This window comes from Lithobates pipiens, unplaced genomic scaffold (genome assembly GCF_037356315.1).
Source record: "Lithobates pipiens isolate NorthernLeopardFrog02 unplaced genomic scaffold, aLitPip1_a1.2 Scaffold_30, whole genome shotgun sequence".
NCBI lineage: Eukaryota > Metazoa > Chordata > Amphibia > Anura > Ranidae > Lithobates > Lithobates pipiens.
The window spans coordinates 145,115,730-145,259,908 of record NW_027507791.1 but is presented as its reverse complement, the minus strand read 5'-3'; positions in this window follow the sequence as shown (position 1 = coordinate 145,259,908).

The following is a 144,179-nucleotide window of genomic DNA, read 5'->3' as shown; positions in this document are numbered from 1 at the left end:
GGTTTTGGTAAATCATAAGTTCTATAATAGCATGCAGTGCCAAGCTGCGATTTCCAAAGTCCAAAGTCCATTCTTGTATTAAGAAAGTGTAGCCTTGGTGATAGCACTACTGACAAACAATCCACCAAATCACCCCACTGCCAGACTTCATGCATCCTTTCAGAGACAATGAACAATCATTTGCGAGCTTTGTTTTTGTTGTTTTATTGGTGGGTACAACTTGGGTAGGGATTGGGATATGAGATAAATAAAAGTGATATACTGCGCTGTGAGAGAAATGCAGATTAGCAGCCAGCACAACTGTTTTTTTAATTTAATACTTTTTCTTTATTTATACAGTAAAGCATTACAATCCAAGCATTTTACAACAGTGAAGAGAATTAACTTTAAGTTGCAATATCTAGTGTAAGCCCTAAGCTACTTCCCTTCTTTTCTTCCCCTTGCTATCTCCCCGGCCAACCCATCCCCCCCCCCATCTCAACATCACTTATTTTACACCCCTTTTTACGCCTCGTTTTTGCCATAACTATAGTGGGTTTCTTCTTATACTGGCAAGAAAAAAAAAAGAGAAAAGAAAATGTAGCTAGGGAGAGAGATTCAAACCAAAGCCTAGGTGGAGGAGGCATAGCAACTAATGTCCTGACTACCTACCACCCTATGGGGAAAGCCCCTACTTTCTCCAACCAAGGCCCCCACATCCTTGTAAGCTTGTTATAATTACCTTGTTTAATAAAAAACACTCGCTCGTGACCTATTGTTAGATTGACAGTCGCTAACCAGGTCTCCAATAACGGGGGCTGATGTGACTGCCACTGTTGGCAATCACTTTCCTTGCTTGGAATAGGCACCTTAATACTGGTTCAAAGATGTCTTGCGGGACATTATACCCCCCTGTTGAACCCAAAAGGCAGGCCTTGATCATCGTTTCTAATACTATCTTGAAAGTTTTATTAATCTCGTCTACGATTTTCGTCCAATATCTGAATAGTTTTGGACACTTCCAAAACATGTGAATAAAATCTCCAGATGCCCCACACCTGGGGCACTGGTCTTTCTCCCACCAACACAGTTTTAATTTTTTTTTAGGAGTGTAGTATACTCTATAAAGAAAGTAAAGGTGTGATACCTTCTGTGAGGGGGAGATTGAGGCGAGTGTGGCTTATTTAAGAATTTGGTCCCATTCCGCCGAGGACAATGGCCCAACATCTCCCTCCCATCTTTTTCTAATCTTAATAGGGCCGGTACGATCCAATATTCTATCCCCAAGTCTGGCGTACAATCGAGAGGTTAGCCCTTTAGACAAGTCCAGGGTCATTATTTGTGACAAGATAGGAATCTGGATCCATTGAGCTATTTGAAATCCGAACTGTGTCTGAATTACATGCCTGACCTGGAGATATTTATAAAATGAACTATTTGACAAATTGAATTCCTGTTTCAGGTTTGCAAATGATTTTATAGTGCTCCCCGCAAACAGCTGGCTCAGCTGTTTGCGGGTAGTTAATAGCTCAGTTAATACCTTGGTTCACCCATTCCCTAGACCTCAATTCCAATCAACTCAGCTAGATACTCCTTGGTATCCGAATATGTTCTTTGTTGTTTGCCATAGTTTAACAATTAGCTTTATCGTTGGGCACCGTAAGGCAAATTAATTTGCCTCTAGGGCCTCAATAAGTGTGTTATGCGGGAATCCTATCAACATCAACCTACCGCTGGGGTTACCACCATTGGAGGCCACTCTCCCTGCTAAGTGCTGTATCTGAGATGCCAAAAAATATAATGTAGGATGAGGAACCGCCATACCCCCCTCCCCCGGTGGTAGCTGCAATGTCCGCAAGTTGATTCTGAACTGCCCATTTCTCCAAATTAAATCTCTAAACAAAGATTCAATTCTTTTAAACCACTTCTGGCCTATCCATATTGGAGCATTATGGAGAACATATAAGATCTGGGGCAGCCATATCATCTTGACAAGGTTTAAGCGCCCCACCACAGAGGGAGACAGCTCCAGATATCTGCCTTGTGTTTCAGCTTTAGCAATAAGGGGGCTAGGTTGTCGTTAAGATACAAATTTATATCTCTGTCAATCCAGATCCCCAAGTACTTCAGTTTTTCCACAACCTTTAGATTATGGGTATCGAGTGGTATATATCAAGCGGGTGGGTCTATCGGAAGTAAAGCCGATTTGTCCCAATTAAAAAACAATCCGGAAAATTGGCCAAACTCTTCAATCATACATATTGCAGCTTTTAATGAAGTTTGGACATCTCCCAGAAAAAAGAGGACATCATCAGCAAACAATGCTATCCTGTCTTCCTACATTCCCCTCCTAAATCCCTGCATATCCAAGTTATCTCTAGCTGCAATAGCCAGCGGCTCTATTGCCAGTGCAAACAATAGAGGAGTCGGGGACAACCCTGTCTTGTACCTCTTTCCAACTGGAACACATCAGAGTGCTCGTTGTTAATTTTAAGTTTTGCTCTTGGATTGGTATAGAGTAATTTGACCCAATTGATAAAAATTGGCCCAAACCCAAACCTTATAAGCACTTTAGTGCCATATCAAGAAAGGGGAAGGGGAAAAAAATATTTTTCTTGATCATACATCATGGGACACAGGAGCTTCATTACATAGTGGGTTATATAGGCACCTCTGGTGATTGGACACTGGTTAACCCCCAATTAAGGAGAATTCCTCCCCTATATAACCCTTCCCATATGGGAGGCACCTCAGTTTCTTCGCCAGTGTCTAAGGTGGTTGGTCACGTAAAATGTGCTATGAAGAAAGCTCTGTGCAGATCCCTGAGGGGGCCTAAGGGCTATGATAACCGGATCCATATCTCGGGCTGATATTTTGACTCCCAAGATTGTATGGTACCCGGGCCTCATCATCCGAAGTAACAAGGTTTTGCCTGTAAGTCCTCTCCTATTGGAAAACTGGGCTCTGGGAAAACCAGACTTGGTGTACTATTTACATAGTGGCACGAAAGTTTCTGGCAGAGTCTTTTACAAGGTCCAGGTAAGAGGTTCCTCTGAGAAGGAACCCAAAAAATCCTGAAGGTTGGCACAACTCTGCCCGCCGTGATGGGTAAAGGCTGGAATCTGTCTGTTTTCAGCAATTCCTGCAGCGAGGACGGGTAAGGGAAGTTAATCCTATATAAATTATATATTATGGATTTCTTCATTTGAGTAGTTGTATGTCTTACCTGGTTTCCACCACTAGAGGGAGTAAGAGCAGCCTGATGCATACTTACATGCCTTTCAGATACACACGCTCAGTGAAGCCTGGTTCTTCCAGATGACTCACATCTCCACTGCAATCTCTGCCACAATAAAGGTAAAACAGGGGTCCCACGTAGTCTAGGGGTCCCGTGCGGCTCCGTTGGTGATCCCCTTCCCCCCTGGATGACCGGCAGTCCTCATGCACGCGTGCGCGTGTGCTGAGCGCGCTCCAATGCTAATGGAAGGGGGGGTGGTTGCGAGCCGTGCACGTCAGTGTGCACGGCGCTGTACTGCTCAGGCGCCAAGCGGCAATTTTAAAAAAGCCTAGAGCGCCAGGGGGCTGTAAGTGGAAGACACAGGAGCTGTGGGCAGTAAGCATCCTAAGGGATTGGATCCAGGCAAACCTAAGACACCTACTCAGCATCAGGTTGTGCAGTTTAAGCATTTATATTTATTGTGAGACTTGGAGCACAACAGTGATTGCACTTTGTACTAGTACCTCTGCTTTGTAGCTTAGGACTATGTCTCCTCGTAAGAGGGTCTCAGGGGGAGGTAACAAGGGCACTGGTAATTCACCGCTTAGGTCTAGGGGTTCTAAAAATGCCTGTAGATTACCATCCCCCCCGCAAGACTGGAGCCAGCCTCACAGGATGAGTCAGTGCCCCTGTCAGGTTTTGCAGCCTCTCCTAATGTTTCAGCCCCAGTATATGTCACTGAAGACTCCCTTAAGGCTACATTGGAGGGTTTTGAAGGGAGAATCATGAATTGTATTTCAGCTTCCCTAAAAGATAGCAGAAAAAGGGGTAGATTCCCTCCCTCTGCTGAGATTCCTCTTTCAGATGACACCTCTGACAATGAGGAGAGATCCCTATCTTGGGACAGGGATCATGAGCAGTCGGATGAATCAGAGGAAGAGGGGAGAGTCCCCTCCTCCCAGGCGCTCAGAAAACAGGTTCAATATTATACTGAGTTGGTGCGTACCACATTCAGAATGCCCGCTGCTGAGGTCGCCACATCCTCTGTTTCTTCCCTGGGGGTCAGGAAAATCCCACAGACTGCCTTTTCCTTTCCAATTCATCCCTTAATGGATAAATTGTTGTATGAGGATTGGGGACATCCCGATAAACTGTTTGCTCCTCCTAAAAGGTTTTCTGTGCTTTATCCTCTGGAGGAAAGTTTCACCAAGAAATGTTTCTTGCGTGAATAAAAACCTGACCTGTCCTTTGGATAATGCTCAGGTATTTAGGGATCCAACTGATAAAAAGCTGGAAACATCATTGAAAGCCTCCTTTTCCATGACTGGCGTTGTAGTGCAACCTACAGTCGCAGCTGTGGGGTTGTGTCAGTTCCTCAAGGAACAAGTTAAGCAGATGCTTGGCCTTCTTCCCAGTGAGGAAGTGGAGAATTATGCAGAAATACCTCAAATTCTGTGTTTTATGATTGATGCGATTTTGAATTCTGTCCAACAAGCATCTCATTTGTCTCTGCTGTTGGTACACATGCGAAGGGCCCTATGGCTAAAAAATTGGGCAGCTGAGCTATCATGCAAGAAGCATTTGATTGGGTTCCCGTTTAAGGGGGAACGTTTATTTGGAGAAGAATTAGACAAATTCGTCCAAAAAATGTCAGGGGGTAAATCTACTCTCCTTCTAATCAAAAGGAGAAAACGTCCATCATTTAGGCGTTCTCTTTCTCCCGGAGCATCAAGCTCTAAGCAGTGGCGACGGCCTTCCCAAACTCCCTCTACAGGAAAGGCTCAAGGCCAGGCCCAGGGGCAGAAAAAGACTTGGGGCGAAAGCCTGCCTAGCAGAGCCCAAAAGCTTCCTTGTGAAAGGGCGCCCCTGCTCGGCCAAGTGGGGGGAAGGCTCCTGCAATTTGCAGAAGCCTGGCGGGAAGAGATCCGGGGACAAGTGGGTAGTCTCCTCGGTATCTCTGGGCTGCAAGCTAGAGTTTCAGGAGATTCCACCTTCTCGATTCCTAAGGTCAAGGATCCCCAGGGATCCAGTAAAGCAAAGACCGCTATTTCTGGCCTTAGATCACTTACTATCCCAGGGGTGATAGTGTAAGTGGACCCAAAAGGACAGGGTTCAGGCTTTTATTCGAATCTCTTCACCGTTCCAAAGCCAAATGGAAGTGTCAGACCTATCCTGGATCTGAAGGATCTGAACCGGTTTTTACGCATCCGGTCCTTCCGAATGCAGTCGTATTGAATTTGGCCATAAGCACTATCAAGGTGCAGATTTCGGCCTTGTCAGTGTTTTTCCAGAAGCCACTTGCATCACATTCCCTTGTGCGGGCTTTCATCCAGGGGGCTATGCGGATAAGGCCGCCAGTCAAACCTTCGGTATGCCTATGGGATCTGAATTTGGTTCTCTCGGCTTTGCAGGGGCAACCATTTGAACCTTTGCATCTGGCTTCATTAGTTCTTTTGACATAAAAATTGGTTTTCTTGATAGCCATATCCTCAGCTAGAAGAGTGTCAGAACTAGCAGCTCTCTCCAGCAAGGAACCGTATCTAATTATTCATAAGGACCAGGTGATAATGCGTCCCAACAGGTCCTGCCTAAGGTGATTTCAGGATTCCATTTGAATCAAGATGTAATCCTACCATCCTTTTTTCTGGACCCACAGTCTGCAGAAGAAGAATCTTTGCACACTTTGGATGTGGTTAGAGCAATCAGTATATATCTTCGGGCAACTGCTCAGATAAGGAAAACTGCTTGTTTATTTTGCCGGAAGGCCCTAGAAAGGGCCAGGCGGCATCAAAATCCAATCTCTCAAGATGGATTAGACAGGTTTTTCTTCAGGCTTATAGTGTAAAGGGGAAGAGTCCTCCTTTTCAAGTGAAAGTGCACTCAACGAGGGCTATAAGTGCTTCTTGGGCAGTGCATCACCAGGCCTCCCTGGCTCAGATCTGTAAAGCCCCGTACACACGAGCGGACTTTTCAACATCCAAAGTCTGACAGAATGATTCCGGCAGACTATTCGATCGTGTGTGGGCTGCAACGGACTTTTAATTCGCAAAAGTCTGACAGACCTTAGAAATGGAACATGCTTCAAATTTTTCCACCAGAACTCTGCCGGACCCAGTTCCTACCGAAAAATTCGCTCGTGTGTATGCTATTCCGACGGACTAAAACCGACGCTAGGGCAGCTATTGGCTACTGGCTATGAACTTCCTTATTCGAGTCCAGTCGTACGTCATCACGTTTGAATCCATCGGAGTTTGGTGTGATTGTGTGTGGCCAAGTCCGCTCATTCGGAAAGTCCGTCAGAACTCTGTCAGAACTCCGGCAGAACTCCTTCGAAAGTCTGTCGGACATAAGTCTGGTCGTGTGTACGCGGCATAAGGCTTCAACTTGGTCATCAGTCCACACATTCACCAGATTTTATCAGGTGGATGTCAGAGGGCAAGAGGATACCGCCTTTGGGAGCAGTGTACTGCAGGCTGCAGTTTAGATCCTCTGGTCCTTGGCGGTCTATAATTCTGATCTGTGTCTCCCTCCCCTCAAACTGAGCATTGCTTTGGGACATCCCACTATGTAATGAAGCTCCTGTGTCCCATGATGTATGATCAAGAAAATAGGATTTTTATATACAGCTTACCTGTAAAATCCTTTTCTTGAGAGTACATCACGGGACACAGAGCTCCTGCCCCTCTTGGGTTTTACGCGATTTCTTATTGCTTTGCTACAAAACTGAGGTGCCTCCCATATGGAAGGGGTTATATAGGGGAAGAATTCTCCTTAATTGGGGGTTAACCAGTGTCCAATCACCAGAGGTGCCTATATAACCCACTATCTAATGAAGCTCCTGTGTCCCGCGATGTACTCTCAAGAAAAGGATTTTACAGGTAAGCTGTATATAAAAATCCTATTTTTTTGAAGGGGGAAGGGGGGAGGATCAAAGAGGCGTGATGATTCACGCTCCCAACCAACCCCCCTATCCCTCATCTATAACCCGCTCAAGACATTTATTATCACATAAAGATGTCTCAGTTATATAGAGTTATCCCATTGCACATAGAATAATCACAAGTTTTTATCTAGTACATTAGTACTACAGCACAAAAAAAAAAGAGAAAGAAAAAGAAAAAAAAAGAAAAAAAGGGAAGAGACAAAGAGACAAGAGGGGGAAGGGGGGAGGAACAAAAGACATGATATATCACTCTCTCAACTAACCCCCATATCCCTCATCTATGGCATATATTATCCCATAATTAACTCAAAAATTTGCCAATTATATGAAGTTTTAGGTCCATTTTGTTTTCTTCAAGCCACTGGGCTGCATTAGATGGGGAGCTAAAGAAAAAAGTGCAATCACCCTTAACCAATCCGGGTAAAGAAAAGCGTATTCTATCTTGTAGTAAATCATACTATGCTTAACTAGTTGCTGACCGCCGGCCATCAATTGACGGCCAGGCGGCGCATTTCTTGTGGCAGGAGGGTGTCATATGACGTTCTCCCGTTTAAACAGGGAATGCGCGCGATCGTGCGTGTGCATCCATGTTCCTTCGGTGGCGGCGTGTCACTGAGACACCGTTCGCCACCGAGGGGGGTGAACAGCCATTGGGCATGGCTGTTTACCACGTGATCGGCCGTGTTGAAGTCACGGGCGATCACAGATGGTTACACCCCCAATGTGCACGGCGCGTGCACGCGTTCACGTGGGAACACTGCTCATCACCGACGCTGGTAAACAGCCATTGGCTGGCTGTTTACCCATGTGATCGGCTATGATCCTTTCAAAGCCGATCACTAAATCTAAACAAACCGCCGTTCTCGATCGTGTGTGAGGAGGAGATTGCAGTAACATCTCGTTACTGCTTACAGTACACACAAATCACACTGATTGCCCTCCAATAAAGAGGACCTGTCATAGTACCTGTCACTCACAGTCCATCAGAGTACCCAAGTACCTGCCACAGTCCATCAGAGGTCCCGAGTACCTGTCACAGTCCATCCGAGTACCTGAGTACCCGTCACAGTCCATCTGAGTACCCGAGTACCTGTCACAGCCCATCAAAGTACCCAAGTACCTGTCACAGCCCATCAGAGTCCCCGAGTACCTGTCACAGTCCATCCGAGTACCTGTCACAGCCCATCAGAGTCCCTGAGTACCTGTCACAGTCCATCCGAGTACCTGTCACAGTTCATCCGAGTACCCGAGTACCTGTCACAGTCCATCAGAGTACCCGAGTACCTGTCACAGCCCATCAAAGTACCCGAGTACCTGTCGCAGCCCATCAAAGTACCCGAGTACCTCTCGTTACTGCTTACAGTACACACAAATCACATTGATTGCCCCCCAATAAAGAGGACCTGTCATAGTACCTGTCACTCACAGTCCATCAGAGTACCCAAGTACCTGCCACAGTCCATCAGAGGTCCCGAGTACCTGTCACAGTCCATCCGAGTACCTGAGTACTCGTCATACAGTCCATCTGAGTACCCGAGTACCTGTCACAGCCCATCAAAGTACCCAAGTACCTGTCACAGCCCATCAGAGTCCCCGAGTACCTGTCACAGTCCATCCGAGTACCTGTCACAGCCCATCAGAGTCCCTGAGTACCTGTCACAGTCCATCCGAGTACCTGTCACAGTTCATCCGAGTACCCGAGTACCTGTCACAGTCCATCAGAGTACCCGAGTACCTGTCACAGCCCATCAAAGTACCCGAGTACCTGTCGCAGCCCATCAAAGTACCCGAGTACCTCTCGTTACTGCTTACAGTACACACAAATCACATTGATTGCCCCCCAATAAAGAGGACCTGTCATAGTACCTGTCACTCACAGTCCATCAGAGTACCCAAGTACCTGTCACAGTCCATCAGAGTTCCCGAGTACCTGTCACAGTCCATCCGAGTACCCGTCACAGTCCTTCTGAGTACCAGAGTACCTGTCACAGTCCATCAGAGTACCCGAGTACCTGTCACAGCCCATCAAAGTACCCGAGTACCTGTCCCAGTTTATCTGAGTACCTGAATACCTGTCACAGTTCATCTGAGTACCCGGGTACCTGTCACAGTCCATATGAGTACCTGAGTACCTATCATCGCCCTTCAGAGTACCCGAATACCAGTCACCAGGCCATCAGAGAACCTGTCACCAGGCCATCAGAGTACCCGAGTACCTGTCACCAGGCCATCAGAGTACCCAAATACCTGTCACTAGGCCATCAGAGTACCTGAGTACCTGTCACCAGCCCATCAGAGAACCTGTCACCAGGCCATCAGAGTACCCGAGTATCTGTCACCAGGCCATCAAAGTACCCCAGTACCTGTCACCAGGCCATCAGAGTACCCGAGTACCTGTCACCAGGCCATCAGAGTACTCAAGTACCTGTCACCAGCCCATCAGAGTACCAGAGTACCTATCTGCAGCCCATCAGAGTACCCGAGTACTTATTTGCAGCCCATGCCTCATAGAATATATGTTGGGATGTTTTCTTTCCAAAATGGGGTCTTTTTCTGGGTAATTTCACTGCCCTGGTGCTCCAGGACCTTCAAAAGTGTGATAGGTAGGAATGAAATGAGATGTGTCGTTTATGCTCCTAGAACGCCTGAAAGTACTACTTCAATGTTTGGCCTCTGTATGTGGCCAGGCTGTGTAAGTCCTACACATGTGGTATCACCATACTCGGGAGGAGTAGCAGAATGTTTTTTTTTTGGGGTGTAATTTTGCTATATAAATGCTATGTGTTAGAAATATCTTATAAATTGACAACTTTGTGTAAAAAAAAATGTGTTTTAATTTTTTCACATTTTCCAAAAATTTCTGGAAAAAAATGAACTGTTCAAAAGACTCATTATGCCTCACAGATTATATGTTGTGGTGCTATCTTTCCAAAATGGGGTAATTTTTATGGGCAATTCCATTGTCCTGGTACTCCAGGGCCTTCAAAATTGTAATAGGTGGCTGTGAAATGAGATGTGTAATTTTTTGCTCGTATAACGTCTGAAAGTGCCACTTCAATGTTGGTGCTCTGTATGTGGCCATGCTGTGTAAAAGTCTCACACATGTGGTATTGCCATACTCGGGAAGAGTAGCAGAATGTATTTTGGGGTGTAATTTGTTGTATGCATATGCTGTGTGTGAGAAATAACCTGATAATATGACAATTTTGTAAAAAAAATAAAAAAAAAAAACAAATCTTCATTTTGCAAAGAATTGTGGGAAAAAATTACAACTTAAAAAAACTCACCATGCTAGGTAAGGGAGGGCCACAAAGTCACCCACAGGGGGACAGAACGGGAAGCAGCTTGCTTGACAAGGCAGCACATCGAGAGCGGAGCGGGGGGAGTAGCACTGCACGCTCACTCACAGAGACCGACACTCATCCTCGCACCGCTTCCCGCATTCACGTCCGCTCATGCCCCCATGCCAGTACAACTGTAGACAAAAAGCAATACTGTGGATACAAAAAAATGCAGAGCTAATAGTGTAAAACAAATGCAAGTGTATTACCAGTAGACATAAACACCTCCAAATTGTAATAATAAACCGTGAATGTGAAACCACCAAGTGAAAATAAAATGTTGAAAGTCACTGTTTATGGTGATAAATTCAAAAATTCAGATACACAATGAAAAAAGAAGTCCCAATAAGTATGTAATCCGTCAAAGGTATGTGCAGATCCATCAGTGTGACCCTGAAGCTGAGAAAATATCCAGAAATAGGGATGAGCTTGGTGTTTGAGTCAAACGTATGTTCGACTCGAACATCGGCTGTTCGCACGTTCGGTATATATGGGCTGTTCGCACCAAATTTGTGCGGCGCTCACGGCGCACAATGCACTGCGCCATCGCAGTGCATTGCTGGCTCATGATTGGCCAAGCATGCACTGTGACCCCGCATGCTTGGCCAATCACAGCGCCGGCAGAGAGGAGAGCCATGATTGGCCACAGGCAGGGTGTCTGTGGCCAATTATAGCTCAGGCTGTGTAGTACACGCCCCACACGATATGAGGAAGCCAGCGCAGCGGCCTTGTGTAGTGTTTCGGCATCTGCAGGAGTTAGTGGATGTTGTCTGTGTGCCTTCAGCGCAGTATACACCTGTATCTACATATATTGCTCTTCTCTAATTGAGCCATCAGCCACCTGCAGGAGTTAGTGGGTGTTGTCTGTGTGCCTTCAGTGCAGTATACACCTGTATCTACCCTTTCTTGCGCTTGTCTAATTGAGCCATCAGCCATCTGCAGGAGTTAGTGGGTGTTGTCTGTGTGCCTTCAGCGCAGGATACACCTGTATCTACCCTTTATTTCTGTTGCCTTATTGAGCCATCTGCCATCTGCAGGAGTTAGTGGGTGTTGTCTGTGTGCCTTCAGCGCAGTATACACCTGTATCTACCTATATTGCTCTTCTCTAATTGAGCCATCAACCATCTGCAGGAGTTAGTTGGTGTTGTGTACCTCCAGCACAGTATACACCTGTATCTACCTATATTGCTCTTCTCTCATTGAGCCATCTGCCATCTGCAGGAGTTAGTGGGTGTTGTCTGTGTGCTTTCAGCGCAGTATACACCTGTATCTACCTATATTGCTCTTCTCTAATTGAGCCATCTGCCATCTGCAGGAGTTAGTTGGTGTTAATACAAAATAAAATACTAATGCGCACAACCCGTATGACTAAATAATAATAAATAAAAATGCTAGAAAACTCACTAGTGCTAGTAACAAAGTATATGTAACTAAGGGGAAGCAGCCAGCATAAAAGTGATCTCAACACCAAACTGAATAATATATACAAAAATATGCAGCGCTACTCCACTTCCTCAAAATTCAAAAATAAAACAATGACCCTGATGCAGAAAAAAATTTGCAAATCAACAAACAATAAATTAACTATGAAGAGTGATAAATACAATAAACACACACTTGACACACTTTATTAAAAAATATCCACACTTACAGTTAAGTTGAACAGCTAGCAAATGGTAAACACAGGAACTTCCAGTCTCGGCCGCGGCCGGAAGTGACGATCGTGACACCTGGCTCCTCGCTGACGCGTTGCGTCACAGACACATGACTTTTTCAAAGGGTCCAAAAACCTTTTAGGACCCTTTGAAAAATATATCTATACATTTTTAATTGTTCACTATGCACTTTGAATTTTATTGTATTTATCACTCTTCATAGTTAATTTATTGTTTGTTGATTTGCACATTTTTTTCTGCATCAGGGTCATTGTTTTATTTTTGAATTTTGAGGAAGTGGGGTAGCGCTGCATATTTTTGTATATATTAGTTAGTTGGTGTGTGCCTCCAGCACAGTATACACCTGTATCTACCTATATTGTTCTTCTCTAATTGAGCCATCTGCAGGAGTTAGTTGGTGTTGTGTGCCTCCAGCGCAGTATACACTTGTATCTACCTATATTTCTCTTCTCTTATTGAGCCATCTGCCATCTTCAGGAGTTAGTTGGTGTTGTGTGCCTCCAGCACAGTATACACCTGTATCTACCTATATTGCTCTTCTCTAATTGAGCCATCTGCCATCTGCAGGAGTTAGTGGGTGTTGTCTGTGTGCCTTCAGTGCAGTATACACCTGTATCTACCTATATTGCTCTTCTCTAATTGAGCCATCTGCCATCTGCAGGAGTTAGTTGGTGTTGTGTGCATCCAGCGCAATATACACCTAAAGCTACCTATATTGCTCTTCTCTAATTGAGCCATCATCATCAGCTGTATCTACCCTTTAATTGCTGGTGTTCTATATTAAAGGCATCTGCAGGAGTTCGTGGGTGTTGTGTGCCTCCAGCACAGCACAATATACACCTGTATCTGCCCTTTATTGCTGGTGTCCTATAATAAAGGCATCTGCAGGAGTTAGTGGGTGTTGTGTGCCTCCAGCACAGCACAATATGCACGTGTAAAAAAGAGGGCAAGCAGGCTCTGTGTCTAGAGACAACAGTGCTGGTCGTGGACACAGTGCATCATCATCAGCACGTGGCCATGGGACACGCTTGTCCTTATTTTCGGCAGCTGGACGTGTTGAGCCGCATCATGCCGAAGACTTGGTAGAGTGGATGACCAAGCCCTATTCACCCTCCTCATCCTCTCTCACCCAGGCTCAGGGTACTAGCAAAGCAGCTGCCAATGCATCCTCTTCCCTCGTCTCAATGTCATCATCAGTGACTCCTTCCCTAGACCCACCATGTCCTCCTGAGGAGTTCCCTGAACTGTTTGAGCACAGTGTTGGGTACATGCTCCAGGAGGATGCCCAGTGTTTTGTAGGCTCTGATGATGACACTCAGCTAGAGGAAGGCAGTAGCATGAGCGCAGAGAGAGGGGATGCTCAAGAAGGACAACAATCTAGCAGTCATGTTCCACAAACTGCAGTACGCTACCAGGTTTGCTCCAGTGATGAAGAGGTAGGGGATGATGAGGGCACTGACTCCACATGAGTGCCTGGTAGGAGAGAGGAGGAGGAGAGGGAGGAGGAGGAGGCACATCTCCAATGAGACAGGATGCCCTCCGGGGGCCAGCTTAAGGGCAGCACACCAACTGAATCACACCGCAGAGCTCCACCTGTGCAGGCCGCTGCCTCTGCGCGTTATTCTAAAAGTTCTTTGGTGTGGGCCTTTTTTGAGACAAGTGCATCAGATCGCACCACTGCTATTTGCAACATATGTCTTAAGCGTATCTCGCGTGGCCAAAACATCAGCCACGTGGGCACCACATGCTTGACCAAACATATGTTGACCTGCCATGCAGCTCGTTGGCAAGCTTACCTCAAAGACCCACACCAAAGAACAAAGCGGACCTCTCCTTGCTCCTCATCAGCTGGGATCTCCAACCCCAGTAGACCTTCAGTCCTCTCTGAAACCTGCACTGAGAGGAATGAAGGTGTAGAATTAGGTGTGTCACAGCCAAGTGCTTGCGAGCACTCTGCTAGCAGTACACCCACGTCCGATTGTAGCAGGCAAATTTCCCTGCCCCAGCTGCTGGACCGTAGAAAGAAGTTCACTCCCAGCCATTCACATGCCCAGCAGTTGAATGCTAGCTTGGCTAAATTGCTAGCACTTCAACTGCTACCTTTTCAGTTGGTAGACTCGGCCCCCTTCCGTGAGTTTGTGCAATGTGCGGTTCCTCAGTGGCAGGTCCCCAAACGCCACTTTTTCTCACGGAAGGCGATTCCGTCTCTCTACCGGCATGTGGAAGGCAATGTCCTTGCCTCGCTGGACAGGGCAGTCAGCGGTAAGGTGCATATTACTGCTGACTCATGGTCCAGCAGGCATGGACAGGGACGTTACCTGTCTTTCACGGTCCATTGGGTCACTCTTCTGGCAGCTGGGAAGGATGCAGGACAAGGTGCAGTAGTGTTGGAGGTTGTTCCGCCATCACTCCTCCAAAATGCTACTACTGGTTGTGACACACCTCTCTCCTCCACCCCCTCCTCTTCTTGGCCTCTTCCAGTGCTCTGTCCTCGGAACCAGCGGTGCTCCATAGGCGTTCAAGGGGCTACTCAAGTATGCAGGCAAAACCATGCCGTGCTTGCGCTGGTTTGTTTGGGGGACAGGAGCCACACTGGGGCAGATATTTTGTCATCTCTGCAGGGGCAGTCCGAGAGGTGGTTGACGTCATGCCAGCTTAAGCCAGGATTGGTGGTTTGCGACAATGGCACCAACCTCCTCTCCGCCCTCCGACAGGGACAACTGACCCATGTGCCCTGTGTGGCTCAAGTCCTTAACCCGATGGTGCAGCAGTTCTTGGGCAGGTACCCCGGCTTACAGGATGTCCTGAAGCAGGCCAGGAAAGTCTGTGTGCATTTACGCAGATCATTTAATGCCTGTGCTCGGCTGGCTGAGCTCCAAAAGGAGTTGAACCTGCTTAAGAACCGTCTTATATGTGACATGCCCACCAGGTGGAACTCAATGTTGGCCATGCTGCAGTGGCTGCACACACAGCAGAGGGCCATCAATGAGTACCTGTGCGACTACGGCACCAGGACAGGGTCAGGGGAGCTCAGCTTTTTCTCACCACGCCAGTGGGGCATGATCAGGGATGCATGCACTGTCCTGTCACCGTTTGAGGAGGCCACAAGGATGGTAAGCAGTGACAGTGCATGCATCAGTTACACTGTACCTCTCGTCCACCTGTTGGAGCATACGCTGTGTGGAATAATGGACAGGGCACTTGAGGCAGAACAGAGGCAGGAAGAGGAGGACTTCCTTGCCTCTCAATGCCCACTTTATCCAGACAGTGTTCCTGCTGTCCTACCCATCACACAGGAAGAGGAGGAGGAGGATGATTGTGTCAGCATGGAGGTGGAGCCTGTCACTCAGCGTCAGCAGCAGCAGTCTTGTAGGGATGATTCACAGTCCCAAGAAACCTGTGGACTTGTACGTGGCTGGGAGGAGGTAGCTGCAGATCATGTTGTCCTTAGTGACCCAGAGGACTCCGGACTGAATGCCTTAGCTAACCTATGGCGCATGGCCTCCCTGATCCTGCAAAGCCTGCGGAAGGACCCTCATATTCTTCGGATCAAGGAGAGGGACCATTACTGGCTGGCCACTCTCCTTGATCCACAGTACAAGTGTAAGGTTGCGGACCTTATCTTGCCATCGCAGAGGGAGCAGAGGATGAGACATCTCCGGGAGACGTTCCCAGAGACTGGGAGGTTACAAACTCCTGGTCCTGGACAACGTGTTGCTGAGGCATTGTTCAGAAGGAGCGGTGGAGAAGGTGGCCATCTGACCGATGCGTTCAGACAATATTTTAGTCCGCAGCCCCAAGGTATGATCGCTTCTCGGTTCCAGCAACCATCGCCCGCGTCTGATTTACATGGTGCAGAAATACCTAGGGGCAAGATCAGACTTCGATACCTTTCCCACCGAAAATCCTCTGGCTTACTGGGTCTTCAGGATGGATCACTGGCCAGAGCTTGCACAGTATGCAATTGAGCTACTGGCCTGTCCTGCATCCAGCGTTCTTTCGGAACGGACCTTCAGTGCTGCTGCTGGCTTTGTAACCGATCGCAGGGTGTGCCTGTCCACCGACTTGGTTGATCTACTGACCTTCATAAAGATAATCAGTCTTGGATCACCACCAGCTACCAAGCACCTGAAGCTGATGTAACCGAATATTTTTTTTTGACATGTCACATTCCTTCCAGACTGCCTATGCTGATGCTGAGTGACTGTCCTGTTATGTTGACTGTCTATCCTCTTCCTACTCCGCTGATATGTTGGAAGAACATTTTTGGTTCTGGGTGATGCCACCAGCCCAATTTTTCAGCCCCTGTTTAACAGGGGCCTGTAATTACAATTTTTGATGAATGCTTTGCAGCAGGGCTCATTCCTGCACTACAAATAGAGTATATGGGAGAGGTTGCAGTGTATATGCCCAGTTTTTCAGCCCCTGTTTAACAGGGGCATGTAATACAATTTTTGATGCAATGCTTTGCAGCAGGGCTCATTCCTGCACTCCAACTAGAGTATCTGGGAGAGGTTTCAGTGTTGTGGCACCAGCAAGCAGTGCCTAAGGCGGCGTACACACGCGGGGACTGTCTGCCGAAACTAAGTTCGTCAAACAGTCCGCTCAAACTTTTGAATGAACGAACACACCCACACACGGCACTTTTTGAGCGGACAAATATGGCAAACTTTGTTCGTCGTACTAAGTCCGCGCAACTTTTGAAATGAGCGGACTCGACCACACACGAGGCAACAGTCCGCTCATTTCGAGCGCGTGTCAAGGTAGGCGGGGCCCGCGATGGAGACATCGCGGGCTCCGCCGCCTGGAATGGACTTAAAGGGGAACCCCAACGCCGAAAAAAATCGGCGTGGGGGTCCCCCCAAAGTCCACAACAGACCCTTGTCCGAGCACGCTACCCGGCCGGCCAGGAAAGGGGGGCAAGCGAGCGCGCCCCCCCTCCTGAGCCGTACCAGGCTGCGTGCCCTCAACATGGGGGGTGCCTTTGGGAAGGGGGGGCCGCGCGCCCCCCCCACCCCAAAGCACCTTGTCCCCCCCGGCCGTTGGTTGTCGGGGTCTGCGGGCGGGGGGCTTATCGGAATCCGGGAGCCCCCTTTAATAAGGGGGCCCCCGGATAACGGCCCCCCACCCTATGTGAATGAGTATGGGGTACAATGTACCCCTACCCATTTACCTGTAAAATAAAAGTACCCAAAAAAAAAAACACAACACACGAGATAAAATATTTTATTGCACAGCTCTGGGGGTCTTCCGTCTTCGGGGGTCTTGTCCCCCTCTTCGGTTCTTCTGCCGGGCCACCGCGCCTTCTTATAGCTCTTTTGCAGGCGGTGGGCCGTTCTTCTGTCGCCGCCTTCCGTTCTTCTGTCGCCGCCTTCCGTTCTTCTGCCGGGCCACCGCGCCTTCTTATAGCTCTTTTAGAGGCGGTGGCCCGGTCTTCTGTCGCCGCTGTCGCCGCCGCCTTCCGTTCTTGTTCTTCTTCTTGTTCTTCTTGTTCTTCTCCAGGAGATGTTGACACGTCGCTCTCTCCGGCCGGAATGCCAGAGCCGCGCTGTGCGGCCACTTATATAGTGACAATGGGGCGGTGTCACATGGTATATGTCACATGGGTTGGTCACATGGGTTGATGTCACATGGGGACTATGACATCGTAAGGGGGTGGGGTCACCATGTGACCAACCCATGTGACATATACCATGTGACACCGCCCCATTGTCACTATATAAGTGGCCGCTCAGCGCGGCTCTGGCATTCCGGCCGGAGAGAGCGACGTGTCAACATCTCCTGGAGAAGAACAAGAAGAACAAGAAGAAGAACAAGAACGGAAGGCGGCGGCGACAGCGGCGACAGCGGCGACAGCGGCGACAGAAGACCGGGCCACCGCCTGCAAAAGAGCTATAAGAAGGCGCGGTGGCCCGGCAGAAGAACCGAAGAGGGGGACAAGACCCCCGAAGTCGGGAGAAGAGGCCGGCGGCGGGGAGGAAGAAAGCCAGACTCCTCCGCTAGCAAAAGAGCTACAAGAAGATAGCGGAGGAGTCCGGCGAGAAGACCCCCGAAGACGGAAGACCCCCGGAGCTGTGCAATAAAATATTTTATCTCGTGTGTTGTGTTTTTTTTTGGGTACTTTTATTTTACAGGTGAATGGGTAGGGGTACATTGTACCCCATACTCATTCACATAGGGTGGGGGGCCGGTATCCGGGGGCCCCCTTATTAAAGGGGGCTCCCGGATTCCGATAAGCCCCCCGCCCGCAGACCCCGACAACCAACAGCCAGGGTTGTCGGGAAGAGGCCCTTGTCCTCATCAACATGGGGACAAGGTGCTTTGGGGTGGGGGGGGCCGCGCGGCCCCCCCTTCCCCAAGGCACCCCCCATGTTGAGGGCACGCGGCCTGGTACGGCTCAGGAGGGGGGGCGTGCTCGCTCGCCCCCCTTTCCTGGCCGGCCGGGTAGCGTGCTCGGACAAGGGTCTGTTGTGGACTTTGGGGGGACCCCCACGCCGATTTTTTTCGGCGTTGGGGTTCCCCTTTAAGTCCATTCCAGGCGGCGGAGCCCGCGACGTCTCCGTCGCGGGCCCCGCCTACCTGCACACGCGCTTGAAATGAGCAGACTTCCCTCCGAGCGGGAACAGTTTGCTCATTTCGAAAGTAGCCTACACACGGGTGGACTGTTCGCTCAAACCAAGTTTCAGCGGACAGTTTTTCGGAATTTCCGAAAAACTTTGTTCGTCAAACTGTCCGCTGAAACTGTCCGCTGAAGTCCCACACACGAGCGGACTGTCCGCTGAAACACTGTTCAGCGGACAAAGTTGAGCCAACAGTCCGCCCGTGTGTACGCGGCCTAAGGCCCAATTTTTCAGCCCCGTTTAACAGGGGCATGTAATTACAATTCTTGATGGCGGGGGCGTGGCCTGACAGCGCATGGAGTAGGACACCATCTGAGGAGCTCCGCTCACTAATCCTACAATCTATTGCATCCTGCTTACTGTGGATCGTTTTTTCTCCCATCACCTATCTGGCAAGACACCCCTGACTTCAGGCTATATGTTGCCATCTAAATCTCAAAAGGCTGCGGCAGTGAAGCTAGCCCAATTCCGCCATGGAGCCTCGGGGGAGCAGCAAGATGGCGGCGGAGACGAAGGGAGATACAGCCCTGCTGCTGGAAGCTATTACTCTGTGCCGCACCTTGCTGACCTCCTAAATCGAGGAAGTCAAGGTAGATATCTCACACCTCCGTCAAGATTTCCATAAACTACGCGACCGGGTGAAAGAAGCTGAAAACCGCCTGAGTGCGGTGGAGGACACTCTCCCGCCATTACGCACTGAAACTGAAGGCCTCCAGCAGCAAATACAACAGTTGTTCTCCAGGCATGATGAGATGGAGAACAGGCTCAGAAGATGAAACCTACGTTTAATCGGTTTACCGGAGGGCGCGGAGGGCAAAGATCCTTGCGACCTTTTTGGAACAGCTATTGATCACCACATATGGCAGGGAGGTGTTTTCTCCGATGCTAGCGGTGGAAAGAGCCCACCGCATGCCGGCCAGACCGCCGCCGCAAGGCGCTCCCCCACGTACGTTTATAGCTAAAATGCTTAACTTTAAAGACAGAGACACAGCCTTGCGCCTGGCTAGACTGAAGGGCAACATCGAGTTTGGAAATGCTAAGCTTGCATTATTCCCAGATTTCTCAGCGGAGGTTCAGAGGCGTCGCCGAACCTTTTTGGAAGCCAAACGCAGACTGAGAATCCACAATTATAAGTATGCCATGTTATTTCCGGCTAAACTCCACGTTGAAAATGATGACAAAGTGTCCTCCTTTGAAGAAGCTAAAGCGGTGATTGCCTGGCTGGAACGCCGTCCTGATGCAGCCCACAGGGCCTGATGAGGTTGTGAATATGCTGAATGCTGACTTATCCTGGTGTGGAATCTGGGGAACTTAAGGTTGGTCATGCCTGTACCCTGTTTAATAACTGCTGCTGCTAATGACTTACTCGGGCACGTACTACAGATGGGTGGGCAGCACCCCTGGATTATACTGTATGACAGCTAGTTTTCTACACCCTAATTACTACACCTGGAACCTCTGTTAAAGAGGAGCTGCACCTAAAAAAAAAATATTAAAAGCCAGCAGCTACTAATATTGCAGCTGCTGACTTTTAATAATATCACACTTACCTGTCCCAGGTTCCAGCGATGTCGGCGGCAGATGACGAGCGATCGCTCGTCTCGCTGCAGCCACCGCCGCCATCCTCTGTCAGGGAATCGGGAAGTGAAGCATGAGGGCTTCACTGCCCGGTTCCCTACTGCGCATGCACGAGTCGCGCTGCGCTGGTTCCCCGCTGTGTCTCTGGGAACTGTGTGTTTCCCAGAACACAACGGGGGGGGCGGAGCGATGCGGGGGTCTGCGGCGGTCTGGCCGGAAGTGGGTGCAGTTACCTGGATTATCCAGGTAACTGCACCCCCCTCCCCCCCGAAAGGTGCCGATTGTGGCACCGGAGGGGGGGAGGGATAATACTAGCGGAACTTCCCCTTTAGGGTGAAGAACCGCTTTAAGCCATTACTAGAGCCATAGGAACCAATTTATCACTTGTACTATTTTCTATCCTGCCGTCCTTGGATGGATGATTCGCAATTTTGCACCACAGTTGTGGTGGGAGCTTGGGAAAGATGCGCGTCCTGCAGAACTGTTGTGTTGTGCAGCGAACTAAACCCCCCATGCACACCCAGGGTATGATCTGCTCTGCATGTAGACACGACGGGAGGACGGTGCATTTGCACTCTTTGTTGCATCGGAGAACCTGGACACAGCCTGTTTACCCGTTGCTGTTGCTTGTGTTCAGGGTCCCTGGTTCTGTGTTTGTGTTGCACGGGTCCCGTTGGGCCAAGATGACCCTTCATTATACTATCCTTTTTAACTCTGGGACGGTTACATGTGCTCAGTTTTGGGATGATGCCCGCATAAGGTTCGGGATATGCAGGGCGGGGTGGGGGGAGGGTTGAGTAAGACGGTTGGTTTTCAGGATTAGAATAGTATATACTGTATATGCTGTATAGTACGAAGTAAATGCACCTATTTGTGGGATAATATGTTATGTTTTATCAATATGCAGAGACTGCTATGGCAGAAGCAGCCCTACGGGCAGCCCAATACTGGTATCCTTTGGGGAAACTGGGGTGACATACCCCGTTACCTACACACATGCATTATACGCTGGCCTCACTCCTGATATGGCATCATTGACGTTCCTCACGTGGAACGTGAGAGGGCTCGGGGACAAGGTTAAACGAGCAGCGGTATTCACACTCCTTAAGAAATGCAGGGCGGATGTGGTTGTACTGGTGGAGACACATGTAGAGGGGAGGCTGCAGATGGCTATGAGACGTGCTTGGGTGGGCTGGATGTATCATTCGACCCACACGTCCCATTCACAAGGTGTGGCAGTGTTGATTGCCAAAACTGTCCATTTTGAACTAGGGGAAGTGCTCACAGACCCACAGGGACAGTATGTATTTATATGCGCAAAACTGTATGGTGAACCCCTACTTATTTTGGCCTACTATGTCCCCCCACCGTTCTCCTCTTCTATATTGCTGGCAGGGTTCTCCTTCATGGCAAGATATGATACCTGTCACGTACCTGGTGGTTGAGCCCACGGATGCTGGGAGCGGCTACTCGTATTCCTCCGGCTCAGGAACTCCTGGTAGAGGATACAGAGGTTCTAGAGCACGGAAGGGGCACAAGTGCCAAGCAGGACACAGGTGTAAAGCTCCGGGTGCAGGAGAGGAGCAGATGCAGCAGGAACAGCGACCAGCAAGCGATGAGATCAGCAGAAGACGCACACGCTGGAGCAGCGGGGAAGGTGTTCTGTAGTACGGCTCCTCACGTCAGACCCGTAAGCAGGTAAGGCAGGATACCGGAAGACTGGCACCGTGGAGGGACAGCAGACTGGATAACGTGGTGAACAAGCCGGGTCAGGAACAGGCAGGCAGGTAGGTACCGAATCAGCAGGCAGAAGAATCGTCAGACAAGCCGGGGTCAGAGGCAGGCAGCAAACAAGGGGTCGTCAGGATAAGCCGGGTCACAGGAACGAGCAGGAAGTAAGCAGGAGCAGAGGGGTCACGACAGGAACGCTGTAGACCGGACAGCAAGGAGGCAAGGCAACAGGTCCCCTTAAGTAACCCCTTTGGCGCCAAGGGCCGTCACGGCGCGCTCCCGCGCGCTCCCGCGTGCACGCGCACGCCCGCGCGTGCACGCGCGCTCCCGCGCGCCCGCGAGCGCCCAGCAACACCAGCGCGCACCCGCGTGCGCCCAATAGCATTAACGCGCACCCGCGTGCGCCCATCAGGACATCTGCGCACCCGCGTGCGCCCACCAGGACATCTGCGCACCCGCGTGCGCCCACCTATGTTGGCGCGCACCCGCGTGCGCCCACCTGCGTTGGCGCGCACCCGCGTGCGCCCACCTGCGTTAACGCACACCCGCGTGCGCCGACAGACATTCATGACAGGGGCTTTGCAGCCCGAACCTTCCGTAGCGGACAGGTGGCTGGGCTGACCTTCTTGACATTGCCCCCCCCCCAAGGGGCAGCCCCCGGATGCCCAACTGGGCCAGCTTAGCTGGGTGCGCTCTCTTGAAGGCCCGGATGAGCTTTTCAGCATGAATATTACCTTCCGGCTCCCAAGAATTATCTTCAGGACCGTATCCTTTCCATTTCACGAGGTACTGGACCTGTCCCCGTCTCTTCCTGCAGTCCAGAATCGACTCTACTTCGAATTCGACTTCTCCGTCGATCAGGACAGGTTCAGGTGGACCAACGTCTCTGCCAACGAAGGGATCTGGGACAGCGGGTTTAAGAAGAGCCACATGGAAAACCGGATGGACCCGGAAAGACTCTGGTAGTTGCAACTCGTATGCTACACTGTTGATCTTCCTTTTAACCGGAAAAGGACCGATGAACTTTGGACCCAGTTTCCTGGAGGGGCATGCCAGCTTTAGGTTCAGGGTTGACAGCCAAACTTGATCCCCAGGCTCCAGGCTAAGTTCCCCTCTCCTCTTTTTATCAAAGATCCGTTTGTAATATTCCTGAGTTCTGGACATTGTTTCCCGAAGAAGCTTGTTGTTGTTGCTGAAGAAGGTCAAAGTTTCCTGAACGGCAGGTACCGAACATTCCGGGAGATTATTTGTTAGAAACAGGGGGTGAAATCCGTAATTTGCAAAGAAAGGGGTTTGCTTGGTGGTGGAGTGGACAGAATTATTGTAGGCAAACTCAGCGAGAGGTAAGAGGGAGACCCAATCATCTTGAGAAAAAGATAAGAAGCAACGTAAGTACTGTTCCAAAGTTTGATTTGTTCTTTCCGTCTGGCCATTAGTCTGCGGATGATAAGCAGAGGAAAAGGAAAGGTTGATCTCCAGGGAACCACATAACGCCCTCCAGAATCTTGAAGTAAACTGTACCCCCCGATCAGAGACAATGTCCGCAGGGATCCCATGAAGCCTCACAATTTCCCTAACAAAAATCTTAGCAGTCTCAGCAGCGGAGGGGGTACCTTTCATGGGAAGGAAGTGCGCCATCTTTGAGAGCCTGTCCACAACTACGAAGATGGTAGAATGATCTTCAGAAAGAGGCAGTTCAACAATAAAATCCATGGAGATCATCCTCCATGGTCTTTCAGGGACAGGCAGAGGTTTCAGCAGACCCCAGACCTTGGATCTGCTGCCCTTGTTTCTTGAGCAGACCGTGCAGGATTCCACATAATTCTTGCAGTCCTTTGCCAGTTGTGGCCACCAAAAGGTCCGCTGCAGGAGTTCAAGTGATTTGATTACCCCGAAATGACCGGCCAACTTATGGTCATGGCAGGCGCTGAGAACAGCTACCCGTACCCCCTGGGGTACAAAGATCTTGTCCAGATGCCACAAAAGATTGTCTCTTGCCTGCAGAGTGACACCAGAAGGAGGAGAGGCATGGAGAGAGGCCCGTTTAATCTGGTCCAACAGGCCTTCCTGAAGTAAAAGGAAATTCCCGGAAGATAGGATAGTATCCGGGGGAGAAGAGGCTTCAGGTCCGCAAAACATCCTCGAGAGGGCATCTGGCTTGGTGTTGTTCGACCCAGGTCTGTAGGTAATATGAAAAGAAAATCGAGTAAAAAAGAGTGCCCACCTGGCCTGACGTGGTTTTAGCCTCTTCGCGACCTTCAGGTACTCGAGATTTTTGTGATCTGTAAAAATGAGGATGGGGTGTGCTGCTCCTTCCAGAAGGTACCTCCATTCCTCAAGTGCCGATTTGATAGCCAACAGCTCCCGATCTCCCACATCATAATTCCTTTCGGCTTCCAAAAGCTTGCGGGAGAAAAATGCCACCGGATGCAGGAGGGCCTTGGAACCTTGCCTCTGTGAAAGAACAGCCCCAACCGCAATTTCAGAAGCGTCGACCTCTAAGATGTAGGGTAGAGCTGGGTCAGGGTGCTTCAGGATTGATGCCGAGGTGAACAGCTTCTTGAGGGCCACAAAAGCCTCCTGAGCTTCGGGTGTCCAGTGGAACCGATAGCCCTGCTTCGTGAGCTTCGTGATGGGGGAGATGATGGTAGAGAACCCCCTGATGAATTTCCGGTAAAAGTTGGCGAAGCCCACGAAACGTTGAACGCCCTTCTTATCAGAGGGAGCAGGCCAATCCAGAATGGCGGAAACCTTTTGTGGGTCCATTTGAATGCCTTCCACAGAGATAATCAAGCCCAGAAACTGAATACTCTGCTGTTCAAACACACATTTTTCTGGTTTTGCGTACAGGCTATGACAACGTAATCTGATTAACACCTTCTTGACGTGCTCACGGTGCTCGGACAGAGAAGAGGAAAAGATCAAGATGTCGTCAAGGTAAATTATAACAAACAAGTCAAGATAGTCCCTGAAAATGTCATTCACGAAGTGCTGGAATGTAGCAGGTGCATTGCATAACCCAAAGGGCATGACCAGGTACTCAAAGTGCCCGAACCGGGTGCGAAAGGCAGTCTTCCACTCATCACCTCTTCGGATACGAATCAAGTTATAGGCCCCGCGGAGATCCAGCTTAGTAAATACCGCCGCCGACCCTAGTCTCTGGAATAGTTCAGGTACCAGAGGTAGAGGGTACCGATTCTTGATAGTTATTTTATTCAGTTCCCGATAATCGACACAGGGGCGCAGAGAGTGGTCTTTCTTCTCTACAAAGAAGATTCCGGCTCACCCGGGGGAGGTAGAAGGTCGGATGAATCCCCTTTCCAAGTTCTCGTCAATATACGTCTTCAAGGTGCCCAACTCCAGCTCAGTTAGAGGAAAAATCCTTCCGAAAGGGATTTCGGCCCCCGGAAGGAGCTCAATCGGACAATCGTAAGGTCTATGTGGCGGGAGAGTTTCGGCACCTTTCTTGTTGAAAACGTCCAAAAACTCGTGGTAGGTCTCGGGGACAGATTGGAGAATCTCCTTGTCAGCTTCCAGGCACAACAAAGAAGGGGGAGTAACGGTAGGCTTAATCAAGCAATGCTGGTTGCAATAGGGAGAGGAGAAGTTAATCTTCCCGGTGCACCAGTCCACTTGAGGGTTATGGGCCTTCAACCAGGGCAAGCCAAGGATGATTGGGAATAAGGGAGAATCAATAATGTCCAGGCATAAAAGTTCTTGATGGTTCTCCAAGATGGTAGTCAACAGGGGTCTTGTTTCCTGGGTAACTGGCCCGGACTTAAGAACAGATCCGTCGGCCAAGTGTACTGAAAGTCCTTTCGCCCGTGGACGCAGGGGAACGTGGTTCTTGATGGCAAAAGTCAAGTCCATGAAGCCACTGCAGGCTCCAGAATCAATAATTGCGGTGGCCCGAATACTCCTTCCTGGAAGCTGTAAGAGAGCGGAAACAGCCAGATGAGAAGCATAATCAGGTAAGGTGGGTACAGGTACAGGGGTAGTGGCTTGGCACTTACGGAGCTTGGCTGGTCAGGTCCTTACATAGTGTCCTGGTTCCCCGCAGTACAGGCATAGATTATTAGTCCTCCTACGCAGACGTTCTTCCGGCGTGAGAGAGGGCCGTAGGAGACCAAGTTGCATAGGTTCGGAGGAATCGGAGGAAGGAGACACCGGAGCAGAGGAAGCTGGCTGAGGGTAACTGGGGACTCGTGGAAGCATCCAAACTGGACGGGAAGGACTGGCAGAGCGTTCTGATCTCCGTTCTCTTAATCTCCTGTCGATCTGTATGGAGAGGTTAATGAGAGCTTCTAAAGTCTCTGGGATGCCCACACGGGCCAGCTCGTCCTTTAAGTTTTCAGAGAGACCTGCACGAAATTGGAAGCGCAGGGCGGCGTCATTCCAGTTGTTGTCGGCACTCCACCGCCTGAACTCAGTTACATAGTTCTCTACAGGTCTTCGGCCCTGCTGTAAGGAGTGCAAGGCCGCTTCTGCGGTAGCTGTCAACTGAGGGTCCTCATAAAGTTAGGACATTGCCAGGAAGAAGGAGTCCAAGTTATCAAGAGAGGCATGCTTCTGCTCGAGAAGACGGTGGGCCCAGGACTGAGGTTCCCCTAGTAACAAGGAGATGACGAACCCCACCTTGGTGGCTTCAAGAGAGAAAGTCCGGGGTTGCAAGGCGAAGAATAAACCGCAGGCATTACGGAATGCCCTGAATTTGCTTCGATCCCCTGAGAACCTCTCAGGCGTGGGGACCCTTGGTTCGGGTGGCATCATTACCACGGACGGAGGGGGAGCTGAACCTGATGAAAGTGGTGAAGATGCCGACAAAGCCTGAACTTGACCCTCCAGACGGTTGTACCCTTCTTGTAAGTTCTTCACAGCCTGAGTGAGACCGGCAAGGTGGCGGCAAAGTTCATCCATCGGGAAGCTCCCGACGTGGGCTCGGACATGGCTGTCCGGTACTGTCACGTACCTGGTGGTTGAGCCCACGGATGCTGGGAGCGGCTACTCGTATTCCTCCGGCTCAGGAACTCCTGGTAGAGGATACAGAGGTTCTAGAGCACGGAAGGGGCACAAGTGCCAAGCAGGACACAGGTGTAAAGCTCCGGGTGCAGGAGAGGAGCAGATGCAGCAGGAACAGCGACCAGCAAGCGATGAGATCAGCAGAAGACGCACACGCTGGAGCAGCGGGGAAGGTGTTCTGTAGTACGGCTCCTCACGTCAGACCCGTAAGCAGGTAAGGACAGGATACCAGAAGACTGGCACCGTGGAGGGACAGCAGACTGGATAACGTGGTGAACAAGCCGGGTCAGGAACAGGCAGGCAGGTAGGTACCGAATCAGCAGGCAGAAGAATCGTCAGACAAGCCGGGGTCAGAGGCAGGCAGCAAACAAGGGGTCGTCAGGATAAGCCGGGTCACAGGAACGAGCAGGAAGTAAGCAGGAGCAGAGGGGTCACGACAGGAACGCTGTAGACCGGACAGCAAGGAGGCAAGGCAACAGGTCCCCTTAAGTAACCCCTTTGGCGCCAAGGGCCGTCACGGCGCGCTCCCGCGCACTCCCGCGCGCGCTCCCGCGTGCACGCGCACGCCCGCGCGTGCACGCACGCTCCCGCGCGCGCTCCCGCGGATCCGCGGACCCGCGAGCGCCCAGCAACACCAGCGCGCACCCGCGTGCGCCCAATAGCATTAACGCGCACCCGCGTGCGCCCATCAGGACATCTGCGCACCCGCGTGCGCCCACCAGGACATCTGCCACCCGCGTGCGCCCACCTATGTTGGCGCGCACCCGCGTGCGCCCACCTGCGTTGGCGCGCACCCGCGTGCGCCCACCTGCGTTAACGCGCACCCGCGTGCGCCGACAGACATTCATGACAGGGGCTTTGCAGCCCGAACCTTCCGTAGCGGACAGGTGGCTGGGCTGACCTTCTTGACAATACCACACCGGCAATATGGTTGGGAGACTTTAATGCTGTTATGGACCCTAAGCCGGATCGTTTGCGCCCTGCGCACCCTACAGGAGGCTCTGCCGGTAATGGTAGGCTGCCGCAATTGATGGCATCCTTCCACCTGGTGGACTCGTGGAGGCACAGGTTCCCTGCCACACAGGCTTTTTCCTGTTTCTCCTCATCCCATAATACACTGTCCCAGATAGATTACATATTTATTTCACAGGGTCTTACTCCTCGTTTACTAGATGCATCCTTTGGCCCATGGTCCCTATCGGATCATAGCCCATACCAAATTTCTCTTAGCATTCCGAGACATAGGCCCAAACGGACGTGGCGCTTAAATCCCTTTTGGCTTACATTGTTGCCGGAGGGGGAGGAACTCACTGCTGAATGGAGTCGGTTTTTTGAGGATAATGATTATTCAGCAAGCCCCTCGATGGTTTGGGAGACCTTCAAACCCCGGGCTCGGATGGCCTGCCGGTAGAATTCTACGCACATTTTTCTGAGGTTATTTAGCCCAAACTGTTGATACTTTACAATCACTTGTTCCAAACATTTGAACTACCTGCATCCATGAAGGAGGCCACTATAGTCCTGATACCTAAGCCAGGGAAAGACCCCTTGCTCCCGGATTCATACCGTCCCATCTCATTGTTGCAGGTGGACATTAAAATTCTAGCTAAAATCCTTGCTCTGCGCCTCAATCAGGTTATTCTTAGCCCTTGTACACACGGTCGGAGAATCTGTCGGAATGAGTCTTATTGGACCGTGTCGTCAGATAATCCGACTGTGTGTGGTATGCATCGGACTGATTCCGTCCGAATCTCCGTCCGACCCAATTTTCCAACATGTTGGAAATATTTCCCGACCAACTGGGCCGGACGGACCTAATCCGATCATGTGTAGAGCATTTTCATCGGACCAAGTGCCACGCATGCTCAGATCAAATTCCTACATCAAAGCTATTGGCTACTAGCCTGAATGTAGTCCCATCGTAACGAAATTACGTCATCACGTTCTGAAAGATCGGATTTTTCGCCAACTTGGCCCGACCGTGTGTATGCAACAGTTTGTGTGGACTAAATCCGACGGGCAAAATCCGACGGATTTGGTTGGCAAAATCTCCGACCGTGTGTACGTGGGATTAAACTTATCCACCTAGATCAGGCGGGCTTTATGCCAGGCCGCAACACATCCTTTAATTTCAGAAAGCTTTTCATTAATCTGCAAACCCAACATGAGGAAATAGGTACACGAGTGGTCGTGTCACTTGACACAGCTAAGGCGTTTGACTCCGTTGAGTGGCCATATTTGTGGAAATGTCTGCAGAGCTATGGTTTTGGTTCTAATTTTATACGATGGGTGCGGCTTTTGTATCACGAACCAATGGCCAAAGTGGTGGCAAATGGATGGCCCTCCCCATTATTTAATCTTGGTAGGGGTACACGACAGGGCTGTCCACTATCCCTGCTCCTCTATGCCTTGGCGGCGGAGCCTCTGGCTATCACTATACGTGCTGATCCAGTAATTAAGGGTCTACAGTTGGGACATGTTATTGAAAAGATCAGTCTATATGCGGACGATACGTTGTTGTATCTCTCTGACTCAGACTCCTCCTTGACTAGAGCCTTGATGGTTATAGAGCAGTTTGGGGTATTTTCTGGCCTTAAAATTAATTGGAATAAGTCCCAGATTTTGCTGCTAGACAGCTTTCCCCCAACCAGATGGTTATAGAGCAGTTTGGGGTATTTTCTGGCCTTAAAATTAATTGGAATAAGTCCCAGATTTTGCTGCTAGACAGCTTTCCCCCAACCAGATCCCAGAGCGACCTTCCCTTGCAAAGAGCCGCAACAATTACATATTTGGGTTTGTATATATCCAGAGATTCGAGAGATTATATAGCCCTGAACCCCTTTTCTCTCTAATTAGAAATAAACTCTGTACATGGTCTCGCCTTCCACTGGGGGTGTGGGGTCGAATTAATTTCATCAAAATGATTCTATTGCCCAAAGTGTTGTATACCCTTTGGCACTCCCCAATATACCTCCCTCTAAAGTACTTTAAGAAACTAGAAGCCCTTCTAGGCCCCTTTATGTGGGGTAAAAATAGACATAAGCTGGCATGGCAAAAGCTCAAGAACCCGACAGATAGGGGAGGTATGGCTCAACCAGACTTTAACCACTACTAAAATTGCAGCAGAGCTTTCCCAATTTTTTCATCTTGACAAAGCTGATGGTGACCGCTTCAAGACCTTGATCTGCCCTAAATGGGCTCAACACACAGGTGATCTACTATATGCTATTACTACGGGCACAAAATGTAGGAGCTTAGGAGATGATACCGCACCCCTTCTACACCAATACAGACGAATTTGGGATATAGCCTCCGGTAGATTGGGAATCCCAATTTACACTGATTACACCCCACTGTGGAATAATAATCATATGAGGGAATTTGTTACTATACCAGGGCAGGAACTATGGAGCAGGTGTGGGGTGTTTTACTTACACCACTTAATTTCTGGCAGCACTCCCAAACCCTTTACTCAATTGCAGGCATTTTCAATACCTACAGGTTAGACATGCGACTAATGCACAATTCCCTCGAGGAACATACCCACATCCCACCCCAAACCCCACTCTCTCTGTGGCCAAGAGCGAGGATCCCAAGGGCCTCATTTCATCATATTATGATATGCTATCTGCTCCAATTGCCTCCAAAGTTGCATATGCCCCGAAGGTAAGCTGGGAGAGGGACCTAGACCACATGACAGATGAAGAATGGGAAGAAGCACTTGAGACGTAAAAGGAGGTGTCCCCTAAATTATCAGATAGAATGACCCAAATGTTTATATTGCATAGAGCTTACCTCACCCCGATTAGAATAGCAAAATATAAACCTGAGGTCCCCCCTAGCTGTCCAATGTGTAAAGTGGCCGCAGGCACCTTTTTCCATCTTGTATGGGCATGCCCTTTGCTGCAAGGGTTCTGGATTCAGGTGGTGAATTTTCTGCTTGACAATATGGGCACACCTGTTGGTCTGGACCCCAAACAATGCTTGTTGGGTGTATACCCGGGAGTACTCGACATGAGTACTAAGTTATTCCTGCAGGAAACTTTGTTTGTTGCGAGAAAGCTTACCGCCAGGCAGTGGATGAGATCTCCACCACCAACATTAGCGGAGTGGAAAGCTGACATTAACCTAACTCTGCCGTACAAAAAATGTATTCACATTTATAGGGGGTGCCCATTCAAATATAATAAAGTATGAGACCGCTGGCTGAATGACTCTGACACCTGCATATAACCATTGTTAAACCCCGCCTAAGTGCATAAATCTGTTGGTTTGATACTCAAGGTGCTAAATGCTACAGGGGATATAATATTTGGATACAAAACTGTACTCTATACTGAATGTACTATAGAATGCAAAATGTAGGTATGCTGCTGTAAACTACTTTCCTACATGTTCTTTTTTTTTTTTTATTCTTTATTTTCAAGTTTTTCCAAATATACAGGCATAGACCATTCCACATAATAATAAATACAACACCATTTCTTTAAGAATAATCTACCTTATCCCTCCCTCCCCTCCCCCCTCACTCGGTCCCCCCCTTTGCTAGCAATCAAACAGCTTTAGATAACCTTCAGTTTTTCCGAATTGTATCCAAAGTCGCCATTTATACTGATATCTCCCTTCTGAGTTATCCAGTTTATACATTGTCTCCTCAATGTTTCGTATCCTTTCTAATCTTTCTACCCACTCCTTCATCGAGGGGGGGTCGGATTTCCTCCAGCTTCGCGGGATCAGTGCCTTAGCAGAATTCAATAAGCCCGGGACCAGGGATTGCCCATACTCTCTCTCACTTTTTTCAGAGTCATGGAATAAGCAAACCCATGGGTCTCTTCTAATCCCTTCCCCTGTTATTTCAAAGATAGCTTTTATAATCTTCTCCCAAAATAACTGTATCTTAGGGCACTCCCACCATATATGGGCGAAGGAACCCACTACTGAACAGCCTCTCCAGCATAATGGGGAGGTCTCGCCGCAGATTTTATTTCCTTGCTGTGGGGTTATATACCATCTTGTTAAAAGTTTATATGACATCTCTCTAGTTTGAAGGTCTTTGGCAACCGAGTACGTTCGTCTAATTATCCTGTTTCTATGAAGGTCGTTATCCAGCGGTCCCAATTCACTTTCCCACTTTTCTATATAGGGGGGGAATTTTTGTTCTTCTACTTCCCCTAAGATTTCATATATTTTTGAGATCCTTTTTACCAAGCATTGGGGATTCCCTATCCACTTCTCCAGAGGTCTAAGTTGCTCCTGTCCTCGTAGTGGTTGTGGTAAAGACTGAGTAAAATGATATAGTTGTAAGTATCTCCACCTATCTAAGGGCTTGTGGCCCCACTTTCCTATAATTTCCTCATATGTGCATACCCTATTCCCTTCCATAACCTCTTGTAATTTAATTTTATCTTTCTTAGCCCATCTACTATAATATATATATTCCTCTTGACCTGGTGGAAAAGTTTTAGTGTCTAATAGTGGCATAAATGGTGAATTGTGCTCCCACTTATTTCTCTTATTTATTATATCCCATATTCGTAGTACCCCTTTTGTCAATAAACTTGTGTTAATCCCTAATTCTCTATGTTTTGCAGGTATCCATATTATCTCCCCTAGCTCCCTTCTACTTAACTTAATTTCTAATTCCACCCAATCCTTCCCTTTTTTGTTATGTGTCCAGTCTGTGATTCGTGAAATTACTATAGCCTCATGATACCTTTTGAAATCGGGCATTGCTAATCCTCCTCTGTCTTTAGTTCTTGTCAAAGTATTAAGGGCCACCCTCGCCATTTTTTTTTTCCATATAAATCTTTTGATCATCATATTTAATTTATTTAAATATGCCTGTGGTAATAGAATGGGGACCATTTGACAAATGTAAGTAAACATTGGTAGAATGAACATTTTTACTGTGTTTATTCTCCCTATCCAAGATAAAGCTTTATGTTGGGTCTTATCTAAATACTGTTTGATTTTATTAAGTAGGGGGATATAGTTAGCCTCAAACAAGTCTTCTCTCCCTGCCGTAAGCTTTATACCCAAGTAGGCCAACTCCCTCCCACACCATCTAAAGGGGTATTTGATTTGCAGGGTTCTTTGCTCTTCTACTGGTATATTTAAGTTTAGAATTTCAGATTTAGTTGCATTAACCCTAAAATTGGAGACGTTTCCGTATTTTTTTATTTCTTCCATAATCGCCGGTATAGAGGTCCCCGGGCTAGAGATATAGAGCAAAAGATCATCTGCAAAAGCAGCAACCCGATACTCCCTCCCTTCGGCCCATATTCCGTGGATGTTTTGGTTCTTTCTAATAGCCGTCAGGAGAGGTTCTAGAGCCAGAACAAATAATATTGGGGAGAGCGGGCACCCCTGTCTTGTCCCGTTGCACAATTCAAGGGGGCAGGACAGGGCCCCGTTTATTCTTATTTTAGCTTTAGGCTTGGTATACAAAGCTTCAATCCACCCTCTCATCCTCACCCCTAATCCATATCGCTCCAGCACTTCGAATAAGAACCCCCAGCTAACCCTGTCAAATGCCTTTTCAGCATCTATAGACATGAGTATCGTGGGGGTCTTCTGTCTTATGGATTCCTGGCTTAGCATAATAGTCTTTAATGCGTTATCCCGCCCTTCTCTCCCTTGGATAAATCCAACCTGATCCTGCTGTACCCACTCTGGCACGTAAGGTCTTAATCGTTCAGAGATAATTTTTGCAAAAAGTTTAATATCTGAGTTTAGCAAGGAAATTGGCCTGTAGCTTTCCACTGCAAGTGGGTCCTTTGCCTCTTTCAAGATCAAGACCACATGTGCCAGTAATGTCTCTTCTCGAAATTTTTCATCTCTCCCCACTGCGTTGAAATACTCGCATAATTTTGGAACTAGCTGTTTTTGGAATTCCTTGTAGTATGAGATCGGGAAACCATCTGGCCCGGGGCATCCTCCCTTAGCTGTATTTTTGATAGCCCATTCAACTTCCAGCTTTGATATCGGGGCTTCTAATGCTTCCATTTCTATTTGTTTAGCCCTGGGGATCTCTATCCCTTTCAAATAGTCCTTTATTGCATCTCGGCCTCTGTTCTCTGAGCTATCCTGTTGAATATTGTATAGGGCCCTATAGTATGTAAAAAACGTATTTTCAATATCCTCCGGCATATTTTGTATGTCCCCTACCTCATTTCTTACCCTCGGGATAAAAGTTCTACTTTTCTTATCCTTCACTCTCCTGGCCAGCCATTTACCGGCTTTGTTTCCCCATTGATACCTCTCTGTTCCCAAAATATAATAAGCGGCCATCCTGTCCTGCTCTAAGTAGTCTTCTAGTTCTCTTTTTTTTATTACTAAGTCCTGAGTGTCATAGAGTCCCCTTGGTCTACTACCCATCTCCAGTCTCTGGATTTCTTCATACAGTAGGGTTTTCCTCCTTTCTCTCTCTCTCTTTTTCCCCGCTCCGATCCCTATAAAAACCCCTCTCATTACCACTTTGTGCGTTTCCCACAATATGGGGCTGGAGATACCAGGTGTATCATTTAATCTAAAAAATTGTTCCATCTCCCTCTCCACCCTACTTACAGAGTCCTTATCCTGTAACAGAGATTCATTCAATCTCCAAATTCCCCTCGGTCCATGATCCTCCCCTATCTCCAACTTAATCATAACTGGCGCATGATCTGACACAGTTCTGATTTTTATTTCCGCCTTCTTTAGTGCTTTCAGGAATGAGTGTTCCAGGAAAATATAATCTATTCGAGAGAAGGAACCATGGACCGAGGAGAAGCATGTATAGTCCCTATCCTTTGGGTGAAGTACTCTCCAGGTATCCTGTAGCTGATATAGAGCCAGAGCCCTTAAAAACTTTTTCTGCTTATGTACCGATGTCCTGGGACCTCCCGTTGAGGTATCAATTTTTGGGTTTATACACCAGTTAAAATCTCCAGCAAGAATTAATTTCCCCTCTTTGAAATCCTCTATTTTGTTCAATGTTTTCCTTAGAAAAACTTCCACATTCTCATTTGGGGCATAAATATTTACGATTGTGCATTTAAGGTTAAACAGCATTCCCTTTAAGCACAGGTATCGTCCCTCCGGGTCCACCAGTCGCTCCTCTAGATTAAACCTCATTGTTTTACTAAAACCTATTGCAACCCCTCTGGAGTATGAGGATGGGGAATCCCCATAAATCCATAACGGGAACTCATTCGAATTCATTCTGACCCCAGAGGTGCAAGTTATATGCGTCTCCTGGAGACATACTATATTTGCTTCCATGTGCTGCAACTCAACGTTTATTCTGTATCTTTTCCTTTTTGTATTTAAGCCCCTTACATTATAAGTAATAACATTAACTATCCCCATACCTCTCTTCCAGTGAGGGTTTCCCCTCTTTTGTTGGAGCATCTAGTGAACCCGTTGGAGACCATACCTGCTGCCCCTATAGGGGGACCGAGTGAGAGCCCATAAAAAAACCCCACATAGCCAAAACCTCCCTCCCACCCCCCACCCCCCCCTGTCCTATAACAAAACGTCTCGTAGGACTGGGTAGGACTCCCCTTTTCTTGTTAAACCTATGGGGCTGGAAGGCCAATAACAGTGGTCTCCTCTCCCCCATAGTATCCCTGGGGTTCACCCCCATGTCCGTCCGAGACCCCCCAACCCCCTCCCTCTCCTCCCCCCCTCCTCCCCTTTTAGCCCCCCTTCCTAATTCGTCTCAGCTTCAAATAATTGGATTCTTTCGTCTCCAAACGCTCGGTCTATCCTGTCTCTTATTTCTTTGGGTCATACTCCCTGCTCCTTCTAGATCCTCTTCACTATCCCATTCTATCTGTGGGGTAGGGTGTATTCCTAACTGTTCGCAGAATTCTCGGAGATCCTCCGGGAAACGTAGAACCGCAGATCGTCCGTCTTTTTTCCCTATGAGACATGCCGGAAATCCCCATTGATATGGGATATCGGCTGCTCTCAGTAGTTCCGTTAGTGGTTTCAATCTTCTCCTTCTTCCAAGCGTCTCTCCTGCTAGGTCGGAATAGATCTGCAGTTCCGCGTCCCCGTAGGTCACCCCTGGCTGTGTTCTAATTTTTCTCATTACCTGCATTTTTTCTGCTACGTGATGAAATCTTGCTATGACATCTCGGGGGGTTTCTGATCTAATTCCAAAAGGTCGTGTCATCCTGTGTATTCTATCTAACTTTAATGGGGCTGTGACTTCTCTGTCTAATAGGGGGTTAAAGATCTGTTGAGCTATCTCTCCAAGGGTAGATGCGCTATTTGTCTCAGGGAGACCTTTTATTCGTAGGTTCTTTCTTCTGCTTCTATTCTCCTGATCTTCTAATTTATATCTAATTATTCTATTTCCCCTACGGAGAGCTGTTACCTGTTCTAGGATTCCGTCTATTCTATGCTCCTGGGCCTCTATTTTGTTTTCCACCTCCTCTACTCTCCCCAAGACCAGGCCTATATCCTCTCTTATAGTTGCGATGTCTGCCCTTAGAGAGATCTCCATTCTCATGAACATCTCTGAGAGCATCTCCCTAATCTGTGGGGACTGGGAGGTTTCTCCGTGTCTATCCAGACTCCTTTCTCCTGCCCTCAGATGTTCTGACCCCTCACTTCCTTGAACTTCATTCTGACTAATATCGCCACTTTGTGAGTTTGCACTATTTTTTTTTTCAGTTGGCTTAATAACCGGGGTTTTTGTCCCTCTGCTATCTTCTCCCTTCTGTCTACTTGGGCCCGAGCGGAGCAGTTTTTCCATCCTGGGGCTACCAGCCTCTTCACCTGCCCTTATACTGGTGTTGGCGGCCATATATTTTTGAATTCCGACCGGACTTGCGGCAGGAGTTGTTTGTTTATTTGTCTTGCCTGCTTTCCCTCTCATCCTAGCAGAGCTATCAAAGCTTAACTCCCTTCCCCCTATATCAAAATATCAATATAAATCTTTACAACCGCTTTATATAGCTCTCCTTCAAAAGACCCCCCTAACCCAAAAACATCAACCACTGTGTTATTACATTCGTTTGACTGGTGATCAATACCAATCAAGTCTCATCCACCAAAATGTCCACAAAAAAAGAGAAAAAAAAAAAGAGGAAAAAACACAGGGAGGAGGGGGGGCTATCGCTCAATAACCGATAAGCCCTCTATCCTGATGTCTCAGGCGTTTGTTCAGTTCCAAATGACCACCAAAAAAAAGTTTTTTCTTTTCTTTCTTTCAAGAAGGCCGTTTGATGGAAAACAAGATTTTTTAACTGTTCCGCTACTTCCACTTCCACTTTTCTGTATTGGGCAACCGCTATTAATTAACAGGGACTATTGGATATGTCCATATCATGCATTCTCGAGACCATAAAATATGTTTCCCAGTCAACCTCCAAAAAAGAACTCAGGGGGGTATGAATCCTCTTGTCAACAGCAGGGGCTATTAAAGCTGCATTTAAATTCCTCCAGCAACTGTTGTTCCTAGCATACCGGATTTCCTCCTGTAGATTTTATATTACTGGTTGTATACATAAGCAACTGTCCCTTTAAGCCAGGGGGGGAGGGGTTAACAGAGAAAACCCTCTTTGGATATCGATACCTTTTCCTTTTCTCTCCCCAGGTAGCAATACAATTAAGAGCCAGTTCAAACAATCATTCCATGTGAAATTCTGTCAGAACAGTTTTTTTCCTTAGACAGAGAAAGAGAGGCAATGGGGTAGGCTCCAGTTTACCTAGGGGTATATCCCCTTATCTAGTATAGTGTCTATATCCTTGCCTCTCACCAGTCCAGCAGAAACTCCAACAGAAACTCTCCCGCATCCCCGTCCCACTGCTTGCCTTACCGCTCTGCCGCGTGTCTGTGGGAACTTGTAACAGTCAGCCTCTCCCTGTGCTCCGATATATTCTAGCAGGGATCCACTCCTCCCTTCAGGGTAAGCCGTCCAGGTCCCGTCCCGCCATATATCGGCGTCTTACGATGCTCCGCCGCTGTGCTCCTGGGCAGCCGTTCCAGTAGCGTGGGCTGCAGCTGAGTTTGTAGCTGGGTTTTGGCAGATCCGTCTCTCGTTCCCTGGGGCCGCCAAGACCGGAGGATCAACCCGAATCAGTGTAGCGTCTCGGGAGCATGAGCGTGCGGTTCAGGCTATGGGGCTGTGGAGAGGTGCGTGGCGGGGGAGGTAGAGCGAAGGCATCGGGGGGCTCGGACGGACGCTCGGATGGGCGCCTGTCTCCTACGTCATAGCTCCGCCCCTCATCCTCCTACATGTTCTTTACTGTAAACTATGTTTTTTTTATATCTGTGCTTTACTTCAATAAAACAGTGTTAATGGAAAAAAAAATTACAATTCTTGATATAATATTTCACAGCAGGGCCTGTTCCTGCGCCCACCAAGAGTAACTGTGAGGACTTACAGTGTTGTGGCACCAGCACCACTACCACCACCACAACCACCAAAGGCCCTATTTTTCTACCACTGTTCAATAATGGCATGCAATTACAATTCTTAATATAAAAGTTGACAGCAGGGCTCTCCAGCGCCTACCAAGAGTCACTTTGAGGGCTTACAGTGTTGTGGCATCACCAACACCTTAGGCGCAAATTTCTGCAGAGCATATAGGGCAGGCCCCTACTTTCAAACATCCAACTTACAAACGTCTCCTACTTGCAAACGGAAGGAGACAACAGGAAGTGAGATGAAAAAAGACGGACGGCCAATTATACAGGGGTGATAACCCTTCCCTACGTTTTCCAAAAAGCTTAAAAATAGATTTTTTGACTGGAGCTACACTTTAAAAATGCACCAGTTCAAAATTAGAAACAGATTCTACTTAACACAGCAAACCTAAACAGTCCCTGTCTTGTTTGCACCGCTTGTATACTCCTATTCTGAGTTTATAGGGCCTGGCGGCCCCATGCCTTTCCTTTTTTTAATATGGGTACGGGGTTCCCCTTAATATCCATACAAGACCCAAAGGGGCTGGTAAGGGGCAGGGGGGGCTACCTATGCCATTTTTCTCAATGATTTTCATCCATATTGCCGGAACCAGATATAACATTAAAACCGCAAGCAGTTTTAAATGACTTTTTTTCCTTTAAATGTCATTTTGTGCAGGGACTGCTCTAAACACGGGAAACACGTGGCACTTCACAGACATACTATAGACACCCCCCAGGCATGATATTTAAAGGAATATTTCACTTTTTTTTCACTTTAATCGTCATTAAAATCAGTGCTCCTGAAAAAACGTCAGTTTTTAAAAACATTTTAGGTATTGATCCATGTTCCCTGGGGCAGGAGTCAGGTCCCCAAACCCTTTTTAGGACAATATCTTGCATATTAGCCATTAAATTAGCACTTTTTATTTCGAACATTCGAGTCCCACAGACTTCAATGGGGTTCTAAAGTTTGCACAAATTTTAGGTCTGTTCAAAAGTTCTGGTGCAAACCGAACCGAGGGGTGTTCGGCACATCCCTAGCCAGAAACACCATTACCAAAAATAGGGGGACGCTTACCAGAATTAGTTGTTTTGGAGAGGCATATGCCACCCAAGTCCTAAAGGCTTGTTAGATAACCATACCCAGCCATACTCAACCATACCCCGCCATGCTCATTCATGCTCAGTCATCCCATTCATACTCAGCCATCCACATTTACGGCTTAACCATGTTCAGCCATCCCAATCCACAGCTCATCCATCTCCATTCATGCTCATCCAAGCCCCATCCATGACTCACAAAAGTGTAACAGGTAGTCAAACTAGATTTGAAATGTATGCCCCTAGAACACCTGACAGTGCTCCCTGTATGTTGGGCCTCTGTATGTGGCCTTGCTGTGGAAAAGTCTCCCACATGTGGTATCACCGTACTCAGGAGGAGGAGGAGAATCTATTTTGGGGTGCAATTTTTGGTATGTACATGCTATGTGTTAGAATATTGTATAAATGGACAACTTGTGTAAAAAAAATGCATTTTCATTTTCATTTTCATTCCACATTTTCCAAAAACTTGTAGAAAAAAATGACATGTTCAAAAGACACATTATGCCTCATAAATTATACATTGGGGAGTTTTCCTTCCAAAATTGGGTAATTTTTGGGGCTTTCCAATGTTCTGTTTCTCCAGGGCCTTCAAAAATGTAAGAAGTAGTCAAGAAATTATAATTTATGCTCCTAGAATGCCTGAGGGTGCTCCCTCAATGTTGGGTCTCTGTAGGTGGCCACGCTGTGTAAAGCCCAATACACACTATCAGAACCTTAGGAGTTCCTATTTGTATGCAATCAGGCAGGCCCTTGCACTACATGGTTTTGGTAAATCTGAAGGAAAAGCAGAAAATCTGATAGTGTGCATGGGGCTTAAAAGTCTCACACATGTGGTATTGCCATACTCAGGAGTAGCAAAATGTGTTTTGGGGTGTAATTTGTGGTATGCATATGCTGTGTGTGAGACATAACCTGCTAATATGACAATTTTGTGAAGAAAAAAATCTTGATTTTGAAAAAGAATTATGGGAAAAAATACAACTTAAAAAAACGCACCATACCTCTTACTAAATACCTTGGAATGTCTAAAAAAAAAAGTAAAAGGTAAATTAAATAAGATTTTTTTTTTTAAACGTGCTCACGTGCAGAAGCGAACACATACGTGAACAGCGCCCAAATATGAAAATGGTGTTCAAACCACACATGTGAGGTTTCACCATGATCGGTAGAGTGAGAGCAATAATTCTAGCACTAGACCTCCTCCATAACTCAAAACATGCAACCTGTAGAATTTTTTAAACATCGCCTATGGAGATTTTTAAGGTTAAAAGTTTGTTGCCATGCCACAAGCGGGCGCAATTTTTAAGCGTGACATGTTGGGTATCAAATTACTTGGCATAACATTATCTTTGACAATATACAAAAATTGGGCTAACTTTACTGTTGTCTTATTTTTTAATTAAAAAAAAGTGTATTTTTCCCCAAAAAAGTGCACTTGCAAGACCGCTGTGCAAATATGGTGTGACAGAAAGTATTGCAACGACCGCCATTTTATTGTCTAGGGCAGGGGTACTGAATTAAAATTCACGGGGGTCCGGTCAGTAAAATTTTCTTCCCGCGGAGGTCCGAACGTCATATTGGTCATGACTCAGATCCTTCACATTACATCCTCCCGTGCACGTCACAATTGTTTTCTATTTCCATTGTAGATACCTGGGTTTTTCTAGGGCAGAAAAACAGATCTCTGCACAAGTGTGGGCAAGCCCTTACATCAGTACCCTCAGTCCCCCTTCACATCCCTCCCTTTTACATCACAGTCCCCTATCCCATTACAGACTCTCTCATCACAGTGTGTCCTTTTAAAGACACCCCCATCACAGACCCCTCCATCATGGAACTCCCCACCTTATTACAGATCCTCTTCACCACAGACCCCCCTCCATCAAAGATCCCTCCATCACAGATCCTCACTCCATCAAATATCCCCCCATTACAGACCCCACTCCATCACAGATCCCTCCATCACAGATCCCTCCATCACAGATCCTCACTCCATCACAGATCCTCACTCCATCACATATCTCCACCCATCACAGATCCCCCTAATACAGACCCCACTCCATCACAGACCACACTCCATCACAGACCCCTTCTCCATCACAGGACCCCTCTCCATCACAGGACTCCTCTCCATCACAGACCCTCACTCCATCACAGACCCCCACTCCATCACAGACCCCCTCTACATCACAGACCCCTCTCCATCACAGGACCCCACTCCATCACAGGACCCTTCTCCATCACAGACCCCACTCCATCACAGACCCCTTCTCCGTCACAGACCCCTTCTCCATCACAGACCCCACTCCATCACAGGACCCCTCTCCATCACAGGACCCCTTCTCCATCACAGACCCCACACCATCACAGGACCCCTCTCCATCACAGGACCCCTCTCCATCACAGGACCCCACTCCATCACAGGACCCCACTCCATCACAGACCCCTTCTCCATCACAGACCCCTTCTCCATCACAAGACCCCACTCCATCACAGGACCCCTCTCCATCACAGACCCTCACTCCATCACAGACCCCCACTCCATCACAGACCCCCTCTGCATCACAGAACCCAGTCCATCACAGGACCCTTCTCCATCACAGACCCCACTCCATCACAGACCCTTCTCCATCACAGACCCCTTCTCCATCACAGACCCCTTCTCCATCACAGACCCCACTCCATCACAGGACCCCACTCCATCACAGGACCCCACTCCATCACAGGACCCCACTCCATCGCAGACCCCACTCCATCACAGACCCCACTCCATCACAGACCCCACTCCATCGCAGGACCCCTTCGCCATCACAGACCCCACTCCATCACAGGACCCCACTCCATCACAGGACCCCTCTCCATCACAGGACACCTCTCCATCACAGACCCTCACTCCATCACAGACCCCCACTCAATCACAGACCCCCTCTGCATCACAGACCCCACTCCATCACAGGACCCTTCTCCATCACAGACCCCACTCCATCACAGACCCCACTCCATCACAGGACCCATCTCCATCACAGACCCCTTCTCCATCACAGGACCCCACTCCATCACAGGACCCCACTCCATCACAGGACCCCACTCCATCACAGGACCCCTCTCCATCACAGACCCCCTCTCCATCACAGACCCCACTCCATCACAGACCCCACTCCATCACAGGACCCCACTCCATCACAGACCCCCTCTCCATCACAGACCCCACTCCATCACAGGACCCCACTCAATCACAGGACCCCCTCTACATCACAGGACCCCCTTTCCATCACAGACCCTCACTCCATCACAGACCCCCACTCCATCACAGACCCACTCTGCATCACAGACCCCGTCTCCATCACAGACCCCCTCTCCATCACAGACCCCCTCTCCATCACAGACCCTCACTCCATCACAGACCCCCTCTCCATCAAAGACCCTCACTCCATCACAGACCCCCACTCCATCACAGACCGCACTCCATCACAGACCCCACTTCATCACAGGACCCCCTCTCCATCACAGACCCCACTCCATCACAGGACCCCCTCTCCATCACAGACCCCACTCCATCACAGGCCCCCTCTCCATCACAGACCCCCTCTGCATCACAGACCCCCTCTCCATCACATACCCCCTCTCCATCACAGACCCTCACTCCATCACAGACCCCTACTCCATCACAGGACCCCACTCAATCACAGACCCCACTCCATCACAGACCCCTTCTCCATCACAGACCCCTTCTCCATCACAGACCCCTTCTCCATCACAGACCCCACTCCATCACAGGACCCCTCTCCATCACAGGACCCCTCTCCATCACAGACCCTCACTCCATCACAGACCCCCACTCCATCACAGACCCCCTCTGCATCACAGACCCCACTCCATCACAGGACCCTTCTCCATCACAGACCCCTTCTCCATCACAGACCCCACTCCATCACAGGACCCCTCTCCATCACAGGACCCCTCTCCATCACAGGACCCCACTCCATCACAGGACCCCTCTCCATCACAGACCCCCTCTCCATCCCAAACCCCACTCCATCACAGACCCCACTCCATCACAGCACCCCACTCCATCACAGACCCCCTCTCCATCACAGACCCCACTCCATCACAGGACCCCACTCCATCACAGGACCCACTCTCCATCACAGGGCCCCCTCTGCATCACAGACCCCCTCTCCATCACAGACCCTCACTCCATCACAGACCCCCTCTCCATCACAGACCCTCACTCCATCACAGACCCCCACTCCATCACAGACCGCACTCCATCACAGACCCCACTTCATCACAGGACCCCCTCTCCATCACAGACCCCACTCCATCACAGGACCCCCTCTCCATCACAGACCCCACTCCATCACAGACCCCCTCTCCATCACAGACCCCCCTCTCCATCACAGACCCCCTCTCCATCACAGACCCCCACTCCATCACAGACCCCCTCTGCATCACAGGACCCCAATCCATCACAGGACCCTTCTCCATCACAGACCCCTTCTCCATCCCAGACCCCTTCTCCATCACAGACCCCACTCCATCACAGGACCCCTCTCCATCACAGGACCCCTCTCCATCACAGACCCTCACTCCATCACAGACCCCCACTCCATCACAGACCCCCACTCCATCACAGACCCCCACTCCATCACAGACCCCCTCTGCATCACAGACCCCAAGTCCATCACAAGACCCTTCTCCATCACAGACCCCACTCCATCACAGACTCTTCTCCATCACAAACCCCTTCTCCATCACAGACCCCTTATCCATCACAGACCCCACTCCATCACAGGACCCCACTCCATCACAGGACCCCACTCCATCACAGACCCCTCTACATCAAAGGACACCTCTCCATCACAGGACCCAACTCCATCACAGACCCCACTCCATCACAGACCCCACTCCATCACAGACCCCCTCTCCATCACAGACCCTCACTCCATCAAAGACCCCCCACTCCATCACAGACCCCCTCTGCATCACAGACCCCCTCTCCATCACAGACCCCCTCTCCATCACAGACCCTCACTCCATCACAGACCCCCACTCCATCACAGACCCCCTTTGCATCAAGGGACCCCACTCCATCACAGGACCCTTCTCCATGACAGACCTCTTCTCCATCACAGACCCCCACTCCATCACAGGACCCCACTCAATCACAGACCCCACTCCATCACAGACCCCTTCTCCATCACAGACCCCTTCTCCATCACAGACCCCTTCTCCATCACAGACCCCACTCCATCACAGGACCCCTCTCCATCACAGGACCCCTCTCTATCACAGACCCTCACTCCATCACAGACCCCCACTCCATCACAGACCCCCTCTGCATCACAGACCCCACTCCATCACAGGACCATTCTCCATCACAGACCCCACTCCATCACAGACCTCACTCCATCACTGGACCCTTCTTCATCACTGGACCCTTCTCCATCACAGACCCCTTCTCTATCACAGATCCCACTCCATCACAGGACCCCTCTTCATCACAGGACCCCTCTCCATCACAGACCCCACTCCATCACAGGACCCCTCTCCATCACAGGACCCCTCTCCATCACAGACCCCCTCTGCATCACAGACCCCCTCTCCATCACAGACTCCCTCTCCATCACAGACCCTCACTCCATCACAGACCCCCACACCATCAAAGGACCCCACTCAATCACAGACCCCACTCCATCACAGACCCCTTCTCCATCACAGACCCCTTCTCCATCACAGACCCCACTCCAACACAGGACCCCTCTCCATCACAGGACCCCTCTCTATCACAGACCCTCACTCCATCACAGACCCCCACTCCATCACAGACCCCCTCTGCATCACAGACCCCACTCCATCACAGGACCCTTCTCCATCACAGACCCCACTCCATCACAGACCCCACTCCATCACAGGACCCTTCTCCATCACAGACCCCTTCTCCATCACAGACCCCACTCCATCACAGGACCCCTCTCCATCACAGGACCCCTCTCCATCACAGACCCCACTCCATCACAGGACCCCTCTCCATCACAGGACCCCTCTCCATCACAGACCCCACTCCATCACAAACCCCACTCCATCACAGCACCCCACTCCATCACAGACCCCTTTTCCATCACAGACCCCTTCTCCATCACAGACCCCTTCTCCATCACAGACCCTCACTCCATCACAGACCCCCACTCCATCACAGACCCCCTCTGCATCACAGACCCCCTCTCCATCACAGACCCACACTCCATCACAGACCCCCTCTCCATCACAGACCCTCACTCCATCACAGACCGCACTCCATCACAGACCCCACTTCATCACAGGACCCCCTCTCCATCACAGACCCCACTCCATCACAGGACCCACTCTCCATCACAGATCCCACTCCATAACAGACCCCCTCTCCATCACAGACCCCCTCTCCATCACAGACCCCCTCTCCATCACAGACCCCCACTCCATCACAGACCCCCACTCCATCACAGACCACCTCTGCATCACAGACCCCCTCTCATCACAGACCCCCTCTCCATCACGGACACTCCTGCGATCACAGACCCCCACTCCATCACAGACCCCCTCTGCATCACAGGACCCCACTCCATCACAGGACCCTTCTCCATCACAGACCCCTTCTCCATCCCAGACCCCTTCTCCATCACAGACCCCACTCCATCACAGGACCCCTCTCCATCACAGGACCCCTCTCCATCACAGACCCTCACTCCATCACAGACCCCCACTCCATCACAGACCCCCTCTGCATCACAGACCCCAGTCCATCACAGGACCCTTCTCCATCACAGACCCCACTCCATCACAGACCCTTCTCCATCACAAACCCCTTCTCCATCACAGACCCCTTCTCCATCACAGACCCCACTCCATCACAGGACCCCACTCCATCACAGACCCCTCTCCATCAAAGGACACCTCTCCATCACAGGACCCAACTCCATCACAGACCCCACTCCATCACAGACCCCCTCTCCATCACAGACCCTCACTCCATCACAGACCCCCACTCCATCACAGACCCCCTTTGCATCAAGGGACCCCATTCCATCACAGGACCCTTCTCCATCACAGACCTCTTCTCCATCACAGACCCCCTCTCCATCACAGACCCCACTCCATCACAGACCCCACTCCATCACAGACCCCTTCTCCGTCACAGACCCCTTCTCCATCACAGACCCCACTCCATGACAGGACCCCACTCCATCACAGGACCCCTCTCCATCACAGACACCTTCTCCATCACAGGACCCCACTCAATCACAGACCCCTTTCCACCACAGGAACCCTCTCCATCACAGGACCCAACTCCATCACTTACCCCACTCCATCACAGACCCCTCTCCATCACAGACCCCCTCTCCACCACAGACCCTCACTCCATGACAGATCCCCACTCCATCACAGACCCCCTCTGCATCACAGACCCCCCTCTCCATCACAGACCCCCTCTCCATCACAGACCCTCACTCCATCACAGACCCCCACTCCATCACAGACCCCACTCCATCACAGACTCTTCTCCATCACAAACCTCTTCTCCATCACAGACCCCTTATCCATCACAGACCCCACTCCATCACAGGACCCCACTCCATCACAGGACCCCACTCCATCACAGGACCCCTCTCCATCACAGGACACCTCTCCATCACAGACCCTCACTCCATCACAGACCCCCACTCAATCACAGACCCCCTCTGCATCACAGACCCCACTCCATCACAGGACCCTTCTCCATCACAGACCCCACTCCATCACAGACCCCACTCCATCACAGGACCCATCTCCATCACAGACCCCTTCTCCATCACAGGACCCCACTCCATCACAGGACCCCACTCCATCACAGGACCCCACTCCATCACAGGACCCCTCTCCATCACAGACCCCCTCTCCATCACAGACCCCACTCCATCACAGACCCCACTCCATCACAGGACCCCACTCCATCACAGACCCCCTCTCCATCACAGACCCCACTCCATCACAGGACCCCACTCAATCACAGGACCCCCTCTACATCACAGGACCCCCTTTCCATCACAGACCCTCACTCCATCACAGACCCCCACTCCATCACAGACCCACTCTGCATCACAGACCCCGTCTCCATCACAGACCCCCTCTCCATCACAGACCCCCTCTCCATCACAGACCCTCACTCCATCACAGACCCCCTCTCCATCAAAGACCCTCACTCCATCACAGACCCCCACTCCATCACAGACCGCACTCCATCACAGACCCCACTTCATCACAGGACCCCCTCTCCATCACAGACCCCACTCCATCACAGGACCCCCTCTCCATCACAGACCCCACTCCATCACAGGCCCCCTCTCCATCACAGACCCCCTCTGCATCACAGACCCCCTCTCCATCACATACCCCCTCTCCATCACAGACCCTCACTCCATCACAGACCCCTACTCCATCACAGGACCCCACTCAATCACAGACCCCACTCCATCACAGACCCCTTCTCCATCACAGACCCCTTCTCCATCACAGACCCCTTCTCCATCACAGACCCCACTCCATCACAGGACCCCTCTCCATCACAGGACCCCTCTCCATCACAGACCCTCACTCCATCACAGACCCCCACTCCATCACAGACCCCCTCTGCATCACAGACCCCACTCCATCACAGGACCCTTCTCCATCACAGACCCCTTCTCCATCACAGACCCCACTCCATCACAGGACCCCTCTCCATCACAGGACCCCTCTCCATCACAGGACCCCACTCCATCACAGGACCCCTCTCCATCACAGACCCCCTCTCCATCCCAAACCCCACTCCATCACAGACCCCACTCCATCACAGCACCCCACTCCATCACAGACCCCCTCTCCATCACAGACCCCACTCCATCACAGGACCCCACTCCATCACAGGACCCACTCTCCATCACAGGGCCCCCTCTGCATCACAGACCCCCTCTCCATCACAGACCCTCACTCCATCACAGACCCCCTCTCCATCACAGACCCTCACTCCATCACAGACCCCCACTCCATCACAGACCGCACTCCATCACAGACCCCACTTCATCACAGGACCCCCTCTCCATCACAGACCCCACTCCATCACAGGACCCCCTCTCCATCACAGACCCCACTCCATCACAGACCCCCTCTCCATCACAGACCCCCCTCTCCATCACAGACCCCCTCTCCATCACAGACCCCCACTCCATCACAGACCCCCTCTGCATCACAGGACCCCAATCCATCACAGGACCCTTCTCCATCACAGACCCCTTCTCCATCCCAGACCCCTTCTCCATCACAGACCCCACTCCATCACAGGACCCCTCTCCATCACAGGACCCCTCTCCATCACAGACCCTCACTCCATCACAGACCCCCACTCCATCACAGACCCCCACTCCATCACAGACCCCCACTCCATCACAGACCCCCTCTGCATCACAGACCCCAAGTCCATCACAAGACCCTTCTCCATCACAGACCCCACTCCATCACAGACTCTTCTCCATCACAAACCCCTTCTCCATCACAGACCCCTTATCCATCACAGACCCCACTCCATCACAGGACCCCACTCCATCACAGGACCCCACTCCATCACAGACCCCTCTACATCAAAGGACACCTCTCCATCACAGGACCCAACTCCATCACAGACCCCACTCCATCACAGACCCCACTCCATCACAGACCCCCTCTCCATCACAGACCCTCACTCCATCAAAGACCCCCCACTCCATCACAGACCCCCTCTGCATCACAGACCCCCTCTCCATCACAGACCCCCTCTCCATCACAGACCCTCACTCCATCACAGACCCCCACTCCATCACAGACCCCCTTTGCATCAAGGGACCCCACTCCATCACAGGACCCTTCTCCATGACAGACCTCTTCTCCATCACAGACCCCCACTCCATCACAGGACCCCACTCAATCACAGACCCCACTCCATCACAGACCCCTTCTCCATCACAGACCCCTTCTCCATCACAGACCCCTTCTCCATCACAGACCCCACTCCATCACAGGACCCCTCTCCATCACAGGACCCCTCTCTATCACAGACCCTCACTCCATCACAGACCCCCACTCCATCACAGACCCCCTCTGCATCACAGACCCCACTCCATCACAGGACCATTCTCCATCACAGACCCCACTCCATCACAGACCTCACTCCATCACTGGACCCTTCTTCATCACTGGACCCTTCTCCATCACAGACCCCTTCTCTATCACAGATCCCACTCCATCACAGGACCCCTCTTCATCACAGGACCCCTCTCCATCACAGACCCCACTCCATCACAGGACCCCTCTCCATCACAGGACCCCTCTCCATCACAGACCCCCTCTGCATCACAGACCCCCTCTCCATCACAGACTCCCTCTCCATCACAGACCCTCACTCCATCACAGACCCCCACACCATCAAAGGACCCCACTCAATCACAGACCCCACTCCATCACAGACCCCTTCTCCATCACAGACCCCTTCTCCATCACAGACCCCACTCCAACACAGGACCCCTCTCCATCACAGGACCCCTCTCTATCACAGACCCTCACTCCATCACAGACCCCCACTCCATCACAGACCCCCTCTGCATCACAGACCCCACTCCATCACAGGACCCTTCTCCATCACAGACCCCACTCCATCACAGACCCCACTCCATCACAGGACCCTTCTCCATCACAGACCCCTTCTCCATCACAGACCCCACTCCATCACAGGACCCCTCTCCATCACAGGACCCCTCTCCATCACAGACCCCACTCCATCACAGGACCCCTCTCCATCACAGGACCCCTCTCCATCACAGACCCCACTCCATCACAAACCCCACTCCATCACAGCACCCCACTCCATCACAGACCCCTTTTCCATCACAGACCCCTTCTCCATCACAGACCCCTTCTCCATCACAGACCCTCACTCCATCACAGACCCCCACTCCATCACAGACCCCCTCTGCATCACAGACCCCCTCTCCATCACAGACCCACACTCCATCACAGACCCCCTCTCCATCACAGACCCTCACTCCATCACAGACCGCACTCCATCACAGACCCCACTTCATCACAGGACCCCCTCTCCATCACAGACCCCACTCCATCACAGGACCCACTCTCCATCACAGATCCCACTCCATAACAGACCCCCTCTCCATCACAGACCCCCTCTCCATCACAGACCCCCTCTCCATCACAGACCCCCACTCCATCACAGACCCCCACTCCATCACAGACCACCTCTGCATCACAGACCCCCTCTCATCACAGACCCCCTCTCCATCACGGACACTCCTGCGATCACAGACCCCCACTCCATCACAGACCCCCTCTGCATCACAGGACCCCACTCCATCACAGGACCCTTCTCCATCACAGACCCCTTCTCCATCCCAGACCCCTTCTCCATCACAGACCCCACTCCATCACAGGACCCCTCTCCATCACAGGACCCCTCTCCATCACAGACCCTCACTCCATCACAGACCCCCACTCCATCACAGACCCCCTCTGCATCACAGACCCCAGTCCATCACAGGACCCTTCTCCATCACAGACCCCACTCCATCACAGACCCTTCTCCATCACAAACCCCTTCTCCATCACAGACCCCTTCTCCATCACAGACCCCACTCCATCACAGGACCCCACTCCATCACAGACCCCTCTCCATCAAAGGACACCTCTCCATCACAGGACCCAACTCCATCACAGACCCCACTCCATCACAGACCCCCTCTCCATCACAGACCCTCACTCCATCACAGACCCCCACTCCATCACAGACCCCCTTTGCATCAAGGGACCCCATTCCATCACAGGACCCTTCTCCATCACAGACCTCTTCTCCATCACAGACCCCCTCTCCATCACAGACCCCACTCCATCACAGACCCCACTCCATCACAGACCCCTTCTCCGTCACAGACCCCTTCTCCATCACAGACCCCACTCCATGACAGGACCCCACTCCATCACAGGACCCCTCTCCATCACAGACACCTTCTCCATCACAGGACCCCACTCAATCACAGACCCCTTTCCACCACAGGAACCCTCTCCATCACAGGACCCAACTCCATCACTTACCCCACTCCATCACAGACCCCTCTCCATCACAGACCCCCTCTCCACCACAGACCCTCACTCCATGACAGATCCCCACTCCATCACAGACCCCCTCTGCATCACAGACCCCCCTCTCCATCACAGACCCCCTCTCCATCACAGACCCTCACTCCATCACAGACCCCCACTCCATCACAGACCCCACTCCATCACAGACTCTTCTCCATCACAAACCTCTTCTCCATCACAGACCCCTTATCCATCACAGACCCCACTCCATCACAGGACCCCACTCCATCACAGGACCCCACTCCATCACAGACCCCTCTACATCAAAGGACACCTCTCCATCACAGGACCCAACTCCATCACAGACCCCACTCCATCACAGACCCCACTCCATCACAGACCCCCTCTCCATCACAGACCCTCACTCCATCAAAGACCCCCCACTCCATCACAGACCCCCTCTGCATCACAGACCCCCTCTCCATCACAGACCCCCTCTCCATCACAGACCCCCACTCCATCACAGGACCCCACTCAATCACAGACCCCACTCCATCACAGACCCCTTCTCCATCACAGACCCCTTCTCCATCACAGACCCCTTCTCCATCACAGACCCCCACTCCATCACAGACCCCCTCTGCATCACAGACCCCACTCCATCACAGGACCTTTCTCCATCACAGACCCCACTCCATCACAGACCTCACTCCATCACTGGACCCTTCTCCATCACTGGACCCTTCTCCATCACAGACCCCTTCTCCCTCACAGACCCCACTCCATCACAGGACCCCTCTCCATCACAGGACCCCTCTCCATCACAGACCCCACTCCATCACAGGACCCCTCTCCATCACAGGACCCCTCTCCATCACAGACCCCCTCTGCATCACAGACCCCCTCTCCATCACAGACCCCCTCTCCATCACAGATCCTCACTCCATCACAGACCCCCACACCATCACAGGACCCCACTCAATCACAGACCCCACTCCATCACAGACCCCTTCTCCATCACAGACCCCTTCTCCATCACAGACCCAACTCCAACACAGGACCCCTCTCCATCACAGGACCCCTCTCTATCACAGACCCTCACTCCATCACAGACCCCCACTCCATCACAGACCCCCTCTGCATCACAGACCCCCACACCATCACAGGACCCCACTCCATCACAGACCCCACTCCATCACAGGACCCTTCTCCATCACAGACCCCTTCTCCATCACAGACCCCACTCCATCACAGGACCCCTCTCCATCACAGGACCCCTCTCCATCACAGACCCCACTCCATCACAGGACCCCTCTCCATCACAGGACCCCTCTCCATCACAGACCCCACTCCATCACAAACCCCACTCCATCACAGCACCCCACTCCATCACAGACCCCTTTTCCATCACAGACCCCTTCTCCATCACAGACCCCTTCTCCATCACAGACCCTCACTCCATCACAGACCCCCACTCCATCACAGACCCCCTCTGCATCACAGACCCCCTCTCCATCACAGACCCCCACTCCATCACATACCCACACTCCATCACAGACCCCCTCTCCATCACAGACCCTCACTCCATCACAGACCCCCACTCCATCACAGACCGCACTCCATCACAGACGCCCACTTCATCACAGGACCCCCTCTCCATCACAGACCCCACTCCATCACAGGACCCCCTCTCCATCACAGATCCCACTCCATAACAGACCCCCTCTCCATCACAGACCCCCTCTCTATCACAGACCCCCACTCCATCACAGACCCCCACTCCATCACAGACCACCTCTGCATCACAGACCCCCTCTCATCACAGACCCCCTCTCCATCACAGACACTCATGCGATCACAGACCCCCACTCCATCACAGACCCCCTCTGCATCACAGGACCCCACTCCATCACAGGACCCTTCTCCATCACAGACCCCTTCTCCATCCCAGACCCCTTCTCCATCACAGACCCCACTCCATCACAGGACCCCTCTCCATCACAGGACCCCTCTCCATCACAGACCCTCACTCCATCACAGACCCCCACTCCATCACAGACCCCCTCTGCATCACAGACCCCAGTCCATCACAGGACCCTTCTCCATCACAGACCCCACTCCATCACAGACCCTTCTCCATCACAAACCCCTTCTCCATCACAGACCCCTTCTCCATCACAGACCCCACTCCATCACAGGACCCCACTCCATCACAGACCCCTCTCCATCAAAGGACACCTCTCCATCACAGGACCCAACTCCATCACAGACCCCACTCCATCACAGACCCCAATCCATCACAGACCCCACTCCATCACAGACCCCACTCCATCACAGACCCCCTCTCCATCACAGACCCTCACTCCAGCACAGACCCCCACTCCATCACAGACCCCCTCTGCATCACAGACCCCCTCTTCATCACAGACCCCCTCTCCATCACAGACCCTCACTCCATCACAGACCCCCACTCCATCACAGACCCCCTTTGCATCAAGGGACCCCATTCCATCACAGGACCCTTCTCCATCACAGACCTCTTCTCCATCACAGACCCCCTCTCCAACACAGGACCCCTCTCCATCACAGGACCCCTCTCTATCACAGACCCTCACTCCATCACAGACCCCCACTCCATCACAGACCCCCTCTGCATCACAGACCCCACTCCATCACAGGACCCTTCTCCATCACAGACCCCACTCCATCACAGACCCCACTCCATCACAGGACCCTTCTCCATCACAGACCCCTTCTCCATCACAGACCCCACTCCATCACAGGACCCCTCTCCATCACAGGACCCCTCTCCATCACAGACCCCACTCCATCACAGGACCCCTCTCCATCACAGGACCCCTCTCCATCACAGACCCCACTCCATCACAAACCCCACTCCATCACAGCACCCCACTCCATCACAGACCCCTTTTCCATCACAGACCCCTTCTCCATCACAGACCCCTTCTCCATCACAGACCCTCACTCCATCACAGACCCCCACTCCATCACAGACCCCCTCTGCATCACAGACCCCCTCTCCATCACAGACCCACACTCCATCACAGACCCCCTCTCCATCACAGACCCTCACTCCATCACAGACCCCCACTCCATCACAGACCGCACTCCATCACAGACCCCACTTCATCACAGGACCCCCTCTCCATCACAGACTCCACTCCATCACAGGACCCCCGCTCCATCACAGATCCCACTCCATAACAGACCCCCTCTCCATCACAGACCCCCCTCTCCATCACAGACCCCCACTCCATCACAGACCCCCACTCCATCACAGACCACCTCTGCATCACAGACCCCCTCTCATCACAGACCCCCTCTGCATCACAGACCCCCTCTCCATCACAGACCCACACTCCATCACAGACCCCCTCTCCATCACAGACCCTCACTCCATCACAGACCCCCACTCCATCACAGACCGCACTCCATCACAGACCCCACTTCATCACAGGACCCCCTCTCCATCACAGACTCCACTCCATCACAGGACCCCCGCTCCATCACAGATCCCACTCCATAACAGACCCCCTCTCCATCACAGACCCCCCTCTCCATCACAGACCCCCACTCCATCACAGACCCCCACTCCATCACAGACCACCTCTGCATCACAGACCCCCTCTCATCACAGACCCCCTCTCCATCACAGACACTCCTGCGATCACAGACCCCCACTCCATCACAGACCCCCTCTGCATCACAGGACCCCACTCCATCACAGGACCCTTCTCCATCACAGACCCCACTCCATCACAGACCATTCTCCATCACAAACCCCTTCTCCATCACAGACCCCTTCTTCATCACAGACCCCACTCCATCACAGGCCCCTCTCCATCAAAGGACACCTCTCCATCACAGGACCCAACTCCATCACAGACCCCACTCCATCACAGACCCCACTCCATCACAGACCCCCTCTCCATCACAGACCCTCACTCCAGCACAGACCCCCACTCCATCACAGACCCCCTCTGCATCACAGACCCCCTCTTCATCACAGACCCCCTCTCCATCACAGACCCTCACTCCATCACAGACCCCCACTCCATCACAGACCCCCTTTGCATCAAGGGACCCCATTCCATCACAGGACCCTTCTCCATCACAGACCTCTTCTCCATCACAGACCCCCTCTCCATCACAGACCCCACTCCATCACAGACCCCACTCCATCACAGACCCCTTCTCCGTCACAGACCCCTTCTCCATCACAGACCCCACTCCATGACAGGACCCCACTCCATCACAGGACCCCTCTCCATCACAGACACCTTCTCCATCACAGGACCCCACTCAATCACAGACCCCTTTCCACCACAGGAACCCTCTCCATCACAGGACCCAACTCCATCACTTACCCCACTCCATCACAGACCCCTCTCCATCACAGACCCCCTCTCCATCACAGACCCTCACTCCATGACAGATCCCCACTCCATCACAGACCCCCTCTGCATCACAGACCCCCCTCTCCATCACAGACCCCCTCTCCATCACAGACCCTCACTCCATCACAGACCCCCACTCCATCACAGACCCCACTCCATCACAGACTCTTCTCCATCACAAACCCCTTCTCCATCACAGACCCCTTATCCATCACAGACCCCACTCCATCACAGGACCCCATTCCATCACAGGACCCCACTCCATCACAGACCCCTCTACGTCAAAGGACACCTCTCCATCACAGGACCCAACTCCATCACAGACCCCACTCCATCACAGACCCCACTCCATCACAGATCCCCTCTCCATCACAGACCCTCACTCCATCAAAGACCCCCCACTCCATCACAGACCCCCTCTGCATCACAGACCCCCTCTCCATCACAGACCCCCACTCCATCACAGGACCCCACTCAATCACAGACCCCACTCCATCACAGACCCCTTCTCCATCACAGACCCCTTCTCCATCACAGACCCCTTCTCCATCACAGACCCCACTCCATCACAGGACCCCTCTCCATCACAGGACCCCTCTCTATCACAGACCCCCTCTCCATCACAGACCCCCTCTCCATCACAGACCCCCACTCCATCACAGGACCCCACTCAATCACAGACCCCACTCCATCACAGACCCCTTCTCCATCACAGACCCCTTCTCCATCACAGACCCCTTCTCCATCACAGACCCCACTCCATCACAGGACCCCTCTCCATCACAGGACCCCTCTCTATCACAGACCCTCACTCCATCACAGACCCCCACTCCATCACAGACCCCCTCTGCATCACAGACCCCACTCCATCACAGGACCTTTCTCCATCACAGACCCCACTCCATCACAGACCTCACTCCATCACTGGACCCTTCTCCATCACTGGACCCTTCTCCATCACAGACCCCTTCTCCTTCACAGACCCCACTCCATCACAGGACCCCTCTCCATCACAGGACCCCTCTCCATCACAGACCCCACTCCATCACAGGACCCCTCTCCATCACAGGACCCCTCTCCATCACAGACCCCCTCTGCATCACAGACCCCCTCTCCATCACAGACCCCCTCTCCATCACAGACCCTCACTCCATCACAGACCCCCACACCATCACAGGACCCCACTCAATCACAGACCCCACTCCATCACAGACCCCTTCTCCATCACAGACCCCTTCTCCATCACAGACCCAACTCCAACACAGGACCCCTCTCCATCACAGGACCCCTCTCTATCACAGACCCTCACTCCATCACAGACCCCCACTCCATCACAGACCCCCTCTGCATCACAGACCCCCACACCATCACAGGACCCCACTCCATCACAAACCCCACTCCATCACAGGACCCTTCTCCATCACAGACCCCTTCTCCATCACAGACCCCACTCCATCACAGGACCCCTCTCCATCACAGGACCCCTCTCCATCACAGACCCCACTCCATCACAGGACCCCTCTCCATCACAGGACCCCTCTCCATCACAGACCCCACTCCATCACAAACCCCACTCCATCACAGCACCCCACTCCATCACAGACCCCTTTTCCATCACAGACCCCTTCTCCATCACAGACCCCTTCTCCATCACAGACCCTCACTCCATCACAGACCCCCACTCCATCACAGACCCCCTCTGCATCACAGACCCCCTCTCCATCACAGACCCCCACTCGATCACATACCCACACTCCATCACAGACCCCCTCTCCATCACAGACCCTCACTCCATCACAGACCCCCACTCCATCACAGACCGCACTCCATCACAGACCCCCACTTCATCACAGGACCCCCTCTCCATCACAGACCCCACTCCATCACAGGACCCCCTCTCCATCACAGATCCCACTCCATAACAGACCCCCTCTCCATCACAGACCCCCACTCCATCACAGACCCCCACTCCATCACAGACCACCTCTGCATCACAGACCCCCTCTCATCACAGACCCCTTCTCCATCACAGACACTCATGCGATCACAGACCCCCACTCCATCACAGACCCCCTCTGCATCACAGGACCCCACTCCATCACAGGACCCTTCTCCATCACAGACCCCTTCTCCTTCCCAGACCCCTTCTCCATCACAGACCCCACTCCATCACAGGACCCCTCTCCATCACAGGACCCCTCTCCATCACAGACCCTCACTCCATCACAGACCCCCACTCCATCACAGACCCCCTCTGCATCACAGACCCCAGTCCATCACAGGACCCTTCTCCATCACAGACCCCACTCCATCACAGACCCTTCTCCATCACAAACCCCTTCTCCATCACAGACCCCTTCTCCATCACAGACCCCACTCCATCACAGGACCCCACTCCATCACAGACCCCTCTCCATCAAAGGACACCTCTCCATCACAGGACCCAACTCCATCACAGACCCCACTCCATCACAGACCCCAATCCATCACAGACCCCACTCCATCACAGACCCCACTCCATCACAGACCCCCTCTCCATCACAGACCCTCACTCCAGCACAGACCCCCACTCCATCACAGACCCCCTCTGCATCACAGACCCCCTCTTCATCACAGACCCCCTCTCCATCACAGACCCTCACTCCATCACAGACCCCCACTCCATCACAGACCCCCTTTGCATCAAGGGACCCCATTCCATCACAGGACCCTTCTCCATCACAGACCTCTTCTCCATCACAGACCCCCTCTCCATCACAGACCCCACTCCATCACAGACCCCACTCCATCACAGACCCCTTCTCCGTCACAGACCCCTTCTCCATCACAGACCCCACTCCATGACAGGACCCCACTCCATCACAGGACCCCTCTCCATCACAGACACCTTCTCCATCACAGGACCCCACTCAATCACAGACCCCTTTCCACCACAGGAACCCTCTCCATCACAGGACCCAACTCCATCACTTACCCCACTCCATCACTGACCCCTCTCCATCACAGACCCCCTCTCCATCACAGACCCTCACTCCATGACAGATCCCCACTCCATCACAGACCCCCTCTGCATCACAGACCCCCCTCTCCATCACAGACCCCCTCTCCATCACAGACCCTCACTCCATCACAGACCCCCACTCCATCACAGACCCCCTTTCCATCAAGGGACCCCACTCCATCACAGGACCCTACGCCATCACAGACCTCTTCTCCATCACAGACCCCCTCTCCATCACAGACCCCACTCCATCATAGACCCCTTCTCCGTCACAGACCCCTTCTCCATCACAGACCCCACTCCATCACAGGACCCCTCTCCATCACAGGACCCCTTCTCCCTCACAGACCCCACACCATCACAGGACCCCTCTCCATCACAGGACCCCACTCCATCACAGGACCCCACTCCATCACAGACCCCTTCTCCATCACAGACCCCACTCCATCACAGACCCCTCTCCATCACAGGACCCCTCTCCATCACAGACCCTCACTCCATCACAGACCCCCACTCCATCACAGACCCCCTCTGTATCACAGACCCCAGTACATCACAGGACCCTTCTCCATCACAGACCTCACTCCATGACAGAACCTTCTCCATTACAGACCCCTTCTCCATCACAGACCCCTTCTCCATCACAGGACCCCACTCCATCACAGGACCCCACTCCATCACAAGACCCCTCTCCATCACAGACCCCTTCTCCATCAAAGGACCCCACTAAATCACAGGACCCCACTCCATCACAGGACCCCTCTCCATCACAGGACCCCACTCCATCGCAGACCCCACTCCATCACAGACCCCACTCCATCGCAGGACCCCTCTCCATCACAGGACCCCTTTGCCATCACAGACCCCACTCCATCACAGACCCTCACTCCATCACAGACCCCCACTCCATCACAGACCCCCTCTGCATCACAGACCCCAATCCATCACAGGACCCTTCTCCATCACAGACCCCTTCTCCATCACAGACCCCTTCTCCATCACAAACCTCACTCCATCACAGGACCCCTCTCCATCACAGGACCCCTCTCCATCACAGGACCCCTCTCCATCACAGACCCCACTCCATCACAGGACCCCTCTCCATCACAGACCCCCTCTCCATCAAAGACCCCTCTCCATCACAGGACCCCACTCCATCACAGGACCCCACTCCATCACAGACCCCCTCTCCATAACAGACCCTCACTCCATCACAGGACCCCACTCCATCACAGGACCCCCTCTCCATCAGAAGACCTCCTTTCCATCGCAGACCCCTTCTCCATCACAGACCCCACTCCATCACAGACCCTTACTCCATCACAGACCCCCACTCCATCACAGACCCCCTCTGCATCACAGACCCCCTCTCCATCACAGACCCCCTCTCCATCACAGACCCTCACTCCATCACAGACCCTCACTCCATCACAGACCACCTCTACATCACAGACCCTCACTTCATCACAGACCCCCACTCCATCACAGACCGCACTCCATCACAGACCCCACTTCATCACAGGACCCCCTCTCCATCACAGGACCCCCTCTCCATCACAGGACCCACTCCATCACAGACCCCCTCTCCATCACAGACCACCTCTCCATCACAGACCACCTCTCCATCACAGACCCCCACTCCATCACAGACCCCCTCTCCATCACAGACCCCCTCTCCATCACAGACACTCATTCGATCACAGACACGCACTCCATCACAGACCCCCTCTGCATCACAGGACCCCACTCCATCACAGGACCCTTCTCCATCACAGACCTCTTCTCCATCACAGACCCCCTCTCCATCACAGATCCCACTCCATCACAGATCCTTTCTCCATCACAGATCCCTTCTCCATCACAGACCCCACTCCATCACAGGACCCCTCTCCATCACAGGACCCCTCTCCATCACAGGACCCCTCTCCATCACAGACCCTCAGTCCATCATAGGACCCTTCTCCATCACAGACCCCACTCCATCACAGACCCTTCTCCATCACAGACCCCTTCTCCATCACAGACCCCTTCTCCATCACAGACCCCACTCCATCACAGGACCCCACTCCATCACAGGACCCCTCTCCATCACAGACACCTTTTCCATCACAGGACCCCACTCAATCACAGACACCTTCTCCATCACAGGACCCCACTCAATCACAGACCCCTCTCCTTTAGAGGACCCCTCTCGATCACAGGACCCAACTCCATCACAGACCCCACTCCATCACAGACCCTCACTCCATCACAGACCCTCACTCCATCACAGACCCCCACTCCATCACTGACCCCCTCTGCATTAGAGACCCCCTCTCCATCACAGTCCCCCTCTCCATCACAGACCCTCACTCCATCACAGACCCCCACTCCATCACAGACCCCCTCTGCATCACAGGACCCCACTCCATCACAGGACCCTTCTCCATCACAGACCTCTTCTCTATCACAGACCCCCTCTCCATCACAGACCCCACTCCATCACAGACCCCTTCTCCATCACAGACCCCTTCTCCATCACAGGACCCCTCTATATCACAGGACCCCTCTTCATCACAGAACCCCTCTCCATCACAGACCCTCACTCCATCACAGACCCCCACTCCATCACAGACCCCCTCTGCATCACAGACCCCAGTCCATCACAGGACCCTTCTCCATCACAGTCCCCACTCCATCACAGATCCTTCTCCATCACAGACCCCTTCTCCATCACAGACCCCACTCCATCACAAGACCCCACTCCATCACAGGACCCCTCTCCATCACAGACCCCTTCTCTATCACAGGACCCCACTCCATCACAGGACCCCTCTCCATCACAGGACCCCACTCCATCACAGGACCCCACTCCATCACAGGACCCCACTCCATCACAGGACCCCACTCCATCACAGACCCCTCTCCATCACAAACCACTTCTCCATCACAGACCCCTTCACCATCACAGACTCCTTCTCCATCACAGACCCCACTCCATCACAGGACCCCTCTCCATCACAAGACCCCTCTCCATCACAGACCCTCACTCCATCACAGACCCCCACTCCATCACAGACCCCCTCTGCATCACAGACCCCCTCTCCATCACAGACACTCATTCGATCACAGACCCCCACTCCATCACAGACCCCCTCTGCATCACCGGACCCCACTCCATCACAGGACCCTTCTCCATCACAGATTTCTTCTCCATCACAGACCCCCTCTCCATCACAGATCCCACTCCATCACAGATCAGTTCTCCATCACAGACCCCTTCTCCATCAGAGACCCCACTCCATCACAGGACCCCTCTCCATCACAGGACCCCTCTCCATCACAGACCCTCACTCTATCACAGACCCACACTCCATCACAGACCCCCTCGGCATCACAGACCCCAGTCCATCACAGGACCCTTCTCCATCACAGACCCCACTCCATCACAGACCCTTCTCCATCACAGACCCCTTCTCCATCACAGACCCCTTCTCCATCACAGACCCCACTCCATCACAGGACCCCACCCCATCACAGGACCCCTCTCCATCACAGACACCTTCTCCATCACAGGACCTCACTCAATCACAGACACCTTCTCCATCACAGGACCCCACTCAATCACAGACCCCTCTCCTTTAGAGGACCCCTCTCGATCACAGGACCCAACTCCATCACAGTCCCCACTCCATCACAGACCCCACTCCATCACAGACCCCCTCTCCATCACAGACCCTCACTCCATCACAGACCCCCCTCTGCATTAGAGACCCCCTCTCCATCACAGTCCCCCTCTCCATCACAGACCCCCACTCCATCACAGACCCCCTCTGCATCACAGACCCCAATCCATCACAGGACCCTTCTCCATCACAGACCCCACTCCATCACAGGACCCTTCTCCATCACAGACCTCTTCTCCATCACAGACCCCTTCTCCATCACAGACCCCTTCTCCATCACAGACCCCACTCCATCACAGACCCTCACTCCATCACAGACCACCTCTACATCACAGACCCTCACTTCAACACAGACCCCCACTCCATCACAGACCGCACTCCATCACAGACCCCACTTCATCACAGGACCCCCTCTCCATCACAGGACCTGCTCTCCATCACAGGACCGGCTCCATCACAGACCCCCTCTCCATCACAGACCACCTCTCCATCACAGACCCCCACTCCATCAAAGACCCCCACTCCATCACAGACCCCCTCTGCATCACAGACCCCCTCTCCATCACAGACCCCCTCTCCATCACAGACACTCATTCGATCACAGACCCAGACTCCATCACAGACCCCCTCTGCATCACAGGACCCCACTCCATCACAGGACCCTTCTCCATCACAGACCTCTTCTCCATCACAGACCCCCTCTCCATCACAGATCCCACCCCATCACAGATCCTTTCTCCATCACAGACCCCTTCTCCATCACAGACCCCTCTCCATCACAGGACCCCTCTCCATCACAGACCCTCACTCCATCACAGACCCACACTCCATCACAGACCCCAGTCCATCATAGGACCCTTCTCCATCACAGACCCCACTCCATCACAGACCCCCTCTCCATCACAGACCCTCACTCCATCACAGACCCACACTCCATCAAAGACCCCCACTGCATCACAGACCCCAGTCCATCATAGGACCCTTCTCCATCACAGACCCCACTCCATCACAGACCCTTCTCCATCACAGACCCCTTCTCCATCACAGACCCCTTCTCCATCACAGACCCCACTCCATCACAGGACCCCACTCCATCACAGGACCCCTCTCCATCACAGACACCTTTTCCATCACAGGACCCCACTCAATCACAGACACCTTCTCCATCACAGGACCCCACTCAATCACAGACCCCTCTCCTTTAGAGGACCCCTCTCGATCACAGGACCCAACTCCATCACAGACCCCACTCCATCACAGACCCCCTCTCCATCACAGACCCTCACTCCATCACAGACCCTCACTCCATCACAGACCCCCACTCCATCACTGACCCCCTCTGCATTAGAGACCCCCACTCCATCACAGTCCCCCTCTCCATCACAGACGCTCACTCCATCACAGACCCCCACTCCATCACAGACCCCCTCTGCATCACAGGACCCCACTCCATCACAGGACCCTTCTCCATCACAGACCTCTTCTCTATCACAGACCCCCTCTCCATCACAGACCCCACTCCATCACAGACCCCTTCTCCATCACAGACCCCTTCTCCATCACAGGACCCCTCTATATCACAGGACCCCTCTTCATCACAGAACCCCTCTCCATCACAGACCCTCACTCCATCACAGACCCCCACTCCATCACAGACCCCCTCTGCATCACAGACCCCAGTCCATCACAGGACCCTTCTCCATCACAGTCCCCACTCCATCACAGATCCTTCTCCATCACAGACCCCTTCTCCATCACAGACCCCACTCCATCACAAGACCCCACTCCATCACAGGACCCCTCTCCATCACAGACCCCTTCTCTATCACAGGACCCCACTCCATCACAGGACCCCTCTCCATCACAGGACCCCACTCCATCACAGGACCCCACTCCATCACAGGACCCCACTCCATCACAGACCCCTCTCCATCACAAACCACTTCTCCATCACAGACCCCTTCACCATCACAGACTCCTTCTCCATCACAGACCCCACTCCATCACAGGACCCCTCTCCATCACAAGACCCCTCTCCATCACAGACCCTCACTCCATCACAGACCCCCACTCCATCACAGACCCCCTCTGCATCACAGACCCCCTCTCCATCACAGACACTCATTCGATCACAGACCCCCACTCCATCACAGACCCCCTCTGCATCACCGGACCCCACTCCATCACAGGACCCTTCTCCATCACAGATTTCTTCTCCATCACAGACCCCCTCTCCATCACAGATCCCACTCCATCACAGATCCCTTCTCCATCACAGACCCCTTCTCCATCAGAGACCCCACTCCATCACAGGACCCCTCTCCATCACAGGACCCCTCTCCATCACAGACTCTCACTCTATCACAGACCCACACTCCATCACAGACCCCCTCGGCATCACAGACCCCAGTCCATCACAGGACCCTACTCCATCACAGACCCCACTCCATCACAGACCCTTCTCCATCACAGAACCCTTCTCCATCACAGACCCCTTCTCCATCACAGACCCCACTCCATCACAGGACCCCACCCCATCACAGGACCCCTCTCCATCACAGACACCTTCTCCATCACAGGACCTCACTCAATCACAGACACCTTCTCCATCACAGGACCCCACTCAATCACAGACCCCTCTCCTTTAGAGGACCCCTCTCGATCACAGGACCCAACTCCATCACAGTCCCCACTCCATCACAGACCCCACTCCATCACAGACCCCCTCTCCATCACAGACCCTCACTCCATCACAGACCCCCCTCTGCATTAGAGACCCCCTCTCCATCACAGTCCCCCTCTCCATCACAGACCCCCACTCCATCACAGACCCCCTCTGCATCACAGACCCCAATCCATCACAGGACCCTTCTCCATCACAGACCCCACTCCATCACAGGACCCTTCTCCATCACAGACCTCTTCTCCATCACAGACCCCTTCTCCATCACAGACCCCTTCTCCATCACAGACCCCACTCCATCACAGACCCCCACTCCATCACAGACCCCCTCTGCATCACAGGACCCCACTCCATCACAGGACCCTTCTCCATCACAGACCTCTTCTCTATCACAGACCCCCTCTCCATCACAGACCCCACTCCATCACAGACCCCTTCTCCATCACAGACCCCTTCTCCATCACAGACCCCTTCTCCATCACAGGACCCCTCTATATCACAGGACCCCTCTTCATCACAGAACCCCTCTCCATCACAGACCCTCACTCCATCACAGACCCCCACTCCATCACAGACCCCCTCTGCATCACAGACCCCAGTCCATCACAGGACCCTTCTCCATCACAGTCCCCACTCCATCACAGATCCTTCTCCATCACAGACCCCTTCTCCATCACAGACCCCACTGCATCACAAGACCCCACTCCATCACAGGACCCCTCTCCATCACAGACCCCTTCTCTATCACAGGACCCCACTCCATCACAGGACCCCTCTCCATCACAGGACCCCACTCCATCACAGGACCCCACTCCATCACAGGACCCCACTCCATCACAGACCCCTCTCCATCACAAACCACTTCTCCATCACAGACCCCTTCACCATCACAGACTCCTTCTCCATCACAGACCCCACTCCATCACAGGACCCCTCTCCATCACAAGACCCCTCTCCATCACAGACCCCCACTCCATCACAGACCCCCTCTGCATCACAGACCCCCTCTCCATCACAGACACTCATTCGATCACAGACCCCCACTCCATCACAGACCCCCTCTGCATCACCGGACCCCACTCCATCACAGGACCCTTCTCCATCACAGATTTCTTCTCCATCACAGACCCCCTCTCCATCACAGATCCCACTCCATCACAGATCCCTTCTCCATCACAGACCCCTTCTCCATCAGAGACCCCACTCCATCACAGGACCCCTCTCCATCACAGGACCCCTCTCCATCACAGACCCTCACTCTATCACAGACCCACACTCCATCACAGACCCCCTCGGCATCACAGACCCCAGTCCATCACAGGACCCTTCTCCATCACAGACCCCACTCCATCACAGACCCTTCTCCATCACAGACCCCTTCTCCATCACAGACCCCTTCTCCATCACAGACCCCACTCCATCACAGGACCCCACCCCATCACAGGACCCCTCTCCATCACAGACACCTTCTCCATCACAGGACCTCACTCAATCACAGACACCTTCTCCATCACAGGACCCCACTCAATCACAGACCCCTCTCCTTTAGAGGACCCCTCTCGATCACAGGACCCAACTCCATCATAGTCCCCACTCCATCACAGACCCCACTCCATCACAGACCCCCTCTCCATCACAGACCCTCACTCCATCACAGACCCCCCTCTGCATTAGAGACCCCCTCTCCATCACAGTCCCCCTCTCCATCACAGACCCCCACTCCATCACAGACCTCCTCTGCATCACAGACCCCAATCCATCACAGGACCCTTCTCCATCACAGACCCCACTCCATCACAGGACCCTTCTCCATCACAGACCTCTTCTCCATCACAGACCCCTTCTCCATCACAGACCCCTTCTCCATCACAGACCCCACTCCATCACAGACCCTCACTCCATCACAGACCACCTCTACATCACAGACCCTCACTTCATCACAGACCCCCACTCCATCACAGACCGCACTCCATCACAGACCCCACTTCATCACAGGACCCCCTCTCCATCACAGGATCTGCTCTCCATCACAGGACCGGCTCCATCACAGACCCCCTCTCCATCACAGACCACCTCTCCATCACAGACCCCCACTCCATCAAAGACCCCCACTCCATCACAGACCCCCTCTGCATTACAGACCCCCTCTCCATCACAGACCCCCTCTCCATCACAGACACTCATTCGATCACAGACCCAGACTCCATCACAGACCCCCTCTGCATCACAGGACCCCACTCCATCACAGGACCCTTCTCCATCACAGACCTCTTCTCCATCACAGACCCCCTCTCCATCACAGATCCCACCCCATCACAGATCCTTTCTCCATCACAGACCCCTTCTCCATCACAGACCCCACTCCATCACAGGACCCCTCTCCATCACAGGACCCCTCTCCATCACAGACCCTCACTCCATCACAGACCCACACTCCATCACAGACCCCAGTCCATCATAGGACCCTTCTCCATCACATACCCCACTCCATCACAGACCCTTCTCCATCACAGACCCCTTCTCCATCACAGACCCTTTCTCCATCACAGACCCCCTCTCCATCACAGGACCCCACTCCATCACAGAACCCCACTCCATCACAGGACCCCTCTCCATCACAGGCACCTTTTCCATCACAGGACCCCACTCAATCACAGACCCCTCTCCTTTAGAGGACCCCTCTCGATCACAGGACCCAACTCCATCACAGACCCCACTCCATCACAGACCCCCTCTCCATCACAGACCCTCACTCCATCACAGACCCACACTCCATCAAAGACCCCCACTGCATCACAGACCCCAGTCCATCATAGGACCCTTCCCCATCACAGACCCCACTCCATCACAGACCCTTCTCCATCACAGACCCCTTCTCCATCACAGACCCCTTCTCCATCACAGACCCCACTCCATCACAGGACCCCACTCCATCACAGGACCCCTCTCCATCACAGAAACCTTTTCCATCACAGGACCCCACTCAATCACAGACACCTTCTCCATCACAGACCCCCACTCCATCACAGACCGCACTCCATCACAGACCCCACTTCATCACAGGACCCCCTCTCCATCACAGGACCTGCTCTCCATCACAGGACCGGCTCCATCACAGACCCCCTCTCCATCACAGACCACCTCTCCATCACAGACCCCCACTCCATCAAAGACCCCCACTCCATCACAGACCCCCTCTGCATTACAGACCCCCTCTCCATCACAGACCCCCTCTCCATCACAGACACTCATTCGATCACAGACCCAGACTCCATCACAGACCCCCTCTGCATCACAGGACCCCACTCCATCACAGGACCCTTCTCCATCACAGACCTCTTCTCCATAACAGACCCCCTCTCCATCACAGATCCCACCCCATCACAGATCCTTTCTCCATCACAGACCCCCACTCCATCACAGACCCTCACTCCATCACAGACCCACACTCCATCACAGACGCCAGTCCATCATAGGACCCTTCTCCATCACAGACCCCACACCATCACAGACCCTTCTCCATCACAGACCCCTTCTCCATCACAGACCCCTTCTCCATCACAGACCCTTTCTCCATCACAGACCCCCTCTCCATCACAGGACCCCACTCCATCACAGAACCCCACTCCATCACAGCACCCCTCTCCATCACAGGCACCTTTTCCATCACAGGACCCCACTCAATCACAGACACCTTCTCCATCACAGGACGCCACTCAATCACAGACCCCTCTCCTTTAGAGGACCCCTCTCGATCACAGGACCCAACTCCATCACAGACCCCACTCCATCACAGACCCCCTCTCCATCACAGACCCTCACTCCGTCACAGACCCCCACTCCATCACTGACCCCCTCTGCATTAGAGACCCCCTCTCCATCACAGTCCCCCTCTCCATCACAGACCCTCACTCCATCACAGACCCCCACTCCATCACAGACCCCCTCTGCATCACAGGACCCCACTCCATCACAGGACCCTTCTCCATCACAGACCTCTTCTCTATCACAGACCCCCTCTCCATCACAGACCCCACTCCATCACAGACCCCTTCTCCATCACAGACCCCTTCTCCATCACAGGACCCCTCTATATCACAGGACCCCTCTTCATCACAGAACCCCTCTCCATCACAGACCCTCACTCCATCACAGACCCCCACTCCATCACAGACCCCCTCTGCATCACAGACCCCAGTCCATCACAGGACCCTTCTCCATCACAGTCCCCACTCCATCACAGATCCTTCTCCATCACAGACCCCTTCTCCATCACAGACCCCACTCCATCACAGGACCCCACTCCATCACAGGACCCCTCTCCATCACAGACCCCTTCTCCATCACAGGACCCCACTCCATCACAGGACCCCTCTCCATCACAGGACCCCACTCCATCACAGGACCCCACTCCATCACAGGACCCCACTCCATCACAGACCCCTCTCCATCACAAACCACTTCTCCATCACAGACCCCTTCACCATCACAGACTCCTTCTCCATCACAGACCCCACTCCATCTCAAGACCCCTCTCCTTCACAGACCCTCACTCCATCACAGACCCCCACTCCATCACAGACCCCCTCTGCATCACAGACCCACTCTCCATCACAGACCCACTCTCCATCACAGACCCCCTCTCCATCACAGACACTCATTCGATCACAGACCCCCACTCCATCACAGACCCCCTCTGCATCACCGGACCCCACTCCATCACAGGACCCTTCTCCATCACAGACTTCTTCTCCATCACAGACCCCCTCTCCATCACAGATCCCACTCCATCACAGATCCCTTCTCCATCACAGACCCCTTCTCCATCACAGACCCCACTCCATCACAGGACCCCTCTCGATCACAGGACCCCTCTCCATCACAGACCCTCACTCCATCACAGACCCACACTCCATCACAGACCCCCTCTGCATCACAGACCCCAGTCCATCACAGGACCCTTCTCCATCACAGACCCCACTCCATCACAGACCCTTCTCCATCACAGACCCCTTCTCCATCACAGACCCCTTCTCCATCACAGACCCCACTCCATCACAGGACCCCACTCCATCACAGGACCCCTCTCCATCACAGACACCTTCTCCATCACAGGACCTCACTCAATCACAGACACCTTCTCCATCACAGGACCCCACTCAATCACAGACCCTTCTCCTTTAGAGGACCCCTCTCGATCACAGGACTCAACTCCATCACAGTCCCCACTCCATCACAGACCCCACTCCATCACAGACCCCCTCTCCATCACAGACCCTCACTCCATCACAGACCCCCCTCTGCATTAGAGACCCCCTCTCCATCACAGTCCCCCTCTCCATCACAGACCCTCACTCCATCACAGACCCCCACTCCATCACAGACCCCCTCTGCATCACAGAACCCCACTCCATCACAGGACCCTTCTCCATCACAGACCTCTTCTCTATCACAGAACCCCTCTCCATCACAGACCCCACTCCATCACAGACCCCTTCTCCATCACAGACCCCTTCTCCATCACAGGACCCCTCTCCATCACAGGACCCCTCTTCATCACAGAACCCCTCTCCATCACAGACCCTCACTCCATGACAGACCCCCACTCCATCACAGACCCCCTCTGCATCACAGACCAAAGTCCATCACAGGACCCTTCTCCATCACAGTCCCCACTCCATCACAGACCCCACTCCATCACAGACCCCCTCTCCATCACAGACCCTCACTCCATCACAGACCCCCCTCTGCATTAGAGACCCCCTCTCCATCACAGTCCCCCTCTCCTTTACAGACCCTCACTCCATCACAGACCCCCAATCCATCACAGACCCCCTCTGCATCACAGAACCCCACTCCATCACAGGACCCTTCTCCATCACAGACCTCTTCTCTATCACAGAACCCCTCTCCATCACAGACCCCACTCCATCACAGACCCCACTCCATCACAGGACCCCACTCCATCACAGGACCCCTCTCCATCACAGACACCTTCTCCATCACAGGACCTCACTCAATCACAGACACCTTCTCCATCACAGGACCCCACTCAATCACAGACCCTTCTCCTTTAGAGGACCCCTCTCGATCACAGGACTCAACTCCATCACAGTCCCCACTCCATCACAGACCCCCTCTCCATCACAGACCCTCACTCCATCACAGACCCCCCTCTGCATTAGAGACCCCCTCTCCATCACAGTCCCCCTCTCCATCACAGACCCTCACTCCATCACAGACCCCCACTCCATCACAGACCCCCTCTGCATCACAGAACCCCACTCCATCACAGGACCCTTCTCCATCACAGACCTCTTCTCTATCACAGAACCCCTCTCCATCACAGACCCCACTCCATCACAGACCCCTTCTCCATCACAGACCCCTTCTCCATCACAGGACCCCTCTCCATCACAGGACCCCTCTTCATCACAGAACCCCTCTCCATCACAGACCCTCACTCCATGACAGACCCCCACTCCATCACAGACCCCCTCTGCATCACAGACCAAAGTCCATCACAGGACCCTTCTCCATCACAGTCCCCACTCCATCCCAGATCCTTCTCCATCACAGACCCCTTCTCCATCACAGACCCCACTCCATCACAGGACCCCACTCCATCAAAGGACCCCTCTCCATCACAGACCCCTTCTCCATCACAGGACCCCACTCCATCACAGGACCCCACTCCATCACAGACCCCTCTCCATCACAGACCCCTTCTCCATCACAGACCCCTTCACCATCACAGACTCCTTCTCCATCACAGACCCCACTCCATCACAGGACCCCTTTCCATCACAAGACCCCTCTCCCTCACAGACCCTCACTCCATCACAGACCTCCCTCTGCATTAGAGGCCCCACTCTCCATCACAGTCCCCCTCTCCATCACAGACCCCCACTCCATCACAGACCCCCTCTGCATCACAGACCCCAATCCATCACAGGACCCTTCTCCATCACAGACCCCACTCCATCACAGACCCCACTCCATCACAGGACCCTTCTCCATCACAGACCCCTTCTCCATCACAGACCCCTTCTCCATCACAGACCCCACTCCATCACAGGACCCCTCTCCATCACAGGACCCCTCTCCATCACAGGACCCCTCTCCATCACAGACCCCACTCCATCACATTTCCCCTCTCCATCACAGACCCCCTCTCCATCAAAGACCCCACTCCATCACAGGACCCCACTCCATCACAGGACCCCACTCCATCACAGACCCCCTCTCCATCACAGACCCCACTCCATCACAGGACCCCACTCCATCACAGGACCCCCTCTCCATCACAGGACCCCCTTTCCATCGCAGACCCCTTCTCCATCACAGACCCCACTCCATCACAGACCCTTACTCCATCACAGACCCCCACTCCATCACAGACCCCCTCTGCATCACAGACCCCCTCTCCATCACAGACCCTCACTCCATCACAGACCCTCACTCCATCACAGACCACCTCTACATCACAGACCCTCACTTCATCACAGACCCCCACTCCATCACAGACCGCACTCCATCACAGACCCCACTTCATCACAGGACCCCCTCTCCATCACAGGACCCCCTCTCCATCACAGGACCCGCTCCATCACAGACCCCCTCTCCATCACAGACCACCTCTCCATCACAGACCCCCACTCCATCACAGACCCCCACTCCATCACAGACCCCCTCTGCATCACAGACCCCCTCTCCATCACAGACCCCCTCTCCATCACAGACACTCATTCGATCACAGACCCCCACTCCATCACAGACCCCCTCTGCATCACAGGACCCCACTCCATCACAGGACCCTTCTCCTTTACAGACCTCTTCTCCATCACAGACCCCCTCTCCATCACAGATCCCACTCCATCACAGATCCTTTCTCCATCACAGACCCCTTCTCCATCACAGACCCCACTCCATCACAGGACCCCTCTCCATCACAGGACCCCTCTCCATCACAGACCCCACTCCATCACAGACCCCCTCTGCATCACAGACCCCAGTCCATCATAGGACCCTTCTCCATCACAGACCCCACTCCATCACAGACCCTTCTCCATCACAGACCCCTTCTCCATCACAGACCCCTTCTCCATCGCAGACCCCACTCCATCACAGGACCCCACTCCATCACAGAACCCGACTCCATCACAGGACCCCTCTCCATCACAGACACCTTTTCCATCACAGGACCCCACTCAATCACAGACACCTTCTCCATCACAGGACCCCACTCAATCACAGACCCCTCTCCTTTAGAGGACCCCTCTCGATCACAGGACCCAACTCCATCACAGACCCCACTCCATCACAGACCCCCTCTCCATCACAGACCCTCACTCCATCACAGACCCCCACTCCATCACTGACCCCCTCTGCATTAGAGACCCCCTCTCCATCACAGTCCCCCTCTCCATCACAGACCCTCACTCCATCACAGACCCCCACTCCATCACAGACCCCCTCTGCATCACAGGACCCCACTCCATCACAGGACCCTTCTCCATCACAGACCTCTTCTCTATCACAGACCCCCTCTCCATCACAGACCCCACTCCATCACAGACCCCTTCTCCATCACAGACCCCTTCTCCATCACAGGACCCCTCTATATCACAGGACCCCTCTTCATCACAGAACCCCTCTCCATCACAGACCCTCACTCCATCACAGACCCCACTCCATCACAGACCCCTCTGCATCACAGACCCCAGTCCATCACAGGACCCTTCTCCATCACAGTCCCCACTCCATCACAGATCCTTCTCCATCACAGACCCCTTCTCCATCACAGACCCCACTCCATCACAAGACCCCACTCCATCACAGGACCCCTCTCCATCACAGTCCCCTTCTCTATCACAGGACCCCACTCCATCACAGGACCCCTCTCCATCACAGGACCCCACTCCATCACAGGACCCCACTCCATCACAGGACCCCACTCCATCACAGACCCCTCTCCATCACAAACCACTTCTCCATCACAGACCCCTTCACCATCACAGACTCCTTCTCCATCACAGACCCCACTCCATCACAGGACCCCTCTCCATCACAGACCCCTCTCCATCACAGACCCTCACTCCATCACAGACCCCCACTCCATCACAGACCCCCTCTGCATCACAGACCCCCTCTCCATCACAGACCCCCTCTCCATCACAGACACTCATTCGATCACAGACCCCCACTCCATCACAGACCCCCTCTGCATCACCGGACCCCACTCCATCACAGGACCCTTCTCCATAACAGACTTCTTCTCCATCACAGACCCCCTCTCCATCACAGATCCCACTCCATCACAGATCCCTTCTCCATCACAGACCCCTTCTCCATCACAGACCCCACTCCATCACAGGACCCCTCTCCATCACAGGACCCCTCTCCATCACAGACCCTCACTCCATCACAGACCCACACTCCATCACAGACCCCCTCTGCATCACAGACCCCAGTCCATCACAGGACCCTTCTCCATCACAGACCCCACTCCATCACAGACCCTTCTCCATCACAGACCCCTTCTCCATCACAGACCCCTTCTCCATCACAGACCCCACTCCATCACAGGACCCCACTCCATCACAGGACCCTTCTCCATCACAGACACCTTCTCCATCACAGGACCTCACTCAATCACAGACACCTTCTCCATCACAGGACCCCACTCAATCACAGACCCCTCTCCTTTAGAGGACCCCTCTCGATCACAGGACCCAACTCCATCACAGTCCCCACTCCATCACAGACCCCACTCCATCACAGACCCCTCTCCATCACAGACCCTCACTCCATCACAGACCCCCCTCTGCATTGGAGACCCCCTCTCCATCACAGTCCCCCTCTCCATCACAGACCCTCACTCCATCACAGACCCCCACTCCATCACAGACCCCCTCTGCATCACAGAACCCCACTCCATCACAGGACCCTTCTCCATCACAGACCTCTTCTCTATCACAGACCCCCTCTCCATCACAGACCCCACTCCATCACAGACCCCTTCTCCATCACAGACCCCTTCTCCATCACAGGACCCCTCTCCATCACAGGACCCCTCTCCAACACAGGACCCGTCTCCATCACAGACCCTCACTCCATCACAGACCCCCACTCCATCACAGACCCCCTCTGCATCACAGACCAAAGTCCATCACAGGACCCTTCTCCATCACAGTCCCCACTCCATCACAGATCCTTCTCCATCACAGACCCCTTCTCCATCACAGACCCCACTCCATCAAAGGACCCCACTCCATCACAGGACCCCTCTCCATCACAGACCCCTTCTCCATCACAGGACCCCACTCCATCACAGGACCCCACTCCATCACAGGACCCCACTCCATCACAGGACCCCACTCCATCACAGACTCCACTCCATCACAGACCCCTTCTCCATCACAGACCCCTTCACCATCAATGACTCCTTCTCCATCACAGACCCCACTCCATCACAGGACCCCTCTCCATCACAAGACCCCTCTCCATCACAGACCCTCACTCCATCACAGACCCCCACTCCATCACAGACCCCCTCTGCATCACAAACCCCACTCCATCACAGGGCCCCACTCCATTACAGACCCCACTCCATCACAGACCCCACTCCATCACAGACCCCACTCCATCACAGGACTCTTCTCCATCCCAGACCGCTTCTCCATCACAGACCCCTTCTCCAACACAGACTCTCTTTCCATCACAGGACCCCTCTCCATCACAGGACCCCTCTCCATCACAGGACCCCACTCCATCACAGACCCCACTCCATCACAGACCTCACTCCATCACAGGTCCCCACTCCATCACAGGTCCCCACTCCCTCACAGACCCCCTCTTCATCACAGACCCCACTCCATCACAGAACCCACTCCATCACAGGATCCCACTCCATCACAGGACCCCACTCCATCACAGACCCCCTCTCCATCACAGACCCCACTCCATCACAGGACCCCACTCCATTACAGACCCCCTCTGCATCACAGACCCCAGTCCATCACAGGACCCTTCTCCATCACAGAGCCCACTCCATCACAGACCCTTCTCCATCACAGACCCATTCTCCATCACAGACCCCACTCCATCACAGGACCCCTCTACATCACAGACCCCTTCTCCATCAAAGGACCCCACTCCATCAAAGGACCCCACTCCATCACAGGACCCCACTCCATCACAGGACCCCTCTCCATCGCAGGACCCCACTCCATCGCAGACCCCTCTCCATCACAGACCCCACTCCATCGCAGGACCCCACTCCATCGCAGGACCCCTCTCCATCACAGGAACCCACTCCATCACAGGACCCCTCTCCATCACAGGACCCCTCTCCATCACAGGACCCCACTCCATCACAGACCCCACTACATCACAGACCCCTTCTCCATCACAGACCCCTTCTCCATCACAGACCCCTTCTCCATCACAGACCCCACTCCATCACAGGACCCCTTTCCATCACAGACCTCTTCTCCATCACAGACCCCCTCTCCATCACAGACCCCACTCCATCACAGACCCTCACTCCATCACAGACCCCCACTCCATCAGAGACCCCCACTCCATCACAGACCCCCTCTGCATCACAGACCTCAGTCCATCACAGGACCCTTCTCCATCACAGACCCCACTCCATCACAGACCCTTCTCCATCACAGACCCCTTCACCATCACAGACACCTTCTCCATCACAGACCCCACTCCATCACAGGACCCCACTCCATCACAGGACCCCACGCCATCACAGGAACCCACACCATCACAGGACCCCTCTCCATCACAGACCCCTTCTCCATCACAGGACCCCACTCAATCACAGGACCCCTCTCCATCACAGGACCCCTCTCCATCACAGGACCCAACTCCATCACAGACCCCACTCCATCACAGACCCTCACTCCATCACAGACCCTCAATCCATCACAGACCCCCACTCCATCACAGACCCCCACTCCATCACAGACCCCACTTCATCACAGGACCCCCTCTCCATCTTAGACCCCACTTCATCACAGGACCCCCTCTCCATCACAGACCCCACTCCATCACAGACCCCCCTCTCCATCACAGACACCCTCTCCATCACAGACCCCCTCTCCATCACACACCCCACTCCATTACAGAGCCCTTCTCCATCACAGACCCCTTCTCCATCACAGACCCCACTCCATCACAGGACCCTTCTCCATCACAGGACCCCTCTCCATCACAGGACCCCTCTCCATCACAGATCCCCACTCCATCATAGACCCCCACTCCATCACAGACCCCCTCTGCATCATAGACCCCAGTCCATCAAAGGACCCTTCTCCATCACAGACCCCACTCCATCACAGGACCCCTCTCCATCACAAGACCCCTCTCCATCACAGACCCCCACTCCATCACAGACCCCGCTCCATCACAGACCCCCTCTGCATCACAGACCCCTCTCCATCACAGACCCTCACTCCATCACAGACCCACACTCCATCACAGACCCACACTCCATCACAGACCCCACTCCATAACAGGACCCTTCTCCTTCACAGGACCCTTCTCCATCACAGACCCCACTCCATCACAGGACCCTTCTCCATCACAGTCCCCTTCTCCATCACAGACCCCTTCTCCGTCACTGACCCCACTCCATCACAGGACCCCACTCCATCACAGGACTCCTCTCCATCACAGGACCCCTCTCCATCACAGACCCCACTCCATCACAGACCCCACACCATCACAGGACCCCACTCCATCACAGGACCCCCTCTCCATCACAGACACCACTCCATAACAGACCCCACTCCATCACAGGACCCCTCTCCATCACAGGACCCCTCTCCATCACAGACCCTCACTCCATCACAGACCCACACTCCATCACAGACCCCCTCTGCATCACAGACCCCAGTCCATCACAGGACCCTTCTCCATCAGAGACCCCACTCCATCACAGACCCTTCTCCATCACAGACCCCTTCTCCATCACAGACCCCTTCTCCATCACAGACCCCACTCCATCACAGGACCCCACTCCATCACAGGACCCCTCTCCATCACAGACACCTTCTCCATCACAGGACCTCACTCAATCACAGACACCTTCTCCATCACAGGACCCCACTCAATCACAGACCCCTCTCCTTTAGAGGACCCCTCTCGATCACAGGACCCAACTCCATCACAGTCCCCACTCCATCACAGACCCCACTCCATCACAGACCCCCTCTCCATCACAGACCCTCACTCCATCACAGACCCCCCTCTGCATTAGAGACCCCCTCTCCATCACAGTCCCCCTCTCCATCACAGACCCTCACTCCATCACAGACCCCCACTCCATCACAGACCCCCTCTGCATCACAGAACCCCACTCCATCACAGGACCCTTCTCCATCACAGACCCCTTCTCTATCACAGACCCCCTCTCCATCACAGACCCCACTCCATCACAGACCCCTTCTCCATCACAGGACCCCTCTCCATCACAGGACCCCTCTCCATCACAGACCCTCACTCCATCACAGACCTCCTCTGCATCACAGACCAAAGTCCATCACAGGACCCTTCTCCATCACAGTCCCCACTCCATCACAGATCCTTCTCCATCACAGACCCCTTCTCCATCACAAACCCCACTCCATCACAGGACCCCACTCCATCACAGGACCCCTCTCCATCACAGACCCCTTCTCCATCACAGGACCCCACTCCATCACAGGACCCCACTCCATCACAGGACCCCACTCCATCACAGACCCCTCTCCATCACAGACCCCTTCTCCATCACAGACCTCTTCACCATCACAGACTCCTTCTCCATCACAGACCCCACTCCATCACAGGACCCCTCTCCATCACAAGACCCCTCTCCATCACAGACCCTCACTCCATCACAGACCCCCACTCCATCACAGACCCCCTCTGCATCACAAACCCCACTCCATCACAGGGCCCCACTCCATTACAGACCCCACTCCATCACAGACCCCACTCCATCACAGACCCCACTCCATCACAGGACTCTTCTCCATCCCAGACCGCTTCTCCATCACAGACCCCTTCTCCAACACAGACTCTCTTTCCATCACAGGACCCCTCTCCATCACAGGACCCCTCTCCATCACAGGACCCCACTCCATCACAGACCCCACTCCATCACAGACCCCACTCCATCACAGACCTCACTCCATCACAGGACCCCACTCCATCACAGGTCCCCACTCCCTCACAGACCCCACTCCATCACAGGACTCTTCTCCATCCCAGACCGCTTCTCCATCACAGACCCCTTCTCCAACACAGACTCTCTTTCCATCACAGGACCCCTCTCCATCACAGGACCCCTCTCCATCACAGGACCCCACTCCATCACAGACCCCACTCCATCACAGACCTCACTCCATCACAGGACCCCACTCCATCACAGGTCCCCACTCCCTCACAGACCCCCTCTCCATCACAGACCCCACTCCATCACAGAACCCACTCCATCACAGGATCCCACTCCATCACAGGACCCCACTCCATCACAGACCCCCTCTCCATCACAGACCCCACTCCATCACATGACCCCACTCCATTACAGACCCCACTCCATCACAGACCTCACTCCATCACAGGACCCCACTCCATCACAGGTCCCCACTCCCTCACAGACCCCCTCTCCATCACAGACCCCACTCCATCACAGAACCCACTCCATCACAGGATCTCACTCCATCACAGGACCCCACTCCATCACAGACCCCCTCTCCATCACAGACCCCACTCCATCACAGGACCCCACTCCATTACAGACCCCCTCTGCATCACAGACCCCAGTCCATCACAGGACCCTTCTCCATCACAGACCCCACTCCATCACAGACCCTTCTCCATCACAGACCCCTTCTCCATCACAGACCCATTCTCCATCACAGACCCCACTCCATCACAGGACCCCTCTACATCACAGACCCCTCCTCCATCAAAGGACCCCACTCCATCAAAGGACCCCACTCCATCACAGGACCCCACTCCATCACAGGACCCCTCTCCATCACAGGACCCCACTCCATCGCAGACCCCTCTCCATCACAGACCCCACTCCATCGCAGGACCCCACTCCATCGCAGGACCCCTCTCCATCACAGGAACCCACTCCATCACAGGACCCCACTCCATCACAGGACCCCTCTCCATCACAGACCCCACTCCATCACAGACCCCCTCTCCATCACAGACCCTCACTCCATCACAGACCCCCACTCCATCACTGACCCCCTCTGCATTAGAGACCCCCTCTCCATCACAGTCCCCCTCTCCATCACAGACCCTCACTCCATCACAGACCCCCACTCCATCACAGACCCCCTCTGCATCACAGGACCCCACTCCATCACAGGACCCTTCTCCATCACAGACCTCTTCTCTATCACAGACCCCCTCTCCATCACAGACCCCACTCCATCACAGACCCCTTCTCCATCACAGACCCCTTCTCCATCACAGGACCCCTCTATATCACAGGACCCCTCTTCATCACAGAACCCCTCTCCATCACAGACCCTCACTCCATCACAGACCCCCACTCCATCACAGACCCCTCTGCATCACAGACCCCAGTCCATCACAGGACCCTTCTCCATCACAGTCCCCACTCCATCACAGATCCTTCTCCATCACAGACCCCTTCTCCATCACAGACCCCACTCCATCACAAGACCCCACTCCATCACAGGACCCCTCTCCATCACAGTCCCCTTCTCTATCACAGGACCCCACTCCATCACAGGACCCCTCTCCATCACAGGACCCCACTCCATCACAGGACCCCACTCCATCACAGGACCCCACTCCATCACAGACCCCTCTCCATCACAAACCACTTCTCCATCACAGACCCCTTCACCATCACAGACTCCTTCTCCATCACAGACCCCACTCCATCACAGGACCCCTCTCCATCACAGACCCCTCTCCATCACAGACCCCCTCTCCATCACAGACACTCATTCGATCACAGACCCCCACTCCATCACAGACCCCCTCTGCATCACCGGACCCCACTCCATCACAGGACCCTTCTCCATAACAGACTTCTTCTCCATCACAGACCCCCTCTCCATCACAGATCCCACTCCATCACAGATCCCTTCTCCATCACAGACCCCTTCTCCATCACAGACCCCACTCCATCACAGGACCCCTCTCCATCACAGGACCCCTCTCCATCACAGACCCTCACTCCATCACAGACCCACACTCCATCACAGACCCCCTTTGCATCACAGACCCCAGTCCATCACAGGACCCTTCTCCATCACAGACCCCACTCCATCACAGACCCTTCTCCATCACAGACCCCTTCTCCATCACAGACCCCTTCTCCATCACAGACCCCACTCCATCACAGGACCCCTCTCCATCACAGGACCCCACTCCATCGCAGACCTTTCTCCATCACAGACCCCACTCCATCGCAGGACCCCACTCCATCGCAGGACCCCTCTCCATCACAGGAACCCACTCCATCACAGGACCCCACTCCATCACAGGACCCCTCTCCATCACAGACCCCACTCCATCACAGACCCCCTCTCCATCACAGACCCTCACTCCATCACAGACCCCCACTCCATCACTGACCCCCTCTGCATTAGAGACCCCCTCTCCATCACAGTCCCCCTCTCCATCACAGACCCTCACTCCATTACAGACCCCCACTCCATCACAGACCCCCTCTGCATCACAGGACCCCACTCCATCACAGGACCCTTCTCCATCACAGACCTCTTCTCTATCACAGACCCCCTCTCCATCACAGACCCCACTCCATCACAGACCCCTTCTCCATCACAGACCCCTTCTCCATCACAGGACCCCTCTATATCACAGGACCCCTCTTCATCACAGAACCCCTCTCCATCACAGACCCTCACTCCATCACAGACCCCCACTCCATCACAGACCCCTCAGCATCACAGACCCCAGTCCATCACAGGACCCTTCTCCATCACAGTCCCCACTCCATCACAGATCCTTCTCCATCACAGACCCCTTCTCCATCACAGACCCCACTCCATCACAAGACCCCACTCCATCACAGGACCCCTCTCCATCACAGTCCCCTTCTCTATCACAGGACCCCACTCCATCACAGGACCCCTCTCCATCACAGGACCCCACTCCATCACAGGACCCCACTCCATCACAGGACCCCACTCCATCACAGACCCCTCTCCATCACAAACCACTTCTCCATCACAGACCCCTTCACCATCACAGACTCCTTCTCCATCACAGACCCCACTCCATCACAGGACCCCTCTCCATCACAGACCCCTCTCCATCACAGACCCCCTCTCCATCACAGACACTCATTCGATCACAGACCCCCACTCCATCACAGACCCCCTCTGCATCACCGGACCCCACTCCATCACAGGACCCTTCTCCATAACAGACTTCTTCTCCATCACAGACCCCCTCTCCATCACAGATCCCACTCCATCACAGATCCCTTCTCCATCACAGACCCCTTCTCCATCACAGACCCCACTCCATCACAGGACCCCTCTCCATCACAGAACCCCTCTCCATCACAGACCCTCACTCCATCACAGACCCACACTCCATCACAGACCCCCTCTGCATCACAGACCCCAGTCCATCACAGGACCCTTCTCCATCACAGACCCCACTCCATCACAGACCCTTCTCCATCACAGACCCCTTCTCCATCACAGACCCCTTCTCCATCACAGACCCCACTCCATCACAGGACCCCACTCCATCACAGGACCCCTCTCCATCACAGACACCTTCTCCATCACAGGACCTCACTCAATCACAGACACCTTCTCCATCACAGGACCCCACTCAATCACAGACCCCTCTCCTTTAGAGGACCCCTCTCGATCACAGGACCCAACTCCATCACAGTCCCCACTCCATCACAGACCCCACTCCATCACAGACCCCCTCTCCATCACAGACCCTCACTCCATCACAGACCCCCCTCTGCATTAGAGACCCCCTCTCCATCACAGTCCCCCTCTCCATCACAGACCCTCACTCCATCACAGACCCCCACTCCATCACAGACCCCCTCTGCATCACAGAACCCCACTCCATCACAGGACCCTTCTCCATCACAGACCTCTTCTCTATCACAGACCCCCTCTCCATCACAGACCCCACTCCATCACAGACCCCTTCTCCATCACAGACCCCTTCTCCATCACAGGACCCCTCTCCATCACAGGACCCCTCTCCATCACAGGACCCCTCTCCATCACAGACCCTCACTCCATCACAGACCCCCACTCCATCACAGACCCCCTCTGCATCACAGACCAAAGTCCATCACAGGACCCTTCTCCATCACAGTCCCCACTCCATCACAGATCCTTCTCCATCACAGACCCCTTCTCCATCACAGACCCCACTCCATCAAAGGACCCCACTCCATCACAGGACCCCTCTCCATCACAGACCCCTTCTCCATCACAGGACCCCACTCCATCACAGGACCCCACTCCATCACAGGACCCCACTCCATCACAGGACCCCACTCCATCACAGACTCCACTCCATCACAGACCCCTTCTCCATCACAGACCCCTTCACCATCACAGACTCCTTCTCCATCACAGGACCCCTCTCCATCACAAGACCCCTCTCCATCACAGACCCTCACTCCATCACAGACCCCCACTCCATCACAGACCCCCTCTGCATCACAAACCCCACTCCATCACAGGGCCCCACTCCATTACAGACCCCACTCCATCACAGACCCCACTCCATCACAGACCCCACTCCATCACAGGACTCTTCTCCATCCCAGACCGCTTCTCCATCACAGACCCCTTCTCCAACACAGACTCTCTTTCCATCACAGGACCCCTCTCCATCACAGGACCCCTCTCCATCACAGGACCCCACTCCATCACAGACCCCACTCCATCACAGACCTCACTCCATCACAGGTCCCCACTCCATCACAGGTCCCCACTCCCTCACAGACCCCCTCTTCATCACAGACCCCACTCCATCACAGAACCCACTCCATCACAGGATCCCACTCCATCACAGGACCCCACTCCATCACAGACCCCCTCTCCATCACAGACCCCACTCCATCACAGGACCCCACTCCATTACAGACCCCCTCTGCATCACAGACCCCAGTCCATCACAGGACCCTTCTCCATCACAGAGCCCACTCCATCACAGACCCTTCTCCATCACAGACCCATTCTCCATCACAGACCCCACTCCATCACAGGACCCCTCTACATCACAGACCCCTTCTCCATCAAAGGACCCCACTCCATCAAAGGACCCCACTCCATCACAGGACCCCACTCCATCACAGGACCCCTCTCCATCGCAGGACCCCACTCCATCGCAGACCCCTCTCCATCACAGACCCCACTCCATCGCAGGACCCCACTCCATCGCAGGACCCCTCTCCATCACAGGAACCCACTCCATCACAGGACCCCTCTCCATCACAGGACCCCTCTCCATCACAGGACCCCACTCCATCACAGACCCCACTACATCACAGACCCCTTCTCCATCACAGACCCCTTCTCCATCACAGACCCCTTCTCCATCACAGACCCCACTCCATCACAGGACCCCTTTCCATCACAGACCTCTTCTCCATCACAGACCCCCTCTCCATCACAGACCCCACTCCATCACAGACCCTCACTCCATCACAGACCCCCACTCCATCAGAGACCCCCACTCCATCACAGACCCCCTCTGCATCACAGACCTCAGTCCATCACAGGACCCTTCTCCATCACAGACCCCACTCCATCACAGACCCTTCTCCATCACAGACCCCTTCACCATCACAGACACCTTCTCCATCACAGACCCCACTCCATCACAGGACCCCACTCCATCACAGGACCCCACGCCATCACAGGAACCCACACCATCACAGGACCCCTCTCCATCACAGACCCCTTCTCCATCACAGGACCCCACTCAATCACAGGACCCCTCTCCATCACAGGACCCCTCTCCATCACAGGACCCAACTCCATCACAGACCTCACTCCATCACAGACCCTCACTCCATCACAGACCCTCAATCCATCACAGACCCCCACTCCATCACAGACCCCACTTCATCACAGGACCCCCTCTCCATCTTAGACCCCACTTCATCACAGGACCCCCTCTCCATCACAGACCCCACTCCATCACAGACCCCCCTCTCCATCACAGACACCCTCTCCATCACAGACCCCCTCTCCATCACACACCCCACTCCATTACAGAGCCCTTCTCCATCACAGACCCCTTCTCCATCACAGACCCCACTCCATCACAGGACCCTTCTCCATCACAGGACCCCTCTCCATCACAGGACCCCTCTCCATCACAGATCCCCACTCCATCATAGACCCCCACTCCATCACAGACCCCCTCTGCATCATAGACCCCAGTCCATCAAAGGACCCTTCTCCATCACAGACCCCACTCCATCACAGGACCCCTCTCCATCACAAGACCCCTCTCCATCACAGACCCCCACTCCATCACAGACCCCGCTCCATCACAGACCCCCTCTGCATCACAGACCCCTCTCCATCACAGACCCTCACTCCATCACAGACCCACACTCCATCACAGACCCACACTCCATCACAGACCCCACTCCATAACAGGACCCTTCTCCTTCACAGGACCCTTCTCCATCACAGACCCCACTCCATCACAGGACCCTTCTCCATCACAGTCCCCTTCTCCATCACAGACCCCTTCTCCGTCACTGACCCCACTCCATCACAGGACCCCACTCCATCACAGGACTCCTCTCCATCACAGGACCCCTCTCCATCACAGACCCCACTCCATCACAGACCCCACACCACCACAGGACCCCACTCCATCACAGGACCCCCTCTCCATCACAGACACCACTCCATAACAGACCCCACTCCATCACAGGACCCCTCTCCATCACAGGACCCCTCTCCATCACAGACCCTCACTCCATCACAGACCCACACTCCATCACAGACCCCCTCTGCATCACAGACCCCAGTCCATCACAGGACCCTTCTCCATCACAGACCCCACTCCATCACAGACCCTTCTCCATCACAGACCCCTTCTCCATCACAGACCCCTTCTCCATCACAGACCCCACTCCATCACAGGACCCCACTCCATCACAGGACCCCTCTCCATCACAGACACCTTCTCCATCACAGGACCTCACTCAATCACAGACACCTTCTCCATCACAGGACCCCACTCAATCACAGACCCCTCTCCTTTAGAGGACCCCTCTCGATCACAGGACCCAACTCCATCACAGTCCCCACTCCATCACAGACCCCACTCCATCACAGACCCCCTCTCCATCACAGACCCTCACTCCATCACAGACCCCCCTCTGCATTAGAGACCCCCTCTCCATCACAGTCCCCCTCTCCATCACAGACCCTCACTCCATCACAGACCCCCACTCCATCACAGACCCCCTCTGCATCACAGAACCCCACTCCATCACAGGACCCTTCTCCATCACAGACCCCTTCTCTATCACAGACCCCCTCTCCATCACAGACCCCACTCCATCACAGACCCCTTCTCCATCACAGGACCCCTCTCCATCACAGGACCCCTCTCCATCACAGGACCCCTCTCCATCACAGACCCTCACTCCATCACAGACCTCCTCTGCATCACAGACCAAAGTCCATCACAGGACCCTTCTCCATCACAGTCCCCACTCCATCACAGATCCTTCTCCATCACAGACCCCTTCTCCATCACAGACCCCACTCCATCACAGGACCCCACTCCATCACAGGACCCCACTCCATCACAGGACCCCTCTCCATCACAGACCCCTTCTCCATCACAGGACCCCACTCCATCACAGGACCCCACTCCATCACAGGACCCCACTCCATCACAGACCCCTCTCCATCACAGACCCCTTCTCCATCACAGACCTCTTCACCATCACAGACTCCTTCTCCATCACAGACCCCACTCCATCACAGGACCCCTCTCCATCACAAGACCCCTCTCCATCACAGACCCTCACTCCATCACAGACCCCCACTCCATCACAGACCCCCTCTGCATCACAAACCCCACTCCATCACAGGGCCCCACTCCATTACAGACCCCACTCCATCACAGACCCCACTCCATCACAGGACTCTTCTCCATCCCAGACCGCTTCTCCATCACAGACCCCTTCTCCAACACAGACTCTCTTTCCATCACAGGACCCCTCTCCATCACAGGACCCCTCTCCATCACAGGACCCCACTCCATCACAGACCCCACTCCATCACAGACCTCACTCCATCACAGGACCCCACTCCATCACAGGTCCCCACTCCCTCACAGACCCCACTCCATCACAGGACTCTTCTCCATCCCAGACCGCTTCTCCATCACAGACCCCTTCTCCAACACAGACTCTCTTTCCATCACAGGACCCCTCTCCATCACAGGACCCCTCTCCATCACAGGACCCCACTCCATCACAGACCCCACTCCATCACAGACCCCACTCCATCACAGACCTCACTCCATCACAGGACCCCACTCCATCACAGGTCCCCACTCCCTCACAGACCCCCTCTCCATCACAGACCCCACTCCATCACAGAACCCACTCCATCACAGGATCCCACTCCATCACAGGACCCCACTCCATCACAGACCCCCTCTCCATCACAGACCCCACTCCATCACAGGACCCCACTCCAGTACAGACCCCACTCCATCACAGACCTCACTCCATCACAGGACCCCACTCCATCACAGGTCCCCACTCCCTCACAGACCCCCTCTCCATCACAGACCCCACTCCATCACAGAACCCACTCCATCACAGGATCTCACTCCATCACAGGACCCCACTCCATCACAGACCCCCTCTCCATCACAGACCCCACTCCATCACAGGACCCCACTCCATTACAGACCCCCTCTGCATCACAGACCCCAGTCCATCACAGGACCCTTCTCCATCACAGACCCCACTCCATCACAGACCCTTCTCCATCACAGACCCCTTCTCCATCACAGACCCATTCTCCATCACAGACCCCACTCCATCACAGGACCCCTCTACATCACAGACCCCTCCTCCATCAAAGGACCCCACTCCATCAAAGGACCCCACTCCATCACAGGACCCCACTCCATCACAGGACCCCTCTCCATCACAGGACCCCACTCCATCGCAGACCCCTCTCCATCACAGACCCCACTCCATCGCAGGACCCCACTCCATCGCAGGACCCCTCTCCATCACAGGAACCCACTCCATCACTGGACCCCTCTCCCTCACAGGACCCCTCTCCATCACAGGAGCCCACTCCATCACAGGACCCCACTCCATCACAGACCCCACTACATCACAGACCCCTTCTCCATCACAGACCCCTTCTCCATCACAGACCCCACTCCATCACAGGACCCCTCTCCATCACAGACCTCTTCTCCATCACAGACCCCCTCTCCATCACAGACCCCACTCCATCACAGGCCCCTTCTCCATCACAGACCCCACTCCATCACAGGACCCCTCTCCATCACAGGACCCCTCTGCATCACAGACCCTCACTCCATCACAGACCCCCACTCCATCAGAGACCCCCACTCCATCACAGACCCCCTCTGCATCACAGACCTCAGTCCATCACAGGACCCTTCTCCATCACAGACCCCACTCCATCACAGACCCTTCTCCATCACAGACCCCTTCACCATCACAGACACCTTCTCCATCACAGTCCCCACTCCATCACAGGACCCCACTCCATCACAGGACCCCACGCCATCACAGGAACCCACACCATCACAAACCCCACTCCATCACAGGGCCCCACTCCATTACAGACCCCACTCCATCACAGACCCCACTCCATCACAGACCCCACTCCATCACAGGACTCTTCTCCATCCCAGACCGCTTCTCCATCACAGACCCCTTCTCCAACACAGACTCTCTTTCCATCACAGGACCCCTCTCCATCACAGGACCCCTCTCCATCACAGGACCCCACTCCATCACAGACCCCACTCCATCACAGACCTCACTCCATCACAGGTCCCCACTCCATCACAGGTCCCCACTCCCTCACAGACCCCCTCTTCATCACAGACCCCACTCCATCACAGAACCCACTCCATCACAGGATCCCACTCCATCACAGGACCCCACTCCATCACAGACCCCCTCTCCATCACAGACCCCACTCCATCACAGGACCCCACTCCATTACAGACCCCCTCTGCATCACAGACCCCAGTCCATCACAGGACCCTTCTCCATCACAGAGCCCACTCCATCACAGACCCTTCTCCATCACAGACCCATTCTCCATCACAGACCCCACTCCATCACAGGACCCCTCTACATCACAGACCCCTTCTCCATCAAAGGACCCCACTCCATCAAAGGACCCCACTCCATCACAGGACCCCACTCCATCACAGGACCCCTCTCCATCGCAGGACCCCACTCCATCGCAGACCCCTCTCCATCACAGACCCCACTCCATCGCAGGACCCCACTCCATCGCAGGACCCCTCTCCATCACAGGAACCCACTCCATCACAGGACCCCTCTCCATCACAGGACCCCTCTCCATCACAGGACCCCACTCCATCACAGACCCCACTACATCACAGACCCCTTCTCCATCACAGACCCCTTCTCCATCACAGACCCCTTCTCCATCACAGACCCCACTCCATCACAGGACCCCTTTCCATCACAGACCTCTTCTCCATCACAGACCCCCTCTCCATCACAGACCCCACTCCATCACAGACCCTCACTCCATCACAGACCCCCACTCCATCAGAGACCCCCACTCCATCACAGACCCCCTCTGCATCACAGACCTCAGTCCATCACAGGACCCTTCTCCATCACAGACCCCACTCCATCACAGACCCTTCTCCATCACAGACCCCTTCACCATCACAGACACCTTCTCCATCACAGACCCCACTCCATCACAGGACCCCACTCCATCACAGGACCCCACGCCATCACAGGAACCCACACCATCACAGGACCCCTCTCCATCACAGACCCCTTCTCCATCACAGGACCCCACTCAATCACAGGACCCCTCTCCATCACAGGACCCCTCTCCATCACAGGACCCAACTCCATCACAGACCTCACTCCATCACAGACCCTCACTCCATCACAGACCCTCAATCCATCACAGACCCCCACTCCATCACAGACCCCACTTCATCACAGGACCCCCTCTCCATCTTAGACCCCACTTCATCACAGGACCCCCTCTCCATCACAGACCCCACTCCATCACAGACCCCCCTCTCCATCACAGACACCCTCTCCATCACAGACCCCCTCTCCATCACACACCCCACTCCATTACAGAGCCCTTCTCCATCACAGACCCCTTCTCCATCACAGACCCCACTCCATCACAGGACCCTTCTCCATCACAGGACCCCTCTCCATCACAGGACCCCTCTCCATCACAGATCCCCACTCCATCATAGACCCCCACTCCATCACAGACCCCCTCTGCATCATAGACCCCAGTCCATCAAAGGACCCTTCTCCATCACAGACCCCACTCCATCACAGGACCCCTCTCCATCACAAGACCCCTCTCCATCACAGACCCCCACTCCATCACAGACCCCGCTCCATCACAGACCCCCTCTGCATCACAGACCCCTCTCCATCACAGACCCTCACTCCATCACAGACCCACACTCCATCACAGACCCACACTCCATCACAGACCCCACTCCATAACAGGACCCTTCTCCTTCACAGGACCCTTCTCCATCACAGACCCCACTCCATCACAGGACCCTTCTCCATCACAGTCCCCTTCTCCATCACAGACCCCTTCTCCGTCACTGACCCCACTCCATCACAGGACCCCACTCCATCACAGGACTCCTCTCCATCACAGGACCCCTCTCCATCACAGACCCCACTCCATCACAGACCCCACACCACCACAGGACCCCACTCCATCACAGGACCCCCTCTCCATCACAGACACCACTCCATAACAGACCCCACTCCATCACAGGACCCCTCTCCATCACAGGACCCCTCTCCATCACAGACCCTCACTCCATCACAGACCCACACTCCATCACAGACCCCCTCTGCATCACAGACCCCAGTCCATCACAGGACCCTTCTCCATCACAGACCCCACTCCATCACAGACCCTTCTCCATCACAGACCCCTTCTCCATCACAGACCCCTTCTCCATCACAGACCCCACTCCATCACAGGACCCCACTCCATCACAGGACCCCTCTCCATCACAGACACCTTCTCCATCACAGGACCTCACTCAATCACAGACACCTTCTCCATCACAGGACCCCACTCAATCACAGACCCCTCTCCTTTAGAGGACCCCTCTCGATCACAGGACCCAACTCCATCACAGTCCCCACTCCATCACAGACCCCACTCCATCACAGACCCCCTCTCCATCACAGACCCTCACTCCATCACAGACCCCCCTCTGCATTAGAGACCCCCTCTCCATCACAGTCCCCCTCTCCATCACAGACCCTCACTCCATCACAGACCCCCACTCCATCACAGACCCCCTCTGCATCACAGAACCCCACTCCATCACAGGACCCTTCTCCATCACAGACCCCTTCTCTATCACAGACCCCCTCTCCATCACAGACCCCACTCCATCACAGACCCCTTCTCCATCACAGGACCCCTCTCCATCACAGGACCCCTCTCCATCACAGGACCCCTCTCCATCACAGACCCTCACTCCATCACAGACCTCCTCTGCATCACAGACCAAAGTCCATCACAGGACCCTTCTCCATCACAGTCCCCACTCCATCACAGATCCTTCTCCATCACAGACCCCTTCTCCATCACAGACCCCACTCCATCACAGGACCCCACTCCATCACAGGACCCCACTCCATCACAGGACCCCTCTCCATCACAGACCCCTTCTCCATCACAGGACCCCACTCCATCACAGGACCCCACTCCATCACAGGACCCCACTCCATCACAGACCCCTCTCCATCACAGACCCCTTCTCCATCACAGACCTCTTCACCATCACAGACTCCTTCTCCATCACAGACCCCACTCCATCACAGGACCCCTCTCCATCACAAGACCCCTCTCCATCACAGACCCTCACTCCATCACAGACCCCCACTCCATCACAGACCCCCTCTGCATCACAAACCCCACTCCATCACAGGGCCCCACTCCATTACAGACCCCACTCCATCACAGACCCCACTCCATCACAGGACTCTTCTCCATCCCAGACCGCTTCTCCATCACAGACCCCTTCTCCAACACAGACTCTCTTTCCATCACAGGACCCCTCTCCATCACAGGACCCCTCTCCATCACAGGACCCCACTCCATCACAGACCCCACTCCATCACAGACCTCACTCCATCACAGGACCCCACTCCATCACAGGTCCCCACTCCCTCACAGACCCCACTCCATCACAGGACTCTTCTCCATCCCAGACCGCTTCTCCATCACAGACCCCTTCTCCAACACAGACTCTCTTTCCATCACAGGACCCCTCTCCATCACAGGACCCCTCTCCATCACAGGACCCCACTCCATCACAGACCCCACTCCATCACAGACCCCACTCCATCACAGACCTCACTCCATCACAGGACCCCACTCCATCACAGGTCCCCACTCCCTCACAGACCCCCTCTCCATCACAGACCCCACTCCATCACAGAACCCACTCCATCACAGGATCCCACTCCATCACAGGACCCCACTCCATCACAGACCCCCTCTCCATCACAGACCCCACTCCATCACAGGACCCCACTCCAGTACAGACCCCACTCCATCACAGACCTCACTCCATCACAGGACCCCACTCCATCACAGGTCCCCACTCCCTCACAGACCCCCTCTCCATCACAGACCCCACTCCATCACAGAACCCACTCCATCACAGGATCTCACTCCATCACAGGACCCCACTCCATCACAGACCCCCTCTCCATCACAGACCCCACTCCATCACAGGACCCCACTCCATTACAGACCCCCTCTGCATCACAGACCCCAGTCCATCACAGGACCCTTCTCCATCACAGACCCCACTCCATCACAGACCCTTCTCCATCACAGACCCCTTCTCCATCACAGACCCATTCTCCATCACAGACCCCACTCCATCACAGGACCCCTCTACATCACAGACCCCTCCTCCATCAAAGGACCCCACTCCATCAAAGGACCCCACTCCATCACAGGACCCCACTCCATCACAGGACCCCTCTCCATCACAGGACCCCACTCCATCGCAGACCCCTCTCCATCACAGACCCCACTCCATCGCAGGACCCCACTCCATCGCAGGACCCCTCTCCATCACAGGAACCCACTCCATCACTGGACCCCTCTCCCTCACAGGACCCCTCTCCATCACAGGAGCCCACTCCATCACAGGACCCCACTCCATCACAGACCCCACTACATCACAGACCCCTTCTCCATCACAGACCCCTTCTCCATCACAGACCCCACTCCATCACAGGACCCCTCTCCATCACAGACCTCTTCTCCATCACAGACCCCCTCTCCATCACAGACCCCACTCCATCACAGGCCCCTTCTCCATCACAGACCCCACTCCATCACAGGACCCCTCTCCATCACAGGACCCCTCTGCATCACAGACCCTCACTCCATCACAGACCCCCACTCCATCAGAGACCCCCACTCCATCACAGACCCCCTCTGCATCACAGACCTCAGTCCATCACAGGACCCTTCTCCATCACAGACCCCACTCCATCACAGACCCTTCTCCATCACAGACCCCTTCACCATCACAGACACCTTCTCCATCACAGTCCCCACTCCATCACAGGACCCCACTCCATCACAGGACCCCACGCCATCACAGGAACCCACACCATCACAGGACCCCTCTCCATCACAGACCCCTTCTCCATCACAGGACCCCACTCAATCACAGGACCCCTCTCCATCACAGGACCCCTCTCCATCACAGGACCCAACTCCATCACAGACCCCACTCCATCACAGACCCTCACTCCATCACAGACCCTCAATCCATCACAGACCCCCACTCCATCACAGACCCCCACTCCATCACAGACCCCACTTCATCACAGGACCCCCTCTCCATCTTAGACCCCACTCCATCACAGGACCCCCTCTCCATCACAGACCCCACTCCATCACAGACCCCCCTCTCCATCACAGACACCCTCTCCATCACAGACCCCCTCTCCATCACAAACCCCACTCCATTAAAGAGCCCTTCTCCATCACAGACCCCTTCTCCATCACAGACCCCACTCCATCACAGGACCCTTCTCCATCACAGGACCCCTCTCCATCACAGGACCCCTCTCCATCACAGGACCCCTCTCCATCACAGATCCCCACTCCATCATAGACCCCCACTCCATCACAGACCCCCTCTGCATCATAGACCCCAGTCCATCAAAGGACCCTTCTCCATCACAGACCCCACTCCATCACAGGACCCCTCTCCATCACAAGCCCCCTCTCCATCACAGACCCCCACTCCATCACAGACCCCGCTCCATCACAGACCCCCTCTGCATCACAGACCCCTCTCCATCACAGACCCTCACTCCATCACAGACCCCCACTCCATCACAGACCCACACTCCATCACAGACCCCACTCCATAACAGGACCCTTCTCCTTCACAGGACCCTTCTCCATCACAGACCCCACTCCATCACAGGACCCTTCTCCATCACAGTCCCCTTCTCCATCACAGACCCCTTCTCCGTCACTGACCCCACTCCATCACAGGACCCCACTCCATCACAGGACTCCTCTCCATCACAGGACCCCTCTCCATCACAGACCCCACTCCATCACAGACCCCACACCATCACAGGACCCCACTCCATCACAGGACCCCCTCTCCATCACAGACCCCACTCCATAACAGACCCCACTCCATCACAGGACCCCACTCCCTCACAGACCTCCTCTCCATCACAGACCCCACTCCATCACAGAACCCACTCCATCACAGACCCCACTCCATCACAGGACCCCACTCCATCACAGACCCCCTCTCCATCAACGACCCCACTCCTTCACAGGACCCCACTCCATCACAGGAACCCCTCTCCATCACAGGACCCCCTCTCCATCACAGACCCCCTCTCCATCACAGACCCCCTATCCATCAAAGACCCTCACTCCATCACAGACCACCACTCCATCACAGACCCCCTCTGCATCACAGACCCCCTCTCCATCACAGACCCCCTCTCCATCACAGACCCTCACTCCATCACAGACCCTCACTCCATCACAGACCGCACTCCATCACAGACCTCACTTCATCACAGGACCCCCTCTCCATCAAAGACCCCACTCCATCACAGGACCCCCTATCCATCACAGACACCCTCTCCATCACAGACCCCCTCTGCATCATAGACCCCAGTCCATCACAGGACCCTTCTCCATCACAGACCCCACTCCATCACAGGACCCCTCTCCTTCACAAGACCCCTCTCCATCACAGACCCCCACTCCATCACAGACCCCACTCCATCACAGACCCCCTCTGCATCACAGACCCCTCTCCATCACAGACCCTCACTCCATCACAGATCCCCACTCCATCACAGACCCACACTCCATCACAGACCCCACTCCATAACAGGACCCTTCTCCTTCACAGGACCCTTCTCCATCACAGACCCCACTCCATCACAGACCCCACTCCATCACAGGACCCTTCTCCATCACAGTCCCCTTCTCCATCACAGACCCCTTCTCCGTCACTGACCCCACTCCATCACAGGACCCCACTCCATCACAGGACTCCTCTCCATCACAGGACCCCTCTCCATCACAGACCCCACTCCATCACAGACCCCACTCCATCACAGGACCCCACTCCCTCACAGACCCCCTCTCCATCACAGACCCGACTCCATCACAGGACCCAATCCATCACAGGATCCCACTCCATCACAGGACCCCACTCCATCACAGACCCCCTCTGCATCATAGACCCCCTCTCCATCACAGACCCTCACTCCATCACAGACCCACTCTCCATCACAGACCAAACTCCATCACAGACCCCACTTCATCACAGGACCCCCTCTCCATCACAGACCCCACTCCATCACAGAACCCCCTCTCCATCACAGACCCCACTCCATCACAGACCCCCTTTCCATCACAGACCCCCTCTCCATCACAGACCCTCACTCCATCACAGACCCTCTCTGCATCACAGACCCCCTCTCCATCACAGACCCCCTCTCCATCACAGACCCCCTCTCCATCACAGACCCTCACTCCATCACAGACCCCCACTCCATCACAGACCCCCTCTGCATCACAGGACGCCACTCCATCACAGGACCCTTCTCCATCACAGACCCCCTCTCCATCACAGACCCCACTCTATCACAGACCCCTTCTCCATCACAGACCCCACTCCATCACAGACCCCTTCTCCATCACAGACCCCTTCTCCATCACAGACCCCACTCCATCACGTGACCCCTCTCCATCACAGGACCCCTCTCCATCACAGACCCTCACTCCATCACAGACTCCCACTCCATCACAGACAACCACTCCATCACAGGACCCTTCTCCATCACAGACCCCACTCCATCACAGGACCCCTCTCCATCACAGACCACTTCTCCATCACAGACCCCCTCTCCATCACAGACCCCACTCCATCACAGGACCCCACTCCATCACAGGACCCCACTCCATCACAGGACCCCCTCTCCATCACAGACCCCCTCTCCATCACATACCCCACTCCATCACAGACCCCCACTCCATCACAGTCCCCCTCTGCATCACAGACCCACTCTCCATCACAGACCCTCACTCCATCACAGACCCTCACTCCATCACAGACCCCCACTCCATCACAGACTGCACTCAATCACAGACCCCACTTCATCACAGGACCCCCTCTCCATCACAGACCCCACTCCATAACAGAACCCCCTCTCCATCACAGACCCCACTCCATCACAGACCCCCTCTCCATCACAGACCCCCTCTCCATCACAGACCCTCACTCCATCACAGACCCTCTCTGCATCACAGACCCCCTCTCCATCACAGACCCCCACTCCATCACAGACAACCAATCCATCACAGACCCCACTTCATCACAGAACCCCCTATCATCACAGACCCCACTCCATCACAGTACCCCCTTCTCCATCACAGACCCCCTCTCCATCACAGACCCCCACTCCATCACAGACCCCCACTGCATAACAGACCCCAGTCCATCACAGGACCCTTCTCCATCACAGACCCCACTCCCTCACAGACCCCCTCTCCATCACAGACCCCACTCCATCACAGGACCCACTCCATCACAGGATCCCACTCCATCACAGGACCCCACTCCATCACAGACCCCCTCTCCAACACAGGACCCCCTCTCCATCACAGGACTCCACTCCATCACAGGACCCCACTCCATCACAGGACCCCACTCCATCACAGGACCCCCTCTCCATCACAGACCCCCTCTCCATCACATACCCTCACTCCATCACAGACCCCCACTCCATCACAGACCCCCTCTGCATCACAGACCCCCTCTCCATCAATGACCCCCTCTCCATCACAGACCCTCACTCCATCACAGACCCTCACTCCATCACAGACCCACTCTCCATCACAGACCAAACTCCATCACAGACCCCACTTCATCACAGGACCCCCTCTCCATCACAGACCCCACTTCATCACAGAACCCCCTCTCCATCACAGACCCCACTCCATCACAGACCCCCTTTCCATCGCAGACCCCCTCTCCATCACAGACCCTCACTCCATCACAGACCCTCTCTGCATCACAGACCCCCTCTCCATCACAGACCCCCTCTCCATCACAGACCCTCACTCCATCACAGACCCCCACTCCATCACAGACCCCCTCTGCATCACAGGACACCACTCCATCACAGGACCCTTCTCCATCACAGACCTCTTTTCCATCACAGACCCCCTCTCCATCACAGACCCCACTCTATCACAGACCCCTTCTCCATCACAGACTCCACTCCATCACAGACTCCTTCTCCATCACAGACCCCTCTCCATCATAGACCCTCACTCCATCACAGACCCCCACTCCATCACAGACCCCCACTCCATCACAGACCCCCTCTGCATCACAGACCCCACTCCATCACAGGACCCCTCTCCATCACAGACCCCTTCTCCATCACAGACCCCCTCTCCATCACAGACCCCACTCCATCACAGGACCCCACTCCATCACAGGACCCCACTCCTTCACAGGACCTCCTCTCCATCACAGACCCCCGTCTCCATCACATACCCCACTCCATCACAGACCCCCACTCCATCACAGTCCCCCTCTGCATCACAGACCCCGTCTCCATCACAGACCCTCACTCCATCACAGACCCTCACTCCATCACAGACCCCCACTCCATCACAGACCGCACTCCATCACAGACCCCACTTCATCACAGGATCCCCTCTCCATCACAGACCCCACTCCATAACAGAACCCCCTCTCCATCACAGACCCCACTCCATCACAGACCCCCTCTCCTTCACAGACCCCCTGTCCATCACAGACCCTCACTCCATCACAGACCCTCTCTGCATCACAGACCCCCTCTCTATCACAGACCCCCACTCCATCACAGACCCCCACTCCATCACAGACCCCACTTCATCACAGAACCCCCTATCATCACAGACCCCACTCCATCACAGGACCCCCTCTCCATCACAGACCCCCTCTCCATCACAGACCCCCTCTCCATTACAGACCCTCACTCCATCACAGACCCCCTCTGCATCACAGGACGCCACTCCATCACAGGACCCTTCTCCATCACAGACCTCTTCTCTATCACAGACCCCCTCTCCATCACAGACCCCACTCCATCACAGACCCCTTTTCCATCACAGACCCCACTCCATCGCAGACCCCATCTCCATCACAGGACCCCTCTCCATCACAGGACCCCTCTCCATCACAGACCCTCTCTCCATCACAGACCCCCACTCCATCACAGACCCCCACTCCATCACAGACCCCCTCTGCATCACAGACCCCAGTCCATCACAGGACCCTTCTCCATCACAGACCCCACTCCATCACAGGACCCCTCTCCATCACAGACCCCTTCTCCATCACAGACCCCCTCTCCATCACAGACCCCACTCCATCACAGGACCCCACTCCATCACAGGACCCCACTCCATCACAGGACCCCCTCTCTATCACAGACCCCCTCCCCATCACATACCCTTACTCCATCACAGACCCTCACTCCATCACAGTCCCCCTCTGCATCACAGACCCTCTCTCCATCACAGACCCCCTCTCCATCACAGACCCTCACTCCATCACAGACCCCCACTCCATCACAGACCGCACTCCATCACAGACCCCACTTCATCACAGGACCCCCTCTCCATCACAGACCCCACTCCATCACAGAACCACCTCTCCATCACAGACACTCATTCGATCACAGACCCCCACTCCATCACAGACCCCCTCTGCATCACAGGATCCCACTCCATCACAGGACCCTTCTCCATCACAGACCTCTTCTCCATCACAGACCCCCTCTCCATCACAGATCCCACTCCATCACAGACCCCTTCTCCATCACAGACCCCTTCTCCATCACAGACCAAACTCCATCACAGGACCCCTCTCCATCACAGGACCCCTCTCCATCACAGACCCTCACTCCATCACAGACTCCTTCTCCATCACAGACCCCTCTCCATCACAGACCCCACTCCATCACAGGACCCCTCTCCATCACAGGACCCCTCTCCATCATAGACCCTCACTCCATCACAGACCCCCACTCCATCACAGACCCCCACTCCATCACAGACCCCCTCTGCATCACAGACCCCAGTCCATCACAGGACCCTTCTCCATCACAGACCCCACTCCATCACAGGACCCCTCTCCATCACAGACCCCTTCTCCATCACAGACCCCCTCTCCATCACAGACCCCATTCCATCACAGGACCCCACTCCATCACAGGACCCCACTCCATCACAGGACCTCCTCTCCATCACAGACCCCCTCTCCATCACATACCCCACTCCATCACAGACCCCCACTCCATCACAGTCCCCCTCTGCATCACAGACCCCCTCTCCATCACAGACCCTCACTCCATCACAGACCCTCACTCCATCACAGACCCCCACTCCATCACAGACCGCACTCCATCACAGACCCCACTTCATCACAGGACCCCCTCTCCATCACAGACCCCACTCCATAACATAACCCCCTCTCCATCACAGACCCCACTCCATCACAGACCCCCTCTCCTTCACAGACCCCCTCTCCATCACAGACCCTCACTCCATCACAGACCCTCTCTGCATCACAGACCCCCTCTCTATCACAGACCCCCACTCCATCACAGACCCCCACTCCATCACAGACCCCACTTCATCACAGAACCCCCTATCATCACAGACCCCACTCCATCACAGAACCCCCTCTCCATCACAGACCCCACTCCATCACAGACCCCCTTTCCATCACAGACCCCCTCTCCATCACAGACCCTCACTCCATCACAGACCCTCTCTGCATCACAGACCCCCTCTCCATCACAGACCCCCTCTCCATCACAGACCCCCTCTCCATCACAGACCCTCACTCCATCACAGACCCCCACTCCATCACAGACCCCCTCTGCATCACAGGACGCCACTCCATCACAGGACCCTTCTCCATCACAGACCCCCTCTCCATCACAGACCCCACTCTATCACAGACCCCTTCTCCATCACAGACCCCACTCCATCACAGACCCCTTCTCCATCACAGACCCCTTCTCCATCACAGACCCCACTCCATCACGTGACCCCTCTCCATCACAGGACCCCTCTCCATCACAGACCCTCACTCCATCACAGACTCCCACTCCATCACAGACAACCACTCCATCACAGGACCCTTCTCCATCACAGACCCCACTCCATCACAGGACCCCTCTCCATCACAGACCACTTCTCCATCACAGACCCCCTCTCCATCACAGACCCCACTCCATCACAGGACCCCACTCCATCACAGGACCCCACTCCATCACAGGACCCCCTCTCCATCACAGACCCCCTCTCCATCACATACCCCACTCCATCACAGACCCCCACTCCATCACAGTCCCCCTCTGCATCACAGACCCACTCTCCATCACAGACCCTCACTCCATCACAGACCCTCACTCCATCACAGACCCCCACTCCATCACAGACTGCACTCAATCACAGACCCCACTTCATCACAGGACCCCCTCTCCATCACAGACCCCACTCCATAACAGAACCCCCTCTCCATCACAGACCCCACTCCATCACAGACCCCCTCTCCATCACAGACCCCCTCTCCATCACAGACCCTCACTCCATCACAGACCCTCTCTGCATCACAGACCCCCTCTCCATCACAGACCCCCACTCCATCACAGACAACCAATCCATCACAGACCCCACTTCATCACAGAACCCCCTATCATCACAGACCCCACTCCATCACAGTACCCCCTTCTCCATCACAGACCCCCTCTCCATCACAGACCCCCACTCCATCACAGACCCCCACTGCATAACAGACCCCAGTCCATCACAGGACCCTTCTCCATCACAGACCCCACTCCCTCACAGACCCCCTCTCCATCACAGACCCCACTCCATCACAGGACCCACTCCATCACAGGATCCCACTCCATCACAGGACCCCACTCCATCACAGACCCCCTCTCCATCACAGGACCCCCTCTCCATCACAGGACTCCACTCCATCACAGGACCCCACTCCATCACAGGACCCCACTCCATCACAGGACCCCCTCTCCATCACAGACCCCCTCTCCATCACATACCCTCACTCCATCACAGACCCCCACTCCATCACAGACCCCCTCTGCATCACAGACCCCCTCTCCATCACAGACCCCCTCTCCATCACAGACCCTCACTCCATCACAGACCCTCACTCCATCACAGACCCACTCTCCATCACAGACCCCACTTCATCACAGGACCCCCTCTCCATCACAGACCCCACTTCATCACAGAACCCCCTCTCCATCACAGACCCCACTCCATCACAGACCCCCTTTCCATCGCAGACCCCCTCTCCATCACAGACCCTCACTCCATCACAGACCCTCTCTGCATCACAGACCCCCTCTCCATCACAGACCCCCTCTCCATCACAGACCCTCACTCCATCACAGACCCCCACTCCATCACAGACCCCCTCTGCATCACAGGACACCACTCCATCACAGGACCCTTCTCCATCACAGACCTCTTTTCCATCACAGACCCCCTCTCCATCACAGACCCCACTCTATCACAGACCCCTTCTCCATCACAGACTCCACTCCATCACAGACTCCTTCTCCATCACAGACCCCTCTCCATCATAGACCCTCACTCCATCACAGACCCCCACTCCATCACAGACCCCCACTCCATCACAGACCCCCTCTGCATCACAGACCCCACTCCATCACAGGACCCCTCTCCATCACAGACCCCTTCTCCATCACAGACCCCCTCTCCATCACAGACCCCACTCCATCACAGGACCCCACTCCATCACAGGACCCCACTCCTTCACAGGACCTCCTCTCCATCACAGACCCCCGTCTCCATCACATACCCCACTCCATCACAGACCCCCACTCCATCACAGTCCCCCTCTGCATCACAGACCCCGTCTCCATCACAGACCCTCACTCCATCACAGACCCTCACTCCATCACAGACCCCCACTCCATCACAGACCGCACTCCATCACAGACCCCACTTCATCACAGGATCCCCTCTCCATCACAGACCCCACTCCATAACAGAACCCCCTCTCCATCACAGACCCCACTCCATCACAGACCCCCTCTCCTTCCCAGACCCCCTGTCCATCACAGACCCTCACTCCATCACAGACCCTCTCTGCATCACAGACCCCCTCTCTATCACAGACCCCCACTCCATCACAGACCCCCACTCCATCACAGACCCCACTTCATCACAGAACCCCCTATCATCACAGACCCCACTCCATCACAGGACCCCCTCTCCATCACAGACCCCCTCTCCATCACAGACCCCCTCTCCATCACAGACCCCCTCTCCATTACAGACCCTCACTCCATCACAGACCCCCTCTGCATCACAGGACGCCACTCCATCACAGGACCCTTCTCCATCACAGACCTCTTCTCTATCACAGACCCCCTCTCCATCACAGACCCCACTCCATCACAGACCCCTTTTCCATCACAGACCCCACTCCATCGCAGACCCCATCTCCATCACAGGACCCCTCTCCATCACAGGACCCCTCTCCATCACAGACCCTCTCTCCATCACAGACCCCCACTCCATCACAGACCCCCACTCCATCACAGACCCCCTCTGCATCACAGACCCCAGTCCATCACAGGACCCTTCTCCATCACAGACCCCACTCCATCACAGGACCCCTCTCCATCACAGACCCCTTCTCCATCACAGACCCCCTCTCCATCACAGACCCCACTCCATCACAGGACCCCACTCCATCACAGGACCCCACTCCATCACAGGACCCCCTCTCTATCACAGACCCCCTCCCCATCACATACCCTTACTCCATCACAGACCCTCACTCCATCACAGTCCCCCTCTGCATCACAGACCCTCTCTCCATCACAGACCCCCTCTCCATCACAGACCCTCACTCCATCACAGACCCCCACTCCATCACAGACCGCACTCCATCACAGACCCCACTTCATCACAGGACCCCCTCTCCATCACAGACCCCACTCCATCACAGAACCACCTCTCCATCACAGACACTCATTCGATCACAGACCCCCACTCCATCACAGACCCCCTCTGCATCACAGGATCCCACTCCATCACAGGACCCTTCTCCATCACAGACCTCTTCTCCATCACAGACCCCCTCTCCATCACAGATCCCACTCCATCACAGACCCCTTCTCCATCACAGACCCCTTCTCCATCACAGACCAAACTCCATCACAGGACCCCTCTCCATCACAGGACCCCTCTCCATCACAGACCCTCACTCCATCACAGACTCCTTCTCCATCACAGACCCCTCTCCATCACAGACCCCACTCCATCACAGGACCCCTCTCCATCACAGGACCCCTCTCCATCATAGACCCTCACTCCATCACAGACCCCCACTCCATCACAGACCCCCACTCCATCACAGACCCCCTCTGCATCACAGACCCCAGTCCATCACAGGACCCTTCTCCATCACAGACCCCACTCCATCACAGGACCCCTCTCCATCACAGACCCCTTCTCCATCACAGACCCCCTCTCCATCACAGACCCCATTCCATCACAGGACCCCACTCCATCACAGGACCCCACTCCATCACAGGACCTCCTCTCCATCACAGACCCCCTCTCCATCACATACCCCACTCCATCACAGACCCCCACTCCATCACAGACCCCCTCTGCATCACAGACCCCAGTCCATCACAGGACCCTTCTCCATCACAGACCCCACTCCATCACAGGACCCCTCTCCATCACAGACCCCTTCTCCATCACAGACCCCCTCTCCATCACAGACCCCATTCCATCACAGGACCCCACTCCATCACAGGACCCCACTCCATCACAGGACCTCCTCTCCATCACAGACCCCCTCTCCATCACATACCCCACTCCATCACAGACCCCCACTCCATCACAGTCCCCCTCTGCATCACAGACCCCCTCTCCATCACAGACCCTCACTCCATCACAGACCCTCACTCCATCACAGACCCCCACTCCATCACAGACCGCACTCCATCACAGACCCCACTTCATCACAGGACCCCCTCTCCATCACAGACCCCACTCCATAACATAACCCCCTCTCCATCACAGACCCCACTCCATCACAGACCCCCTCTCCTTCACAGACCCCCTCTCCATCACAGACCCTCACTCCATCACAGACCCTCTCTGCATAACAGACCCCCTCTCTATCACAGACCCCCACTCCATCACAGACCCCCACTCCATCACAGACCCCACTTCATCACAGAACCCCCTATCATCACAGACCCCACTCCATCACAGGACCCCCTCTCCATCACAGACCCCCTCTCCATCACAGACCCCCTCTCCATTACAGACCCTCACTCCATCACAGACCCTCACTCCATCACAGACCCCCTCTGCATCACAGGACGCCACTCCATCACAGGACCCTTCTCCATCACAGACCTCTTCTCTATCACAGACCCCCTCTCCATCACAGACCCCACTCCATCACAGACCCCTTCTCCATCACAGACCCCACTCCATCGCAGACCCCTTCTCCATCACAGACCCCTTCTCCATCACAGACCCCACTCCATCACAGGACCCCTCTCCATCACAGGACCCCTCTCCATCACAGACCCTCTCTCCATCACAGACCCCCACTCCATCACAGACCCCCACTCCATCACAGACCCCCTCTGCATCACAGACCCCAGTCCATCACAGGACCCTTCTCCATCACAGACCCCACTCCATCACAGGACCCCTCTCCATCACAGACCCCTTCTCCATCACAGACCCCCTCTCCATCACAGACCCCACTCCATCACAGGACCCCACTCCATCACAGGACCCCACTCCATCACAGGACCCCCTCTCTATCACAGACCCCCTCCCCATCACATACCCTTACTCCATCACAGACCCTCACTCCATCACAGTCCCCCTCTGCATCACAGACCCTCTCTCCATCACAGACCCCCTCTCCATCACAGACCCCCTCTCCATCACAGACCCTCACTCCATCACAGACCCCCACTCCATCACAGACCGCACTCCATCACAGACCCCACTTCATCACAGGACCCCCTCTCCATCACAGACCCCACTCCATCACAGAACCACCTCTCCATTACAGACACTCATTCGATCACAGACCCCCACTCCATCACAGACCCCCTCTGCATCACAGGATCCCACTCCATCACAGGACCCTTCTCCATCACAGACCTCTTCTCCATCACAGACCCCCTCTCCATCACAGATCCCACTCCATCACAGACCCCTTCTCCATCACAGACCCCTTCTCCATCACAGACCAAACTCCATCACAGGACCCCTCTCCATCACAGGACCCCTCTCCATCACAAACCCTCACTCCATCACAGACCCACACTCCATCACAGACCCCCTCTGCATCACAGACCCCAGTCCATCACAGGACCCTTCTCCATCACACACCCTACTCCATCACAGACCCTTCTCCATCACAGACCCCTTCTCCATCACAGACCCCTTCTCCATCACAGACCCCTTCTCCATCTCAGACCCCACTCCATCACAGGACCCCACTCCATCACAGGACCCCTCTCCATCACAGACACTTTCTCCATCACAGGACCCCACTCAATCACAGACACCTTCTCCATCACAGGACCCCACTCAATCACAGACCCCTCTCCTTTACAGAACCCTCTCGATCACAGGACCCAACTCCATCACAGACCCCACTCCATCACAGACCCCTTCTCCATCACAGATCCCTTCTCCATCACAGGCCCCACTCCATCACAGGACCCCTCTCCATCACAGGACCCCTCTCCATCACAGACCCCCACTCCATCACAGACCCCACTCCATCACAGACCCCACTCCATCACGGACCCCCTCTTCATCACAGACCCTCACTCCATCACATACCCCCACTCCATCACAGACCCCCTCTGCATCACAGACCCCCTCTCCATCACAGACCCCCTCTCCATCACAGACCCTCACTCCATCACAGACCCCCACTACATCACAGACCCCCTTTGCATCAAGGGACCCCATTCCATCGCAGGACCCTTCTCCATCACAGACCTCTTCTCCATCACAGACCCCCTCTCCATCACAGACCCCCTCTCCGTCACAGACCCCTTCTCCATCACAGACCCCACTCCATGACAGGACCCCACTCCATCACAGGACCCCTCTCCATCACAGACACCTTCTCCATCACAGGACCCCACTCAGTCACAGACCCCTCTCCATCACAGGACCCCTCTCCATCACAGGACCCAACTCCATCACAGACCCCACTCCATCACAGACCCCCTCTCCATCACAGTCCCTCACTCCATGACAGACCCCCTCTCCATCACAGACCCCATTCCATCACAGGACCCCACTCCATCACAGGACCCCACTCCATCACAGGACCTCCTCTCCATCACAGACCCCCTCTCCATCACATACCCCACTCCATCACAGACCCCCACTCCATCACAGTCCCCCTCTGCATCACAGACCCCCTCTCCATCACAGACCCTCACTCCATCACAGACCCTCACTCCATCACAGACCCCCACTCCATCACAGACCGCACTCCATCACAGACCCCACTTCATCACAGGACCCCCTCTCCATCACAGACCCCACTCCATAACAGAACCCCCTCTCCATCACAGACCTCTTCTCCATCACAGACCCCCTCTGCATCACAGACCCCCTCTCCGTCACAGACCCCTTCTCCATCACAGACCCCACTCCATGACAGGACCCCACTCCATCACAGGACCCCTCTCCATCACAGACACCTTCTCCATCACAGGACCCCACTCAATCACAGACCCCTCTCCATCACAGGACCCCTCTCCATCACAGGACCCAACTCCATCACAGACCCCACTCCATCACAGACCCCACTCCATCACAGACCCCCTCTCCATCACAGACCCTCACTCCATGACAGACCCCCACTCCATGACAGACCCCCTCTGCATCACAGACCCCCCTCTCCATCACAGACCACCTCTCCATCAAAGACCCTCACTCCATCACAGACCCCCACTCCATCACAGACCCCCTTTGCATCAAGGGACCCCACTCCATCACAGGACCCTTCTCCATCACAGACCTCTTCTCCATCACAGACCCCCTCTCCATCACAGACCCCACTCCATCACAGACCCCACTCCATCACAGGACCCCTCTCCATCACAGACCCTCACTCCATCACAGACCCCCACTCCATCACAGACCCCCTCTCCATCACAGACCCTCACTCCATCACAGACCCTCACTCCATCACAGACCCCCACTCCATCACAGACTGCACTCAATCACAGACCCCACTTCATCACAGGACCCCCTCTCCATCACAGACCCCACTCCATAACAGAACCCACTCTCCATCACAGACCCCACTCCATCACAGACCCCCTCTCCATCACAGACCCCCTCTCCATCACAGACCCTCACTCCATCACAGACCCTCTCTGCATCACAGACCCCCTCTCCATCACAGACCCCCACTCCATCAGAGACCCCCACTCCATCACAGACCCCACTTCATCACAGAACCCCCTATCATCACAGACCCCACTCCATCACAGGACCCCCTCTCCATCACAGACCCCCTCTCCATCACAGACCCCCACTCCATCACAGACCCCCTCTGCATCACAGACCCCAGTCCATCACAGGACCCTTCTCCATCACAGACCCCACTCCATCACAGGACCCCTCTCCATCACAAGACCCCTCTCCATCACAGACCCCCACTCCATCACAGACCCCCTCTGCATCACAGACCACTCTCCATCACAGACCCTCACTCCATCACAGACCCCCGCTCCATCACAGACCCACACTCCATCACAGACCCCACTCCATAACAGGACCCTTCTCCATCACAGGACCCTTCTCCATCACAGACCCCACTCCATCACAGACCCCACTCCATCACAGGACCCCTCTCCATCACAAGACACCTCTCCATCACAGACCCTCACTCCATCACAGACCCCCACTCCATCACAGACCCCCTCTGCATCACAGACCCCTCTCCATCACAGACCCTCACTCCATCACAGACCCCCACTCCATCACAGACCCACACTCCATCACAGACCCCACTCCATAACAGGACCCTTCTCCATCACAGACCCCACTCCATCACAGGACCCTTCTCCATCACATTCCCTTTCTCCATCACAGACCCCTTCTCCATCACTGACCCCACTCCATCACAGGACCCCACTCCATCACAGGACTCCTCTCCATCACAGGACCCCTCTCCATCACAGACCCCACTCCATCACAGACCCCACTCCATCACAGGACCCCACTCCCTCAAAGACCCCCTCTCCATCACAGACCCCACTCCATCACAGGACCAACTCCATCACAGGATCCCACTCCATCACAGGACCCGACTCCATCACAGACCCCCTCTCCATCACAGACCCCACTTCATCACAGGACCCCACTCCATCACAGGACCACACTCCATCACAGGACCCCCTCTCCATCACAGACCCCCTCTCCATCACATACCCTCACTCCATCACAGACCCCCACTCCATCACAGACCCCCTCTGCATCACAGACCCTCTCTCCATCACAGACCCCCTCTCCATCACAGACCCTCACTCCATCACAGACCCTCACTCCATCACAAACCCACTCTCCATCACAGACCAAACTCCATGACAGACCCCCACTCCATCACAGACCCCCTCTGCATCACAGACCCTCTCTCCATCACAGACCCCCTCTCCATCACAGACCCCACTCCATCACAGAACCCCCTCTCCATCACAGACCCCACTCCATCACAGACCCCCTTTCCATCACAGACCCCCACTCCATCACAGACCCACACTCCATCACAGACCCCACTCCATCACAGACCCCCTCTGCATCACAGACCCCTCTCCATCACAGACCCTTCTCCATCACTGACCCCACTCCATCACAGGACCCCACTCCATCACAGGACTCCTCTCCATCACAGGACCCCTCTCCATCACAGACCCCACTCCATCACAGACCCCACTCCATCACAGGACCCCACTCCCTCAAAGACCCCCTCTCCATCACAGACCCCACTCCATCACAGGACAAACTCCATCACAGGATCCCACTCCATCACAGGACCCCACTCCATCACAGACCCCCTCTCCATCACAGACCCCACTTCATCACAGGACCCCACTCCATCACAGGACCCCACTCCATCACAGGACCCCCTCTCCATCACAGACCCCCTCTCCATCACATACCCTCACTCCATCACAGACCCCCACTCCATCACAGACCCCCTCTGCATCACAGACCCTCTCTCCATCACAGACCCCCTCTCCATCACAGACCCCACTCCATAACAGGACCCTTCTCCATCACAGGACCCTTCTCCATCACAGACCCCACTCCATCACAGACCCCACTCCATCACAGGACCCCTCTCCATCACAAGACCCCTCTCCATCACAGACCCTCACTCCATCACAGACCCCCACTCCATCACAGACCCCCTCTGCATCACAGACCCCTCTCCATCACAGACCCTCACTCCATCACAGACCCCCACTCCATCACAGACCCACACTCCATCACAGACCCCACTCCATCACAGGACCCTTCTCCATCACAGGACCCTTCTCCATCACAGACCCCACTCCATCACAGACCCCACTCCATCACAGGACCCTTCTCCATCACAGTCCCCTTCTCCATCACAGACCCCTTCTCCATCACTGACCCCACTCCATCACAGGACCCCATTCCATCACAGGACCCCACTCCATCACAGGACTCCTCTCCATCACAGGACCCCTCTCCATCACAGACCCCACTCCATCACAGACCCCACTCCATCACAGGACCCCACTCCCTCACAGACCCCCTCTCCATCACAGACCCTTCTCCATCACAGGACCCACTCCATCACAGGATCCCACTCCATCACAGGACCCCACTCCATCACAGACTCCCTCTCCATCACAGACCCCACTCCATCACAGGACCCCACACCATCACAGACCCTCACTCCATCACAGACCCCCACTCCATCACAGACCCACACTCCATCACAGACCCCACTCCATAACAGGACCCTTCTCCATCACAGGACCCTTCTCCATCACAGACCCCACTCCATCACAGACCCCACTCCATCACAGGACCCCTCTCCATCACAAGACCCCTCTCCATCACAGACCCTCACTCCATCACAGACCCCCACTCCATCACAGACCCCCTCTGCATCACAGACCCCTCTCCATCACAGACCCTCACTCCATCACAGACCCCCACTCCATCACAGACCCACACTCCATCACAGACCCCACTCCATAACAGGACCCTTCTCCATCACAGACCCCACTCCATCACAGACCCCACTCCATCACAGGACCCTTCTCCATCACAGTCCCCTTCTCCATCACAGACCCCTTCTCCATCACTGACCCCACTCCATTACAGGACCCCCTCTCCATCACAGACCCCCTCTCCATCACAGACCCTCACTCCATCACAGACCCCCTCTCCATCACAGACCCCCACTCCATCACAGACCCTCACTCCATCACAGACCCACTCTCCATCACAGACCAAACTCCATCACAGACCCCACTTCATCACAGGACCCCCTCTCCATCACAGACCCCACTCCATCACAGAACCCCCTCTCCATCACAGACCTCACTCCATCACAGACCCCCTTTCCATCACAGACCCCCTCTCCATCACAGACCCTCACTCCATCACAGACCCTCTCTGCATCACAGACCCCCTCTCCATCACAGACCCCCTCTCCATCACAGACCCTCACTCCATCACAGACCCCCACTCCATCACAGACCCCCTCTGCATCACAGGACGCCACTCCATCACAGGACCCTTCTCCATCACAGACCTCTTTTCCATCACAGACCCCCTCTCCATCACAGACCCCACTCTATCACAGACCCCTTCTCCATCACAGACCCCACTCCATCACAGACTCCTTCTCCATCACAGACCCCTCTCCATCACAGACCCCACTCCATCACAGGACCCCTCTCCATCACAGGACCCCTCTCCATCACAGACCCTCACTCCATCACAGGACCCCCTCTCCATCACAGACCCCCTCTCCATCACATACCCTCACTCCATCACAGACCCCCACTCCATCACAGACCCCCTCTGCATCACAGACCCTCTCTCCATCACAGACCCCCTCTCCATCACAGACCCTCACTCCATCACAGACCCTCTCTCCATCACAGACCCCCTCTCCATCACAGACCCCACTCCATCACAGAACCCCCTCTCCATCACAGACCCCACTCCATCACAGACCCCCTTTCCATCACAGACCCCCACTCCATCACAGACCCACACTCCATCACAGACCCCACTCCATCACAGACCCCCTCTGCATCACAGACCCCTCTCCATCACAGACCCTCACTCCATCACAGACCCCCACTCCATCACAGACCCACACTCCATCACAGACCCCACTCCATAACAGGACCCTTCTCCATCACAGGACCCTTCTCCATCACAGACCCCACTCCATCACAGACCCCACTCCATCACAGGAGCCCTCTCCATCACAAGACACCTCTCCATCACAGACCCTCACTCCATCACAGACCCCCACTCCATCACAGACCCCCTCTGCATCACAGACCCCTCTCCATCACAGACCCTCACTCCATCACAGACCCCCACTCCATCACAGACCCACACTCCATCACAGACCCCACTCCATAACAGGACTCTTCTCCATCACAGACCCCACTCCATCACAGACCCCACTCCATCACAGGACCCTTCTCCATCACATTCCCCTTCTCCATCACAGACCCCTTCTCCATCACTGACCCCACTCCATCACAGGACCCCACTCCATCACAGGACTCCTCTCCATCACAGGACCCCTCTCCATCACAGACCCCACTCCATCACAGACCCCACTCCATCACAGGACCCCACTCCCTCAAAGACCCCCTCTCCATCACAGACCCCACTCCATCACAGGACCAACTCCATCACAGGATCCCACTCCATCACAGGACCCCACTCCATCACAGACCCCCTCTCCATCACAGACCCCACTTCATCACAGGACCCCACTCCATCACAGGACCCCACTCCATCACAGGACCCCCTCTCCATCACAGACCCCCTCTCCATCACATACCCTCACTCCATCACAGACCCCCACTCCATCACAGACCCCCTCTGCATCACAGACCCTCTCTCCATCACAGACCCCCTCTCCATCACAGACCCCACTCCATAACAGGACCCTTCTCCATCACAGGACCCTTCTCCATCACAGACCCCACTCCATCACAGACCCCACTCCATCACAGGACCCCTCTCCATCACAAGACCCCTCTCCATCACAGACCCTCACTCCATCACAGACCCCCACTCCATCACAGACCCCCTCTGCATCACAGACCCCTCTCCATCACAGACCCTCACTCCATCACAGACCCCCACTCCATCACAGACCCACACTCCATCACAGACCCCACTCCATCACAGACCCCCTCTGCATCACAGACCCCTCTCCATCACAGACCCTCACTCCATCACAGACCCCCACTCCATCACAGACCCACACTCCATCACAGACCCCACTCCATAACAGGACCCTTCTCCATCACAGGACCCTTCTCCATCACAGACCCCACTCCATCACAGACCCCACTCCATCACAGGAGCCCTCTCCATCACAAGACACCTCTCCATCACAGACCCTCACTCCATCACAGACCCCCACTCCATCACAGACCCCCTCTGCATCACAGACCCCTCTCCATCACAGACCCTCACTCCATCACAGACCCCCACTCCATCACAGACCCACACTCCATCACAGACCCCACTCCATAACAGGACTCTTCTCCATCACAGACCCCACTCCATCACAGACCCCACTCCATCACAGGACCCTTCTCCATCACATTCCCCTTCTCCATCACAGACCCCTTCTCCATCACTGACCCCACTCCATCACAGGACCCCACTCCATCACAGGACTCCTCTCCATCACAGGACCCCTCTCCATCACAGACCCCACTCCATCACAGACCCCACTCCATCACAGGACCCCACTCCCTCAAAGACCCCCTCTCCATCACAGACCCCACTCCATCACAGGACCAACTCCATCACAGGATCCCACTCCATCACAGGACCCCACTCCATCACAGACCCCCTCTCCATCACAGACCCCACTTCATCACAGGACCCCACTCCATCACAGGACCCCACTCCATCACAGGACCCCCTCTCCATCACAGACCCCCTCTCCATCACATACCCTCACTCCATCACAGACCCCCACTCCATCACAGACCCCCTCTGCATCACAGACCCTCTCTCCATCACAGACCCCCTCTCCATCACAGACCCCACTCCATAACAGGACCCTTCTCCATCACAGGACCCTTCTCCATCACAGACCCCACTCCATCACAGACCCCACTCCATCACAGGACCCCTCTCCATCACAAGACCCCTCTCCATCACAGACCCTCACTCCATCACAGACCCCCACTCCATCACAGACCCCCTCTGCATCACAGACCCCTCTCCATCACAGACCCTCACTCCATCACAGACCCCCACTCCATCACAGACCCACACTCCATCACAGACCCCACTCCATCACAGGACCCTTCTCCATCACAGGACCCTTCTCCATCACAGACCCCACTCCATCACAGACCCCACTCCATCACAGGACCCTTCTCCATCACAGTCCCCTTCTCCATCACAGACCCCTTCTCCATCACTGACCCCACTCCATCACAGGACCCCATTCCATCACAGGACCCCACTCCATCACAGGACTCCTCTCCATCACAGGACCCCTCTCCATCACAGACCCCACTCCATCACAGACCCCACTCCATCACAGGACCCCACTCCCTCACAGACCCCCTCTCCATCACAGACCCCACTCCATCACAGGACCCACTCCATCACAGGATCCCACTCCATCACAGGACCCCACTCCATCACAGACTCCCTCTCCATCACAGACCCCACTCCATCACAGGACCCCACTCCATCACAGACCCTCACTCCATCACAGACCCCCACTCCATCACAGACCCACACTCCATCACAGACCCCACTCCATAACAGGACCCTTCTCCATCACAGGACCCTTCTCCATCACAGACCCCACTCCATCACAGACCCCACTCCATCACAGGACCCCTCTCCATCACAAGACCCCTCTCCATCACATACCCTCACTCCATCACAGACCCCCACTCCATCACAGACCCACACTCCATCACAGACCCCACTCCATAACAGGACCCTTCTCCATCACAGACCCCACTCCATCACAGACCCCACTCCATCACAGGACCCTTCTCCATCACAGTCCCCTTCTCCATCACAGACCCCTTCTCCATCACTGACCCCACTCCATCACAGGACCCCCTCTCCATCACAGACCCCCTCTCTATCACAGACCCTCACTCCATCACAGACCCCCTCTCCATCACAGACCCCCACTCCATCACAGACCCTCACTCCATCACAGACCCACTCTCCATCACAGACCAAACTCCATCACAGACCCCACTTCATCACAGGACCCCCTCTCCATCACAGACCCCACTCCATCACAGAACCCCCTCTCCATCACAGACCCCACTCCATCACAGACCCCCTTTCCATCACAGACCCCCTCTCCATCACAGACCCTCACTCCATCACAGACCCTCTCTGCATCACAGACCCCCTCTCCATCACAGACCCCCTCTCCATCACAGACCCTCACTCCATCACAGACCCCCACTCCATCACAGACCCCCTCTGCATCACAGGACGCCACTCCATCACAGGACCCTTCTCCATCACAGACCTCTTTTCCATCACAGACCCCCTCTCCATCACAGACCCCACTCTATCACAGACCCCTTCTCCATCACAGACCCCACTCCATCACAGACTCCTTCTCCATCACAGACCCCTCTCCATCACAGACCCCACTCCATCACAGGACCCCTCTCCATCACAGACCCCCACTCCATCACAGACCCCCACTCCATCACAGACCCTCTCTCCATCACAGACCCCCACTCCATCACAGACCCCCACTCCATCACAGACCCCCTCTGCATCACAGACCCCAGTCCATCACAGGACCCTTCTCCATCACAGACCCCACTCCATCACAGGACCCCTCTCCATCACAGACCCCTTCTCCATCACAGACCCCCTCTCCATCACAGACCCCACTCCATCACAGGACCCCACTCCATCACAGGACCCCACTCCATCACAGGACCCCACTCCCTCAAAGACCCCCTCTCCATCACAGACCCCACTCCATCACAGGACCAACTCCATCACAGGATCCCACTCCATCACAGGACCCCACTCCATCACAGACCCCCTCTCCATCACAGACCCCACTTCATCACAGGACCCCACTCCATCACAGGACCCCACTCCATCACAGGACCCCCTCTCCATCACAGACCCCCTCTCCATCACATACCCTCACTCCATCACAGACCCCCACTCCATCACAGACCCCCTCTGCATCACAGACCCTCTCTCCATCACAGACCCCCTCTCCATCACAGACCCTCACTCCATCACAGACCCTCACTCCATCACAGACCCACTCTCCATCACAGACCAAACTCCATCACAGACCCCACTTCATCACAGGACCCCCTCTCCATCACAGACCCCACTCCATCACAGAACCCCCTCTCCATCACAGACCCCACTCCATCACAGACCCCCTTTCCATCACAGACCCCCACTCCATCACAGACCCCACTCCATAACAGGACCCTTCTCCATCACAGGACCCTTCTCCATCACAGACCCCACTCCATCACAGACCCCACTCCATCACAGGACCCCTCTCCATCACAAGACCCCTCTCCATCACAGACCCTCACTCCATCACAGACCCCCACTCCATCACAGGACCCCATTCCATCACAGGACCCCACTCCATCACAGGACTCCTCTCCATCACAGGACCCCTCTCCATCACAGACCCCACTCCATCACAGACCCCACTCCATCACAGGACCCCACTCCCTCACAGACCCCCTCTCCATCACAGACCCTTCTCCATCACAGGACCCACTCCATCACAGGATCCCACTCCATCACAGGACCCCACTCCATCACAGACTCCCTCTCCATCACAGACCCCACTCCATCACAGGACCCCACACCATCACAGACCCTCACTCCATCACAGACCCCCACTCCATCACAGACCCACACTCCATCACAGACCCCACTCCATAACAGGACCCTTCTCCATCACAGGACCCTTCTCCATCACAGACCCCACTCCATCACAGACCCCACTCCATCACAGGACCCCTCTCCATCACAAGACCCCTCTCCATCACAGACCCTCACTCCATCACAGACCCCCACTCCATCACAGACCCCCTCTGCATCACAGACCCCTCTCCATCACAGACCCTCACTCCATCACAGACCCCCACTCCATCACAGACCCACACTCCATCACAGACCCCACTCCATAACAGGACCCTTCTCCATCACAGACCCCACTCCATCACAGACCCCACTCCATCACAGGACCCTTCTCCATCACAGTCCCCTTCTCCATCACAGACCCCTTCTCCATCACTGACCCCACTCCATTACAGGACCCCCTCTCCATCACAGACCCCCTCTCCATCACAGACCCTCACTCCATCACAGACCCCCTCTCCATCACAGACCCCCACTCCATCACAGACCCTCACTCCATCACAGACCCACTCTCCATCACAGACCAAACTCCATCACAGACCCCACTTCATCACAGGACCCCCTCTCCATCACAGACCCCACTCCATCACAGAACCCCCTCTCCATCACATACCTCACTCCATCACAGACCCCCTTTCCATCACAGACCCCCTCTCCATCACAGACCCTCACTCCATCACAGACCCTCTCTGCATCACAGACCCCCTCTCCATCACAGACCCCCTCTCCATCACAGACCCTCACTCCATCACAGACCCCCACTCCATCACAGACCCCCTCTGCATCACAGGACGCCACTCCATCACAGGACCCTTCTCCATCACAGACCTCTTTTCCATCACAGACCCCCTCTCCATCACAGACCCCACTCTATCACAGACCCCTTCTCCATCACAGACCCCACTCCATCACAGACTCCTTCTCCATCACAGACCCCTCTCCATCACAGACCCCACTCCATCACAGGACCCCTCTCCATCACAGGACCCCTCTCCATCACAGACCCTCACTCCATCACAGGACCCCCTCTCCATCACAGACCCCCTCTCCATCACATACCCTCACTCCATCACAGACCCCCACTCCATCACAGACCCCCTCTGCATCACAGACCCTCTCTCCATCACAGACCCCCTCTCCATCACAGACCCTCACTCCATCACAGACCCTCTCTCCATCACAGACCCCCTCTCCATCACAGACCCCACTCCATCACAGAACCCCCTCTCCATCACAGACCCCACTCCATCACAGACCCCCTTTCCATCACAGACCCCCACTCCATCACAGACCCACACTCCATCACAGACCCCACTCCATCACAGACCCCCTCTGCATCACAGACCCCTCTCCATCACAGACCCTCACTCCATCACAGACCCCCACTCCATCACAGACCCACACTCCATCACAGACCCCACTCCATAACAGGACCCTTCTCCATCACAGGACCCTTCTCCATCACAGACCCCACTCCATCACAGACCCCACTCCATCACAGGAGCCCTCTCCATCACAAGACACCTCTCCATCACAGACCCTCACTCCATCACAGACCCCCACTCCATCACAGACCCCCTCTGCATCACAGACCCCTCTCCATCACAGACCCTCACTCCATCACAGACCCCCACTCCATCACAGACCCACACTCCATCACAGACCCCACTCCATAACAGGACTCTTCTCCATCACAGACCCCACTCCATCACAGACCCCACTCCATCACAGGACCCTTCTCCATCACATTCCCCTTCTCCATCACAGACCCCTTCTCCATCACTGACCCCACTCCATCACAGGACCCCACTCCATCACAGGACTCCTCTCCATCACAGGACCCCTCTCCATCACAGACCCCACTCCATCACAGACCCCACTCCATCACAGGACCCCACTCCCTCAAAGACCCCCTCTCCATCACAGACCCCACTCCATCACAGGACCAACTCCATCACAGGATCCCACTCCATCACAGGACCCCACTCCATCACAGACCCCCTCTCCATCACAGACCCCACTTCATCACAGGACCCCACTCCATCACAGGACCCCACTCCATCACAGGACCCCCTCTCCATCACAGACCCCCTCTCCATCACATACCCTCACTCCATCACAGACCCCCACTCCATCACAGACCCCCTCTGCATCACAGACCCTCTCTCCATCACAGACCCCCTCTCCATCACAGACCCCACTCCATAACAGGACCCTTCTCCATCACAGGACCCTTCTCCATCACAGACCCCACTCCATCACAGACCCCACTCCATCACAGGACCCCTCTCCATCACAAGACCCCTCTCCATCACAGGCCCTCACTCCATCACAGACCCCCACTCCATCACAGACCCCCTCTGCATCACAGACCCCTCTCCATCACAGACCCTCACTCCATCACAGACCCCCACTCCATCACAGACCCACACTCCATCACAGACCCCACTCCATCACAGGACCCTTCTCCATCACAGGACCCTTCTCCATCACAGACCCCACTCCATCACAGACCCCACTCCATCACAGGACCCTTCTCCATCACAGTCCCCTTCTCCATCACAGACCCCTTCTCCATCACTGACCCCACTCCATCACAGGACCCCATTCCATCACAGGACCCCACTCCATCACAGGACTCCTCTCCATCACAGGACCCCTCTCCATCACAGACCCCACTCCATCACAGACCCCACTCCATCACAGGACCCCACTCCCTCACAGACCCCCTCTCCATCACAGACCCCACTCCATCACAGGACCCACTCCATCACAGGATCCCACTCCATCACAGGACCCCACTCCATCACAGACTCCCTCTCCATCACAGACCCCACTCCATCACAGGACCCCACTCCATCACAGACCCTCACTCCATCACAGACCCCCACTCCATCACAGACCCACACTCCATCACAGACCCCACTCCATAACAGGACCCTTCTCCATCACAGGACCCTTCTCCATCACAGACCCCACTCCATCACAGACCCCACTCCATCACAGGACCCCTCTCCATCACAAGACCCCTCTCCATCACATACCCTCACTCCATCACAGACCCCCACTCCATCACAGACCCACACTCCATCACAGACCCCACTCCATAACAGGACCCTTCTCCATCACAGACCCCACTCCATCACAGACCCCACTCCATCACAGGACCCTTCTCCATCACAGTCCCCTTCTCCATCACAGACCCCTTCTCCATCACTGACCCCACTCCATCACAGGACCCCCTCTCCATCACAGACCCCCTCTCTATCACAGACCCTCACTCCATCACAGACCCCCTCTCCATCACAGACCCCCACTCCATCACAGACCCTCACTCCATCACAGACCCACTCTCCATCACAGACCAAACTCCATCACAGACCCCACTTCATCACAGGACCCCCTCTCCATCACAGACCCCACTCCATCACAGAACCCCCTCTCCATCACAGACCCCACTCCATCACAGACCCCCTTTCCATCACAGACCCCCTCTCCATCACAGACCCTCACTCCATCACAGACCCTCTCTGCATCACAGACCCCCTCTCCATCACAGACCCCCTCTCCATCACAGACCCTCACTCCATCACAGACCCCCACTCCATCACAGACCCCCTCTGCATCACAGGACGCCACTCCATCACAGGACCCTTCTCCATCACAGACCTCTTTTCCATCACAGACCCCCTCTCCATCACAGACCCCACTCTATCACAGACCCCTTCTCCATCACAGACCCCACTCCATCACAGACTCCTTCTCCATCACAGACCCCTCTCCATCACAGACCCCACTCCATCACAGGACCCCTCTCCATCACAGACCCCCACTCCATCACAGACCCCCACTCCATCACAGACCCTCTCTCCATCACAGACCCCCACTCCATCACAGACCCCCACTCCATCACAGACCCCCTCTGCATCACAGACCCCAGTCCATCACAGGACCCTTCTCCATCACAGACCCCACTCCATCACAGGACCCCTCTCCATCACAGACCCCTTCTCCATCACAGACCCCCTCTCCATCACAGACCCCACTCCATCACAGGACCCCACTCCATCACAGGACCCCACTCCATCACAGGACCCCACTCCCTCAAAGACCCCCTCTCCATCACAGACCCCACTCCATCACAGGACCAACTCCATCACAGGATCCCACTCCATCACAGGACCCCACTCCATCACAGACCCCCTCTCCATCACAGACCCCACTTCATCACAGGACCCCACTCCATCACAGGACCCCACTCCATCACAGGACCCCCTCTCCATCACAGACCCCCTCTCCATCACATACCCTCACTCCATCACAGACCCCCACTCCATCACAGACCCCCTCTGCATCACAGACCCTCTCTCCATCACAGACCCCCTCTCCATCACAGACCCTCACTCCATCACAGACCCTCACTCCATCACAGACCCACTCTCCATCACAGACCAAACTCCATCACAGACCCCACTTCATCACAGGACCCCCTCTCCATCACAGACCCCACTCCATCACAGAACCCCCTCTCCATCACAGACCCCACTCCATCACAGACCCCCTTTCCATCACAGACCCCCACTCCATCACAGACCCCACTCCATAACAGGACCCTTCTCCATCACAGGACCCTTCTCCATCACAGACCCCACTCCATCACAGACCCCACTCCATCACAGGACCCCTCTCCATCACAAGACCCCTCTCCATCACAGACCCTCACTCCATCACAGACCCCCACTCCATCACAGACCCCCTCTGCATCACAGACCCCTCTCCATCACAGACCCTCACTCCATCACAGACCCCCACTCCATCACAGACCCACACTCCATCACAGACCCCACTCCATCACAGGACCCTTCTCCATCACAGGACCCTTCTCCATCACAGACCCCACTCCATCACAGACCCCACTCCATCACAGGACCCTTCTCCATCACAGTCCCCTTCTCCATCACAGACCCCTTCTCCATCACTGACCCCACTCCATCACAGGACCCCATTCCATCACAGGACCCCACTCCATCACAGGACTCCTCTCCATCACAGGACCCCTCTCCATCACAGACCCCACTCCATCACAGACCCCACTCCATCACAGGACCCCCTGTCCATCACAGACCCACTCTCCATCACAGACCAAACTCCATCACAGACCCCACTTCATCACAGGACCCCCTCTCCATCACAGACCCCACTCCATCACAGAACCCCCTCTCCATCACAGACCCCACTCCATCACAGACCCCCTTTCCATCACAGACCCCCTCTCCATCACAGACCCTCACTCCATCACAGACCCTCTCTGCATCACAGACCCCCTCTCCATCACAGACCCCCTCTCCATCACAGACCCTCACTCCATCACAGACCCCCACTCCATCACAGACCCCCTCTGCATCACAGGACGCCACTCCATCACAGGACCCTTCTCCATCACAGACCTCTTTTCCATCACAGACCCCCTCTCCATCACAGACCCCACTCTATCACAGACCCCTTCTCCATCACAGACCCCACTCCATCACAGACTCCTTCTCCATCACAGACCCCTCTCCATCACAGACCCCACTCCATCACAGGACCCCTCTCCATCACAGGACCCCTCTCCATCACAGACCCTCACTCCATCACAGACCCCCACTCCATCACAGACCCCCACTCCATCACAGACCCTCTCTCCATCACAGACCCCCACTCCATCACAGACCCCCACTCCATCACAGACCCCCTCTGCATCACAGACCCCAGTCCATCACAGGACCCTTCTCCATCACAGACCCCACTCCATCACAGGACCCCTCTCCATCACAGACCCCTTCTCCATCACAGACCCCCTCTCCATCACAGACCCCACTCCATCACAGGACCCCACTCCATCACAGGACCCCACTCCATCACAGGACCCCCTCTCTATCACAGACCCCCTCCCCATCACATACCCTTACTCCATCACAGACCCTCACTCCATCACAGTCCCCCTCTGCATCACAGACCCTCTCTCCATTACAGACCCCCTCTCCATCACAGACCCTCACTCCATCACAGACCCCCACTCCATCACAGACCCTCACTCCATCACAGACCCCCACTCCATCACAGACCCCCTCTGCATCACAGACCCCAGTCCATCACAGGACCCTTCTCCATCACAGACCCCAATCCATCACAGGACCCCTCTCCATCACAGACCCCTTCTCCATCACAGACCCCCTCTCCATCACAGACCCCACTCCATCACAGGACCCCACTCCCTCACAGGACCCCACTCCATCACAGGACCCCCTCTCTATCACAGACCCCCTCCCCATCACATACCCTTACTCCATCACAGACCCTCACTCCCTCACAGTCCCCCTCTGCATCACAGACCCTCTCTCCATCACAGATCCCCTCTCCATCACAGACCCTCACTCCATCACAGACCCCCACTCCATCACAGACCGCACTCCATCACAGACCCCACTTCATCACAGGACCCCCTCTCCATCACAGACCCCACTCCATCACAGAACCACCTCTCCATCACAGACACTCATTCGATCACAGACCCCCACACCATCACAGACCCCCTCTGCATAACAGGATCCCACTCCATCACAGGACCCTTCTCCATCACAGACCTCTTCTCCATCACAGACCCCCTCTCCATCACAGATCCCACTCCATCACAGACCCCTTCTCCATCACAGACCCCTTCTCCATCACAGACCAAACTCCATCACAGGACCCCTCTCCATCACAGGACCCCTCTCCATCACAGACCCTCACTCCATCACAGACCCACACTCCATCACAGACCCCCTCTGCATCACAGACCCCAGTCCATCACAGGACCCTTCTCCATCACACACCCTACTCCATCACAGACCCTTCTCCATCACAGACCCCTTCTCCATCACAGACCCCTTCTCCATCTCAGACCCCACTCCATCACAGGACCCCACTCCATCACAGGACCCCTCTCCATCACAGACACTTTCTCCATCACAGGACCCCACTCAATCACAGACACCTTCTCCATCACAGGACCCCACTCAATCACAGACCCCTCTCCTTTACAGGACCCTCTCGATCACAGGACCCAACTCCATAACAGACCCCCTCTCCATCAAAGACCCCCTCTCCATCACAGACCCCCACTCCATCACAGACCCCACTCCATCACGGACCCCCTCTTCATCACAGCCCCTCACTCCATCACAGACCCCCACTCCATCACAGACCCCCCTCTCCATCACAGACCCTCACTCCATGACAGACCCCCACTCCATGACAGACCCCCTCTGCATCACAGACCCCCCTCTCCATCACAGACCACCTCTCCATCAAAGACCCTCACTCCATCACAGACCCTCACTCCATCACAGACCCTCTCTGCATCACAGACCCCCTCTCCATCACAGACCCCCACTCCATCAGAGACCCCCACTCCATCACAGACCCCACTTCATCACAGAACCCCCTATCATCACAGACCCCACTCCATCACAGGACCCTTCTCCATCACAGACCCCACTCCATCACAGACCCCACTCCATCACAGGACCCCTCTCCATCACAAGACCCCTCTCCATCACAGACCCTCACTCCATCACAGACCCCCACTCCATCACAGACCCCCTCTGCATCACAGACCCCTCTCCATCACAGACCCTCACTCCATCACAGACCCCCACTCCATCACAGACCCACACTCCATCACAGACCCCACTCCATAACAGGACCCTTCTCCATCACAGACCCCACTCCATCACAGACCCCACTCCATCACAGGACCCTTCTCCATCACAGTCCCCTTCTCCATCACAGACCCCTTCTCCATCACTGACCCCACTCCATCACAGACCCCACTCCATAACAGGACCCTTCTCCATCACAGACCCCACTCCATCACAGACCCCACTCCATCACAGGACCCTTCTCCATCACAGTCCCCTTCTCCATCACAGACCCCTTCTCCATCACTGACCCCACTCCATCACAGACCCCCACTCCATCACAGACCCCACTCCATCACGGACCCCCTCTTCATCACAGCCCCTCACTCCATCACAGACCCCCACTCCATCACAGACCCCCCTCTCCATCACAGACCCTCACTCCATGACAGACCCCCACTCCATGACAGACCCCCTCTGCATCACAGACCCCCCTCTCCATCACAGACCACCTCTCCATCACAGACCCTCACTCCATCACAGACCCCCACTCCATCACAGACCCCCTCTGCATCACAGACCTCTCTCCATCACAGACCCTCACTCCATCACAGACCCCCACTCCATCACAGACCCACACTCCATCACAGACCCCACTCCATAACAGGACCCTTCTCCATCACAGACCCCACTCCATCACAGACCCCACTCCATCACAGGACCCTTCTCCATCACAGTCCCCTTCTCCATCACAGACCCCTTCTCCATCACTGACCCCACTCCATCACAGACCCCACTCCATAACAGGACCCTTCTCCATCACAGACCCCACTCCATCACAGACCCCACTCCATCACAGGACCCTTCTCCATCACAGTCCCCTTCTCCATCACAGACCTCTTCTCCATCACAGACCCCCTCTCCATCACAGACCCCACTCCATCACAGACCCCACTCCATCACAGACCCCCTCTCCATCACAGACCCTCACTCCATCACAGACCCTCACTCCATCACAGACCCCCACTCCATCACAGACTGCACTCAATCACAGACCCCACTTCATCACAGGACCCCCTCTCCATCACAGACCCCACTCCATAACAGAACCCCCTCTCCATCACAGACCCCACTCCATCACAGACCCCCTCTCCATCACAGACCCCTTCTCCATCACAGACCCTCACTCCATCACAGACCCTCTCTGCATCACAGACCCCCTCTCCATCACAGACCCCCACTCCATCAGAGACCCCCACTCCATCACAGACCCCACTTCATCACAGAACCCCCTATCATCACAGACCCCACTCCATCACAGGACCCCCTCTCCATCACAGACCCCCTCTCCATCACAGACCCCCACTCCATCACAGACCCCCTCTGCATCACAGACCCCAGTCCATCACAGGACCCTTCTCCATCACAGACCCCACTCCATCACAGGACCCCTCTCCATCACAAGACCCCTCTCCATCACAGACCCCCACTCCATCACAGACCCCCTCTGCATCACAGACCCCTCTCCATCACAGACCCTCACTCCATCACAGACCCCCACTCCATCAAAGACCCACACTCCATCACAGACCCCACTCCATAACAGGACCCTTCTCCATCACAGGACCCTTCTCCATCACAGACCCCACTCCATCACAGACCCCACTCCATCACAGGACCCCTCTCCATCACAAGACCCCTCTCCATCACAGACCCTCACTCCATCACAGACCCCCACTCCATCACAGACCCCCTCTGCATCACAGACCCCTCTCCATCACAGACCCTCACTCCATCACAGACCCCCACTCCATCACAGACCCACACTCCATCACAGACCCCACCCCATTACAGGACCCTTCTCCATCACAGACCCCACTCCATCACAGACCCCACTCCATCACAGGACCCTTCTCCATCACAGTCCCCTTCTCCATCACAGACCCCTTCTCCATCACTGACCCCACTCCATCACAGGACCCCCTCTCCATCACAGACCCCCTCTCCATCACAGACCCTCACTCCATCACAGACCCCCTCTCCATCACAGACCCCCACTCCATCACAGACCCTCACTCCATCACAGACCCACTCTCCATCACAGACCAAACTCCATCACAGACCACACTTCATCACAGGACCCCCTCTCCATCACAGACCCCACTCCATCACAGAACCCCCTCTCCATCACAGACCCCACTCCATCACAGACCCCCTTTCCATCACAGACCCCCTCTCCATCACAGACCCTCACTCCATCACAGACCCTCTCTGCATCACAGACCCCCTCTCCATCACAGACCCCCTCTCCATCACAGACCCTCACTCCATCACAGACCCCCACTCCATCACAGACCCCCTCTGCATCACAGGACGCCACTCCATCACAGGACCCTTCTCCATCACAGACCTCTTTTCCATCACAGACCCCCTCTCCATCACAGACCCCACTCTATCACAGACCCCTTCTCCATCACAGACCCCACTCCATCACAGACTCCTTCTCCATCACAGACCCCACTCCATCACAGACCCCACTCCATCACAGACCCCCACTCCATCACAGACCCACACTCCATCACAGACCCCACTCCATAACAGGACCCTTCTCCATCACAGACCCCACTCCATCACAGACCCCACTCCATCACAGGACCCTTCTCCATCACAGTCCCCTTCTCCATCACAGACCCCTTCTCCATCACTGACCCCACTCCATCACAGACCCCCACTCCATCACAGACCCCACTCCATCACGGACCCCCTCTTCATCACAGCCCCTCACTCCATCACAGACCCCCACTCCATCACAGACCCCCCTCTCCATCACAGACCCTCACTCCATGACAGACCCCCACTCCATGACAGACCCCCTCTGCATCACAGACCCCCCTCTCCATCACAGACCACCTCTCCATCACAGACCCTCACTCCATCACAGACCCCCACTCCATCACAGACCCCCTCTGCATCACAGACCTCTCTCCATCACAGACCCTCACTCCATCACAGACCCCCACTCCATCACAGACCCACACTCCATCACAGACCCCACTCCATAACAGGACCCTTCTCCATCACAGACCCCACTCCATCACAGACCCCACTCCATCACAGGACCCTTCTCCATCACAGTCCCCTTCTCCATCACAGACCCCTTCTCCATCACTGACCCCACTCCATCACAGACCCCACTCCATAACAGGACCCTTCTCCATCACAGACCCCACTCCATCACAGACCCCACTCCATCACAGGACCCTTCTCCATCACAGTCCCCTTCTCCATCACAGACCTCTTCTCCATCACAGACCCCCTCTCCATCACAGACCCCACTCCATCACAGACCCCACTCCATCACAGACCCCCTCTCCATCACAGACCCTCACTCCATCACAGACCCTCACTCCATCACAGACCCCCACTCCATCACAGACTGCACTCAATCACAGACCCCACTTCATCACAGGACCCCCTCTCCATCACAGACCCCACTCCATAACAGAACCCCCTCTCCATCACAGACCCCACTCCATCACAGACCCCCTCTCCATCACAGACCCCTTCTCCATCACAGACCCTCACTCCATCACAGACCCTCTCTGCATCACAGACCCCCTCTCCATCACAGACCCCCACTCCATCAGAGACCCCCACTCCATCACAGACCCCACTTCATCACAGAACCCCCTATCATCACAGACCCCACTCCATCACAGGACCCCCTCTCCATCACAGACCCCCTCTCCATCACAGACCCCCACTCCATCACAGACCCCCTCTGCATCACAGACCCCAGTCCATCACAGGACCCTTCTCCATCACAGACCCCACTCCATCACAGGACCCCTCTCCATCACAAGACCCCTCTCCATCACAGACCCCCACTCCATCACAGACCCCCTCTGCATCACAGACCCCTCTCCATCACAGACCCTCACTCCATCACAGACCCCCACTCCATCAAAGACCCACACTCCATCACAGACCCCACTCCATAACAGGACCCTTCTCCATCACAGGACCCTTCTCCATCACAGACCCCACTCCATCACAGACCCCACTCCATCACAGGACCCCTCTCCATCACAAGACCCCTCTCCATCACAGACCCTCACTCCATCACAGACCCCCACTCCATCACAGACCCCCTCTGCATCACAGACCCCTCTCCATCACAGACCCTCACTCCATCACAGACCCCCACTCCATCACAGACCCACACTCCATCACAGACCCCACCCCATTACAGGACCCTTCTCCATCACAGACCCCACTCCATCACAGACCCCACTCCATCACAGGACCCTTCTCCATCACAGTCCCCTTCTCCATCACAGACCCCTTCTCCATCACTGACCCCACTCCATCACAGGACCCCCTCTCCATCACAGACCCCCTCTCCATCACAGACCCTCACTCCATCACAGACCCCCTCTCCATCACAGACCCCCACTCCATCACAGACCCTCACTCCATCACAGACCCACTCTCCATCACAGACCAAACTCCATCACAGACCACACTTCATCACAGGACCCCCTCTCCATCACAGACCCCACTCCATCACAGAACCCCCTCTCCATCACAGACCCCACTCCATCACAGACCCCCTTTCCATCACAGACCCCCTCTCCATCACAGACCCTCACTCCATCACAGACCCTCTCTGCATCACAGACCCCCTCTCCATCACAGACCCCCTCTCCATCACAGACCCTCACTCCATCACAGACCCCCACTCCATCACAGACCCCCTCTGCATCACAGGACGCCACTCCATCACAGGACCCTTCTCCATCACAGACCTCTTTTCCATCACAGACCCCCTCTCCATCACAGACCCCACTCTATCACAGACCCCTTCTCCATCACAGACCCCACTCCATCACAGACTCCTTCTCCATCACAGACCCCTCTCCATCACAGACCCCACTCCATCACAGGACCCCTCTCCATCACAGGACCCCTCTCCATCACAGACCCTCACTCCATCACAGACCCCCACTCCATCACAGACCCCCACTCCATCACAGACCCTCTCTCCATCACAGACCCCCACTCCATCACAGACCCCCACTCCATCACAGACCCCCTCTGCATCACAGACCCCAGTCCATCACAGGACCCTTCTCCATCACAGACCCCACTCCATCACAGGACCCCTCTCCATCACAGACCCCTTCTCCATCACAGACCCCCTCTCCATCACAGACCCCACTCCATCACAGGACCCCACTCCATCACAGGACCCCACTCCATCACAGGACCCCCTCTCCATGACAGACCCCCTCTCCATCACATACCCCACTCCATCACAGACCCCCACTACATCACAGTCCCCCTCTGCATCACAGACCCCCTCTCCATCACAGACCCTCACTCCATCACAGACCCTCACTCCATCACAGACCCCCACTCCATCACAGACCGCACTCCATCACAGACCCCACTTCATCACAGGACCCCCTCTCCATCACAGACCCCACTCCATAACAGAACCCCCTCTCCATCACAGACCCCACTCCATCACAGACCCCCTTTCCATCACAGACCCCCTCTCCATCACAGACCCTCACTCCATCACAGACCCTCTCTGCATCACAGACCCCCTCTCCATCACAGACCCCCTCTCCATCACAGACCCTCACTCCATCACAGACCCCCACTCCATCACAGACCCCCTCTGCATCACAGACCCCTCTCCATCACAGACCCTCACTCCATCACAGACCCCCTCTGCATCACAGACCCCTCTCCATCACAGACCCCCACTCCATCACAGACCCCACTCCATCACAGACCCCCTCTGCATCACAGACCCCTCTCCATCACAGACCCCCACTCCATCACAGACCCCCTCTGCATCACAGACGCCACTCCATCACAGGACCCTTCTCCATCACAGACCCCCTCTCCATCACAGACCCCACTCCATCACAGACCCCCTCTGCATCACAGACCCCTCTCCATCACAGACCCCCACTCCATCACAGACCCCCTCTGCATCACAGACCCCTCTCCATCACAGACCCTCACTCCATCACAGACCCCCACTCCATCAAAGACCCACACTCCATCACAGACCCCACTCCATAACAGGACCCTTCTCCATCACAGGACCCTTCTCCATCACAGACCCCACTCCATCACAGACCCCACTCCATCACAGGACCCCTCTCCATCACAAGACCCCTCTCCATCACAGACCCTCACTCCATCACAGACCCCCACTCCATCACAGACCCCCTCTGCATCACAGACCCCTCTCCATCACAGACCCTCACTCCATCACAGACCCCCACTCCATCACAGACCCACACTCCATCACAGACCCCACTCCATAACAGGACCCTTCTCCATCACAGACCCCACTCCATCACAGACCCCACTCCATCACAGGACCCTTCTCCATCACAGTCCCCTTCTCCATCACAGACCCCTTCTCCATCACTGACCCCACTCCATCACAGGACCCCCTCTCCATCACAGACCCCCTCTCCATCACAGACCCTCACTCCATCACAGACCCCCTCTCCATCACAGACCCCCACTCCATCACAGACCCTCACTCCATCACAGACCCACTCTCCATCACAGACCAAACTCCATCACAGACCACACTTCATCACAGGACCCCCTCTCCATCACAGACCCCACTCCATCACAGAACCCCCTCTCCATCACAGACCCCACTCCATCACAGACCCCCTTTCCATCACAGACCCCCTCTCCATCACAGACCCTCACTCCATCACAGACCCTCTCTGCATCACAGACCCCCTCTCCATCACAGACCCCCTCTCCATCACAGACCCTCACTCCATCACAGACCCCCACTCCATCACAGACCCCCTCTGCATCACAGGACTCCACTCCATCACAGGACCCTTCTCCATCACAGACCTCTTTTCCATCACAGACCCCCTCTCCATCACAGACCCCACTCTATCACAGACCCCTTCTCCATCACAGACCCCACTCCATCACAGACTCCTTCTCCATCACAGACCCCTCTCCATCACAGACCCCACTCCATCACAGGACCCCTCTCCATCACAGGACCCCTCTCCATCACAGACCCTCACTCCATCACAGACCCCCACTCCATCACAGACCCCCACTCCATCACAGACCCTCTCTCCATCACAGACCCCCACTCCATCACAGACCCCCACTCCATCACAGACCCCCACTCCATCACAGACCCCCTCTGCATCACAGACCCCAGTCCATCACAGGACCCTTCTCCATCACAGACCCCACTCCATCACAGGACCCCTCTCCATCACAGACCCCTTCTCCATCACAGACCCCCTCTCCATCACAGACCCCACTCCATCACAGGACCCCACTCCATCACAGGACCCCACTCCATCACAGGACCCCCTCTCCATGAGAGACCCCCTCTCCATCACATACCCCACTCCATCACAGACCCCCACTACATCACAGTCCCCCTCTGCATCACAGACCCCCTCTCCATCACAGACCCTCACTCCATCACAGACCCTCACTCCATCACAGACCCCCACTCCATCACAGACCGCACTCCATCACAGACCCCACTTCATCACAGGACCCCCTCTCCATCACAGACCCCACTCCATAACAGAACCCCCTCTCCATCACAGACCCCACTCCATCACAGACCCCCTTTCCATCACAGACCCCCTCTCCATCACAGACCCTCACTCCATCACAGACCCTCTCTGCATCACAGACCCCCTCTCCATCACAGACCCCCTCTCCATCACAGACCCTCACTCCATCACAGACCCCCACTCCATCACAGACCCCCTCTGCATCACAGGACGCCACTCCATCACAGGACCCTTCTCCATCACAGACCCCCTCTCCATCACAGACCCCACTCCATCACAGGACCCCCTCTCCATCACAGACCCCCTCTCCATCACAGACCCTCACTCCATCACAGACCCCCTCTCCATCACAGACCCCCACTCCATCACAGACCCTCACTCCATCACAGACCCACTCTCCATCACAGACCAAACTCCATCACAGACCCCACTTCATCACAGGACCCCCTCTCCATCACAGACCCCACTCCATCACAGAACCCCCTCTCCATCACAGACCCCACTCCATCACAGACCCCCTTTCCATCACAGACCCCCTCTCCATCACAGACCCTCACTCCATCACAGACCCTCTCTGCATCACAGACCCCCTCTCCATCACAGACCCCCTCTCCATCACAGACCCCCACTCCATCACAGACCCTCACTCCATCACAGACCCACTCTCCATCACAGACCAAACTCCATCACAGACCCCACTTCATCACAGGACCCCCTCTCCATCACAGACCCCACTCCATCACAGAACCCCCTCTCCATCACAGACCCCACTCCATCACAGACCCCCTTTCCATCACAGACCCCCTCTCCATCACAGACCCTCACTCCATCACAGACCCTCTCTGCATCACAGACCCCCTCTCCATCACAGACCCCCTCTCCATCACAGACCCTCACTCCATCACAGACCCCCACTCCATCACAGACCCCCTCTGCATCACAGGACGCCACTCCATCACAGGACCCTTCTCCATCACAGACCTCTTTTCCATCACAGACCCCCTCTCCATCACAAACCCCACTCTATCACAGACCCCTTCTCCATCACAGACCCCACTCCATCACAGACTCCTTCTCCATCACAGACCCCTCTCCATCACAGACCCCACTCAATCACAGGACCCCTCTCCATCACAGGACCCCTCTCCATCACAGACCCTCACTCCATCACAGACCCCCACTCCATCACAGACCCCCACTCCATCACAGACCCTCTCTCCATCACAGACCCCCACTCCATCACAGACCCCCACTCCATCACAGACCCCCTCTGCATCACAGACCCCAGTCCATCACAGGACCCTTCTCCATCACAGACCCCACTCCATCACAGGACCCCTCTCCATCACAGACCCCTTCTCCATCACAGACCCCCTCTCCATCACAGACCCCACTCCATCACAGGACCCCACTCCATCACAGGACCCCACTCCATCACAGGACCCCCTCTCCATCACAGACCCCCTCTCCATCACAGACCCCACTCCATCACAGAACCCCACTCCCTCAAAGACCCCCTCTCCATCACAGACCCCACTCCATCACAGGACCAACTCCATCACAGGATCCCACTCCATCACAGGACCCCTTCTCCATCACAGACCCCCTCTCCATCACATACCCTCACTCCATCACAGACCCCCACTCCATCACAGACCCCCTCTGTATCACAGACCCTCTCTCCATCACAGACCCCCTCTCCATCACAGACCCTCACTCCATCACAGACCCTCACTCCATCACAGACCCACTCTCCATCACAGACCAAACTCCATCACAGACCCCACTTCATCACAGGACCCCTTCTCCATCACAGTCCCCACTCCATCACAGACCCCACTCCATCACAGACCCCCTTTCCATCAAAGACCCCCACTCCATCACAGACCCACACTCCATCACAGACCCCACTCCATAACAGGACCCTTCTCCATCACAGGACCCTTCTCCATCACAGACCCCACTCCATCACAGACCCCACTCCATCACAGGACCCCTCTCCATCACAAGACCCCTCTCCATCACAGACCCTCACTCCATCACAGACCCCCACTCCATCACAGACCCCCTCTGCATCACAGACCCCTCTCCATCACAGACCCTCACTCCATCACAGACCCCCACTCCATCACAGACCCACACTCCATCACAGACCCCACTCCATCACAGGACCCTTCTCCATCACAGGACCCTTCTCCATCACAGACCCCACTCCATCACAGACACCACTCCATCACAGGACCCTTCTCCATCACAGTCCCCTTCTCCATCACAGACCCCTTCTCCATCACTGACCCCACTCCATCACAGGACCCCATTCCATCACAGGACCCCACTCCATCACAGGACTCCTCTCCATCACAGGACCCCTCTCCATCACAGACCCCACTCCATCACAGACCCCACTCCATCACAGGACCCCCTGTCCATCACAGACCCACTCTCCATCACAGACCAAACTCCATCACAGACCCCACTTCATCACAGGACCCCCTCTCCATCACAGACCCCACTCCATCACAGAACCCCCTCTCCATCACAGACCCCACTCCATCACAGACCCCCTTTCCATCACAGACCCCCTCTCCATCACAGACCCTCACTCCATCACAGACCCTCTCTGCATCACAGACCCCCTCTCCATCACAGACCCCCTCTCCATCACAGACCCTCACTCCATCACAGACCCCCACTCCATCACAGACCCCCTCTGCATCACAGGACGCCACTCCATCACAGGACCCTTCTCCATCACAGACCTCTTTTCCATCACAGACCCCCTCTCCATCACAGACCCCACTCTATCATAGACCCCTTCTCCATCACAGACCCCACTCCATCACAGACTCCTTCTCCATCACAGACCCCTCTCCATCACAGACCCCACTCCATCACAGGACCCCTCTCCATCACAGGACCCCTCTCCATCACAGACCCTCACTCCATCACAGACCCCCACTCCATCACAGACCCCCACTCCATCACAGACCCTCTCTCCATCACAGACCCCCAAACTCCATCACAGACCCCCACTCCATCACAGACCCCCTCTGCATCACAGACCCCAGTCCATCACAGGACCCTTCTCCATCACAGACCCCACTCCATCACAGGACCCCTCTCCATCACAGACCCCTTCTCCATCACAGACCCCCTCTCCATCACAGACCCCACTCCATCACAGGACCCCACTCCATCACAGGACCCCACTCCATCACAGGACCCCCTCTCTATCACAGACCCCCTCCCCATCACATACCCTTACTCCATCACAGACCCTCACTCCATCACAGTCCCCCTCTGCATCACAGACCCTCTCTCCATTACAGACCCCCTCTCCATCACAGACCCTCACTCCATCACAGACCCCCACTCCATCACAGACCGCACTCCATCACAGACCCTCACTCCATCACAGACCCCCACTCCATCACAGACCCCCTCTGCATCACAGACCCCAGTCCATCACAGGACCCTTCTCCATCACAGACCCCAATCCATCACAGGACCCCTCTCCATCACAGACCCCTTCTCCATCACAGACCCCCTCTCCATCACAGACCCCACTCCATCACAGGACCCCACTCCATCACAGGACCCCCTGTCCATCACAGACCCACTCTCCATCACAGACCAAACTCCATCACAGACCCCACTTCATCACAGGACCCCCTCTCCATCACAGACCCCACTCCATCACAGAACCCCCTCTCCATCACAGACCCCACTCCATCACAGACCCCCTTTCCATCACAGACCCCCTCTCCATCACAGACCCTCACTCCATCACAGACCCTCTCTGCATCACAGACCCCCTCTCCATCACAGACCCCCTCTCCATCACAGACCCTCACTCCATCACAGACCCCCTCTCCATCACAGACCCCACTCCATCACAGGACCCCCTCTCCATCACAGACCCCCTCTCCATCACAGACCCCACTCCATCACAGAACCCCACTCCCTCAAAGACCCCCTCTCCATCACAGACCCCACTCCATCACAGGACCAACTCCATCACAGGATCCCACTCCATCACAGGACCCCTTCTCCATCACAGACCCCCTCTCCATCACATACCCTCACTCCATCACAGACCCCCACTCCATCACAGACCCCCTCTGTATCACAGACCCTCTCTCCATCACAGACCCCCTCTCCATCACAGACCCTCACTCCATCACAGACCCTCACTCCATCACAGACCCACTCTCCATCACAGACCAAACTCCATCACAGACCCCACTTCATCACAGGACCCCTTCTCCATCACAGTCCCCACTCCATCACAGACCCCACTCCATCACAGACCCCCTTTCCATCAAAGACCCCCACTCCATCACAGACCCACACTCCATCACAGACCCCACTCCATAACAGGACCCTTCTCCATCACAGGACCCTTCTCCATCACAGACCCCACTCCATCACAGACCCCACTCCATCACAGGACCCCTCTCCATCACAAGACCCCTCTCCATCACAGACCCTCACTCCATCACAGACCCCCACTCCATCACAGACCCCCTCTGCATCACAGACCCCTCTCCATCACAGACCCTCACTCCATCACAGACCCCCACTCCATCACAGACCCACACTCCATCACAGACCCCACTCCATCACAGGACCCTTCTCCATCACAGGACCCTTCTCCATCACAGACCCCACTCCATCACAGACACCACTCCATCACAGGACCCTTCTCCATCACAGTCCCCTTCTCCATCACAGACCCCTTCTCCATCACTGACCCCACTCCATCACAGGACCCCATTCCATCACAGGACCCCACTCCATCACAGGACTCCTCTCCATCACAGGACCCCTCTCCATCACAGACCCCACTCCATCACAGACCCCACTCCATCACAGGACCCCCTGTCCATCACAGACCCACTCTCCATCACAGACCAAACTCCATCACAGACCCCACTTCATCACAGGACCCCCTCTCCATCACAGACCCCACTCCATCACAGAACCCCCTCTCCATCACAGACCCCACTCCATCACAGACCCCCTTTCCATCACAGACCCCCTCTCCATCACAGACCCTCACTCCATCACAGACCCTCTCTGCATCACAGACCCCCTCTCCATCACAGACCCCCTCTCCATCACAGACCCTCACTCCATCACAGACCCCCACTCCATCACAGACCCCCTCTGCATCACAGGACGCCACTCCATCACAGGACCCTTCTCCATCACAGACCTCTTTTCCATCACAGACCCCCTCTCCATCACAGACCCCACTCTATCATAGACCCCTTCTCCATCACAGACCCCACTCCATCACAGACTCCTTCTCCATCACAGACCCCTCTCCATCACAGACCCCACTCCATCACAGGACCCCTCTCCATCACAGGACCCCTCTCCATCACAGACCCTCACTCCATCACAGACCCCCACTCCATCACAGACCCCCACTCCATCACAGACCCTCTCTCCATCACAGACCCCCAAACTCCATCACAGACCCCCACTCCATCACAGACCCCCTCTGCATCACAGACCCCAGTCCATCACAGGACCCTTCTCCATCACAGACCCCACTCCATCACAGGACCCCTCTCCATCACAGACCCCTTCTCCATCACAGACCCCCTCTCCATCACAGACCCCACTCCATCACAGGACCCCACTCCATCACAGGACCCCACTCCATCACAGGACCCCCTCTCTATCACAGACCCCCTCCCCATCACATACCCTTACTCCATCACAGACCCTCACTCCATCACAGTCCCCCTCTGCATCACAGACCCTCTCTCCATTACAGACCCCCTCTCCATCACAGACCCTCACTCCATCACAGACCCCCACTCCATCACAGACCGCACTCCATCACAGACCCTCACTCCATCACAGACCCCCACTCCATCACAGACCCCCTCTGCATCACAGACCCCAGTCCATCACAGGACCCTTCTCCATCACAGACCCCAATCCATCACAGGACCCCTCTCCATCACAGACCCCTTCTCCATCACAGACCCCCTCTCCATCACAGACCCCACTCCATCACAGGACCCCACTCCATCACAGGACCCCACTCCATCACAGGACCCCCTCTCTATCACAGACCCCCTCCCCATCACAGACCCTCACTCCATCACAGTCCCCCTCTGCATCACAGACCCTCTCTCCATCACAGATCCCCTCTCCATCACAGACCCCACTCCATCACAGACCCCACTCCATCACAGACCCCACTCCATCACAGACCCCCTCTCCATCACAGACCCTCACTCCATCACAGACCCTCACTCCATCACAGACCCCCACTCCATCACAGACTGCACTCAATCACAGACCCCACTTCATCACAGGACCCCCTCTCCATCACAGACCCCACTCCATAACAGAACCCCCTCTCCATCACAGACCCCACTCCATCACAGACCCCCTCTCCATCACAGACCCCCTCTCCATCACAGACCCTCACTCCATCACAGTCCCTCTCTGCATCACAGACCCCCTCTCCATCACAGACCCCCACTCCATCAGAGACCCCCACTCCATCACAGACCCCACTTCATCACAGAACCCCCTATCATCACAGACCCCACTCCATCACAGGACCCCTTCTCCATCACAGACCCCCTCTCCATCACAGACCCCCACTCTATCACAGACCCCCTCTGCATCACAGACCCCAGTCCATCACAGGACCCTTCTCCATCACAGACCCCACTCCATCACAGGACCCCTCTCCATCACAAGACCCCTCTCCATCACAGACCCCCACTCCATCACAGACCCCCTCTGCATCACAGACCCCTCTCCATCACAGACCCTCACTCCATCACAGACCCCTCTCCATCACAGACCCTCACTCCATCACAGACCCCCACTCCATCACAGACCCACACTCCATCACAGACCCCACTCCATAACAGGACCCTTCTCCATCACAGGACCCTTCTCCATCACAGACCCCACTCCATCACAGACCCCACTCCATCACAGGACCCCTCTCCATCACAAGACCCCTCTCCATCACAGACCCTCACTCCATCACAGACCCCCACTCCATCACAGACCCCCTCTGCATCACAGACCCCTCTCCATCACAGACCCTCACTCCATCACAGACCCCCACTCCATCACAGACCCACACTCCATCACAGACCCCACTCCATAACAGGACCCTTCTCCATCACAGACCCCACTCCATCACAGACCCCACTCCATCACAGGACCCTTCTCCATCACAGTCCCCTTCTCCATCACAGACCCCTTCTCCATCACTGACCCCACTCCATCACAGGACCCCCTCTCCATCACAGACCCCCTCTCCATCACAGACCCTCACTCCATCACAGACCCCCACTCCATCACAGACCCCAACTCCATCACAGACCCTCTCTCCATCACAGACCCCCACTCCATCACAGACCCCCACTCCATCACAGACCCCCTCTGCATCACAGACCCCAGTCCATCACAGGACCCTTCTCCATCACAGACCCCACTCCATCACAGGACCCCTCTCCATCACAGACCCCTTCTCCATCACAGACCCCCTCTCCATCACAGACCCCACTCCATCACAGGACCCCACTCCATCACAGGACCCCACTCCATCACAGGACCCCCTCTCCATCACAGACCCCCTCTCCATCACATACCCCACTCCATCACAGACCCCCACTACATCACAGTCCCCCTCTGCATCACAGACCCCCTCTCCATCACAGACCCTCACTCCATCACAGACCCTCACTCCATCACAGACCCCCACTCCATCACAGACCGCACTCCATCACAGACCCCACTTCATCACAGGACCCCCTCTCCATCACAGACCCCACTCCATAACAGAACCCCCTCTCCATCACAGACCCCACTCCATCACAGACCCCCTCTCCTTCACAGACCCCCTCTCCATCACAGACCCTCACTCCATCACAGACCCTCTCTGCATCACAGACCCCCTCTCTATCAGAGACCCCCACTCCATCACAGACCCCCACTCCATCACAGACCCCACTTCATCACAGAACCCCCTATCATCACAGACCCCACTCCATCACAGGACCCCCTCTCCATCACAGACCCCCTCTCCATCACAGACCCCCTCTCCATCACAGACCCCCTCTCCATCACAGACCCCCTCTCCATCACAGACCCTCACTCCATCACAGACTCCCTCTGCATCACAGGACGCCACTCCATCACAGGACCCTTCTCCATCACAGACCTCTTCTCTATCACAGACCCCCTCTCCATCACAGACCCCACTCCATCACAGACCCCTTCTCCATCACAGACCCCACTCCATCGCAGACCCCTTCTCCATCACAGACCCCTTCTCCATCACAGTCCCCACTCCATCACAGGACCCCTCTCCATCACAGGACCCCTCTCCATCACAGACCCTCTCTCCATCACAGACCCCCACTCCATCACAGACCCCCACTCCATCACAGACCCCCTCTGCATCACAGACCCCAGTCCATCACAGGACCCTTCTCCATCACAGACCCCACTCCATCACAGGACCCCTCTCCATCACAGACCCCTTCTCCATCACAGGACCCCACTCCATCACAGGTCCCCACTCCATCACAGGACCCCACTCCATCACAGGTCCCCACTCCATCACAGGACCCCCTCTCTATCACAGACCCCCTCCCCATCACATACCCTTACTCCATCACAGACCCTCACTCCATCACAGTCCCCGTCTGCATCACAGACCCTCTCTCCATCACAGACCCCCTCTCCATCACAGACCCTCACTCCATCACAGACCCCCACTCCATCACAGACCGCACTCCATCACAGACCCCACTTCATCACAGGACCCCCTCTCCATCACAGACCCCACTCCATCACAGAACCACCTCTCCATCACAGACACTCATTCGATCACAGACCCCCACTCCATCACAGACCCCCTCTGCATCACAGGACCCCACTCCATCACAGGACCCTTCTCCATCACAGACCTCTTCTCCATCACAGACCCCCTCTCCATCACAGATCCCACTCCATCACAGACCCCTTCTCCATCACAGACCAAACTCCATCACAGGACCCCTCTCCATCACAGACCCTCTCTCCATCACAGACCCCCACTCCATCACAGACCCCCACTCCATCACAGACCCCCTCTGCATCACAGACCCCAGTCCATCACAGGACCCTTCTCCATCACAGACCCCACTCCATCACAGGACCCCTCTCCATCACAGACCCCTTCTCCATCACAGGACCCCACTCCATCACAGGTCCCCACTCCATCACAGGACCCCACTCCATCACAGGTCCCCACTCCATCACAGGACCCCCTCTCTATCACAGACCCCCTCCCCATCACATACCCTTACTCCATCACAGACCCTCACTCCATCACAGTCCCCGTCTGCATCACAGACCCTCTCTCCATCACAGACCCCCTCTCCATCACAGACCCTCACTCCATCACAGACCCCCACTCCATCACAGACCGCACTCCATCACAGACCCCACTTCATCACAGGACCCCCTCTCCATCACAGACCCCACTCCATCACAGAACCACCTCTCCATCACAGACACTCATTCGATCACAGACCCCCACTCCATCACAGACCCCCTCTGCATCACAGGACCCCACTCCATCACAGGACCCTTCTCCATCACAGACCTCTTCTCCATCACAGACCCCCTCTCCATCACAGATCCCACTCCATCACAGACCCCTTCTCCATCACAGACCAAACTCCATCACAGGACCCCTCTCCATCACAGGACCCCTCTCCATCACAGACCCTCACTCCATCACAGACCCACACTCCATCACAGACCCCCTCTGCATCACAGACCCCAGTCCATCACAGGACCCTTCTCCATCACATACCCTACTCCATCACAGACCCTTCTCCATCACAGACCCCTTCTCCATCACAGACCCCTTCTCCATCTCAGACCCCACTCCATCACAGGACCCCACTCCATCACAGGACCCCTCTCCATCACAGACACTTTCTCCATCACAGGACCCCACTCAATCACAGACACCTTCTCCATCACAGGACCCCACTCAATCACAGACCCCTCTCCATCACAGGACCCCTCTCCATCACAGGACCCAACTTCATCACAGACCCCAGTCCATCACAGACCCCACTCCATCACAGACCCCCTCTCCATCACAGACCCTCACTCCAAGACAGACCCCTACTCCATGACAGACCCCCTCTGCATCACAGACCCCCCTCTCCATCACAGACCCCCTCTCCATCACAGACCCTCACTCCATCACAGACCCCCACTCCATCACAGACCCCCTTTGCATCAAGGGACCCCACTCCATCACAGGACCCTTCTCCATCACAGACCTCTTCTCCATCACAGACCCCCTCTCCATCACAGACCCCCTCTCCATCACAGACCCCACTCCATCACAGACCCCACTCCATCACAGACCCCTTCTCCGTCACAGACCCCACTCCATCACAGGATCCCTCTCCATCACAGGACCCCTTCTCCCTCACAGACCACACACCATCACAGGACCCCTCTCCATCAAAGGACCCCACTCCATCACAGGACCCCACTCCATCACAGGATCCCACTCAATCACAGACCCCTTCTCCATCACAGATCCCCTCTCCATCACAGACCCCACTCCATCACAGACCCCACTCCATCACAGACCCCACTCCATCACAGACCCCCTCTCCATCACAGACCCTCACTCCATCACAGACCCTCACTCCATCACAGACCCCCACTCCATCACAGACTGCACTCAATCACAGACCCCACTTCATCACAGGACCCCCTCTCCATCACAGACCCCACTCCATAACAGAACCCCCTCTCCATCACAGACCCCACTCCATCACAGACCCCCTCTCCATCACAGACCCCCTCTCCATCACAGACCCTCACTCCATCACAGTCCCTCTCTGCATCACAGACCCCCTCTCCATCACAGACCCCCACTCCATCAGAGACCCCCACTCCATCACAGACCCCACTTCATCACAGAACCCCCTATCATCACAGACCCCACTCCATCACAGGACCCCTTCTCCATCACAGACCCCCTCTCCATCACAGACCCCCACTCTATCACAGACCCCCTCTGCATCACAGACCCCAGTCCATCACAGGACCCTTCTCCATCACAGACCCCACTCCATCACAGGACCCCTCTCCATCACAAGACCCCTCTCCATCACAGACCCCCACTCCATCACAGACCCCCTCTGCATCACAGACCCCTCTCCATCACA